The following is a 144179-nucleotide window of genomic DNA, read 5'->3' on the forward strand; positions in this document are numbered from 1 at the left end:
CATAGCAAAGCAGTAGTATAGGACTTCCAGGAGGACTTTTGCTACATGGTCTCAAACTTTGTGTGTGTGTGCACATGTTTGTGTGTGCGCTGCAAATTGAAATCAGCTTTGTGCATGCTAAACAAGTTCTACCACTGAGCTATACTCCTCTCAACTTTTTTAAGTATCAGCAGTAGCATCAACATGGTAAAAGTTCCACATAAATGTAAGCACTTTAAATGGTCCTTTAACCAATTATGATAAATGTTTTTAATAGAAATTAAATGTTTTATTAATTGATGATAAATATTCTTTTAATAGAAATGGACATAGTCTTCAAGTAGTTAGAAAGTGATAAATCCAGACACTTGTGGACAAAAGACCATCTTTTCCCTAGATGGGAGAGAGATGTTAGTATGCAGGGGTGTGTACTGGTGGAAGGTCGGGGTCGTGGTGCTGCTACAGGAAAAGGACAGAAAGCTGAATTCTTCCCACAACAGAAATCTTCTAGGACTCCATCTCGGGCCTCCAACTCATTTTCCTCTTTAAGATTTTTCACAAGGTTGTCAGCTGTTTATATACAAAGATATCCTTTAAATTGTGTTCTCCCCTTTACTATAAGCCTAGTAATGAATCTGTATGAACACACACAAGTGAAGTAGATATAAAATGCTTGTATTTATCAAATATTTCACTTTTAATAGGTATTATGTATTTGGAAGTTGTCAATGTATATATACTCCCATATACAATAACTGAAAGTATTAAGAATAACAAAATTTTTGAAGCATTTTCAAAGGATATAATGAAATACTTTTTTGCTATAAATATTTAATGAAAATAGTTTGTATATGCCATATACTATTTCAGTTAAATGGGGATGAAGTTTAAATTGGTACTTACTTCACAAGAGTATACTTCACACTTCACAGAAGTATAGTCAAGGTGCCAACAAATATGTGAAAAGGTGTTTAACTTCATTAGTTATAAGGGAAATGGAAAAATAAACCACAGTGCAAAACCACTGCACACTTACCAAAACTACTAAAATTTGGGACGGACAAATCAGGTGTTGGTGAGAATATGGAACAACAGGAACTCTTCTCGCTTCCATGTGCATGCAAAGTGTGAATCACTTTGAAAATTACTTAACTTTATCTGTGAAAGCAGTGCATGCCCATGCACCCACACCCAGAAATTCTAGTCCTAGTTATAAACACAAATAAATATATGCAAGTTTGCACCAAAGGTCATATACAAGAATTCACACTGGCATTATTTGCAATGACCAAATATTGGAAACCTGCAAGTATGTAGTAGATGAATAAATTAATGTGATCACAATGAAAGTAAATCAGCAGTCTAAGTAAATCACTCTGGAAGAATCTTTTAAGCACTGAGTGAAGAAACCTAGATGCAAAGGAAACATGATTCTGCTATATAAAGTTTTTTAAAAGGGCTGGGGCTGTAGCTAAGTGGTAGAGCACTTGCCTTGCAGGTGTGAGACCCTGGGTTTGATCCCCAGCACCACATAAAAATAAATAAGTAAAATAAAGGTATTGCATCTAAATACAACTTAAAAAAAAAAAAAGCTAGGGAGGACCAGGCTCCATTACCCAACGAGCTCTCTTCGAATCCCACTCTATAGCACAGGCAAAATCCTCATTATGCTAGCGGAGTCCCTCCCCACATCCAGAAAGGAAAGAATATGTTTAAAAGACCAAATTGATGGTGGCAAAATAAAAAAGCAGACATACAACATGTATCAATTATTTAGATTCTTGGTAAGAAATTTAGGACACCAATTTGTGAGGATAAACTCTTGTTAGAGCAAAATGGAGCACATGTTGCCCTGGCGTTGAGGAATAGCTATGGTTTGGGGTTAAATTTGTGAGTCCACAGCTTTCTGATTAACTTAGTGCTGCTCTGTAATCTTGTATTTCTATTTCTCTGCATCAAGGATCCCATCTTCTTGGCGTCTGGGTTCCTTGAAGCATCAGTAAGGTGTTTTGGAGTTTTCACGTTGCTGATCTCAACCTTTGTGGAGGTGGCAATAACAAATTTCTGGTGTGTTCCACACAAAGGAACCTATCACACAGAGATCCAGTAAAAAGTAACAAGCCACTGTTCAGCTGCTTCAGGAATATCATTCTTACCTCTGTGGCGCTCAGTGAGGATGATCAAGATAGTCCCAAGAATGATGCTCAGTTTTCGCATATGCTGACTGAAGGGGTTTTTGCTGTGGCTCAATAGCTTTTGTGGCACATCTTAAGTAGGATGTAGGTATTTTGTGAAGTTTAACCACCCTGGTACCAGTGTTTTTGTCACCACTGTTTTTGTGAACAGTAGCAACAAACTTCTTTTCAACCTTGGAATATATAGGTAAGGAGCATCTGCCAATTTCTCTAACCAGGACAGGGTTTCAACTGCAGTGGGGCTTTCTCTTTCTGCCTTAGGGTTACCCTTTTTAACCATAACAAACACATCAGCCTTTTTTGTTTTAAATTTTATCTTTTTATTTTTATTTTTTTAAAGAAAGAGAGAGAGAGAAGAGAGGAGAGAGAGAGAGAGAGAGAGAGAGAGAGAGAGAGAGAGAGAGAGAGAGAGAGAGAATTTTATTATTTATTCTTTAGTTTTCAGCGGACACAACATCTTTATTTGTAGGTGGTGCTGAGGATTGAACCCAGGCCGCATGCATGCCAGGCGAGCGTGCTACCACTTGAGCCACATCTCCAGCCCCATAAACTATCTTTTTATTTTGGTTTGTTATATATGACAGCAGAATGCATTACAATTCATATTACACATATAGAGCACATTTTTTCATATCTCTGGCTGTATACAAAGTGTATTCACACTATTCATGTCTTCATACATGTACTTAGGGTAATGATGTTCATCTCATTCCACCATCTTTTTTACACTCCTTAACCCCTCCCCCGCCTTTGTTCTATCTAGAGTTCGTCTAATCTTCCCATGCTTTCCCTCCCAACTCCACTATGAATCAGCCTCCTTATATCAGAGAAAACATTCAGCATTTGGTTTTTGGGATTGGCTGACTTCACTTGGTATTACATTCTCCAACTCCATCCATTTACTTGCAAATGTGATGATTTTATTCTCTTCTATTGCTGTGTAATATTCCATTGTGTATATATGCCACATTTTCCTTATCCGTTCATCTACTGACAGGCATCTAATTTGGTTCCACAGTTCCACTATTGTGAATTGTGCTGCTATAAACATTGATGTGGCTGTGTCCCAGTAGTGTGCCATTTTTCTTTTTAAGTCCTTTGAATATAGACCAAGGAGTGGGCTAGCTGGGTCAAATGGTGGTTCAATTCCAAGTTTTCCAAGGAATCTCCATATTGCTTTCCATGTTGGTTGCACCAATTTGCAGTCCCACCAGCAATGTATGAATGTGTCCTTTTCCCCACATCCTCGCCAGCACTTATTGTTGTTTGTATTCTTAATAGCTCCATTCTGACTGGAGTGAGATGAAATCTTAATTTTTAAAAAAATGTATATACATTTTTAGGTGTAGATGGACATAATACCTTTATTTTGTTTATTTATTTTTATATGGTGCTGAGAATCAGACCCATTGCCTTACATGTATAAGGCAAGCACTCCACCACTGAGCCACAGCCCCTGCCCCCTTAGTTTTGATTTACATTTCTTATGTTGAACATTTTTTTTCATATATTTGTTGATTGATTATATATCACCTTCTGTGAGGTGTCTGTTCAGTTTCTTAGCCTACTAATTATTAGGTTTTTTTGGTGTTTAGCTTTTTGTGTTCTTTGTATACCGTGGAGATTAGTGCTCTGATGTGCAAGTGGTAAAAATTTATTTCCAAAATGTAGTCTCTCTATTCACCTCACTGATCGTTTCTTTTGCTAAGAAGCTTTTTAGTTTGAATTCATCCCATTTATTAATTCTTGATTTTAATTCTTGCACTATAGGAGTCATTATAAGGAAATAGGGGTCTAATCCGATATGATGGAGACTGGGGCCTACTTTTTCTTCTATTAGACACAGGATCTCTGGTTTAATTCCTTGGTCCTTGATCCACTTTGAGTTAAGTTTTGTGCATGGTGAGAGATAGGGGTTTAATTTTCATTTTGTTGTATGTGAATTTCCAGTTTTCCCAGTGCCATTTGTTGAAGAGGCTATCTTTTCTCCAATGTATGTTTTTGTTGCCTTTGTCTAATATAAGATAATTGTACTTATGTGGGTTAGTCTCTGTGTCCTCTATTCTGTACCATTGGTCTACCAGCCTATTTTGGTGCCAGTACCATGCTGTTTTTGTTATTATTGCTCTGTAATATAGTTTAAGGTCTGGTATGTCACCTGCTTCACTCTTCCTGCTAAGGATTGATTTAGCTATTCTGAGTCTCTTATTTTTCCAGATGAATTTCATGATTGCTTTTTCTATTTCTATGAGGAATGTGATTGGGATTTTGATTGGAACTGCATTAAATCTGTATAGTGCTTTTGGTAGTATGGTCATTTTGGTAATATTAATTCTGCCTATCCAAGAGCAAGGGAGATCTTTCCATCTTCTAAGGGTCTTCTTTGATTTCTTTCTTTAGGGTTCTGTAGTTTTCATTGCAGAGGTCTTTCACCTCTTTTATTGCTTCCTAAGTTTTTTTTTTTTAGGCTATTGAGAATGGGGTAGTTTTCCTCATTTCCCTTACAGAGGATTTGTCACTGATATACAGAAATGCCTTTGATTTATGGGTGTTGATTTTGTATACTGATACTTTATAGAATTCATTCCTAGTTCTAGAAGTTTTCTGGGTCTTCTAGGTATACAATCATATTGTCGGCAAATAGTGCTAATTTGAGTTCTTCTTTTCTTATCTGTATCCCTTTAATTTCTTTTGTCTAATTGCTCTGGCCAGTGTTTCAAGAACCATGTTAAGTAGAAGTGGTGAAAGAGGGCATCCCTGTCTTGTTCCAGTTTTTAGAGAAAATTCTTTCATTTTTTTCTCTATTTAAAATGTTGTTGGCCTGGGGCTTAGCATTTATAGCTTTTACAATATGTAGATATGTTCCTGTTACCCCTTAGTTTTTCTAGTGTTTGAACATGAAGGGGTGCTATATTTTGCCGAATGCTTTTTCTGCATCTACTGAGATGATCATATGATTCTTATATTTAAGTCTATTGATGTGATGAATTACACTTATTAATTTCCATGTTGAACCAACCTTGCATCCCTGGGATGAACCCCACTTGATCGTGGTGCACTATATTTTTGATATGTTTTTGTATTTGATTTGCAATAATTTTATTGAGAATTTTTGCATCTATGTTCATTAGAGATATCGGCCTTAAGTTTTCTTTCTTTGATGTGTCTTTGGTTTTGGAATCAGGGTGACATTGGCCTCATAAAACGACTTTGGAAGTGCTCCTTCTTTTTCTATTTCCTGAAATAAATGGAAGAGTAATGGTATTAGTTCTTCAAAGGCTTTGTAGAACTCAGCTGTGTATCCATCTGGTCCTGGGCTTTTCTTGGTTGGTAGGCTGCTGATGGCACCTTCTATTCCATCACTTGAAATTGATCTGTTTAAATTGTGAATATCATCCTGATTCAATTTGGGCAAATCATATAACTCTAGAAATTTGTCGATGCCTTTGGTATTTTCTATTTTATTGGAGTACAAGTTTTCAAAACAATTTCTAACTTTCTTCTGTATTTCTGTAGTGTCTGTTGTGATATTTTTGTTTTTCATTATGTATGTTAGTAATTTGAGTTTTCTCTCTCCTTTTTGTTAGCATGGCTGTCAATTTTATTTATTTTTTCAAAGAACCAACTTTTTGTTGTCAATTTTTTCAATTGTTTCTTTTGTTTCAATTTTATTGATTTCAGCTCTGATTTTAATTATTTCCTATCTTCTACTGCTTTTGGTGTTTTTTGTTCTTTTTTCTAGGGCTTTGAGATGTAATGTTAAGTCATTCATTTGTTGACTTTTTCTTCTTTTAAGAAATGAACTCCACGCAGTGAACTTTTCTCTTAGTACTGCCTTTATAGTGTCCCAGAGATTTCAATACATTGTATCTGTGTTCTCATTCAGCTCTAAGAATTTTTTAAACTCCTCTTTGATGTCTTTTGCAACCCATTGTTCATTCAGTAGCATATTATTTAGTCTCCAGGTGTTGGAGTACCTTGTATTTTTTATTTTATCATTGATTTCTAATTTCATTCCATTCTGATCTCATAGAATGCAGGGTAGTAGCTCTACTTTTTTTTTTATTTGGTAAGAGTTGCTTTGTGGCATAATATATGGTCTATTTTAGAGAAGGATCCATGTACTGCTGAGAACAAAGTATATTCATTCATTGAAGGATGAAATATTCTATGTCAGTTAAGTCTAAGTTATTGGTTGTATTATTTAGTTCTAGTTTCTTTGTTCAGCTTTTGTTTGGATTATCTATCCAGTGGTGAAAGACGTGTGTTTAAAGTCAACCAGAATTATTGTGTTATGGTCTATCTGACTCTTGAACCTGATAAGAGTATGTTTGATGAACATAGATGCTCCATTGTTTGGGGCATATAAATTTATTATTGTTATGTCTTATTGATGAATTGTTGCCTTAAGCAGTATGAAATATCCTTCTTTATCCCTTTTAATTAACTTTGGCTTGAATTCTACTTTATTTGATATGAGGATGGAAACCCCTGTTTGTTTCCGCAGTCCATGTGAGCGGTATGATCTTTCCCAATCCTTCACCTTCAGTCTGTGGATGTGTTTTCTTATGAGTCTTTTGGAGGCAGCATATTGTTTTTAAAAAATCCAGTCTGCCAGTCTATGTCTTTTCATTGGTGAGTTTAAGCCACTAACATTCAGGGTTATTATTGAGACATGATTTGTATTTCCAGCCATTTTTTTAATTTTTGGTATTCAACTTGACTTGGTTTCTCTGTTGATTAGTTTTTCCTTTAGTGTAATACATCCCTTTGCTGATTCTCACTTTTTTTTCCCCGTACGGGCCACCAAATGCCGCAGTCTGGCTGGGCACAATTCAGGAGCCACTTGTCAAAAGAAACAAACTTTATTTTTAGAACCACACACGCCAAACAAAACAGCTCCTCAGGAAAAACCCTCAGAGCCCAACTGCCACCACCGGCTTCCCACAAGCCTCTCAACTTCCCCCACTCCTCCTGCTCTTGAGGCCGATTGGCTGGGTCGCGTGGGCAGAGCCAAAAAAGTCCCCCAATGAGCAGCTCCGTGGTCTGAAAGGGCAGGGAAACAGCCCAATGAACATCACCGCAGAGGAGCCAATCAGCTAGAAGTTGCTGGGGCCGCTGTGAGCCAATCATCAGCTGGCAGTCTGAAAGTTTGCTGGGGCCCCTTCGGCTGTGGCTCTCAACATCTCTTCATGGAATATTTTACCAAGATGTTCTGAAGTGCAGGCTTTTGAGTTATTAAGATCTTTTAACTTCTGTTTATCATGGAAGGTTTTTATTTCATCATCAAATCTAAAGCTTAATTTTGCTGGGTATAAGATTCTTGGTTGGCATCCATTTTTTTTCAGAGCTTGATATTAGCAGCAGGAGAAAGGAGAGGAAGTAAATTTGGGTAGACAGTGGGAAGAAAGTAGAGTACATAAAACAAACACACATATATATCGAGAAAAATTAAAAATGTTAAAATAGCAGAAATTAGTGAGGAAAAAAATTAACAAAATTAAAAAGAATGTACAACACAACTATAATATACTATTCATACATCCCAGTCCTCAAAATCCTAATTCATGTAAAGTATTTGGTTTCACACATGTTGGGGATGTGAGGGCCGGAGAAAGGAGAGGGAGAGGGGGAAAAAAAGAAAAAAAAATCTTGAAGGAAGGCATAGGACTTGTTTTGATGGGAGGTCAGTATCTTTCCTGCTTCCCTTCTCATCCAACAGATGGGGTCATCTGTTGTTAGCTGGTATCTCCGCCTCAGGAAGGTGAAGGTAACCAGGTGTCATTGCGCCAGGTTAGCGGCTGCTGGGGATAGGGGGTTGTTAGAAACTGGAAGATGGTGATGAAGGTGACCCAAGATAGAGGCTCCTGCATTCAGTGGTGGAGTGTCAGTTCGAGTGCGGGGAGTCCAGTGATGGTGTTCGATAATGAGTTCAGTGGCAAGCTCTGTGGCTTGTAGTGTCAGCTGACTTCAAAGCCTGTGTGAAGTTCCCTGATGCAGGCAGGCTACTGCACTTAGGGGATTATGTCTGCTGCTAATATCAAGCTCTGAAAAAAAATGGAGAGTCCCAAGATGGCAGCCACTGGTGGAGCCCCACGTTGGTAGATGGGGGTCCACACAGGGATAGTGGCATCTTGACAGTTCCTACTCATGGGAAGCTGCCGGGTGTCCTGTGTGGGAGTGGCATCCATGATTTCTGCTTGGGTGGGTGGCCAAAAGTTCTTCGTGGGTGCTGCTGCTGCCACCAATGGTCTCTCTTGGGGAACCCAGTAGTCCAGCATGGGCATATAGTTGGGAGACCTACTCTGACACTGAGGCCTGGACAGGTACGCTGCTTCCTGGCAGAGTAGTATTCTCACAACTTGGATCCCAGGTCACAGAGTGACATAGACTGCTGCCTCCTTCTGGGCCGCTATTTTGGGTCCCACCTATTTACTGGAATCAGCCTTTTGGCATCCAGGTTTCTTCTCTTTAGTGTCCAGTTTCTGGTCTACAAGCAATGAGGGGAGTCTTATCTCTAGTAGCTACCACTTTTAATAATTTTGTCTTTAGCAGTCAATTTGTTAAAGTTTGTGGACCCACTTGTGGTGGCAGTGGCACAGGTGTCTGGTTAGTGACACCTGTGGAACTCCTATGGAGCAATAGCCCAAAGCATGGGTCCATGTGGAGGGACCATGGTCAGAGGTCGAGGATGTAATGGCATAGGCTCCCAGAGTCGGGCATTCCAGCTGATGAGTTGATAAGTGGGTACTTATGAAGCAGTGAGGGAACTGGAGGTAAGAGCATGTGTGTGCACATGGCTACAGTGCCTGAGATCAAGGTGACACCTAGTTCTCTGTGGTGGCTGAGCTGGTGTCTGGGCATATACAAGGAGACAGTGGCTTTAGGATCATAGGAGTGAGTACCTTTGCTATAGTAGTAGCTTTGGTGTTTGAGATGTGGGCATGCTGCACAGCCTTGGAGCCAGGGTCTGGAGCATGGTCTAGCTTTCAGTGGCAGTTGAACCTGGTGTCTGGAGCACTGACATGAGGACAGGATACAAACTAGCTTGCTATGGCAATGGCTCCCATGTCTGAAGTGTGTGTGGGTATCGTACAGAGCCCATATATAGAATGTATTTGCACAGAGGTCACAGGTTTAAGCACTAGGTACATTCAGGGTTGGGAACGATGGCAGCTCTCATCTTAGAGTGGCATATACTGGTTGCTTCATGAAGTAAAGGGGTTTGGGGACTCTCTCTGCTCTAGTGGAAATGGCTATTAACTTTGTGCAAAGAGATGCTGGTGTCCTTAGTGAAGCAGAACAGGTGGTTTATACCCACAGCCTCTACTTTTCTTCTTAGCTCTCTGCCTGTCAGTATCCAGTCCCACCAGCAACCTTTTATATGTGGATATTCTTTGTTTTGCTCCAGATTTTTAAATGGGTCCTTGAATCCTCCCAGGGCTAGTTTGGTTTGCGGGTAGCTATACTTGGTACTGTCTCTTCTGTCAACTGACTGATGTCATTAGCTGACATTTCTGTATATTTCGTACGTAGTTTTTTTAGGCACACATAACAATTTCTTAAAAAGGGATTAGCTGAAAAACCAAGAGGACCTCCTCCCCACCTCCAGACATAATCTTTAACTCAAGACCAATCAGCCAAAAGCAAGTTACACAAGCCCAGAGTAAAGCCACAGAAAGCTGGGGAGGGAAGATTTATAAAGGAAAAAAAAAAAAATACTAAAAGTTAGGCTTTTTTAAGTCTTAGAATCAGAAAACTGAACTTATTAATAGAGAGTATCTGCTGTGGCTTGAATGCTTGTTCCCTCCCAAACTTAAATTGAAATTTAATTGCCAGTGTGACAGCACTGAAAGGTAAGACCTTGCAGAGGTGTTTTAGGTTATGAGGGCTCTGGTGGCATTAAGGGATGTTTTAGTCAGCTTTTTCATCACTGTGACCAAAAGACCTGACAAGAACAATTAAAGGAGTAAAATTTTGGCTCAATTTTAGAGGTTCAGTCCATGGCTGGCCGACTTCATAGCTGTGGACCCAAGGTGAGGCAGAACATCATGGTGGAAGGGCATGGCAACCAAGAAGCACAAAGAGCTCCACTCACCAGTAATCTATTTCCTCCAGCCACATTCCACCTGCAGTTCACATCAGTGGATCAATCCACTTAATTAGGTTACAATTCTCACAATACAACCACTTTACTCCTGAAAATTCCTGCAGTGACTTTCATATGAGCTTTTGGGGGATACCTTATATCTACGCCATAACAGGGACTAACACTGTTATTTGGAAGTAGGTTCCAGTCCCTCTTGCTCTATACTCTTCACCATGTGATGATGCACAAGGCCCTTACCAGAGGCTGGCCCCTTGATCTTGAGATTTCCTATCTTTCAGAACCTTAACCCAATGAATTCCTAAGTACTTTGAGGATAATCCTATGAAATAAGGACAGGAGTAACTTACATCCAAGGTCATACAGCTAGTAAGTAGTGAGCAAGATTTAAACCTAAACAATCTTGAGTTCAGAGCTTATCTAAAGGAAGGTATTTTATTATATAAATAATGATACCTTTTTTATCTTTGATTAATCCATAATATTTAAGTCACTCTGTAAAATGCCATACGTTAATATATTTGTAGCCAGTGTCTCTTGGGAACAGTATGCTCTTAAAATATTCTGCCTAGTAGAAAAAAAGAGCACATTCACATGAAAAATCCTCCGAGCAGTGGTTCTCAAAACTTTGGTATATATCACAATAATCTACTGGGCTTATTAGATTGCTAGGTTCTACTTATAGTTTCTGGTTCAACAGGACAGGGTTGTGGTCTAAGAATTTGCATTTTTAAAAAAGTTTCGGATAAGGCTGCTGCTTGTCCAGGCAACTACATTTCAAATACCACTTCTTGGGACTGTTAGCTTAGCACCTGCAATCTCCCTTTGGGCTTTTGTTTTCTATTAATTTCTCTTGAATTTCACAAAATGACCAAGCACTAAAAACTTTAAATGGAGAACAAATTTTATTCTAAAAATAGATCTCAGTAACAATGATATACCAAAAGCTGGTCATTATAAAAGAAAAAAGAAAAAAAAAAGTTAACAGGAATTTAAAAAAAATTTTCTGAGAATACAAATTTTATCACTGTATACTGCCAACTTTCTATTTGAATTATTCCTATTATGGATTATCCAGAGAAGTTTTAAAATCAAAGCATGGCTTCTGCCTGATATTTAAACATTTAATAAGTACATTTTAAAGGAATGCAAAGAAAATTAAGCATTTGTGTAAGTAAACAGAAGATAAATTTATGCTTACTGAAATGTGTTCCAAAGTAATATATTGTTTTATATTACTGATTTTTTCCAATTTCTGCAGATATTAAAAAAAACTTTACTGAAAGTACTGATATTTGAAGGTAACAAATTATACTGCTTACAGACAGAAAGAACATAACTACAATATTCCCAACCTAAAAAGCAAACTTGCAAGGCAAAGTTTAAACACTTAGTACTTAAAAAGTGGTTTTCTGTTTTCAAAGTGCTAAAGAAGTAAGTATTCAAGAAAAACTTCAGGCTGGTAACTGAAATATCAAGAATGCAAGAGATAAAACAAGTTCAACTGAAAAGGCCCTCACCACTATAAAGTATATCATAACTATATGTTGCAAAGAAATGAATGCAGTGTTTGCATAACCAGTTAAGGCCTAGTAATAACATAAACTTACTCATCAGCCCACATTTCAAACTAATCTAACCATACAAGTTTCATAAAATTTCCTCCATATTGCATGTGTCACAGATCCAATGATATCCATATTTTGAATAGTTTTTATCCATATCACCACATTAGTTGGCCAAAATACACAGCAAGTAGACATGATCCTTTTATACCAAATTCTTGACATTGTCATTCTCTGCAAACCACAAGCTGATCACAAAAGTTACCTTACCTTTTGTTCCTATCATGTTCATTAAGAAATCTTAGCATATTTTTAACCTGTCAGAAATTGGTGTGATTTACTTTGGCCCTCTAAGACAGAAATATTATCTTAGTATTTAGTGACTAAATAACTCTTGTTAAAAGTTCACCCTGAGTTTGAGTGCTGGAATATAAACTGTAAAACTAAAAACACTCCAAAATATAATGTGTAATTAAAAAAAAAATACTGTGCTTTTTTCCTCTTCATTAACATAGTGCATCTGAGAGTAACTCCTCTTAAACAGTGGAGTAGTCTAGGTGAATACCCAAAAGGAAGCAGGAAATTTCCTGATTAAAATAAGAATTTACTCCAACAATGTACTTATGTATAAAAATGTCATTTCCCCAAATCTGAGTCAAGTTAACAGTGTATGAAAACGCAGTACTTTCATCCTGCAGGTTTAGTAGCCTGGGGAGAGCCCATAAACCCTGGTTTAAAACAGCATTAATCTACAGTTTTGATAATACAAGGTTCTAAATATTATTTTGGGAAAAAAATGGAGCTTTTTAAAAGTTAGATGTTTTTACATTCTATTAAAAATTTCTAGGTTTTGAAAGCAGCTCTACATTTCTTCAAAATAGTCACTAAATATAAAATCAAGTGAATATGAAATAAAAGCAATTTCCAGTGGTGACAAAATTATCACAGTAGCAAATAATCTAGTTTTTTCCTATAATGCTAGTCTTACAACTGAGTTTTAAAAACATTGTGTTAAAACACTGCATTTGCCTAAATTACAGAGAAAAAAAGATTTTATCAAACTAACACTGAAAGTTCAAAAAGAAATTAATAAAAATACATGCTCTCTAATGAGTCATCAATAGGGTGTTTGGGGTTTTAGATGAAGATTTTATTTTGGGGGAGTATGTATTGTTTCTAGACTAACTACTATAAAACAAATGTTGATGCTTTCTTAAATTATGTTTCAGACCTGGTTTACTCAATTGTGTAATTTCTGCTGTGTGGCATCAGTAATTAGGATATATCCAGCTCCAGAAAAGCACTGAAGTTCTTTGTGTTGTGACAATCTCCTTATTTGTGCACCCAGATGGCAGCCTGCCCTTTGGTGATATTGTCTTTCAATTACTGGTCCCATGGAACCAATGCCACAAAAAATGAGATAGGTCTTGTCTTACTATGTATTTGCTAAAATTGAGTATGATCACTGTATAAATTATCTATAAGCTCCAAATATTTAAATACCTAACCAAGCCCTTTTTACCTATAGTAATGATGAAAAAAAATCTATGCACATTTATGTAACAGGTTTTATATTATATGCATGGTGGTCCAATTATGCTTTTTTCTTATTTTCAAGAGAGCATTGTTTTAAAGTAGTAAAACCAAAGTGAACAGGGCTGCATCAATGTTTCTTCTTTCCTTGGTCCTTGTATTTCCTTAAATGATGGCATCATGTTCATCACTGAAATATAGTAAAAGTTAAAATTACTTTGTTTATATTTGTATCAAAACTACTAATAGGAAGCCTGCATGGTGCCCATCTGTTATCCCAGTAGCTTGGGAGTCTGAGGCAGAAGGATCGTAAATTTGAGGCTGGTCTCAGCAATTTAGCAAGGTCCAAAATAGCTTAGTGAAAGCTTTTTTTTTTTTTTTTAAAAAAGGGCTGGGGATGAAATGCTGAATGTTTTCTCCTATATAAGAAGGCTGATTCATAGTGGGTACAGAAGGGGAGCATGGAAGGAACAGACTACCTCTAGATAGGGCAGAAGTGGGGAAGGGAAGGGGCATGGGATTAGAGAAAATGGTGGAATGTGATGGACATCATTATCCAAAGTACATGTATGAAGACACGAATTAAACCCTACAAATATATGCATATTTATAAAGAAAGTAGCATTACAACAATTTCAAGCTTCACAATCAAAATTGTCCCTGCTCAGTATAAAGTTCAAAGTATTCAGTATACCATGGTGGTTAAGATTTCAAACCAACCTGTTCTCAAATCCCAGCTCCTTAAAGGCTATATGACTTTATGACTTTCTGCCAGTTGGCTATCATAACCATCTTTAAGCTATCAGATCCCTCTTTGAAAAGAACAACAACTTGTAAAGTGTTTTGTTAAGGCTTTACACCCATATCATTTAATCATCACAAGAACCCCATGCAAAAGTTTTTTTTTTTTTTTTTTTTTGGGGGGGGGAGGGTACCAAGGATTGAATCCAAGGGTGCTTAGCCTCTAAGCCACATCCCCATCCCATTTATCCATTTATTTATTTGGTACTGGGGATTAACTCAGGGGCACTTGACCACTGAGCCATATCCCCAGCCTATTTTGTATTCATTTGGAGACAGTCTTGCCGAGCTGCACAGCAGCCTTGCTTTTGCTGAGGCTAGCTTTGAATTCATCATTTTACTGCCTCAGTCTCTCCAGCTGCTGGGATTACAGGCATGTGCCACTGCGCCCAGCTCCATTTTTCTACTTTGACACAGGGTCTCACTAAATTGCTGAAGCTACCCTTGAACTTGCAATTCTCCTGCATCAACCTCCAGTGCGGCTGGGATTACAGGTATGTGTCACTGTGCCTGGCCTGCAAAAGGCATCTTATTCATCATCTCATTTTGCAGAGAATTAGATGCTAAGCATTCATGTAAATGCTCTCCAGAGGCTGGGCTCTTGACCACACACACTATGATGCCTTGTTTATATAATACACAGTAAAGTGGCTATCTAGTCAACAACAGAACTAGACTCAAAACTAAGTCTGAGGCTAGGGAGAATGTGGAAATTAAGAGTTGCTATTAAATGGGTATAAAGTTTATTATGCAAGATGACTAAGTTGTAAAGATCCACTGTCTAACATTGTAAGTAATCCAATATTATACTTAAGAATTTGTTGAGGGTGGATCTCATGTTAAATATTCTTACCACTACTTAAAACACAAAAACAGCACATGTAACTAAATTTGTCTTCCTCAAACATTCCTTTTAACCATTTCATTCTACAGTCTATGCAACTCCCCCTTCCCCCAGTACTGGGGATTGAACCTTGGGGCACTTTACCAATGAGCTACACCCCCAGCCCTTTTTGAGATAGGCTCTTGCTAAATTGCTCAGGTTGACCTCAAACCCTCGATCATCCTGCCTCGGCTTCCTGAGCTGCTTGGATTACAGGTGTGCATCACAACACCTGGATTCTCCATGCAGCTCTTAAGAAACAAAAGGAACTAAATTTTTTATAAAGTGTTATTATCCAATAAAAGGAAAGTCAGAAATGTCTATTAATGATAGATATATGAAGTTTCAGTTTCTTTAATGGGACAAATATTGTCCTTACTTATGGAATGCCATTTTTTAAAACAACTTCAAAGTAATTTCTAGCTTTAAAATGGACTTTGTTTTTAATGTAACCCTAAAAAAATACAACCACTTTGGGGCTGTGGCTCAATGGTAGAGTGCTTGCCTAGCATGCACGAGGCACTGGGTTCAATCCTTAGCACCACATAGATGTAAAGATATTGTGTCCACCTAAAGCTAAAAAATAAATATTAAAAAAATACAACCAATTTAAATTACAACATAGTACTTTCTCAGTTAATGGACTGTAAGATGTACCCTAATTTCAGAGATATTAATATATGGAGAGAAAAACCTCAAAATGTTGAAGTTACACTTGCTTATGTTATTTTCATCATCTACTGATTTATGCATGAAAATAGGAATTAAGTGAAATTTCTCAGGTGTTTGCTTTTGCCTGCACATTTCCCATATAATACAGGATTTTGGACACTGGCTTCTTTACACGGAGCATACAGCATTATCTGGTCATATGTATGTGGAAAAAAATCATTCCCAAAAGGCTAAAATTATGTACTTGGTACTTAATTTAAAATTTTAAAAAAGCAAGTTTGTTTCACTAAGTTAAATAAATGTAAAAATGGCTAATTTACTATAATAAAAAAGTGCCTTTGGTGAAAGTAACCAAGAAAACAGATAAATCTCTAGAAATAGTGATTTTAAAAACTCATCTCAAATTGCTACACACTTTATTTTTGGACACAATACTTTTATTTATTTTTACATGGTGCTGAGGATTGAACCCAATGCATTGCATGTGATAGGTGACATCCCCTGCCTTGTATGTGTTGACAGGAATTAATGTTTCTGAATACTTTAACCTCATAAAATACCACTCATTCTTTTAAAATGAGTTTGATATGTTGACCATGTCATTTTTTATTTAAATATTTAAAAATAATTTGATATTTTTAAGTAACAGAATTTGCTAGATCCCACTTTCATTTACAAAATGACATTCGATTTTGTCAATGAACTGAAAGTTTCAGAAACTTTCCATCTATTCATTTAGTATCAATAGATACATTTGTATAAATACTTTTTTTTGGTATCGGGAACTAAACCCAGGGGTGCTCTACCACTGAGCTCTATTCCAGCTCTTTTTATTTTGAGAAGGAGCCTCTCCAAGTTGCCCAGGTGGCCTCGAACTTGCAATCCTCCTACCTCAGTCTCCCAAGTAGCTGGGATTATAGGGGTGAGCCACTGCACCCAGCAAAGTAATTCCTCTTTAATGTACCAAGAAGTCTGATTTGCTTTTATATGAAATCATACCTAGTGTCAAAAAATGAAGAATCACATGAAAATAGAAGGGAGACTAGTAGAGGAAGGAGACATGGGGAGGAAGAAAGCATGGAAAGGAAGGAGGGGAGTGAAAGGGAGGTACTAGGAAACAAAACTGACCAAATTCTGCTGTTCTCTTTTGTGCATGTATGAATATGTAATGATGAACCTCATGATTGTGTAATTGTAATGTACCAATAAAAGGGGGGGGAGATAATTTCAATGGCCTATTCCAATATTTCCCATAATGTATTCCACACAATACTAGTTCTGAGAGGTACATCAGCTCTACCGAACAAAAGTAGGTCCATTCATTTAACAAATATTTCTGCCAAAAAAGTTGAGTATTTCATATGGTATTTTACTTTTGAAGTTACTAATGCACATCAGCATATTAAAAGTTCAGGGGAATTTTAAGTAGCCTATTTATTCAGTCCAGCATTTCCCCAAATTTTTTGATGTAAAAGCTTGGTGGGGGTGCACATGTCAATGATAACTGTTAACCTATAATTTTGAGCAAATTTTAGAAATTATTTATATTTATGTACATTACCAAAAGAATGAACTGGCTCTTGTACACATGCAATGGATGGATGTGTCTATCCCAAATTCATGTCCCAATGTGATATTTGTTGATGGAGACTTTGGGGGGTAATCAGATCATGAGGGCTAGTTAGAGGAATTTCTTTCTTTTCGGTGTCTTTGTCATCACCAGTAAAAAACACCTGTTTACCAAAAATGCTTTCTCGTACCAAAAGACATAACACATACTAGGTCCATAGGCTGATGAGACCTGATATAGGATTTTTTGGGATTATTTGAGATTACAGGTATAAATAAGTAAAAATCATTGGCTAAACTTTGGTTAAAATAAGATACAATTAAGTTAATAGGTACATGCATCTGCTTTCATTTACAAGTGTAATTGCAGGCTTTATGTTAACAATTTACTTTGGGCAGAGGGAGGTAACAAAATATAAATCTATCCTTGAGATGAACATTGGCCTGACTGGCAATCTGTCATAATAGAGATGTGAAGAAATAGCCAATCAAAACTTACATTGTTCTATATCGGATGCCTCTTCTTGAATAATAGATTTTGCAACCAATGTAAAGAATAGATAAAACGCCCAGTGTTAACACAATACCACCAACAAAGCTGCCAGTGTCAAATTTTGATTTTTCATTAAAATGAATGGTTGCTGTGACTAGAAGAAAATAGAGAACAAGCATTAGTGCATTTTTTAAACATCATGATTAACTAAACATCATAATTAACTAAAACTTTTTGAATTTCTGTGTATGAATACTTATGTGGGACCAAGGGAAAATTTGGCACAGAAAGTTTCTATATTTTTGCAGAATGGAATGATGTGGTATTTAACAACTTATTTGCAGCACAGAAACAAACAGGTCAAATTTAATACGTACTTGTTAATGATGTCGCTAAACTATTTTGAGTTGTGGTTGTCACAGATGTTGACATCTGGGATACGTTCTGTGAAACACTTGTTGCTTTGGATGTTGACTTTAAAGTAGTGGAAGTCGTATTTGTTGAGAACCCTGGTGTTGCCATTTTAGAAGTCATTACTGGTTTGATGGTGACATATGTCACATTTTTTGAGGCCAAGGAAACTGAAGTTGGTGATGGTTTCACAGTGGTGCTGCTGTTAGATTCAGATGTATAGTTGTTATGCATACTATCTGCAAGAAAGTCAAGAAACATTAAAACTGGTGCTATAATTTAGGGAAAAAAAATCCCACCATACTGTCACTTTCATGGGTACACACAGCAAGAGATCAAATACACTATACTGCAATAAAATATTTCAGACTAAGATATCCAACAGAAACCAGACCCAGATTTATATAAAAAATTAATTTTTGTGCAGATATTAAAAAGGTAAAACTCCAAAAACTGAGTTCCTTCTGTGCAAGGAGTGTCTTGACCTCTGTGTATGAACATCTTACCATTATTCATATCACATTATACAGTTTCAACAAATGTTTGTTGACTGGCTGATTAAACTAATCAGTATTTTAAAAAGGGTTTTTAATATCCCAAGTTTCTCCAGCACATCCTTCCACGAACTTCTGAGGACAATCAGTTGCTGCATGTTTCTCACCCCCAGGACGGGACACGAGTTACTTTTTGTAAGCATTATAAACAACACCTTACTGGATCATACCTAAAATTTGAGTATTTTTTGGTATAAAATATTATTATGGCTACAAAAAGGAATAGGTACTAATTATGTCAACTCTACTTAAATAAAACTCCTAATAATAAAAATGTATTTCTTTTATTTCTCATTCAGTAAAGGTTTCTTTTTTTGGTCATATTCCATATGACCAAAAGCAATCCTTTCTATGTTAACAGTTTATAAAGTATCTTCTTTTAAAGTCCACAATTTTAACTATTTACTAAATTATTATAACCAAAGTACCCATAGTTGTAGACACTACCTAAAGAGTGAAAACTTAATTCAGGGCTTGGGTAGTACCTCAGTGGTAGAACACTTGCCTAGCATGTGTGAAACAACGGGTTTGATTCTCTACACCATCAATAAATAAATTAAGGTCCTTCAACAAATAATTTTTTTAAAAAAACTTAATACATTTTTGTCCCTTTAATATGCTGTAATTTACTTCTGTATGTTTCCCGTATCTCAAAAGTTTGTTTTCAGGTTTCCTATGTTGCCTAAATACATCCACTTTACTCTCTAGGTCCAAAGAGAGAGGGTGGGGGAAAAATTAACCACCTGGCCTGCCTTCTTTCCGTTAGTCAGCACCAATGCCCTCAGGTTTCCTGCACCACTGCTGCTGTCATGGACCAAGTCATTCATACATTCAGTTATTATTATCCTATCTTCCACAACTATTTTAGAATTGTTCTTGAAAGATTTCAGTATTAATTTTCAACCTAATGGTACAGGCTGGTTTCAATAATGTGGCTTATCTGCACTTCAGGTTGTATTACTCACATTCCTGCCACATTTTCTTAACTTTCTCTTCCATTGAATAACACCTATTTTTTTTTTTTTAGACTAAGGGTATTAATACCTTTTTACTACCTATGTAAACTATAGTTATCAAGTATCTAACCATATTTGAACTAATGTTTTTATTATTCAATTCTGAATGCTCTACAAAGACACGATATACTTTAGCATTAAAATAATCACATTTTAAACTGTTGCATGTGTTGTACTGCATTGAAATTAAAAACAGCAAAGAGCCAGAATTTATAGCCTATCATTAAACAGAATGATCTTTTGCAAAGTAAAACAAGGAACACACTGCCACTTTTGGATTCAACACATACAGACTACCCTCCCTCTCTGCATAAAAAGACATTTCTAAAAGAGGCTTGTACAAAGTCACATGGGCTAAAGAAACAATAGTAGCTGAAATTTTCTACAAATTGAAGAATACGCCAACTGTATTTATTTTTATTAAACTGTATTTCAAGATGTTTACAGGTGTGAACTGAAAGGGATGGCTATTCTCTTCAAGATTAGAACTCAGAGAACCAGGTGTGGTGGTGCATGCTGGCTCAGGCAGGAGGATCACAAGTTCAAAGCTAGCCTCAGCAACTTAGGCCCTAAGTAACTTAGCAAGATCCCATCTCAAAATAAAAAGGACTGGGGATGTTGTTCAGTGGTAAAGTGCCCCTGGGTTCAATGTGGGGGTGGGGGGGAATTCATACCTGGGGACCCAACTCCCTTGTTTTGAAATATCAAAAATTTGTTTTCCTCTGCAAATGATAACCATTTCAAGACTGGTTTCTTCCCTTCCTTAACCATTCAAAGGCTACTACCTCCAGAGAGTAGCAAAATTAATACACAGAAGTGTCAGCAGAATAGGCACCTACACAGGACTTGCTAAGGGGAAGCCCTAGCTGACTATCTCTTAGCCATTCCTCGAGCCTCTTATAAGGCTGAGGCTGGAAAGGTCCAAGGAGGGTATGATGTTGAAGGGTGTCCACTGCCACTTCTGCATATGGACGAAAAAGAGAAGGATGCTACTTTTCTGCTTGCATCAAGCTGGAAAGGCTTCAAAGGAACTACCTGAAGAGCTGGGCAAGTACCTCCTGCCACAGACTAGGATCTGATTGAAGCCTAAAGGAGAGATACTTTGGATGAGCTGTATCTACCAATTGACAGCAAAGTTTCTCAATTCTCATGAACAAACCAGACCCTACAAAGATAGCTGGCATACAGATGCCTTAAAAGATAGCTTCCCAAGAGCATAGTCTAGAGGACTGAAGCACCAAAAGCAAGGGTCTGAAGGAGTTTAGCAAGGGCCAGTAGGAGTTTAGCAAGGGCCAGTAGGAGAGGCCCTGCTGCACTGAGGGAGCTAGGACTCAGCAAGACAATTTCCCATGAATCTGCCAAGAAGTACATACCTGCCACCCAGAGGGCACCTATGTCAGAACATCCCAGCCATCAACCATCAATGGCTTTTTTTTTTTTTTCCCTTATGCCTCTCTAGGCCTGATTTTGTAAAGGTCATGAACAAAAGGAGCTGGGCAATATCAAGGAAGGAGCCCTACAATGTCAATTTTCCCACTGGAGGCTTCTAACAATGAAGCAGGCCTGGATTGGCAAAGGAGAGTTTCAATCTCAAATCACTATATAGTTTCATTATTTGAATATTATTCTGGATGGGAACTGTACCCTACTATATAGAACTTAGTCAATAAAATGGGTATATGATCTATAATACTTCAGCTAATACAGATGGAGGATGAAGCTACCAGGAAAAGGGTGTATATAAACAAAGTTGTCCACACTCAGTGCTATGATTGAACTGTGTCCCCCAATTCATATACTGTAAGTCCTAACCCCAAGTACCTAAGAATATGACCTTGGGGACAGGTGTTTTTTCAGAGATCAAGTTAAATTATCAGGGTAGGCTGTATTATGGTGTCCTTATTAAAAAAAAGGGAAAATTTGCACAAATGCTCACACATAGAGAACACCATTTGAACATGAAGGCAAAGGATCATGGTGATGCTTCTTTTATAACCTAAGAAACTCCAAAGACTGCCAGCAAACTACTGGAAACTGGGTACGAATCATGGAACAGATTCTCTCTCTCTCTCTCAGCCCTCAGAAAAAAGCAACCCTATTGATACCCTGATCTCCCATTCTAGCCTCCAGAATGGCAGGACAATAAATTTCTGTTATTTTGGTAGTTAAGTCACTCAGTTTGCGGTGCCACCCCGTCCCAGCAAACTGATATACTCAACTTTTCTCACAACAAAATTTGTCTGCAACTACACAAAGGGAATTAGTGGTTGTGCTAATACTTTTACAGATCTCTAAAACTAATCACTGAGATGAAATAGTAAATACTTATCAAACCAGTCTGAAAGCTTGTTAGTTAAATAAACTTTGAGATCTATAGATTTCAATCAGAGATATAAGCATTTCTTGATCTTAATTCCTGGTTTCAATTAACATTACAGGAAAAAATGAAGCAAAGGGCTGTAATAACAGCACCCATGCACCTTCCCTCCCAGCAGCTGCAGCTGGCAATAAAAGAAAAAGATGAAGAACATGGATATAATGATCTTTTGGAACTGTTGGAAAAAAAAGAAAGAGATCAGGCAGTCCAATCAGTTCCCTCTACCTATTTTGTGATGAAACTACTCCATAAGCTCAGTTTTTCTTATGACAGAGCCTCCATTTACTCTACTCTTTACCATACCAGGCCTGGTGATATTTTCCAGGCACAGTGGGTATGAGTTTCAGTTCTGGATCAGTTCAGCTATTTACTTGTTGGAGTGTCTGATAAGTTACTCAACCTCTCTGAGATTCAGTATTCTTCTGAATCTATATTACATAGGTATCACAAGGGGCTGGAAGAATTAATGGAGATAATGTTTGTCTAGCACTTGGTAACATGCCTACCCTGGAAGTAAGTGCTGAGTGATTTTTTTTTTTACCATTAGTTTCATTAACCCTAACCCCTACAAAGCTGCACTATAAAGTTCCCTATGGAAAGCTGGAGAGTAGGCTCTGTCAGATCTCAGATTTCCCAAGGTTACCATAATCATCATCACCATCTGAATATGCCCCAGGCTTTTTCCTTTACTTTTCTCTTTGTTGTGCTAGGGATAAAACCCAGGGCCTCAGGTCTCCAGATCCAAACAAGCCCAAGGACTGTCAATGAGGCACTGCCCCAGCCTGCCCCAGACCTTTACTATTAACACAGCCCAGTGACCTTTTTATCACAGCAAGATCAGGACACTGTGAAGCAGTCTGCTTTTTCCTAGAACCAAATAAAAGTCTTCAAAGTCTGGATGATTTATTTCTCCTATCTTGGTATAACTCTGCTGTGTTATCTGAAATAACTTATTTCTATAACTGAGTCCAAAAATATCTCAATGACACTTTTTTTCCCTTTAACCTAAATATTTCAAAGTTAAAGGTGACAGTTTTTTTCCTCTGGGCATGAAATACACATTTAAACCGACCTGAAAATACATATTCAATTTTTTAAAAAATCTCATTTATTTTTAAATGGGACACTAGTAGCTTTTCATTTCCTATTATAGTTGTTAAAAATATAGAGCTATTTCAGAAAAACTTTCTGGTGTCACAGTGTTATTTTGAGGAGTCTATAATTCTAAACATGATTCGCAGCTTCAATGAATTAAGTTACTTTTCAGGGTTCCAGGAAATTATTTTTTAAAATTTATTAATTTTTTTTAGTTGTAGGTGGACACAATACCTTTTTATTTTATTTATGTGGTGCATTTGCAGGTAAATGGATGGAGTTGGAGAATATCATGCTAAGTGAAGTAAGCCAAACCCCAAAACCCAAAGGTCAAATGTTTTCTCTGATAAGTGGATGCTGATCCATAAAGAAGGGGTGGGGCATGGGAGGAATGGAGGAACTTTGGATAGGGCAAAGGGAAGGGACAGGGCACAGGGGTAGGAAAGATGGTGGAATGAGATGGACTCACTACCCTAGGTACATGTATGACAACATGGATGGTATGACTACTTCGTGTACAACCAGAGAAATGAAAAATCACCCTCCATTTGTGTGTTATGAATTGAAATGCATTATGCTGTCATGTATAACTAATTAGAATAAATAAATAAATTTTAAAAAATGCTCTGGATGAGATGGGTGAATGATTATGTCATTACTCCAATGATACAAATATTGAATAGATTTTATGTAGAAAAAAAATAACATGATCAGAATCACTCCAAGTAATTAATAAACTTCACCTGGGTATATACCAAATACTCTTGATGTTCCATGTTCTATAAATCTGTATATAAGAAATGCTAATAGTCTGTATCATAAAATTCACATAAAAAAACAACAATTTCTCCTACCCTTATATACCATTCCATTATCACAGCAGAGCTAAAATGTGTAAGAAAACATGTATGAAATATCTTTGAAATAACATTATTAGAGCATTATTTGCAATCTGAAAGGCTATGCAGGTGGTGCTGTCACTCAGTTACTGGAGATTTATGGCCTAAACATGGAGAATAAGCATGTGTAATGTGCAGCTGCCACATAAGAATTTGGTCATTAACAAGCTCAACACACCACAACAAAGAGATATTCAGTCAGCAAAAAAACCGTCTGCTCAAATGTCAGCACAAAAGAAATCCCTAGAGATGACAACTGTACAGTTTAGTATCCACTACTAACTGATTTTAATTCATTGTGTAAAGGCTCTATAAAATTCAATATTTAATATCAACTTTTTTCCTGCAAGACAAAGGAAAAAATGTAAACACTAAAATATAAACACGCTTAATGTTAGAAATGGTACCAGCTTCAAGATTGCAGTAATCTGTGAAAGCAGGAAAATACTGAACATCTGCTGTCACTATGTTAGGTTTTTCATAATTTTGTAAAAAAGTTCACATGATCTGTATAATAGCATTGGGAAATGGGTTTGGTCCCCACAAGTTACAGAGGAGAAAATTGACCTACAAAGTTAAGTAAACATTCCTAATTGCTGTTGAATATGATGGTAAAAACAGCTTAGCAGAGATCTTTGGATTTGACTTTTTTAGAGAGAAAATCTTTTTTTTTTTTTTGTAGATGAACACAACACAATGCTTTTATTTTTATGTGGTGCTGAGAATCGAACCCGGGTCCTGCCCATGCTAAGTGAGCGCTCTACCGCTGAGCCACAATCCCAGCATTAGCAGATATCTTTGGACTCCTCCAAGGCTGGTGCTCTTGCTGCTAGTTCTGTCATTGTTTACTGATGAAAATCCTATATAACTATCATGCAAAATATATTGCTATTGACTTTTTAGATTCAACATAATTCATTCATTTCTCAAAGTATTACTTTTTTTTTTTTTAAATTCTAAGAGCTACGTTTTGAGATAGTTTCAGCAGAAACGAACTCTGATACCCTTATGAACAATCTACCCAGAACACAGATGAAAAGCAGAAAGTAGATTTGTATGTATTCAGGTTCTTCAGTTTTAAGAGAGAACTTATCCTCTAGTTCCTCAGAACCCAAAAATACTGACCTAATAATCCTACTTTAGGAATCTTGTTAAAATCTAGTTTAAATTGTTAAAGGTGTATATGTATGTTCACTGTATCACTGTTTAAAAGGGTAAAAATATCCACTAATGGGGACACTGTTAAACAAGGAAATCACACACACACAAAAATCCAATATAACGTAATACAAATGTGAAAAATCAATGAGATAGAGCTATACACTCTGTAATGATTTTTAAATAGCTCCACAAATTCTTTGATATGCTTCCCTTCAAAAGGTGAAGCCTAATTCTACATCCCTTGTAGGTAGGCCTAATTTAGAGATTGTTTTCTAATAAAGAAAATATGGCAGATGTCATACCATATGATTTCTGAACTAAATCTTGTAACTAAATGTTGTAAAAAGGACAGCTTCTGCCAGCTCTCTCCTGAACCACACACTCTTGGGGAAGCCTGCACTGAGCTGTGAAGAGACTGGAGTAGTCCTATGAAAACCTCTCCTGGAGAAGAACTGAGGCTTCCTGCCAATAGCCAGCCATAGGAGTCACCTGAGAAATGAATCTGCTACCCCATTCATGCTCATGCCTTCGTGACTGCACCACAACTCTGAACCTAGTTAAGCCACTATCAAACTTCTGATGCTCAGGGATCATATTTTAAACTACTAAGTTCTAGAGTTCTGCTATTTAGCAACAGAAAACTAATAATGTTCTAATACAAAAATTAAAAACAAAACAAAACCCAGTAATTCACAGTTCAGTTAAAAATGCAAGTTGTAGAACATTAGGCATGAGGGAAGCAAGGGAATCTCAGATGAAGCATCCACTACCCCAATATTTGTATATTCCTACTACTTAACAGGATTGTTTCCAGGACGATGCTGGGAAGAAAAAAGGAGGAAGGAACAGGATACTTGCTTTGTTTTAGATGTTTTTGCATTACTTGAAAGATTAAGTTCATATATTTTCAGTTTGCACAATTTTGTGTAAAGGCCTATAAAAATGTAAAAAAAAAAAAAAGAAAAAAACTTAAAAAACAGATTTAAAAACTCATCTTTCATGAAAGGAAGAACAAAATTAATTTTAGACACATTGCTAGTAAGTTCTATTATGTGGCTTCCTAGTTGACTGCTGATTAAAAGCAACAAATTGAGGGAGGAGTGGACTATTAGAGGGAGGCATAATGCCAATACAAAGACAAGATAGTTGAGTCTGTCAGAAAAAAAGGAGACAAAAGCTAAAATAAGCCATCTGAAGCCATTCAAGTGTAGGAACAAAGACCCCTTCGAATCTAGAAGCCTTGGAGGATGTAACTGCCTCCCAAGGCTATGATTATAAAAATAATATTTATAAAGTATTCCACAAGCAGAACTTTCTCCTACAATAAACCTGAGATCTACTAGAGAAGTATTTTTACCATCATTTAACAGACTGTAAATAAACTCAGGAAGCAAATGGAGCAAGAGCACAAAAGACCCCGAGTTCTATTTTAAGAGCTCAAAGCTTGTAGATGTGGTCCATAAGACACCATGGCCAGGAGATTTCCTCCAAACCATCCCACTCTGCACTGATACAATGCTTACTAAGCAACCTCTTTGGACACAGTCTTGGTGAAAAGTAAAAATCTGTTTTCATCATGAATATCTGGAAAACACTGGAGGCAGAAAAATCTCTTAAAATTTAGAAGAGGGAATGAGGAATATCTTAATTTGTAACCATTAATTCTCAAGAGGCAGGATATATCATTATGTGTCTCATTATCTGTCAATCACTTAAGATTCTCAAGCAGCAGTCAAGCACATTAGAAACAGATTTTTGTTACAACCAGTTCTGTGCTTCAATTGTGGTACAGTCATTTTCCGTGTAACTTTTTCCTCATCTCTAAAATTAGGAAAATAACTCATAGGTTATTGTGTGGAATGTAGAAAACAAGGGTGAAATATCTTGCACAATTCTTGGCAATGGCATTTTCAAGGAATAGTTACCACTGTTGTTACCCCACCAGCATCATTTTATAACAGGGTACAAGCAAATAAAGATGGCCTGGATTATGGAGTACAGACCCATTTCCTTCACCTGGGTTCACTGTTATGCCCTCCAATGATACATCTTAATTTTTCTCATTCCACCTCTGAATGTCACATCCACTCAGACCTCGTTCTAATGCTATTCTTCTAATATTTTCCAAACTGAAATTAATCTCCTCCTTTTCTGAGTGTTCACTCATGTTATTTGCTCCTTTATTACTGTGCTTATACTGGTCTTTGATTACAACTTTTTTAAATCAAATTTTAAGGATCCTATGTCCAGTTAAGTCTCTGTAGCTCCCACAGTCCCTGGGACATTGTCCTACATCATTTTTTTTTTTTAACTAAACTCCTTTTTTAAAAATAGCTTTATTTTTTATTTTTATGTGATACTGAGGATCAAATCTAGTGCCTCACACATGCTAGGTGAGTGCGCTACCACTGAGCCACAATCCCAGCCCTGTCCTAGGTCATTTTGAACATAGAAGGTATAAAATAAACATTTGCTGAGTGGCTATTACAAATGAATATTGATGCTTATATAGCACAATTATCAAACATTGATAAGGTCATCTGGATTTCTGTAGCTTTGCTTAAGAGACCAATTAACTATAGTACCCTAATCAGAACTCTGACTTCTTCTTCTGACCACTGTATCTGGGTCATCTCTGACAGTGATGGGTAACATATATAGTACTTATTATGTGCCAGGCACTGTTATAAGTGCTTTACTTATGTTTACAAATTTAGTCCTCACAACCCTATAAAGCAGTACTTGAAGGAAGTGAGGCACAGAATTTAAGATTATACCATAGTTCATTTTTTTTTCCCCTAAGTATAAAAGAAAAAGAAGGACTGGGAGATGCAGTTCAATGGTAGAGCATTTGTTTAGAGGATGTGAGGCTGTGGGTTCAATCCCCACCTCAGGAAAAAAAAAAAAAAGGGAGGGGTAGGGGAAGGAAAGCTAATAAAAACTCAAATCATTCACAACAGGAAACAGTTTTTAAAAGCTATAATGACCAAAGAGAATTTATTAACTACCAAAACACTCTGTGTTGTTTACAAAGCATATTCTGACACTTCCATAAATTTTTATAAACTCCCATGGGTTAGAATCCATTGTATCCTTTATTTTCCATTTCTCCCTATTCACATTTTAACAGATATTGTGTTTACTGCCCAAAGGTAAAAGAGGTTTCTACTATCTATCTTTTATAAGCAATTTTAACTAATCTACTGAAACAATTTTAGTTACTTACCTCTAACTAGTGTGAAACTAAAGAAAAATGAGTTTCACATCTATGGGCACCGGACTTCTACAGGAACTTCCCTTGCCTGAGGACAACTGCTTTGAAGTTAACTACATTTCCAAAGCACGTGTAATATGATATTTTAAAAACAAAAAATTTTAACTCAAACTCTTGAGTAGAAAATTAAGATCAATTTATTTATAATAATTAATTTCCACTTAAGGAGATGACTGTTTATTTTTTGCCATGCTGGGGACTGAACTGAGGGCCTCCTGCAAGCTAATCAAGCCCCCTACCACTGGGTTAAACCCCCAATCCTAAGTTTTAGATCTTTCAAGAAAGATACAAAATTACCTCTGACTTCAAAATGGCAAAACCTAGAAAGTCTGCAATCAAATAAGATATGCAATGACTTTTGGTGTGCTTTTTATTGCGGATGTTTAACAATGAAAGCAAAATTACTTACTAGAAAATGAAGATAAAGACTGAATGAGCATGTAGCACAATGTTTAAAAAATTTTTCCTGGAAAAATGGAGGCTGAGTAAGCTCCTTCAGTGATCATTTCCCCACAGGAGCACCAAGTTGAACAGCTATTCATACACCCAACTACTTTCACAAGAACTAAGGAAATAAGTTGCTATCATTTCAAGACAGCTTGTTATTTAAAAGATTTTTTTTTTTTTTTTGTTACAAGTCTCATACTACTTTAAATGGTCAAAGGAATCAAAACACACTACTACAGTAATTTACTTAACCACAAAGGAAAATTGTCAAAGAGGATGAAAGAAAAGGAACTATGACAAAACTGAAAAACAAGCTATAAAATAGTTGTGGTAAGACTTTACTTATCAATAATTACTCTGAATGTAAATGGATTCCCTTCTCCAGTTAAAGGGACAGAGTGACAGAATGAAAGTAGAATGTACTTAGAAGAAACTCACTTCATCTGTAAGGACATACACACACTACAAGTGAAGAGTCCATGAAAATGGAATCTACAAAAAAACAAGAGTAACCATACTTACATCAGATGAAACAGACTTTAAATTAGAAGCAGTAAAAAGCAACAAGAAAAGTCACTATATAATAATAAAGGGCTAAATTCAGCAGTGGAAATAACAATTCTAAGTATTTATATAGCTATTACTGAATATATAATGCAAATTTATTTTTAAAGATTGATGTGATTTTTTTAGACCTTTATTTTATTTATTTATATGTGGTGAGGAGGATCGAACCCAGTGCCTTGCACATGCTAGGTGAGCGCTCTACCACTAAGCCTTAGCCCCTATAATGCAAATATTAACAGACCTAAACAGAAAGACGAAGTCCAATACATTAATAGTTGTGGACTTTAATACCACTTTTCAGATCTACACAGAAACTCAACAGGAGAGTTAAACTGCACTCTAGATCAAGTAGACCCACAGACAACTACAAGAACATTTGACTTAACAGCTGCCGAAGGCACATTTTCTTCATTACAATGTGAAACACCCTCCAGGATAGACTATGAGAAACCACAAAATAAGTTTCAATAAATTTTAATAATTGAAATCATATCAAGTAGCTTTTCTGACCACAGTACAATTAAAACTAAAAATCAATTTAGAAAAAACCCTTGGAAACTACAAATATATGGAAATTGAACAAATTACTTTTGAACAATCAATGTACTAAGAAAGGAATCAAGAAGAAAATTTTAAAACTTCTGGAAACAAATTAAAATGGTGACATAACATACTGAAACCTATGGAGATAACAAAAGCAGTACTAAGATGGACGTTTGTCAATGCCCACATAAAAAACTAGGAAGCTCTCAAATGACAAGCTGCATTTTAACATATTAGAAAAACATGAACAAACCAAACCCCAAATTAGTAGGAGGGAAGAAATAATAAAGATTAGAGCAGAAATAAAAGACTTTTGATACCAAAACAGATAAGGACACAATAACAACAAAAAACTATAGGTCAATATCCCTTGGTGAACATATACATAGAAATCCTCAACAAAATTATTAGCGAACTTAATCCAACAGCACATTTAAAAGATCATTCATTAATCAAAAGATTAATCAAAAGATCAATGAAACAGTTGATTCTTCCAAAAGATAAAATAGACAAACCTGTGGCTAGAGAGAAAACTCAAAATCAGATGAAAAGGGAAACATTACAATTGATACCAAGATACAAAAGACTTAACTATATTTTGACAAATAACTTAGAGGAAATTAACAAATTCCTAAATACATATACCTTACCAAATCTAGATAATGCTGTAATTCTAGCTATCCTGGAGGCTGAGACAGGAGGATTGCAATTCCTAGCCAGTCTGAGCAATTTAGCAAGACCATGTCTCAAAAAATAAAAAGGGCTGGGAATATAGCTTAGTGGAAAATAAAGCACCCCTGGTTTAAATCCCCAATACTAGGGGTAGGAGACTGAATCATGAAGAGATAGAACACCTGAACAGACTCATAACAAATAATCGGACTGAATCTGTAATAAAAAGCTTCCCATCAAGGAAAACTTGAGGTGTGGATGGTTTCATTAATGAATTATACCAAACATTTAAAGAAGAACTAGTACCAGTTCTCCTTAAGTTATTCCAAAAAAAAAAAAAAAAAAAAAGAAAAGAATTCATCCCCTATGAGGTCAGCATTACCCTGATACCAAAACCAGATAAGGACACAATAACAACAAAAAACTATAGGCCAATATCCCTTGGTGAACATATACATAGAAATCCTCAACAAAATTACTAGCAAACTTAATCCAACAGCACATTAAAAAGATTATTCATGCTGGGGATAGCTCAGTTGGTAGAGTGCTTGCCTTGCATACACAAGGCCTTGGGTTCAATGCTCAGCACCAAAAAAAAGGAAAAAAAAAAATCCTGTCATTTGTGACAACATAGAGCATTAAGTGAAATAAGCCAGGCACAGAAATAGAAGCACCACATGATCTTACTCATATGTAGAATCTAAAATTAATCTCAAATGCCAGGCACAATGGCACATGCTTGTACTCCCAGCTATTTCTCAGGATGAGGCAGGAAAATCACTAAAGTCCATGAGTGCAAGCACAAAAGAGATCCCTATGTTTAAAAAAAGAAAAAGAAAAAAAAAAAGTTGATCTCATAGAAGTTGACAGTGAATGGTAGTTGGAGTGGGAATATGGGGAAAAATCAATCAATGGGTATCACATTAAACAGGTGTGCTATTGCACAGTCTGGAGACCATAAATAACAATAATTTAACAATTTCAAATCCTAGGAGGATTTTGAATTTCACTATAAAGAAATGGTAAATATGAGCTAAGTTTAACCTGATTTAAACTGTGTAATATATACACATATCAAAATATTACATGGTACCCATTACCACATAGAACTGTTGTAGCAGTTAAAAAAATAAAAACAGAAAATTTTTCAAAAGGGAAAATATAAAATTTTTTATGCTAACACACTCCCTGCACGGTAAAGATCCATGACTGACTATTCAGTAGTTCAAAAAGTTTGTGTCTGGGCATAGTTATCTGACCTTCTATAATAATTCAGATGTCACCAAACCAATTCAAAGGTTTCTAAGTATGAATGTATTGATGCTTACTTGTGGAAGCAAGCTTTGGAATTAAGTTGTAAGGCTCTTTGGGGTTTTCTTGCTGGTTCATTTTCACAAGCTAGTCTGAAACTGGAACACACTACACTATAAGTATCTTCTTTCCCCATATCTAGTTAACTTGCTGCCAAACACTGTTATTCATAGTTGGCTTTTAATTTCTTAAGTGATATGTACCTTTTAATGGCAAATGGCACCATGCAATCCCACATTTAAGTTAACTTGATAACCGCCTTGATTTGTACCTGGAGCTTTTTGTTGATTATGCTGAGTTCTATGAAAGATGCCCCAGGTCCCTGCTCAGTAGTACATACCCAAGAACTACTATGATAAGGGGGAGAAGACAGAAGTGGGAGAGAAGGAACAGGAAGGATATAAATTTCAAAAAAACTATTTAGATATTTTGCTAGTTCATTTAGAAAGACAAAGACGATTTTCTTTCTGGGTGTTATGGTACATGCCTATAATCCCAGTGTCTGAGAAGGCTGAGACAGGAAGATCACAAGTTCAAGGCGAGCCACAGCAACTTAGCAAGACTCTGTCTCAAAAAATAAAAAGGGGTGGAAATGTTGTTCAGCAAAGCACCCCTGGGTTTTATCCCCGTACCCAGGGAAAAAATCCAAAACAAAACAAAAAAAAACCCAAAACACATCTTATGTTGAGATGCAGCAAAGAATATATATGTGTATATATATATATATATATATATATATATATATATACTTTATATAAAATTATGATAACTCTCTAGCAGGACATACATGTTCTAGGATATGAACTTATTGGGGAAAAACTAAGATGCAAATAAGTAACTCAACCAGGCCATACTGAACAGACCAACTGAACAATCCCTTCCTCACCATATTTAGGAAATGTGATTCTACTGTTAAGATAGTATTAACTAAGGAAAAAAAAAAAAAAAAACAGGGAGGTTTAATTTCTAAGGTTTTCCTTGATCCAGGATGTTTTGAGAGATTTCAGAACTTAAAATATTTTTAATATTTTAAAAATAAATACTATTGCATGATGTAATTTTAATGCACACCCCTCCTGTACGCCCCACGCTGGGATTTTAAGCCAGGGCTTCGTGTACATCAGGCAGGCTCTACCATTGAGGTACCCTCCCTGCTGACATATTTCACAATAAAAAAAAAATGTCATTCTTCAGAAGTGTTTCCCCCTAAATTAATTTTACCCTATATCAGAAATCAAATAATTCTGAACAACTACTTTACAGAGCTAACTTTAAAAGACATTCAGAAACCACTACTTGACCCAGCTTTTTTAATAACAAAAAGACTTAAAATCAGCATACTACAGTGACACAGCCACATCAATGTTTATAGCAGCTCAATTCACAATAAAAAACTATGGAACCAACCTAGACGTCCTTTAACAGATGAATGGATAAAGAAAATGTATATATACATAATGGGATATTACTCAGCCTTAAAGAAGAATGAAATTATAGCATTTGGAGGTAAATGGATGGAACTGAAAAATATCATGCTAAGTGAACTAAGCCAATCCCCCAAAACCAAAGGCTGAATGTATTCTCTGATATGAGAATGCTAATTTCAAAATGAGGAGTAAAGACTAGGAAAAATAGGGACACTTTGGATTAAAGGAGAGTGAAGGGAGGGGCGGGAACAAAGGTAGAAATGATAGTAGGACGAATCAGACATTATCCTATTACATAAATGATTACATGACCGGTGTGATTCAACATCATGTACATGAGAAGCTATACTCCATTTACGTTTGATGTGTCAAAATGCATTCTACTGTCATATATAAAAAAAAGACATTCAAAGATCATTAGAAAAGTATCCATCTCCAATTCAACTATAACATATTTCACCACAGCTCACAAATGTATAGGACACAAACCTGGCAAAAACAAACCAGTAGTCACTGTGAACCAGGAGACATGGGTGTTTCTACAGATGGCTATGAGGCAGGTATGCTGGATAACAGCTTTTTATTCCTTGCTAGCTCTTGTCCCTTGTTTTTGGTAACAGCTTCCAAATGCCCTTCAGGGAACCAAAGTTCCTGCATCCCAGGTTTGGGGAGGACTGTCGATGGGTAGGCATGTATTCAAACTAGGTCATCAGACTCTCAGGAATTTGAAACTTGAGCAAAGTATACCAGCAGGGAAAACAGCTGACACAGTCATTTTGATGGCAATCCCCTAGAGAGATTTTGTTCACCCCTGACCCTGAAGTTCACTAGGTCTGGCTGTCCATTCTTATAGATTTTTGTAAGTGATTCAATATGGGTCCCACAATTCTTGTTTACCCAGGTTAGCTAGTATTGGATTCTGTTGCTTATTACTAAATAATCAATAATATGAAATCTACATTGAGTGATATCTACTTTCTTCCTTTTTTTCTTTGGTTTGTTTTTCTTTCAAACAGAATGTTCTTTTCAACTCAGCATCAAGAAGTTTACATGAAACATTTATTGAAAGGAAAGTTTTAGTGTAAAACTACTACAGAAAAATCTTCTTTGTTACTCCTCTATGAATTTTTATGTGTGTGTGTGGTGCTGGGGTTTGAACCTGTGGCCTTGTACATATGAGGCAAGCACTCTACTGAGCTAAATCTCCAGCCCTCCTCTATGAACTTTTGATTCTTGCCTAAACATTTTCTTAAAAGTAACATGAAAACATGATCGCCTGTGTCTATGTACTGCAATGTTTCTACACTGATGCAAAGCCAATCAGACTGTCCTCAGTTCAAAAGTAAACTGTTATACCTATAATCTCCACAGACAGAAGGATCTTGAATTCAAAGCCAGCCTCAGCAACTTAGCAAGGCCCTAAGCATCTCAGTGAGACCCTGTCTCTAAAAAAGGGCAGGGGATGTACTTCAGTAGTTAAACACCCCCAGGTCCAATTGCTGGAACCAAAAAAAGTAAATTGTTGAAAATCATAGCATTCTAGCAAACAAATGTTTCACTTCCTGTAAACTATGATAGTGGTAGATTTCAGATGCAGCTGGAGTCATTGAATTTACAGGGACTTAGCATCTATAGCAGTTAGCCAAAAAAGTTCATTTTAAGTCAGAATAGTGTGGATCCTAGAATTAGGAGAATCATCCTACAACAAACCCCAGACCCCATATGTAGGGAAGTTAACTTCTTTACAGCAACAGCAATACTAAAGACTATGAAACTAGTTTCATTAATACAATTACCCTGTAGTACATGCAACTATCCTTGATGTATAAGTAACTACAGATTGCAAAATCTCAAGGTTACTTCCTGAAATGGAAATTCTGTGAATAGAGAGCATAAAGTTATGAGAAAACACGGATTAGACAATAACTCTTACAAGAAAGTTTAATACCTACAATAATTAAACTTGATTGCAAAGAAATTTAGAAGGTGAATACTTTCTCTGACATTCGAGGGTTCCATGATGAACTGAATAGTACTTCTAAGCTTACACAGTAATTTTTGCATAATTCAGTATTACTATGTCCCCATCTGAGAGAAGAAAGCTCAAGGAGGTTACATTAAAAAAAAAATCATTGAATTAGGAGAAAGATGAGGTTTCCTGCTGACATTTTTTTTCTTAATCTTGTGGTCTCTACATAATAAAATCCTGAGACTGTCTTTGGATTTTATCTTTTTAACATTTGAAGTCATAAACGTTCTAATTTAATGATATGCAATCTATTCAGAGGTAGTAGGGGTAGGAGAGTTGGTTTCTGGCAGGGAGAAGGGGCAAAGATTCCACGGTGATTTTCATTTTTACCACGGTGAATGTTCTCCATTTGGAGGTTCTGTTCTAGTAAGTTCCCATGGGTCTGGCTAAATTAGTAACTTATTTTTGTTTTCTCACTGGATTTTGGAAATATGTACCACATGGTATTGCCTGCTCTTGTTTATGTGTTTCTCAGGACCACAAACAACAGTGTTATCTACAGAAGGACAGGGATTCTACCTTCCAGGAGGGTGAGCAGGGATTCTTTCTCACAGTTGTATTTAATTTAGCAATGTTCCAGGGACTTTGTATAATAAACTTGTATTGTTTATTAAATGTAAAGAAACAGCTTTTCATCTATAAAAAGTGGGTCAATGACATCCACATTTTAAAACTTTTCAAGTTGACATTAAAAAAAAAAAAAAAAGAAAGAAACCCTGACCCTTCCCTATACTGAGAAGTTGTGTAATGTTTCTTCTTTAAAAATGTCTGAAGCAGAATAAGTTGATGAGAAATAATTTAAATAGCAACGAGAGGCATCTATTTAAGAAATGACTTGATTTTTAAGTGTAATAACAGCATTATGTTCCCCTCACCTCCCATCCCTTGGGCGGCATTATGTTTTTAAAGTCCTCACACATGTATACGTGAAATATAAAAAAATAAACATGTTCATTTATGATAAAAGCCACAGATGTACCTTAAGACAAAGGATGAACCAAATTTACCCTGGAAAAAGACATAAATGATTCCTATTCCATTATATGTAAAGTTGCTGCTATTTACATTTTTTACCTTGTGATATAAAAAGAGTTAACAGAGATAAAATACTTTTTAGAATGAAGTTCAGCTTTAATGTCTCAAAATTTTCACAAATAATCCAAGAACAAATGTTAAGAATACATATATTAAGTTGACAAATATAATAAAGTTCTTATGAATGAACCTCTCAACTGTTCTGTGCGGTTTTTCATGTAAGGAAGTCTTTTGGTTCTGAAGCTTCTCAAGGAAACTACATTTTTGGAGAATTAGTCCTTATTCTCCCTTGAGAACGAATGGGCTTTTTAGAAATAAATATACTACTAATATAACTACTGTTATTCTGTTGCCATCCCTCTGTAGTGGGAGAGGGGACACTTCTCTGGATTACTGTGATGTTTTGGGGGAGGGGGAGCTTTCATGAAGTAGCCAATATCATGTGATGTGTTTTCAAAAGCCTTTGAGAAATAAGAACAAGCCAGTAACTTTACCAGATCCACCCAAGTTCACTAGAATGACATCCAGATATAGGCAACTATATTTTTTGCATACCCTTATCTTAAAAGTTCTAAGCTCCCCACAAAAAGACACTCCCCAGCCCCCACTTAGCAGTCATGTATTCCACACACCCACACAAAGGCCATTAGGAAGAGGCAGCCCTGTAGTTACACTCCAGAGCCACTGACTCAACTTCAGCTACACACTGGAATTTTAAAATGTTACCCTGAGCATGTTTATATACGATCTCATCCTCCGCAAGATTTAACTGGGGTCCAGACCAATATTTTTAAAATTCCAGGTAATTCCACTGTGCTGCAAAATTTGAGAAACATTGCTGTGATTAAACTGCAATGTCCAGTTGTGAATTTTATAATGTTAACAATCAAAATGTGATAAATAATAGAATCTTTCAAGATTCAAGGAGCCATTTATCCTGCATGAAACCTCTTTAATAACTGGGTCAGGCAAGGAAGTTAAACCTTCCTAATTTTAGTGCTGTCATCACCCCACCCTATATTCATCTTTCTCAAAGATAAGGAAGTTGGATTCTCTCCACTCTCTAACCTTCAATTCTTTCTCCTTACTCCCTCTCTATCTCTAGTCCCAAAACTTACCCACTTCATTTTTTTTTTTTTCCTTTTTAGTACTGGGGATTGAACCCAGGAGTACTTTACTACTGAGCTACATCCTCAACCCTTTTTATTTGAGACAGAGTCTAGCTAAGCTACCCAGGTGAGCTTCCAACTTGTGATCTTCTTGCCTCAGCTTCCCCAGGCTGCTGGGATCACTGGCATGTGCCACCAGGCCCAGCAACTTTCCCATTTCAAATGCAGCTCTCCCTACAGGGTCCCTCTGGTTTGTCTTTTTTTTTCTTTTTCTTTTTTCTTTTTTTTTTTTTTTTGAGAGAGAGAGAGAAGAGAGGAGAAAGAGGGAGAAGGAGAGAGAGAGAGAGAGAGAGAATTTTTTAATATTTATTTCCAGTTTTTGGTGGACACAACATCTTTATTTCATTTGTATGTGGTGCTGAGGATCGAACCCAGCGCCCCAGGCGCGCATGCCAGGCGAGCATGTTACCGCTTGAGCCACATCCCCAGCCCCTTGTCTTCTCTTTTTAAAAATTTCCTCTCTGAAATGATCTCCCAGATATAGGGCAGTTAGGTACATTTGAGCTTGAACTCAAAATACAGCCAGCCAGCCCCTGCTCAGTTGCTATACCCAATCCATCAAAATCTCTCTTCATCTCCCCAACCATCCTGGCCCATCAGCCACCTGGACTCACTTAACAGGTTCCTAATTCCAATCTTTGCTTTTTGTAACATCCATCAAATCATGTGATTACAGTCTTGCAGTGGTTTCTCCCTGCATTATAATCAACTCCAAACTCCCTCAGCGATTTCAGCAACTCCCTGTGTCCAGTCAGTAAAGCCTCACACCCACCCTTTCCCTATCACCTTTACTGCCACCTGCAGGTGGGCATGGAGCATTGCTCCTGCCTTGCCAAAAGGCCACACAACCTGACAATCCTAGAGTGCTCCTTGGGAGGAAGGCTAACCATAGTGTGGCCATATGCAGAGGCAAGGTTCTCTCTGACGTTCTGAATGCTCTGTCCACCCTCTTTTGCCACACCACTCCCACCATCAAGGATTTACTGGAAGGAAAAGAAAGAAAACCAAGTTGCTTAGACACCCAAAATCCAGTGATGGCAAGTCTGCCATTAACACATAAGCAGCCCTATTCTCCCTACGGTAAAGTGAAAGGTTCAAGTGCCGATGATTCATTCCAACCAGGACTCTCCTGACCAATCTCACAGCTAAAGCTGGGACAGCAAGCACAACCGCTGTTTTCCTCCTCCCAAAGCAGTCACCCATCCTTACTGTTCGAACAGAAATGTGTGCCAGGTCCTGTGTGGGATGCTGGGGATGTAGTGGAGAGTGAAATCAGCAAGGCCTTGTGGGGCCAGTTTTCCAGTCAGGAAGGCATTTTGAGAGCATCATGCAAACAGATGTAACCACTAAACAACAGGTTCCTCCTCTGCAGCCTCTAACTCCCAAAACAGTTCCCCAAGGAAATGGAGCTTATGCAAAGGTTAAAAGGTTGAATAAGTGTTAGCCAGGGAAAGACAAAGAGGGGGGGTGGGGAAAGGTATCAGGAACAGTATATGCAAAAGCCTGAGGCAGAGAGGACTGAGCCAAAGGAGGGGAGGGGGGAGATTACTGCAGCTGGAGAGCAAGGAGGAACACATTCAGTTATTAGATTGTACAGGTGCTGTTTTAAAGCCAGGACTTTACATACTAATTTATTTATCCCTTGAACTAGCCACACTGTTTCAGCCCCCATGAGATAGCTGTATTATCATCAGCTTTATTTTACAGAGGAAAGTGAGACTCAGATTAAATAACCTACCAACACCGAATTAACAGCAAGACAATTATTTTTCTCTTTGTATTTTCCCTGAAACACAATACAATATACACACCAAGGGTGGGAGCACTAAATTTAATGAATCAAATTCATTGTGGGGTGAAAAATGTAGACAAACCAATTCTGACTGAACTGACAGGTAACAGACTAAAGTATCACTTTTCAACTAGTTGTTTTCATGTTATAAAGATGCAACCACAATGAACTATTTTGTAGAAGAAGGTTCCCGTTTTAAGAAACTGTGTGGTTAAGTTTCATTTGGAAAAAAAAAAAAAAGCTAAACTAAAACTAAAAATACTTAGTGGAGTACTTTCTCCTTTCTTAAAAAACACACCCTGTTCATACTTACAGGGTACAACATGTTTTGATGTGTGTATGCTGTAAAATGGCTAAATCAAACTAACGTGCACTTTCTCACATAGTTTTTTTTTCTTTTTTTGTGGTGAGCAATCAAAATGTACTCTTAGCAATTTGTTACCAACTACATATGACAATAATCTCTGGTGGGAGCCCTCTGCTACAGTTTACACAACTTTCACAAGAATCATACATTATTCTTACAATCAGAAAAAAATTAATAAAAAGGATCCAGAGAAGCTAAGAAAAAGGCAACCCAATTAAAAAATGGGCAAAGGCTGGGTTCAGCTGCACACACCTGCAATCTCAATTACTCAGGAAGCTGAGGCAGAAGGGTCTCAAGTTCAAAGCCAGCCTGGGCAACTCAGTGAGGCCCTGTCTCCTGGGTTCAGTCCCTCCACACAGATATACAAATTCCATTACATTGAAAAGACCAAAAAGAAAAAACAAGAACAATAACAACAACAAAAAAAACAAGGCAGAGGACTTGAATTCTACAAAGAAGACATTCTACAAGGAAGATGCACAAATGATCTATAAGCATATGAAAAAATGCTCAGTATCATTAATTATTAAAGAAATGCAAATCAAAACAACCAAATATACCCATTACAATGACCAGTAAGTTTTGAAGTGAAAAAATCAGAACTGCTGATGGCAATGTAAGATGGTATAGATACTTTGGAAGACAGTCTGGTAGTTCGCTAAATAGACATACCATATGATGCAGTAATTCCACTCCTAGGTACATACTGAAGAAAAATTAAATACATGTCCACACAGGAATCTATACATAAATGTTTATAGCAGCATTGTGCCTATTTCACCAAAAGGTGAAAACCTAGATGTCCACTGACAGATGGATAAACAAAATGTAGTTTATTCATTCAATGAAATATTATTTGGCCTTAAAAGGGAATTAATGATAAGTGCTATGACTTGCATGAACACTGTAAACATTATGTGAAAGAGCCAGTCACAAAGCTACTATGTGACGCCTACTCAAAGTTCATAAGAGGGATTATGGAAAAACAAAGTAGACTAGTTGTTGCTTAGGGTTTAGGATTGGGAGGTAGGGGTGACAACTAAAGGGCACAGGGTTTCTTTTGTCCCAGAATTGAGTATGGTGATGGTTACATATATCTATGAATATAGTAAAAGACACTGAATTATCTGAAATGAATTATATGGTTTATTAGTTAAATTTCCATTGCCATCTCAGAATATGAGACTCTGGGTACTTTATAAGGAAAAGAATTTTATTTGGCTCACAGTTTTGGAGGTCCAAGAATATGGTGCCAGCATCTGCTCAGCTCTGAGGAGATAGGTCCCTCTGGCTAAGCCACCACGTGGTGGAGGAACGAAGAGGATCTACAGCATACAGAAGGGGCTATGCTCACAGGGAGGCATCACTTTATAACAAACAACTCCCACAAAATAGGCGTAATCCCTTCAAGAGGTGGTAGATTATCACCTTCCCAGGCCTGACCTTTTGCTGCTTTCATTTCTCAACACTACTGAGCTGGACATCAAGCTTCCAACACATGAGTCTTTGGGGGAAATACTTAAACCATAGCAAAGCACAAAATATGGTATGTAAACTACATCTCAATAAAACTGCTTTAAAAAAAGAGAAACGACCAGGTGCTGTGGCACATTCCTGTAATCCCAGTGACTCCAGAGGCTGAGGAAGCATGATCATGAGACCAGCCTCAGCAACTTGGTAAGACTCCACTCAAAGTAAAAAGGATTAGACTTATAGCTCAATGGTAAAACACTGGGTTCAATCCTCAAAAAGAAAAAAATAAGAAAGTCCCCTTAACAACAACAAACAACTCCCCCAAACCAATATGAAAATATTCTCAAACTGACTCAGAATTGAAGTAATTAACTCGAAAACAAGACAACTGGCTATATGGTGGCATATGCCTGTAGTGTCAGTGACTCAGGAGGCTGAGGCAGAAGGATCCCAAGTTCAAAGCCAGTCTCCACAAATCAGCAAGGCCCTAAGCAACTTAGTGACACCCTGTCTCAAAATAAAGAATAAAAAGGGCTGGGATGCTGCTTAGCGATAATGCACCCTTGGGTTCAAGCCCAGTCTGTCTGTCTGTCTCTCTCTCTCTCTCTCTCACACACACACACACACACACAGAATACTGATGCTATAGTCTGGATTTTAAATGTCTCCAAAGGGGACATTTAGAGTCTGGTCCCCAGGGTGGTGCTAATGGGAGGTGGCAGAACCTAATGCAAGTAGCTTATAGTCATTGGGGGTATGCCACTGAAGGAGGACCATGGATCTTAGTTCTTTCCTCTACTCCCCCCCCCCGCGCCCATGAGGTGAGCAGTTTTGCTTTACCATTTACTTCCATCATGACATGCTGCCTTGCCACAGGCACAAAGCAATGAGACCAACCAATCATGCACTGGAACCTCCACAATTGAGTTGAAATAACTGTTTTTTTCTTTATAAATTGATTGTTACAGGTTATTTCACTATAGTGACAAAAAAGCAGACTAACAGAATAGGTATCATGTACTTTAAATTTTCCAAGTACTGTTTGAACTTTTTATTATGTACATGCATTACTTGCATTTTATACTAAATTTTAAACAAAATTACATGTTAAGGAAAAAATTACAGATGAGCAAAAAGATGAAGAATCAAGCTGCTAATGTCTAGTATTACTGCTTAATCAGTACCTCAGGCAAAGTCTCTTCCTAAGAACTTTATGTATCTTAGAAAAATTATTCCCAAGAAGTCTTTATGTACTGCTCAACCTAAGTCATCAATTTCAGTCTGAAAGAAATAGTCACAAGAGTCAAGAGGAAGACATCAAGGCCAGACAGTGAACTCTGAGGAAGGTTTGTACAGATCTTTATAGAAATGTTATGGTGTCATATATAAATAGCACGAGGCTGGGGCTAGGAGGAATCAGTGCTGTGACCTACTGCTTCCTTGTCCACCCAAAGTGAAGAGGTCTCCAGCCGACCTATTATATTCCTGCATTATCATAAATTCTGCCTGTAGACCATGTGGTCCCCATCTGGTTTTCTTCTGGGAACTGTCTTCTAACTTGCTCTTTCGTGTTACTATTGTATTTCTGAGATGGAGTTGAGTCTTACTCCACCAACTTTCCACTAGGCAGTTTGTTACTATAATGTACATCTTTATCAGTCCACACCTAATATCTCTGACAGTTTATTTTATTTTAGGTTGTTGTGTTTTGTTTTGGTTGTTATAGATACCGTACCTTTATTTTACTTCTTTATTTATATGTGGTGCTGAAGATCGGACCCAGTGCCTCACACATACTAGGCAAGCCCTCTATCACTGAGCTACAACCCCAGCCCCAGGTTGTTTTTATTAACTTTAAATTTTTTAGTTATTTGTTGAACAAAAACAAAATAATATTTATAAGCAATGTGCAAAGCATAAAGTACTAATTTTATTTGCTAAATTTTATGATTACTCACTTCTGTGTTCTAAGAAATCTTTGTCTATTTCAAATCTTAGAGAGGTCATTTTATGTTGTCCCCCCCCTCCGAAACTTTTTGGTTCTAGCACTATGTTTAGGTTTATGATTTATCTTTAATTTTGGTATTGATGGATCAATTTAAGAACTGACACCTTAATGATATCAAGTTGCTTAATCCATGAATACGGTATATCTTTCTATTTATTTAGGTCTTTCAGACTTCTTTCAGCAGTGTTTCATTTTTAGTAAAGTAGTTTTGCATCTTGCTAATTAGATTAATTTTAGGTGACTGTTTTAATTTTACTGCAAATGGTAATTTTAAAAGCTTTCGTTTTTCTAATAATTTTGCGAATATGAAGAATAATAGATTTCTGTATAATGACACTGTATCCTGCAAAATTGTTAAGTTCAATTCTTCCAGTATATTTTTTGGATATTTTATGGAATACTATATACTATACATACACACATCATTTGTGAATAATGACAGCTTTACTTCACGACTTCCAATATTTATGAGTTTTATTTTTGTTTTGCTATTATACTAAAACTTCTAATACAAAGTTCAAGTTATCAATTAAAGTTGTTATTAATTTTATTTAAAAAAAGAAAAGAAAAGCAGTATTTAGTTTCAGTGGAGTTCATTTTCCTTTTCAAACTAGAATTCAGACTCCACCACCTCTTCACTTTGGGTGTTCTAGACCCCCTGCAGGCATTACTGAAAGACAACAGGAAAAAAGACTAGATATTAATCAGGTAGTTGACTTCTCTGCCCTAAGTTTATTTTTTTGGTCCTATGTTTTATCTTGTACATCACCTTCTGCTTGTCCAGCTTTTTTGGAGAGGAGAAAACATTAAAATGCTCCAAACTTTCAATTTTTCTTAGTATTGTTGCCGTTTTTCACTGACTTTCTGGGACTTCTGCATACTTTCTCAGTGTGTGTGTGCATTCCTTATTCTCTCCTAATTCCCATTTATCATGACCTCTCCCTGTTCCTACTATTTCAAGTATACAATCATGATTTTCTGGGTTTTATTAAAATTCATACAAAAGTCTAGTCACTCACTACCATCTCTGTGACCCTTGAAATAACTACATATTTAAAATGTAAAGTTTCCTTTTATAATTTATACCACAATAAAATACAACAATTCGTGATCTGAACTGGAAGCATTTCAGAGGGGATTCAGGCTTATTATTACATTTTAAGAACAGAGGAATGTTTCTGGAAAGAAAATACCAGGATAGTTACAACTTATTATTTTACCTTCTGTCTTGAGGGTACAGAACATGAGAGTGCATTGTGGTTAAGAATCATTAGAGAACTTTGATGCATAAAAAGCTAATGCCTACATGAAGGAGGGGAGGGGACAGAAAAAAGTTGCCAGAATTCACATTTCTGGCCTTTTACGTTCTCAATATCTAAAACTTAATTCTTTTTCTTAAATATTATATTTTGTTTCTAATTTTCTGTAAGCAATAACATAACTGCAACTGCCATTCACCTCCGTGTGCCAGCCACAGTACCCTGATTGTGTTCCTCGTATACAAGAGGCTTACTCCTTCTTCAGAGTGTCTGCACCAGGGCATCTGTACAGTTATTCCTTTTACCTAGAATGTTCTTCCCTCCAGTACATGCAGGACAGGCTCTCTTCTGCCTATCAGGTCTTACTTAATGACCCCACCACAGAGAAGTCTTTTCTGACCAATTGATGCGACGCTGACCTTCTCTGGTCATTCTCTACTTACTTGTGTATGTATTCTATGTAAGTGTGTATTCTTTCCACTTCAGACTTCCAGTGTTTAATTGGTATATAGAATTATCTGAGTAAGCTATGCCCAAATATCCATTACCCTCTTCTGCAGAACTCTAGGCCTAAGCCAGGTCCACCTGCTCAAAACTGCTGTGTCCCTCCCTGCCATGTCTGGATAAAACTGACCCTACTAAGGTAGCCTAAATGATAGGGACAGGGATGGGTAACTGAGCCAAAGGCAATAATGCATGACTAGAACATGCTTGATTAGGAAATCAACTGCTTTGGAACTACTGATTTTCTACTGTAAACTTACTTCTCCTCCCGTTTTCCCAGTTGTTACATCACCAGCTGCTCAACCCCTAAATCAAGGTCATCCTTCATTCCTTCCTCTTCTTTGCCCCACTAACAAGTGATCAGCCCCTGAATACTTATCTACATTACTACTGTCATCTCTTGCTTGGACTGCTGCATATGCCTCTTGTTTTCGCCTCCTTTCTGTTGTCACTCTTGCAAATTAGAATGACTTGTTTCATTAGCAAGACCTGAAGATTTACATATTCATGTTTCATATCTGCAGGCAGAATATAAAATATTCACTTCTAAAAACGTGCTTCAAAATTCATAGTATGAAATTCCAACAAGCTTGTTTTAGAATTTATTCACACCTTCGCTAGGCTGAGAAAGACTATTAACCCAGAAAACTATCATTTATTAATGCATACATTGGGCAGCCCTTCAGGTAGACTATATGGATTCATGGATGAATAACATGGTTAAGACAGGCCAGTGTACCAGCTTACATGTACACCTCTGGCTGTTATTACTTTTGCACCTTAGAATAAGATCCATTTCTTGAATCTTTTAAAACTCACCTGCTAGGGAGTTAGCACTGGAGTTCTGCAGAAGCACACTGGGAGACTCTACAAAAATAAAGAGAGATTCTGTTATGAAAGAACATTTAATATTTAACTAAGAACACTGGCAATGTGTTCTTTTTCTGCCCCTGGGATGTGATGGTGGTGATATGGGGGAGGGTAGAATATTCCACAGGAAGTTCTACTTTTGCCGCTGTTGCTATGAAACATACCTTGAAGCCACCAGTAATTCTGAGATTGTATTATTGGAGCTTTCAAGACAGAAAACATCTAGCTTATGTAACACTTAAACAGTATTTACTATGTACAGCCAATTGGCTTTGCTACAGTTCATTCATCCACATGAAGGCAGAAAGGTGGTGACAAATGAACCAATCTCTGCTACTGACAACTCTGCTCTTCTGAGTGGAGTGGACCATCTCAGGATGGCCCCTTTCTATTCATGGGTGCCTCAAGGTCTTGCATTATCCACATCCTAACTTCACATAATGGAGATGAAGTGGGTAGCATTTTTGCTTCTTACTGAAAGTCTCAGTACGATTCTTTCAATTTTTTAGCCAGTACCTTAAAATTTGAAAAAAAAATTTAAGAATTCTATGCCCCAGTTATACGACTTTTCAGACTGGCTTGTCCACCATGAGTATTGTATAATGGAAGATTAAGTACATGTACCACAGGGGAAGAGAGCAAGTGCATCACTGTGTAGTCTTCACAAAGATGAACACTCCCACTAAAACAAAACCAAAAAATCCCTCAATGTACAAAGAGAAGTAAGCAACAAGAACTTGGAAATCTTTATAACTTGTGCAAATATCTTTCTCATGCAAATGTCTTCCTCGTGATGAGACTATAATCCATTTATCACAAAAGGATACAGTGTAATATTAAACTCAAAAAAGGTCAAGATCAATGGACTATACCAATGTACTCAGCAGCAAAGTATCAAATAATTGTTAACATCACAAAGTACTTACCTCACACCAGGTTTTGGGTGGATCATGCTACCTGCATTAACCCTCCCCAAAATTCTAAACAGGAATACTGTTTTGCAGTGACAGATACTGAGGCCCAGAGAAGGCCATCCACTTAGATAAGGGGCAGAGTCTGAACCAGGCTGATTTGATTCCAAAGCCAGAACATGAGTGCCAAATAGAACTGTTGATTTTCTACTGTAAACTTACTCCTCCTCCTGTCTTCCCAGTTGTTGCATCACCAGCTGCTCAACCCCTAAATCAAGGTCATCCTTCATTCCTTCCTCTTCTTTGTCCCACTAACAAGTGATCAACCCCTGAATATTTATCTACGTTACCACTGTCATCTTTTGCTTGGACTGCTGCATATGCCTCCTGTTTTCTCCTCCTTTCTGTCATCACTCTTGCAATATGATTTGTTGATGACTTATTTGAACCCATGGCCATTTCCAAGCCACCTCAATCCTTAGACTTTTCAGTTTTAAGAGTTAGTAAAGTCCCTTCTTTCCCCTAATGTTGTTAAAAATGGGTTTCTGTTACTTGTCATCAAGAAAGTAACTAAGAACTTCTGGCCTATTCTGTTAATGCCCTTCAGTGGGTTACCACAATCTATCCATCCTGTTTGCTGATATGCTAACTTGTTCTTCCCTCTATCCAACTCAGGATATTTATAAAACCATGCAGCAGACTGAATATTTTAAAAGTAGAATTTTAACATTTTTATCTTTTCCCAGAACATTCTAGAAATGGCAGTATTGTGGAATACAAACATTACCTACTTTAACAGCCAAAGTCATCCAATGTGACTTAATGGTGAAATGGCTGAAAGTTTGGATTTTGATCTGAAGTAAAAAATGCATTAATTGTTGACTCACTTCTAAACCTCAGTTTACTCACTTGTAAGATGGGATAATACTATGATACTGTGAAAAATCCAATAGGATGATTTATGGCCCTCAATTAGCATAGTGTATGGTATATAGAAAATGTCCAGCAAATATTGTCTACGTACATTTTAGTATGATTGTTAAAAATCGTTATACCTTGTAATGACACTTTATACTGATTACACACGGTATATGAAGACTAGAAGGGTTGATTGATTTTTTGAGAATTCTATTGACCCTTCAGTCTAGTTTCAAGGTAACATTCTAGTTTGCAGAAATGAATTCCAGCTCATGGTGGTAATAACTAGTTCATGAAATCAGTGTTCTACTATAGTAGAACATTCCAAAATTTCCAAATAGCACTAACACCTAGTAACACATTAACAAAACTAAACCGTGTTAAAATAGGGGGAAAAAAACCTGTTTTATGAGGGCAAAAGAAAGAAAAACAAGGACACTCCTAATTAATCAGTTCATTAGAGAAACAGTAAAAACATTTACTTTCACACACACAAACCAACAAATTCTAAAAAACGAAATCCATCTCCTATATTTGTATAAAATTAGCACCATGATAAACCACAAACATGATCTTACTGATTTTTTTTCTTAAAAGATTTCAAAATTAGGTCTGCAAACTCAATTTGTCATAGGTACAACTAAGCAAACAAACAAATTCAGCAAAACAAAAGTTATTTAATTCACCCAGACTATTCCAGCAAAACCAGGTGTTGTGCCATAACCAGTTGGTTATGCAAAATGACTTCCTTATCTCTTGCTTGATAAAACTAATCTAAGGTTAACTATATAGCGGCTGAACAGACTTTAAAACCATGAAATTTGGTTTCTTAAGGCAATTTATCCTAGTTTATTTGATCAATACTCGGTGACTCAACTTCTATAACAGTTGACAAAGGAAAACAGAATTTACACAGCAAATCCCAGCTTCCTGGCCTTATCCAAAAAGTTCTTTTCAAAGACTCCAAAGGGCCAAGGTCCTTAAAGGAAACAAAATCCCTTCCACAAAAAAGAAATGTCAACGTTATTTTGTTATGTCCTTACTGACGACCTCGAGGGCTCCTTACGACCCTGCAGCTGTGATCTTAAACGCTGCGCAGCTGACGCGCGAGTTTATGGCATACACTACAAGCCTCACCGGTGCGGGGGGGGGGGGGGGAATGGGTATGCTTTTCAAAAACTCCCAACTAGCTACATTAGCCCTGAAGTCTAACTTTTAAATGTCTGGACCTTGAGACTGCAATCCATTTGGATATACTACACAAGAGGAGGATGAAACTCCCGGGAAGGCACTGGAAAGGTTCCCCAAGTAGCTGGTAGACATGTTTCTGCAGGAATCGGTAGACATATTTTTCAACCCACCTAATCTTGTTTACAAACAGAAGCCTCCAATTCTAACCCACATTAACTTCGGGGAAAGGCTATAAACACGAACTGGAGCCCTCCGTTTAAGGGCCGTCCTGGGGATAACTCAACAGGTTATAAGCACCCCTCCCGGGCCTGCCACTGCCGCTTCCCAAACAGGAGAAAGGCCGGACAAAGTTCTGAGCAGGCGGCTCGAGGGCAAGCGGAAGACCTGCCCAAACCTCAGTTTCCCCCAACCCGTCCGGTCTCCACCAGGTCGGCCCCGAGCCTTCGACACGTAGAACTTTGCACAAGCGAGCCCAACTTGGAAACCCACAGCCAGCTACGCGTTTCCTCCCGGGACCGGGTGACTTACCCGCCGGAGCTGAGCTGTCCGCGGCGGCCCCCGGCAGCGCCAGCACCTGCAGCACCCCCAGGAGCAGCGCGGCCCGAACACCTCGCGCGCCGAGTCCCATTGTTCCAAAGCAGGATGCGGCGGCCTCGTGGGTCCCAAACGTGCCGGGAGCCGAGGTAGCGGAGAAAGCGTTTCTTCTGCGCACCCGAGCCCGCCCCACGTCCCCTTCCGCCGCGCACAACTCCACGGCCGCCTCCTGTACCCCGAATGACCAAATAGGGCGCCGGAGCCGGGCCTGAGGGGGCGTCGCGCGCTGCGCGGGGCGGGGCCCTGGGCGTGGCGAGTCTCCTCCCGCCTCCAGGCCGAAAGCACTAGCTGTATCTTTGCGCTTCTGCAGGGGCCGCGTGGGTCTGGGTGAACTCCGGCGCCGCTTCCTTTCTAGACGCTGAGCGCCCCGGGCTGCGCTCGGCCTGGGAGGAAGGCTTTTGAAGAGTAGTTTTCTGGTGGGGACTCGGGTGCGTGCGGCTCTAATTGACGGGGAAGTTGCAGGCGGGATGATAAAAGTAGGGCTAATGAGAGAAACCTGAGAGGATGGGACTCCCTCAGAAGAGTCCTGGGTGCCAGAGCCCCCTGGGGTGACCCAGCCTAAAGGGGGAAAGCGGATCGACAAATTCGTCGCTTAAGTTCAAACATAAAATATCCAAGATCGACATGTCCCAGTTGTAGCCCATCTACTCCACCAAAGAAGAATTCGTGCCGAAAGACATTAGTGGAGTGGGTCGTGGGGCTCGTGGAGGAGTTGGTAGCTGTCTACACTGAAGCGCAGCCACCTAGGCCTGGGGCACGTGAGTCTAACCTAGCCCCTTTTCCTCTTGGCATCTGCTGTGTGGTTGTGATGAAATAGCTTGTTGGCGGGTTTTTTTGTTGTTGTTGGGTTTTTTTGTTTTGTTTTGTTTTTGCTAAGTCCTTTAAGCCCTTGGAGCTATCATTTGTCTTGACTCAGTGCTTCTGAAGTCTGCATTTTTGATTCTGCTCAGAACTCTGAAGTATCCTGTGGTTGATGTAGGAGAGGGACAAAGACTGAGTCCTGGTTTGGATGGGAACCCTCAAGTGAAGTGGAAGACAGAAGGATCCAGGGCATTTTAAAGCCCTCAGCGTTCTAAGTATTGCAGATATCTGGAACCTGACCCAGATTGTATGACATAAAGACTAAATTGCACTTAAGTTCCCACAACTTGGTTATGGGAGATAGTACTTTCTTTTTTGGGGGAGGGTACCGAGGATTGAACTCAGGGGCACTCTACCATTAAGCCACATCCCCAGCCCTATTTTGTATTTCAGTTAGAGACAAGGTCTCACTTGACATTCTTAGCGCCTCACTTCTGGTGAGGTTGGCTTTGAACTCCTGATCCTCCTGCCTCAGCCTCAGAGCCACTGGGATTACAGGTGTATGCCACTGTGCCCAGCGAGATAGTACTTTCTGTTCTCGGGCAAATCAGTATAGATGTGAATGATCATAAAGATTACCCAGGGCAATTTATTCTAAATTTACAAAGACTTCCATCTGTAGATTAAACCAGCTAACCTGCAAATACTTCCCAGTATCTTCCATGGCAAAAAGTAAGCACTGCACATTTAGGTGTTGGTTGCTTTATTTCACTGAAAAATCTGGGGGTTCAGTGGATATACAACCTGGGAATCTGGGGTAAATAATTGGTGCTTCCAGATATGAACTGGAAAGTGTGTGATACAGCCTCAATGTTTATATTCCCCACTCCCTAAATTCAAATGTTGAAACTTAACCCTCACGGGGCTGGGGATGTGGCTCAAGTGGTAACCCGCTCGCCTGGCATGCACGGGGCGCTGGGTTCGATCCTCAGCACCACATAAAAATAAAATAAAGACGTTGTGTCCACTGAAAACTGAAAAATAAATATTTAAAAATTCTCTCTTTCTCTCTCTCTCTCTTTAAGAGAAAAAAGGAAAAGAAACCTAACCCTCACAGTGGTGGTATTAAGAGATGGAGGTCTTTAGGAGGTGATTGGACTGTAAGGGCTCCACCATCGTGAGTGGAATTAATGTTCTTATGGGATATAAATTTATTATTATTATTTGCCCCTTTTACCATAAGAGGACACAGTAAGAAGCAATCAAAGAAGCAGAGAGCCTTCACCAATCAGTTAATGTCTTGATTGTCGACTTTCCAGCCTCTAGAACTGTGACAAATTTCTGTTGTTCATAAATTACCTAATGTAAGTTATTTTCTTATAGCAGCAGAAATAGACAAAGACAATATGAAGACAAGATGTCAACTTGACAATATTTCCTGGGACTGACCTTGATGTAAGTCACCTCAGATCTCTTGTCTGATTTTCACACCATGGTGTGAGTGTGCGTGCCCAGCAGCTTTGCTTTGATGACAGCCTATAATCTCACCAAACTACTCAAAATTTCCAAACATGCTATAGTCTTCTACAGCTTTGTATCTATGCTCCTGTTCTTCCTGTGAAGGAAGTGTGAAAGTTGTGCGAATCAAAATGGAATCCCTTGTGTCAACCCCTCCAAAGGAAATAAATAAATAAATAAATAAATAAATAAACTGGGAAGTTAAAAAGAAAGGATTCTTACCAAAGATTTCCTGATAGTAACTATCAAAAAGGTGGCCAGAACCACATGCTTGCACAGAGGCCACAACTTTATACAGATATACTTCTACGAGGACATCTGTCTAGCAACTTATCTCTTCAACCTTAAATGAATGCCACTCTTGTTATTAATCTTGTGGCCAAGAATTATTGTTTCAAAATGTGTGATGTAATTCTTTTTATTTTTGTCCTTAAAAATTTCCCATTTCAACCTCTTGAATAGGCCTATAGTTCACTATGGCGCTTTTTTTTTTTTTTAGGTAGATGTTCCATTTGCACAAGATAACCTTCTGATCTTTTATCCTGTGATTTTCATTCTTCTCTCAAGATTCCCTTCACATTTTATGCCCCCTCCCACACACACACTATCTAGAAGATCTTAGTGATCTGATTCCTCTGCTCATCTTTTGATCAGCTTGGTCTCCCCACTTCTGCATTTGTTCCTTAAAATCTGTTCTTCATAGATTAGCCAATATGATTATTTTAAAATATGTCAGATCATGCTGTTCACCAGCTGCCTAACTGAATCCAAAATCATGGCCTGTGAGGCCTGACCTGACATGGTTCTTGGCTGCCTTTCCCACCTCATTTTCACTTTCTCTCCCTTCACTTACTCAGTTCTGTCTCTTTGCAATACTCAAAATTACCAAGGCAATTCCTATCCCAGAGCCTTTGCTATTGCTGCCTCATATCATTATCATTTAGGCCTCTGCTCATCTCTAATCTCAGAAAACCTTTCATGGATACCCTAGCTCACAGTTTTACTTGTCTTTGTAGCTAGATAGCACTATCCATCATTAGGCCCAATTATATGTTCACCGTTTTTTTCTTTCCTACAAGTATATAAGTTCCATGAGAACAAAAGACTTTGAATATATATATTCAAATCCAGCTCCTGTCATGTGTTGATACAGTTTGTGGGCACTTGTCAAATTTAGAATTGCCCATCATCTTTTGGCTACCTTTCTTTTATTTAGAACTCAAAGTCCTATCCTTCCTTGCAACTGGGTACAAGAATGTTACTTAGATTCTACCAGTCAGGCATATTCATGTGAAACTTAAAATTTGGGTATAAATAACCAGAAGAAACAGTCTCTGGGGCTTTCAGTTTTATTGGTATAAATCAAGCATAAGTAACTGGCTTTACTGGTTTTCAGTGGCTGCAAAATTTTGTTTTTGATGCAGAAATGGCATTAATCTAGAGCTGCAACAGAGACTCATTGAGCTAGTTCTGCCATGGTTTTGTTTATTATTCCTGGAGGCTTAGCCTCAGTTCTGAATCAGTTCCAACAATCCTGCATTAGAACCTGCTGCATTAGAAAGAATCAGCAGCTTTTGATTCCCACAATCAAGGATCCTTACTACATATGATTGTGAGTCTTTTTCCCCTTAGCAGGCTACAATCTCTGAGATTATTTACTAGATACTTTCTGGATGTTTGTTGGGCTGATCTCACACAGTTTATAGTCTGGTGGCAAAATAAATACATAGACAAATATAGAAGAGTATGGTAAGTGCTATGGTGTAATAATAAGAAAGCTCACATTGTCCTCTCTGGAAACCTAATACATTTCCCATCAAATAGAAGGCATTCAATTTATGGAATAAGTTTTGGGTGGAGATAAAAAGCAGGAAAGCTCTGATACCCTGCCACTTCAATGGTGTTCTTCTTTTTTTTTTGTCCATCTTGTATTTCCTGTATGTCTGTGTCTTTGACTTAGAGTCACCTGAAGGTGGCTCCATTGGAACCATCATTTATTCAATCAGTCAATAATTAAAAATTAACTGAACACATGATATGTACCAAGCACTATGCTAGATGCTGCAAAACAACAATAAAGAACACAGATCTCCTGGCTCATTCAAGAGACCCCACTGAGTGGTTTAAAAGTGAGTGAGTCTCTGCTCATGGACACAGAAGGTGAAATGGTGGTTGCCAAAGGGTTAGGTAGGGGAGAATGGAAATTATTTAATATGTAGAGTTTTTTTTTTTTTTTTTGCTTGCATATTATTTAATCATTTTCAAATATTATTATTATTATTATTTTTTTTTTTTAATAATATGTAGAGTTTTAATTTTGCAAAATAAAAGTAATTATGGAGATGGCTGATGGTGATGATTATACAACAATGTAAATATACTTTACTCAGCTGTACATTCAAAAATAGTTAAGATGGGAAATGTTATTATAACTATTTACCATAATTTAAAAAAATCTCCCCAGTAAGTTTAGAAATATTGATAAAGGAGAAAGGTGAGTTGGTTTCCACATGGGAGTAACAGAAGCTGCTTTTGTTATACAAAAGATAATCCAAAAGATAAATGACTTCATGTTTTCCTGGTGAAACTTGTTTAAAACCCACAGTAAATTTTTATTCACTGAAAAAGAAACAGGTGATAGATGAAGGTTCATCTGGTTTGCTGTCTACAGACCTTCTACGAACAAATCAGACTTTTTGATAAATCAGTATTTTCATGAGGAAAGAATCAGAATCTGCCTGGCTTTGTGGTGGAGATAGCTGCAAATTAGGCACTGCTGTGGAAAGATTTAACAAAAGAGTGTAAATTGGCCTGTGTCCATTTCTCTGTTTCTGCCAATTTTCTGTCAACTTCCATTTTAGCAGATTGACAACACATTATAAACTATGATTAAGTCCTCACAATGAAAGCTGATTGGTGGGTTTCTTCCCCCTTCCAGTACCTTGCTTCCTTTCATCTGCATTCTAGACCCCTATATTTCTTGTGTTTTTTTCCTTACCTCTCCTTTTAGTTTTCCCTTCTTGCCTCTTTCTTCAAACTATAGCCAGAGTATGAATCTTGTTAATTAATCAAAAAGAATTTACTGGGTATCTATTCTGTGTAGGATTCTAGATTGACACAAGAGTAAAGGTAGAAATAAAATGAGCAAAAGGCAAGTGAAGGTAAAAATAAGACAATAAGCAGAGAACAATGAAGTCCTACACAATTAGATTTTCCTTTTGAAATAAGGAGATCAGAAAAGAAAGTTCTGGGTGGAGGACTGAAGTTTTAAAGGGCTGATTTCTCAAAAAGGGAGTGGGGAGCTGAGTTAGAATCCAAAGGATTTGCCTGGTTGGGAGGTGGTGGTGGTTCTAGGCAGGATTATGCCCTGCTATAAGGACAATAGGAAGAGAAGAGATCAGAGTTCACAAGTTTCAACTTGGGTGAGCATAGGGAAGCCTCATGGTCCTTCCCCTTGTTAAGACCCCAGTTATTTATCTGCTCTTCCTTTGACTCCTTTTGTTTCTTCTGTACTGGAGGCAAAAGGGACTCAGCCTATTTTTCTTTCCTATTTAAAGTCACTGCCACTTATCCCATCCTTTGGTGTTCTTATTTCTTCAGCCTACACATGGAGTTCATTGCAAGTCCTCAGCCTTTCTTCCTTGCTGCCTCTGAACATAAACACTTTGCATAACAAGGATTTCATTGCTACTCATGACAGAGAAGCTGGCAAAAGATAAAATAACTATTGTAGGGAAGTTTAAATTAAAAAAGAAAAAGAAATAAAGTTGATATAGTCTTAGTCCCAGCTCAGTATTTCCTGTCTCATCTGGAAAGTGGAGCAATAGGATTTACCATTCACTCAAAAAAGTTTGAGCAGCTGATTTATATTTTTTTAAAAAGATGGTACCAGTTGCTATAGAAAGGACCAAAGGTAGAAATAGGGAGAGCAGTGAGGAGGCTATTGTTTGGAGGCTTGAAGTAGAATAGAAGTAGTGAAAACAGAAGAAATTAATGTATTTGTGATGTGGATTGAGAGTAAAGTGAATTGGATATGGTGATTGAGGGAAAGAGAATTAAGACTGACTCCTTGTGGCTCGAGTGGCTGGTTCTTAGCTCGACATCCCACATCCTGAAATATTCACACTTTAAATTTTGTCCTACTGTCTTCCTTTCTGAGAGCTTGTTTGGGCGTTCTAGCAGGGGAGAGCAGCTATTTGTATACCCTTGAACAAAGCACGGTCCTCCTCTACACCGGAAATGTCGTCCTCTTCTACAGAGTGCATTGCTTTAGGAGGGACACACATGAGTGGTGAGGGAGGAAGGGGACACCTGCCTTCCCAACCAGATCAGCCAAACCAACCCTGGTGATCAGTGGGGTGACAGATGTTGTAGCCAGATTGCCCTCACATCCCTCCTGTCATTTCTAAATTTCCTATATCACCCTCCATCAGAAATGCATACAGAGGTAGGCAACCTCAAATAGTTTTAGTGATCACATGTTGGTATGTACCTGGGATCAAGAGGGAACTACACAAAAGACATTACCTAAGTCTACTATCGGATATCCAATACTGCACTTTGAGTACCACTGAACTGAAGGAAGAAACCAGACAATAGTTAAATAGACAAAACTGGTTTTGGAGAGTCATATAGTGTTGGGGAAATTAATCCAGCAAAAGGACCTTGTGTACCAATGAATACGATAAGAATTGGTAATGGGCCCCAATTAAGGTTTTTTTCCTTCGCATGTAAAGGCCACTCTATGAAAATAATCAGAAACATTCCAAACATTCTAGCCAAGCCTTTGTTTGAGCTTTGGGAAAATAGAAGTGGGGGCTGACCTGAATGGAGGTTACAGGAAAGTTCAAACCCAAGGGCTATAAAGATTCAATTAATTAGAAGGTCACAGTCTGAACCAATAGCATTGATACTTTTCAAGTAACTGTTTAGCACAGATGGTGACAAAGTACTAACTTCGGTACTTTCCTAAGACCTGATTAGCATGGATATTGATCAAAGCCCCTACTCAGGACCTATATAAACCCATAGACTACTACACTGAGGGGAACCCCTACTGCATCTCCTCTCAAGCTGTGGAAATTCTCTCTCTTTTCTTCTCACTTAAATAAATCTTACTCTATTGGGAGCCGTGTGTGAACTACATGTGAACTATTGCAATGTTCAAGCCATTAAGGCAGAGAAGCTGCTCTTCTGGGAACTCCTGGGTGAAATTCCCTGTTGCAGAAAGCCCAGATCATGCTGACACCCTGACCTAGTTCACAGCTCCACGTTCAAACACAGCTGCTGGAGGTGTGTGTGACCTGCCAAGCACAAACAACCTGTTTATCTCCACTCTCATCCTGTTATCCCTGAAGAAGATCCCTATAGATCCCCTTTGGTCTGTACCGCTATAAATAAAGCAAGCTCTGGCTTTTTCTTTGTTACAAGTCAGATTTCTCTGGTCACTCAACCTGTCACTCCCCTGCCTAAAAAATATAGAATTCTTGCCTTTTGTCTTTATTTCTTGATATGTTACTTTCATATCTTATTTTGTAGCCAGCCCATCCTTCAGATGGTTACATCCCTGGCCCACTCGGGATGAAGTGAAAGGAGATTACTTCTTTCACTCTTGACTTCTGTTTTTTTGTCTGTGGATTTCCTTTTTGGAATTTGCAAGAACCTGGAAAGAAATTGGCAGTGAGCTGCTAGGGTCTGCCATTAAGTGCTGCAACATGCTGCTGGGTAGTAGCAGAGAAGAATAGAGAAGAACCAGCTTTGCTGGTTGCAACCCTTGATCCTCAGAGTTTATGCCAGCAGGCCTCCCTTGCTGTGATTAGCTGCTAATGCCAAAACAGGTTTTCTTGGCTACAGAGGTCTGCAGTTTATTCAGACCCCACCTGCCGGCAGAAGCAGAGAATCAAGTTTCATCTCAAACTTGGGTTTCACCAATATAGAAGAGAGAGAACATAATTTAAGTTAGGTAAGCATTATTAGGTAACAGAAATGTGATGACAAAGTCTGAAATTTTCATACAAATTTATAAAGAAAAATTGGAAACAACAATAAAAACTTCTTTTAACTAAATTACAAGAGCTTGTATTTTGTGATTATTTCATACTTATAAGAGATTTTTAAGCAAATCAGAGGAAAGTGTTTATAGTTTAAAGGGTCATTGTAAAATCAAAAGGTCAGGCCAGTTTTATTAGGCCTATTATGTTCTCAAAGTGACACCTTAAAGAGAGGTAGGTGGGTAGACGGTGGTCTCCCTTTTGAAAGAAAATTCATCATTTTACCCTTACAGTGACACATGTTTTTCCAAAGATCTTTAATGTAATCAATCCCAAAGAAATATTGAGAATTCTATCATTAAGTGTAATGAGAATAAAAGGAATGATGCTACATCAGGAGCATCTGTGGTCTCCTACCAACTCCTCTTTGGGGCCTTAACTCCTGTGTCTCTGTCTAAGAGAAGGGCTGAGTGTGCTGTCACCCTTCCTGGGTGTTTATGGTGCAGAATCAAAGATGGAAGAGAAAAGGGCTGAGTTGAAAAAATAAAAACAAATGCCAAAATGATGCAAAGGGCGCTGATTAAGTAGCAGGAAGGTAGGAGTAGTAGAAGGTGAAGGAAAGAGGAAGAAAAGCAAAACCAAGACTCACAAGGAATCATTTTGAGAGAGATTTGTGGGTGGAAATGTCAAAATTGGGACTTTAAATCCACTGTGGACTTGAGACATACTGAAGCAAGAGAAATGGGGTGGGGGAGAAGAATCTGGACAAGGAGGTTTTAAGAAATATCACTACAGGTTACAAGTTGATTCCCCTTAACATTCTTCAAACATGGAAGTAAGACTCAAATGGCTTTTAAATTTTTTATTTTTTAAAACCATGGTACTAGGCATTGAACCCAGGGTCTTGCACACATTAAGCAAGTACTCTACTGCTGAGCTACACTCTCCATCCCTATGTACCTTTGATGAGTGAACCAAGTATCCTGGAAGGTGAAACCCTGCCAAGATGGGGCCCCCCATGGAGACTCTGAGATGTGTTTTAAAATAATATGAAATTGGTAAAAAAAAATTACTCAAAAGTTCTTTACTGAGCACTTACTGTGTTTGTAGCATTGTATAAAGCGTGAAAGAAGAAATAAAATAGTTTAATGTATGGCCATGTTCTTGACACTCTCATATTTAGATAAATGATACATTTCCATGCAGACAGGTATAATAATATACTACCAAAATAGATGCCACAAGATGATGAGGGCTGTAAATTGGCAAGAAGGAGCACTAATTAAATGTATTTGGGTACTTTCCTAGACTTTAATATATACTTGTCTTTAGTTTATTTTTGAACTCAACCTGAAAATTGAAATAATTTTCTTAATTTTTAATATTCTATAATTCTATTCATTTGTACTACACAAAACCATCAACGCCTCCTCCACCTGGAAAAAAAAAAGACTAGAAAAAATCATTTATCTGGTTGATTTTTTTTCTTTATTTCCCCTTTCCCATTATTCTGAATTTTCTAATTTCTCTAAAATGATTATGTATTTTAAAAAAATTTTATGTACTTTGTGTAGTGGGGATTGAACCCAGGGATGCGTATAGCTGAACTACATCCCCAGCATTGTTTATTCGCTTATTTTGAGATAGGGTCTTGCTAAATTGTTTAGGGCCTTGCTAAGTTGCTGAGGTTAGCCTCAAACTTGCAAACCTCCTACATCAGCCTTCTGAGTTGATGGGATTATAGGCAGATGCCTCTATACTCAGCTATGAATTGCATTTCAATGAATTCTTTCAGAAAACTTTATTTTGGAATTGTATGTCAAATGACAAGAACAACAACACCAACAATAATAAAAGTTTTCATGACTATTCTACAATTAAATATTAGGTTGAATATAATATTTAATTTTCTTTTAAAGTTCTGGCCTGAGCAGGGGAAAAAACCAAAAAGAAATAAAATGTCCTCCATGATGGAGAAAAAAATCCAAATTTATTCACTATTCAATTCAAATACAGATGTGAGATATGTTTCGTTTGTTCACAGTATTTACCAACATGGCATTTAGAATTTAAAAATAAAAATGTTTTACTAGTTGCTAATATTGAAGATGGGACTACTGATATAAAAATTCTGATTTCTATTTCTTTTGAAACATTGAAAGATCTGGTCATACCTGACCTATCTTGTCAGCTGGAGTTGTGGAATACCGTTGCTTTCTTTACGTAGTACATGAATGCTCCCCACAGTCCCTCTGGCTCTTATGGTTTTATTCCCAGTTGGCCTCATTAAGTTCTGATACTTGCGCTTGAATTTGTGGCCCCTTGGTGAATTGCTTCTGAGAGTCTTGTTCCTGGGTTGTCATTTTTTTTTGTTTGTTTTAAGTGTTAAAGATTTTTTTTTCTTTTAGCTCCTTTCTTACCTCATCTACAATATGTCACTATTCCATGCTACTACATAAGGTTTCAGAGTTCTGTAACTAACACACATATGAGTGAATATTTTTGTGGCATAGAGTTCCAAGGAATCCTTAAGAGATTTTGTGCATGAATTTTCTGAAGTTGGATTAGTTTCCTAGAATATTGAAATGTTTTATAACTTTTAAGACCTCTACTAATTTTATTTATTTAATTTTTATTTTTAAAAAAGTCAAAGTATTACATCAGTGTTGAAAAAATTTAAACAAACCAGATGTGGTGCTGGGAGATTGAAAAATTCGAGGTCAGACTGGTGGCTTTGTGAGATACTGTATCAAAATAAAAAGGGCTGGGGATGTACTTCAGTGGCAAAGCACCTCTGGGTTCAATCCCTATTACCACCACCACCATCAACAAACCCATCACACGTACATAGATACATAAATATACAGGAAGTAAATAGGACAAATGTTTTTCCTATTTTGTCTCCCAAGCATAATCACAGTTAGAACTTGGTATTTTTCTTTGCAGACCTTTGTTTTTGCTTGTATGTTTTAGTTTTGTTTTTGCACTGTTATATAAAAATTTGGGAGCTGGGAGTGAAGCCCAGTGGCAGAGCATGTACTTAGCATGCTTGAGGCCCTGAGTTCAATTCCCCACCCCCTAAAAAAGATTATATATTTATATGAATATAGAGGTATAGATTATATTTGTTTTTCCCCAATAAGGGGATCATACTACACCTAATGCCTTGCAAACTTTTAATTTGGCAATGTCATAACCATTTTTCCATGTAAGTACAAATAGATTTGCTTTGTTATGATGCCTACATAGCCTACTTTATTTACATGTCTTGCTTTTGACAGATATTTAGATTGTTTCTGATTTCTACCAATATAAATTCAATGGCACTGTGGACATCTATAGGTCAGTATCTTGGCAATGAGTAAATAGTAGTTCCAAAGGGGAGATTCCTAGAAATGGGATTATTTACTTAAAGAATGTGTGTTGTAAAATTTTGACATGAATTGGAAAGTGCCCTTTAAAATTTATGTTCCCATTCTTGCTGACACTGAACATTATCTGTCTCTTTAGTTTTTGCCAAAGTGGTAGGCAAATGACAATGTCTCATTTTGCTTAATTGGCATTTCTGTTTTTATTAACTGAGATGGCACATCTTTGCCGATATTTATTAGCCATTTGTATTTACTCTTCTGGGAGTTAGATATCTTTAGTTGCTTAACTTTCATATTGAGTTGTGGACATGAAAATATGGACTCAGTAAATTTCTGTGTGGCCTTCTATATACCAAGGAAGGTTTTAAAACCTTCTTTCCCAGTCAGAGTGCATGTTTGTATTTCCTCCTAGTATGTAAGTTTCCTTTGTTGTGGCTTGTACATATCCGTGTCAACCATCAGACTAGCAACATTTGTTCTTTGCCAAGAACAATTAGCTGGGGCAGTGTATAATTTAAAAAGATGCAGAGGTCACTTATTCCCTTTTATAAGATCACAATCTAATGAGGCAGAGAGGAGTAATAGATGGGAATTACACATGGGAACCAGTTATAACAACAACAGTGCAATGCACTTGCCCTTGAGCAATGTCTTATAATTTAAATTATTTTAAGAAAGAAGAAAGGTACACAAATAACTAATATTATTATGTAAAAAAGGTAGCTACCATAACATTGGAACAGGGTTTTGAGGGGAAGTAGAAATAAATTGAGTGTGTGGGGACTTGATTGTAGAACTGGAGAAAAACTCCAAGAAAGACAACAGAGAGATGAAGGGAGGAGAGAGAAAATGGTTGTTTTTTTTTTTTTTTTTTTTTTAGTGGGTGGAAGAAAACAATGTGAAGAGACTAAACAAAAGGGCTAGAGTCTATCTTGGAAAGAAAGCCCAGTTCCTATCAGATTGTGCACAGTATTCGGAATGCTTGAGAAGTGACCACAGGAGGAAATAATCCCCTATTAACCTCTTCTTCTGAACACCATACTCCTAACCTATTATGTCAATCCTAAGGTTATGTCCTCATTTTTCTTATATCAGCGTATCATTTATTGGCTTATATTGAGTTTGAGATGAACTTACTTCCATCTTCTGGTATTTCCCTGTAGACTTTGTGACCCGTAGAAGGAATACTCTGTCCAGCAACCAGTGCTGGCTTCATTAAAGAAGGTTCAAACCGTAAGCAAAACGCTAGGGAGTTTTAAATTAAAGAGACAAGACTCTAATTACCTTTAAAACTAGCTCCCAGGACAGCCCATCCAATGAAGATTAAGGGGGGCAGCATCCCAAGGTCAGGGATGACGATTGGGTCTTCAGGGCAGTGGCCAGACACGCCTCTGCATGGACAAGCCCTTGGACCTGGAGAAGGGTGGAGAAAGCTCTGACACATCTGTGTCTAAGCGCTTCTCACCCAGCCAGGGAGGTAACTCAAATCCCGTGGGAGGATGGCCTCCCACAGAATACACTATATCTGAACCATTCTGCCTGATTTTCAGTCACAGGGACATCCATTAACTCACTGATTTCTTTATTCCCATTTGTTATAAAATCCCACAATATGCATCAGGGCTGTGCTGGGTGGAGAGGAGACAAAGATGAACATGACGATTTTCCTTCTTTTGGAACTTATTTATCAAAGACCAGGAAAAGTAAGCTACTCATATATTCAGCTAGAATACATGAGTACCCTATGCTCAGGGGTAAAATGTCTGTATTTGAATCTGGTTAGCACCTCTCAATTTCCACTCTTGTTAATGAAAATTGTCATGCAAAGATGCTCTACAAATGGCCTGAGTCTTGTGAGACAGAACACTGTACACACCACGTCAGGCAAACATTTATCACTCACAGATAGGCTATAAGGATAAACAAGCTTAGAGCTGGGCACAGTAGTGCATGCCTGTAATCCCAGTGACTTGGGAGGTTTAAACAGGGGATCACAAGTTCAAGGTCAGCCTCAGCAATTTAGTGAGGCCCTAAGTGAAAGAATTCCCCACGCAAAGACACTTCACCGGGAGAATTTCAATTTTATTGCAAAAAGCTGTGTGCTTATATAGAACTAAGGGGGAGATGGTAGGGCTTAGATAAATGGCAGGCAACCCGTTTATTGGCAAGTTCTTTCAGATATCAGCTCCAGAGCCCAGGAATTAGTTCTCATTGGGGCTAAGGTTCCCCGCCAGCGAGATTTGAAATTGGCGCCGGCGGGAGAGTTCACACGGGCGGGAACTTTTCGCGCCACTGCAGAAAAGAAGAAGGTAGGAAGAAGAGGTGCTTAGGCGCCATGTTGGGGTTTTTTCTCTGGGGTATGGCTGCCGTTTATACTTTTCCCAACACTAAGTAACTGAGTGAGAAACCTGTCTCAAAATAAAAAGATTTAGAAAAAGAGGAGGGGTTGTTTGAGGATCTAGCTCAGTGGTAAAAACACCTCTGGGTTCAATCCCCAGTATATAAACAAACTAACCAACCAACAAATACATGCCTGGGATCTATGGCAAACTAGTCTCCAGAGACTCAAGAAAGCTGTCCAGGATGGTGGAGCCTCATCTGTGCCTAACAACCTACACAGCTAGGGGCCCTTGGCTTGCTGAGCTTCAGTGTAGAAGAGCATGATGTTCTATGAGGAGGAGGACATGGCAAGGTTGTTCCAGACCTTCCTCTTCATCCCAGGATGTCACATTCTCAGTACATTTCATGAGAGAACTGAACTGACTGAGGTCATCCAGGGGCCTGTCTTCCTGCATCGCATCTTTGGGAGGGCCTGCCAGGTAGCCTGCCAGTTCCTGAGACCCAGGGACTACTGAGCTGAGCCAAGTATGGGCAGTGGTATTCACATTTTTATCAGGGCAGCCTTGGTTTTTATTTATATTATATTTGGTACTTGTTCACAAAGCTGAGCATGCTTCAGCACGAGGACGAAGTTTTACTGAGGCAGAAAAAAAAATGTTTTTTTCTTGCTAAACCAGTTAGGTCACATGACCTTCTGGTATATTAAATGAAAGGTGGAAAGGCTCTAATGATGATGCCATTATAACTTAATCTAGTTGAACAACTGTTAATTGTTTGAAGGTTCCTATTGTTTAAGTTTTGCTTTGCTTTGCGTCTTGTTTTATTGTTTCCTATAAATTGTAAATATAATATTAATAAATTGACCTAGGTGAGAATACGTGTTAACTAGCTAAATTTCAATGTAGATAAGACAATTTGTATTTCCCCCACATGGATGAACTCAGTTAATTTGTAAAACACTAATTAAAAAGTCTGACTTCAGGATTAAGAAAACACTGTAGTACAGTGAATGGACACTGTTGCTAAGCTTCTGGTCTCATTTCTACCACTTCTAATTGTGGAGCACAACCCACCATTTATGAGCTCCAATTTTCTCTTAGGTAACACAGGGAGACTTCATTTAACAAGGGAATCTTTAATGTCCCATGCAACTGTCTGAAACAACAAGAGCAACTGTCCAAAACACCAGTGGCAACCCCAGAACCAAACCCAAGAATTAGAGGGACACATCTGTGTGCTGAGCCCAGAGATGCATGGCTGTACACCTACCTTCCTACTTAAACACACTCACTGTGCCACCTGCCAGTGTGACTCAGCCTGTCTCTTCCTCTATTCACAAGGCTTCTTGGAATCCCTGTTTCTTCAACAGGCCAACAAGGGTACTATAGTTCCTATGTCATTAGGAATATCAGAAAGCAGAAATGAGATAATTCATAGACGATCCTATCTGTTGTGTCAGGCATTGTAAGTATTCATTAAATATTAGTTTTTCCTTTAAATAAACAGGAGTCACTTGAGTTTTTCATCAGCCCAAGATCTCCTTCTTTCAGTTAATGATCAATCCTCTGTTCTTTCCCAGATCCATTCTCGCCTAGCACATCAAGGCCCTGGGTTCGATCCTCAGCACCACACAAAAATAAATAAGTAAAATAAAAGTATAAAAAAATTTTTTAAAAATTGGAAGTGGTGAAATTTCATATAATGATAAATAGAGTGACTAGCCACAGACTTGAGTTCCTGGCAGTGCAGCTGATATCTTAGCTGACTCACAGGGAAAATACAAAATGCTGAGTAAAGTATAAAAGGACATTTAGTAGGGCAAGACTTCAGCAAAGTTGATGAGGAAGTTAGCATTTTTTTTTTTTTTTTGGAAGTTAGCCTTTTTCAGAGGCCAAAAAGCAAGTGAAAGGAGAAACACAAAAAGGTCAGTAATTTGATTTTAACTATCAGGAACATTTGTCAAATCAAGTCCTTGAGGGGTCCAGGTGATTGGATGACAAGGCTCACCAAAGATAAGGGGTCAAATAGCAGATTCCTATCGAGTCTGGAAGAACCCAAGGCTGGAAATGTTGGTGTCCTCTTAGAATTTTTCCCTCTCCCTTTTCTTCCAGAATTAAATTATTATCAAGTCTAATCCATTCTATATCTCAACCACTGGTCCTCATCTTCAACTATTTACGTTGCATTTAGTAAACAGGAGTCACTTGAGTTTTTCACCAGCCCAAGATCTTCTCCTTCCAGTCAGTGATCCTCTGTTCTTCTCCAGATCTATCCTCTGGTGTATTTCCTTCTCTTCTGTTGCCCCTGCCATCCATGTACTCTGCACTCTGTCATCTTGTCCAGGCTCTTCCTGTGTCCTTGGCTTCGCTCCTGCTGTGCATCTGACCCCTACCTGTGATGATCATACTACTTCTGTCCTTCAAGTTAGCTCAAATGTTACCTTTTTTTGTAATATCTTCTCTGACTTAATTTATTCATACTTCACTTATTAAGCATCTCCATTCCTGGCACTGTGCTAGTGGAAAAAATGGTAAGATGAGGTTTCTCATAGTGGTAACTGACAAACTCTGGGTAGAGCTGATTAATTCTTCTCTCTCTTCCAATGGAAGAGAAAGGAAACTAACATATTCTGAGCATTAAAGCCACTATCCATTAACTAAGAGCTGTGGGGTAGTTTGATTGAATTCTCCTAACTTATTCTTTTATATGTCATTTTATTAATAAATATTTATTAAATGCCTAATTTGTGATAAATGTTTAAATGTTAGGGACATAATAAAAAAGACACACTTCCCAAAGCTTATAGTTTATCTCTAGGAGAGGAGTGATTTCATCCTCTACTTCCAAATAAAACACAGGAGACTCAGAGAGACTGAGTAACTAAGGGTCACACCATTACTAAGCAGAAAAGCTATATTTGTTTCAGTCACTAATCCTTGCCGTTTTTACCCATTAGACTACTTATTTAAGATATGCATCAGTGAAGACTCTTGGGTTGCAAGTAACAGAAAAGGCACCCAACTGTGACCACTGAAGGAAGCATGAACGATGCCAACAACATACCAAGTGCTTGATAAATGTTAGCTGAAGAACAACCATAGTAATTGTCTAGTACAGCACCTTTGCATCAGTATTTACTAAAGAAATTATACTCAGATTTTCAAATGTTATATTGATCAGGTTTGTTCTGCCATGGAGGCTTCTCAAAAATCAATTAGGGAATTTGTCCTGTTTTATTCTTTTCTAAATAACTATATACATATATATTGTGTGGAATACACACATATACACACAGACACACACACACACTTCGACAAATAAACCAAATCCACAAGTTATAAACATTAGATCTTGTATTTTTTTGTGAAGTAGATTTTGAGGTAGGATGCTAATGTTTATTTAAAATTTCTTCATAGGTATTAAAGAGTGTTTAGATTTGCACAATTGATAGCATATAGTTGGTGCTCAAAATATGTTAGTTTCCCCTCTCTTCAACTGGAAAACAGAGGATATTGTAACTTTGAAGATACTTGAGGACGAGCGTAGCATACTTGAGGCAAAATTTTAAGACTATTAATATGACAGCATTATTGAAAAAAAAAGTATTAGAGAAATTCTTTTAGACAGTTTCTCAAACTGTGATGAAAAACCAGTTCCCTTCTCCCTTCCTCCCTCCTTTTCTTTGCTATTGTGGGTCATTTGTAAAACATAATTACACATTACTAGAAAAGTGAAATTCAAACAACTGGTATACAAAACAAAAGCCCAGGGTTCTATCTAGATTCAACAGACCTAAAATTGCTGTCACATTGCTGTAAACTTTTCTAAACAGTTCCTGATTTCTGTACTTCCCTTGAACTGGGAACAAACTGTTCATCAAGGCTACTGTCTGCTGTAGCCCTGGCTGGGAGGTGGTGCAAAAACCCTTCTGTCAATGCCCTCCAGTCGGAGACGCCAGGACACCACCTGTTGTTGAACAAGTTGGGAGTAGAGCAACGGTGACTCCACCTGAGACATCTTAGTAGGAGTGACTTAGAAAGGACTCACTTTAGATTTCAGTTTGTACTGGGTAATATCAAGAAGTGGGGCATTATCCAGGATGGGATGGTGTCAGGAAGCGGGTGCAATTCTGTGATTGGGTCTTTTAAATAATCTTATTGAAAAGGGGCAGGAATAACCAAGATCTAAGTTTTAATTGACAAAAAGGCAGCAGCCACTCCTGTTAGCTACGATGGGGGATGTTTGGGTTCCTTTTGTGGATTTAATGTGTTCATGTCTTTGCCTGTGTTCAGGTGTGATTATGGAGTGGTCTTGTTTTTGTCATGATCACGAATTGTCCTGTCTGATGTTGATGTTCTGTGAAATCATGTTTTACATCAAAGCCTAACTCTGAATGCAAGCCAGCTCCCAGATATCAGGGGTTGCCTTGCTTAGTTTGACAGAGCAAGGATAAAATCTTTCGAAAGGTAAGGAACATGAAGTGGCCAGTTGCTAGAACGAATCATCAGGGATCCTCAACTGTGACATGCATCAGAATCACCTGGCAGGCTTGCCAAAACCCAGGGCGCTGGCCCTCTGACCCAGAGTTTTCTGACTCAGTGTGTGGGTGGGGGTAGGGCTCGAAAATGTGCATTTCTAACCAATTCCCAGGTATTGTTCATGTGGCCAATCTGTACTTGGAAAACCAATGATCCCAGGCTTCGTGGCTTATGCCATTCCAGCTACTCAGAGGAGGATTGAAAGTTCCAGGCTAGTCTCAGCAAACACTTGGTGAGACACTGACCCAAAATTTAAAAAAAAGAAAGAAAAGGGACTGGGGATGTAGCCCAGAGGTAGAGTGCTCACCTATATGTGTAAAGCTTTGGGTTACATCCTTGGTACTGCAAAATAGAAGAAGGAGGAGAAGGAGAAAAGAAAGAAAACCACTCAAGTACATGGAAGTATTAAAGGCAGGGGTGATCACAGGAAAAGAGGCAGCCTAATGAAGTTAGAGGCAATTCCCAAGATAAAAATCTAGAACCTTCTCCTGGTAATAATCACATGTCCTGATGTATTCTAACATTGTGCTACTGTGCATTTTCCTATCTTATATTGCCAGTTGTTAAGGGGGAAGACCAATTAGGAAGAGTCTTCTCAAAATATTGTGGGTGAATTGTTGATGCTGAAGTTCATCATTCACATTAAAGTAAAGTGCTTGTTGTTCATTTTCTAGGAAATTCTCAGTTGCAAATAGTCAAAATCATTTTAGGAAAATGAGTTAGAAAACAAGTTCTTCCAATGGATTGTTTGCAAATTGGCTTATCTGCAAATAGATGCTATACCTATAAAGGTAAAAGAGCCCTTACAACCTCCCTCTGAAATTTTTTTTTTTTTTAATAGCAGTACTGGGGGTTGAACCCAGGGGTGCTTTCTACCACTAGGCCACTTTCCCTGCCATTTTATTTATTTATTTGTTTGTTTATTTATTTTTCCCTGCCATTTAAAAAAATTATTTTGAGACAGGGTCTGGCCATGTTGCTAAGGCTAATGTGGAACTTGTGATCTTCCTGCTTCAGTCTCCCTGTGGCTGGGATTATAGGCATGTGCTGATATGCCCAGCTTCTCTTAACTATTCTACTTCCCCAATGTTAAGAGAATTCTTTAAAAGCAATGTAATGGCTCATTCTCTTGAAGTGTCTATTGTGTCTTTACTAAAAATTTGATATTTTAAATTAATTTTTTAGTTTACTTTTCTGGGAAAAAACGTGGTAAGTAGGAGTGAGAACAGGTAGTCCTTACTTCTGAAAAATAGGTTTAAATTTTACTTTCCTCAGCTTTGCCTGTGTGTCAGATAAAAAAATGTTAACACCCAGTGGGTTAGCTGAATTGCCTCTGACTTATAATTTATATTCAGACGTATCATTCTTTCTCTTAAAAAACTAAGTATCTTACCAGTCTGTATAAGAATATATTAATGGGCTGGAGTTGTAGCTTAGTGGCAGAGCACTTGCCTAGCATGTGGGAGGCACTGGGATTCATCCTCAGCACCACATAAAAAATAATAAACAAATAAAATAAAGGCATGCTCTTCATCTATAGCTACCAAAAATTTTTTAAAAAGAACATATTAATATGGTTTTCTACACCATTTAAAACAAGCTATAAATTGCTTTATTAACACTTTCTTTAAAAAGGAACCACTAATCTGGTAATTAATGAGAAAAAGATAAATGACTAGAAATTATTGCCATAGAAGTAGATTCTGGGTCCTTTTTCTAAAACAAGTTCATCATCTGTACAGAGAATAGTCTTTGGCAGGGAACTAGATCTTACAAATCTAATAGAGTTTTTTTAGTTTTATATCATAATAAAAATTCCAATAAGATGATTCATTTGGGTTCTAGGTATGGACCCACCCTTGTGTAGCTATTGGATCAAGAGCAGGTGTTACTCTGATGAGTAATTCAACTTTGGTTTCTTCATTTGTGAAGTGAGGGGCTTAGACTACATAACATCTAGGGATTCTCTGAGCTCTTTTTTTCTCTTTAGTTGTCAATAGACCTTTATTTTATTTACTCATATGTGGTGCTGAGAATTGAACCCAGGGCCTTACACATATAGGCAAGTGCTCTACCACTGAGCCACAACCCCAGCCCATCTCTGAGCTCTTAAATGTTTAAGCTCTTATACCAGGGCTGTCTGTTTCAATTATTATGTTGTATTTATATGTTTTATGGCTCTTATTTTTCAATCTAAAGGCTATTGACAGGGCTGAGGCTGGGGCTGGGGTAGAATACTTGTCTGGCATGTGTGAGGCACTGGGTTCCATTCTCAGCACCGCATATAAATAAATAAAATAAAGTTCTAACAACAACTAAAAATATATTTTTTAAAATGACTATTGATAAAGGGCATGTATAGAGATGGTAAAAAGTTTGCTGGGAACATAGGAAATATGGGATCTCTCTAAATAATGTGTGGAACCTATCATGTGAACAAAGCAAATATGTATTCCAAGATGAATGGGTAGAAATTGCAAGGAGACACATTTCGGTTCAATGCCAAGAAATATTTTTCACTTATTCAGTCAAACATTACCAAATATTTATTTATCACCTACTGTATACTAGGCACTGATCTAGGTTCTGAGGATCTACCTTTACTTCTTATTGGTATTATTGACTATCAGGCAGATGTCCCACATCTGTAAAAGATAAATGGATATAAAACTGTGCTAAACAATTATCCTGTGAGTTATACATTGAGTCAAATAAAGTTCCTGTGGTTTCCTTTCTTTCCACCCATTACTTGCACTTATCTCCCATCACATGGGACATATATTCAGATGGGGGTTAGCCAAGGAACTAAAATATAATTAGTTCTATCCTAGTATCTACAAAATTTCTGAACAAATTATTTCTCAGCACACCTTTTGCAAGTCTCACAGAGTTCCGGAGGAAAGCAACATACCTCAGGAAATCCTCTAATGCCTGTACCTGCCCCTCTTAGTACCTAGATGGATTTCACAGATTTACATGCAGGTTTAGGCTAGTCCCACTGTTTGGTTATTATATGTATGTTTAGTGAATATATGGAATACTTTCTGGTTGGATGTATTAATGCCAAAAGAGTTGTGAAAAAATGAATAGCTGAAATCATTCCTAATATCATTCCTAATTTTGGCATTCCTTTGTGGATGGAATGAGACCTAGGAACTTGTTTTACAACAGAAGTAAATAATTTTCAAAAAAACCTCTGCAATTATTTGCAAAAAACTCTGGGATACTCATTAAAATTTTACATTTTACTCTTCAGGGTAAGTAAATTATAAAATTGAGATATAAAAGGGATGTGTCTGTCCAGAAAATGGCCTTACATGGTCCAAAGCATTAACTGTGGCCCTTATAACAATCTGAAACATTCCAAATAGAAATGTGGATTAATCTGTTTTGAGTTAGTGTTTGGTTACCCTATGCTTATGGGCATCTCAAAATTTTCTATTTCTACATTGAATGAACATCATGGAGACTTGAGTGAACCATTTCATACTATGATGAACTATACACAAGAGCTGACTTAAGTTTGGAGCACATCATCAATAGGTAAAAAAGAACATAATTAGTGTATATAAAGGTTTTCAAAAGAAAACATCACTGCCACTTCGCCGGAAAGGGCCTTGAAAACTGCTAAACTACTGCTAGCCACCTACACCAACATCAAAACAAAAGTTCTGGATTCACATGACCCATGCCAAATGAGACCCAAATCAGCACTGCCAGGACAACAGAAAGATCCATCCTTGCATCTGACCTTACAGTAAAGATTTCCTAGGCCTTGCAAGCAAATGACATCATCAGGTAGTTTTCCCTAAGATCATAGATCAAGAAAGCAGCTTCACTTCCACTTATTTTCCCACTCCCCTGCTTTCTTTCTTTCTTCTTCTTCTTTTAAAAAAAAAATCCCTCATTGTTATACAAAATTACATATAAGAGGTTGTGAGGGGAATGGGAAAATAAACAAGGAGAGAAATGAATTACAGTGGATGAGGTAGTGAGAGAAGATGGGAGGGGAGGGAGGGAGGGGGGATAGTAGAGGATAGTAAAGGTAGCAGAATACAACAGTTACTAATAGGGCATTATGTAAAAATGTGGATGTGTAACGGATGTGATTCTGCAATCTGTATTTGGGGTAAAATTGGGAGTTCATAACCAACTTGAATCTATTGTATGAAATATGATATGTCAATAGCTTTATAATGTTTTGAACAACCAATAAAAAAAATAAATAAAAAAAAAATTCAGGGTTTGAAACCAGGACCTTTTCAGTGCTAGGCAAGGGCTCTGCCACTGAGCTACATACCTGTTGCTGATTTTCTTCCCTTTATAAGCCTCCCTACTTGGAGGTAGGTCGGGGTAAGAGGAGATACAACAAAATAAAACAAAACAGACTTTTTATGATGGTTTCACTCATCCACTCACTGGCCATTTCTTTAAAGGTGGACTACAGATTGCTTGTAGCAAGCTCTCCTGTGCCTCTCTGATCCTGCACTTTCAGCTTTGTTTAAAAATTTCTCTCCCTATTATTAACTTTTACTGATTTCTTAACAGGTTAAGCACAGATCTGACATGCTTGCTACCAGTTTTCCCAAACTCTAGCCGCATTAACTAATCAATTTGATTGATGCTTAATCTAGCTCATGAAGAAGAACCTGTACTATTTTGTTTCTATTAACACAAGCACCTGGTGGGTCATCTCTGAAAAACAATGCATGATTGGGTACGGCACACATGACCTAAAACACAACATCACTCCATTTTTATTTTGGTTAATTAATTGGACATGGAGAAATCTCTATAAAAGCTTAAGGACTGTCCTTTGCTTAGGTAATGCCATTAGAAGGGAGTTTTCCCCTTGTTATTGAAAATAGGCATGGTACTGAACTCTTCCTAAGTGACACATAAAGACGATATTGCAATTGAATTGCCTAGGGTTTGAGTCCCGAGGAAGTATCCCCAAGCTTGTTGTGGCAGTCTTAGATGGTCTTATCTCTAACTATTATGGTATGAAAATTTACCAAATCGCCTGATGTGAGAGCTAGCCTCCAACCCAGCCCTGTATAACCTTGGTAGCTCAGCTTCCAAACACCAAAGATTACATATGAATAGACTAAAATTGGGCACAAACCTTGTAGATGCCAAAGCCAAACTGTAGGCCTCCTATGTTGTGACATAGCTCCTACAGACCGATGGGGACAAATGCAAGATGGAGATGTGCAAATGCCAACATGACAGTTGACAAGACATACCAAACCCCACCCTGGGTTTCATTTTAAACTCTTCTGTGAAATGGTGTTTTTAATTTTATTTTTTTAATCTTACATGGTGACAAGTGGGGGGGGGGATCCCATGTGGATGGTCAGAATGGTATAGACTTAAATACCTGATGCTTCCTTTTACCAGATACTCTACCTTAAATGCCACCCAAACTGAAAACTTGAGCTCTGTGTTAGTCAGCTTTGCATTACTGTAACAAACACCTGAATTAAGTCAACTTAGATTGTAGCTAAGTGTTAGAGCACTTGACTAGCATGTGTGAGGCCCTGGGTTTAATCCTCAGCATCACATACAATAAAATAAATAAAATAAAGGTATTGTGTTCATATACAAGTAAAAAAAGAAATAAGCAAGTTTATTTTGGCTCATGGTTTCAGAGGTTTCAGTCTGTATTCACTTGGCCCTGTTGCTTTGGGCCTGTGGTGGCACAGTATATCATGGCGGGAGCGTGGTATAGAGGAGGCTAAGAGAAAAGGGGGAAGGGCCTATTCTCAATATCCCCTTCAAAGGCACATTCTCAATGACCTAACTTTCTTTCATAAGGCCTATCTCTTAAAGGTTCCACCATCTCCCCATAAGGGCCATCGGGTGGGGAGTAACACATGGCCTTGAGAGAAATCTAAGATCCAAACCATAGGGAGCTCCTTTATTTGGCACAAAGTAGTGCCACACATATGTATTAGAAGTGACATGGATAACCCACTTGTGTATTACATTTCTAAGTTCTTTTCAGTATTCTAATCCCTTTTCCCAAGGCTATGCAACTTATGAGGTAGAAAAGGCAGTTCTAAGTCTTTTCATAGTAATGGAAGAAAAGTTAAAAAGTGCAGGCTTTGGAAACTCCTCAATATTAAACTATTAATAGTTTAGCCTCTGTTGTACTTCAAAATTGTCATGCCCTGGACATACTAACAGCCCAACAAGGAAGAATTTGCTCAAACATTTGCAAGAAAAAAAAAAAAAAAGCTGTCTCTATGTAAATTGCCCAGAACATATAGTGTTTAATCTGCACTGTTTAAAAGAAGATAAACTCTGCAGCAGATAAATGAGGCTCCTCATTTTACCAGACTGACCCATTTTCAGGAATAGGAGACTGGTTTAACAAGATATGGAGAAATATGCTTAGATTTGCTTTCTCTGCTGTTTGTATGTGTTCTCATCTATGTTCTTCTCTCCCTTTGCAAATCTCTAACCACTCAGGTGCTAATCTGATTTTTCTCTTAAGCCAGCAAGTGGGCTTTTCATTTTTTAAAAAAATTTTTAGTTGTAGGCAGATACAATGCCTTTATTTTATTTTTATGTGGTGCTGAGAAGATGGAACTCAGTGCCTCACACATGCTGGGCTAGTGCTCTATCTCTGAGCCACAACCCCAGCACTCCAAGTTGACTTTTAATACATAAAACTTCCAGGGAAATTTCAGATGGGGGAAATAAGTTAAGAACATGTAACTACAGGCTGTGGCCAAGTACTTGCCTACTGTGCGTGAGGCCCTGGGTTCAATCCCCAGCACCCCCACCCTTCCCCCCACACAAAGAATAGACAACTCCAAAATCTGCCCCTCTGGCATGCTGACTCTAAATAGAGGCATTGAGAAACAGCACATGCAGGAAGATCACTTCAACTTTCTATTTCTTAAAAGCATGAGATGAAAGTCCCATGTGGAGGTTGTCTTCTCTGTACCAGAAGGGAAGTATGGGAGGTAAAATACAAGGAGGGAAATCCCTAACAAGCTGAACAAAACTTGTTAAACTAATGCTTATCTTCCTAGTCAATCTACCCAATTAACCATCCTAGTCCGAGTCCCTTTGCCTTGTCGCATAAAGTTACTACTCTTTGTCCAACTGAGAATATAAGTGTTCACCTGTGTGTCTTTGAATACTCATTTCCTTATGAAGACTCCTGTGCTATGTAGAATTTATATTGAATAGGTCAATCTGGTAAAATGGGCAGCCTTATTTATCTGCTGCAGAGTTTATCTTGTTCTTTTAAAATGGTGCAGATTAAACATTATGTTCTGAGCATATAGTATTAACATATATTAAACACTACATTCTTTTGTTGATCTGTCTTATGTTGTTATGTTAGTTTGCTACATGAAGCTTTTGTTTTGGAGTGTATTTCCCCCTTCCTTAAAGAGTGTAACATCTTATCAGACCCTATATTTGAGAACTTGGAGTGATCTCCTTGCTCATTTTGAGTGTGAAATGCAATCTTGTCAGACCTCACATGTAAGATCTTGGGACAAATGGCTCCTCATCTCAGGAGGGGCAGTTTGAGACTTTAGGTTGTGATAGGGCCATAGTCTGTCACCTGTTTCTTGGAACACTGAGAGCTCAGGGTGCAGCAGAGAAACACCCTGTCAGTATTGGAACTTTGAAGACTCGCCTGGCAGAATTGGCACCACCCTTTGGCATAGAAGGAACTTATAGGCTATGGAGGATTTCTCCTGTGGGGTCAAGCCAGCTTCTCCTAAAAACTCATATAAGTATACCTCAGGCTTTAAATAGACCTTATTTTCTATGAAGGCCTACTTTCATTCCAATTGCGCAATTAGACTTTTGTTGGTTCTAAAAATAAAGTTTCTTTTGACAAGTGGCTCCTGATTGTGCCCAGCCAGACTGTGGCAGACTTTAATAATTTTAGAACTCACTGTATAGTTAGTGTACTTTGATTATCAAGTATATTCCCTGTGAGGTTTGTTCATATTACTCTCACCCTTTTTTAAAGAACTGTAACCATAAAAAATTCTCTTTGGCAATAAACCACGTGGCACATGAAATCATACTTTGATCATCTCCTATTTCTACCACATATAACATATGTCAATTTACTTTTCAGGCTGAACTGAAAAAACCCTGGGGAGGGAGAGAGTAAAATTTTGTCTCCCTATATAGTTCTGTGATTCTTGTTATAGTCTAATTCCCTAAAAATAAGAAGGGGATTGTTACCAGCAGTTATCCAGGGGTCATATTGTGTTTCTTGGCTTTGCATTTTTGCAGGAGAAGATTTTAGGCGAGACATGAAATGCAATAAAAATATAGCAAAGTTTGTTAGGAAAGAAAAAACTCTCAGGAGTGGGGGCAGTGGGTTATCCCTAAGAGGAGACAGCAATTATACACTCTGTTTCCTAGTTTTATCGGGGTCTTAAGAAGTTTCTATAGAGTCCTGTCCAGGTGCCACCTCTCAGCTTTTGACTGATAGTAGGATTTCATCAGATTTCTATGTCCCTATTATACATGGTCTTATCCCAGGTACCTAAGTGAAATCCATGGGGTTGGGATTTTACTATTATGATGAGATAAAAATTATATGTTAAAGATCTAAAGGCATCTCTAAGTCACCTGGTTTGCACTGGCTGGTTCCAATTGGAACTAGTTTTTATAGATTTTATGTTTGGTGGGCTTTGATAAAGGTCATAACAGTCCTCTCTTCAGGCTAACTTGTGTTCTGTCAGTATTGGAACTTTGAAGTATTGGAACTTTCTTATTGGCAGGAAGGAATCTTATAATTAAGAGCTTTGAGTGACATGGCTCTACGGATAACAGATTGTTTACTAAGGAATATAATATATTCTGTAAGCACGAATAACTGAGATCAGAGCAAACTTCAACAGATTCAGTGCTGCCATTTTATTAAGCTACAGAACCAATCAGTCAGAGAGGCTCATTTTGGGGGTAGAAAATGGCTGCTGGTTACAGAAGGGGCTGGTGTTATATAATTTACAATGAGAGTGGCTTAATCATCGAAGACTGAAGCAGAACATGTCTGTTTGGGCCGTCAGGGGAAAAAGTTGTAAAAAGTCTAAAACTCATTGTTATTGGGAAGGGATAAAAGCTCAGAGCTCTGTGCTCATTGCTTATCTTCTTCCTCCAGGATCCATTGTAACCTAGAACTTCACTATTTGCTTTTCTCCTTCCAGGACTCAATAGCAATGGGAAAGGGTGAAAGTCCAGGGCCCAGCCGTCAATATCCGCCTCCTGCCTTCAGGGCCTGTTGTCACTGGGAAGGGATGAAGGTTTGCCTTATTCCCCCAACTCCCCCGAGGCCACATTGTCCTCCTTTCTTCCTGGGGGCTGTCTTGTTATTTTCCATATCTTTCATATCCATTGACTTAAACCAGAGCAGGACCAGAATGACCTTAGGCTTCTAAAGAGAAAGCATGTGATGGGTCAGTACATAGGTCCAGTCTATGAAATTATCTTCTAATTTTATGTTCCCACCAGACATGTCTCTCCACTACCTATCAAGATGGGAACCATAGTCATGCTTTTTCAGGGTGAATCCCAGAATTTGATAAGGTAGCCTGATCATACATATTCATTTATTCATGCATTATTCTTTCAATAATCATTGAGTATATATTATGTGCTAGACACTTAACTACACTGACTGTGTTACAGAGGGAAATTAGACCAAATTATTGTCCTGGGGCTGGGTGGGGGTTGGGTGATGTCCAGGATAATGGAGAAATCAGACACAATTAATTGGGGAAAATAATATGTGATAGGTTTGTGATAGACATTGGTATAAGGTTATTGAGGCTATAAAGACTAACTGAGGAGAAAAGATGGGAAATGAGAGAGGAGTGGGTAGGAAAAATTTCACAGAGGAGCTGACCCTTGAGTTTTGAAGATGAAAGGATTTTACCTTGAGGATGGGCAGTAAAAGGAAGGCCAGTCCACGGGCTGGTAAACAGCAGGGTCAGTGGGTGGGCACTTTCATTGAGTGCATGGTCCAGAAGTACCATATCACAAAGAGCTTTAGGTATGTATCACAATAGGGAGTTTTAAAGTGTCCTGAACAGGGCCTCCATACATAATACCTGTGAGGTCCAGAGCAAGATCATAGGTACATGTTCCTGGCTGGTCTTCCTATCTCTCCTCAAAGGACCTCACACACAGGTGAACATCCCAAGCTGCTTGTCTAAACTCTGTCCTATATTTCAGAAAACATCTGCCTTTTGGTCACTTTTGAGACTTAAAGGGGAGCCCTGGCAGCCAAGTGTCTCATGGTTCCAGAAGCAGATGCAGTTCCTTTGGGTTAGAAATTCCAGGAGTATTGTCTAGAAATGGGGTAGTCACAGCTTCTGTGTGCAATAGCACTTTGACCTATGAGGACTCCTGGCCCTGAGAGAGGAGTAGCTGGAAGAGGGTCAGAGTAGAGCTATCTAAATTTTAGAGGCAGTAGGAAACTTTTTATGTAAAGATAGTAAATAGTTTAGGCTTTGAAGGTCACATGGCCACCATTGGATAGTTTTATTTGTTTGGTTTACACACTTTAAAAATATAAAGTCTATTTTTATTTTTAGCTCAGAGAACATACATAATTTTGTTGAGGGCAGGATTTGGCCAGGAACCCTAGTTTGCAGACCTTCTGTGTGATATGTGAAGAGGGTAGGAAAAATCACTAGAGTGTTAAAAGGGGAGTGACCGTCACATTGTGTGTGTCTGACTTTGTGGAGATAATATTGGAACTGGACATGTAAAGAGGCTATTGTAACAATTCAAACAAGGAATTGATGAGACCATAAACTAAATCAGAAGCAATGGGACTGGAAAAGGTGGAGAATTAAGGACACTTTAAAGGAATTGGTAATTTTTTTTGACTTTTGATTAAAGTAACTGAGTATTGATTCTAATCACTGAGATGGGACATTGAAGGGCAGGTGGCACAAACTAATGGGTTCTGTTTTAAGCCTCTGGAATTTGAGTTATACACGGGATAACACTCAGAGGGATATCAGAAGGCTGTTACATGTGTGCATTGCTATATAGTGAAGGTAGGGCTGGAGAGACATCAGGGGACAGATAGCTACTCCATTGGGAAAGTAAAATGGAAGAGGACAAACTCCTTGTATCCTACAATTGTCTCTTTTCTGAAACTAACCAGATGAAGACAGGGCAGGAGAGATGACACTGAAGCCCTGTCCTGGCAAGCTGGTCTAGCTCCTGGAGCCAACAGAAGCTGGGGCTGGTGAGCAGTGTGGTGTTAGAGGCTGAGGCATGATTGGAGTATGACAGTGATAAGTCTGGAAGGGTGATCAAGAAATGGCCATCAGAGAGATCTTTCTTCCCAGCGTAATCCCTTAGTAAGGAATCTACCATACTGCAACAAGTTAGATTCTAAGCCTGGAAACTCAAGCATGCAGGAAATATCATGTTTCTTTATGACCTATGAATTGACTCAATTTTGACTCCATGTTGCCATCCTTTCGGGCTGGCAGGAGTGCGAATAAAAATCATTGCAGCAGTTCTACAGCTCCACCTCAGTCACATTGCCTCACTATGCCAAGGTTCCAGAGACCTATTCTACTTCTTAGTCATCTCTCTACCCCAGTTACTGCTGATCTGCCCATTGTTGTGTCTGCACAATCCCTTCAGGTCTGGGAGCTTCCAAGAGTTTCCCTGACACATTTAGGTCACAGGAAGATTTAACAAAGCTCTGAAACCCAGTACGTAGGGCTCTGTTTCCCTAGATGAACCAAGTATGTCCAGTCTGGAGTCTTACTGTTTCCTGGTCACTACTAATAGCAGAGCCTGGGTCCTCCCTGCCTTTAGCCCTGCAGGCCTCTTTTCCCTACCACCTGCAAAGTAAAGTCTGGTCTGGGTGGGTGTTTCTCCTTCATGTTCTTTCACTACATGTTTTCATAGTCCAGAAAGTCTGTAACTTGAAAAACAAGTTCCCCTTTGCTCCAGGGAAGGGAGGGCTTACTTCTTTAAAGATGAAGAAAGATATTTGCATTTCATATTCTAGTGCATCAAAGAAAGAGAAGAAAAACAAAAGCAGTTAAGATTATTCTTTACAATGGTATGAGTATTTATACCCTGCTGCATAAGAGGAGGCAAAGGCAAGGAAGAACCCAGGCCTTTGAAGGACTGAATGAATGAGACATTAATGGGACAAGCAATGGGGAAAAGGAGTAGCAGACGTTGTCTTCTTTGCACTTGAGCTTCTCTGATGTTCATAAGGAGCCTACATTCAGGGTCCAAAGACGTGACCTGAATTATCCCCAGTTACCTCGTATACATGGCTGCAGGTGGTACGTGTAGTTATGGGATCAGGGGTTGAGTGTTCCTGATGTAGCCTCATCTATGCTTTCTTGCTTCTAGTTCAGATGGCTTTGGAATTCTGTTAGTGCTGAATCTGAGTGCTGGATCTTTTCTTTAACGTGTGGATTGCTAGAGATGGCTGGTGCTGCATTCAACTAACTTTGTTTTAGTTTTTAGAATTTAACAGTTTAGTTGCTTTATTTCACTTGCTCTTCCAACCACCCAGGGAGATGTTACAATTTCCATTGTTCTGATGGGAAAAATGAAGCTCAGAGAGAACAAGTGAATTTACCACAGTAATACAGCTAGTATGTGGCATCAAACCCATGTCAGTTATGTAGGTTCACCTCAATGGATAATTTATTGTCCAACAGTAACATTTTAAAAATGAAAGGGGTTGCTATTAGAAATTGTGCCAGGACTATACGTGCAAACTGGCATTCTCCTTTATGACCAACTTATTATTTCTCTATTTATAAAACCTTTTATTTTTTATGCCTGCAGCTAGGTAACTATGACAATTTTTATTTTCATTTATTTATTTTTGGTGCTGGAAATGGAGCCCAGAGGTTCACATATGCTAAGCAGGTACTCTACCATTGAGCTACCCACTCCCCAGCCCCTTTCTTTTTATTAATTTTATAAAGAAAACTGTAATTTTGATAATAATTTGTACTTTTAAAAATTCTATTTTACTTATCTGTAAAATTAATTTTTATTATTTCTTTCCTTTTAAAATGATAAGATGATCATTTTCTTTTATGAAACCAATATACAACCCTAATCTCAAAACTTGATAAGAGTAATGTAAAAATGTAGATTACAGATCAGTTTCACTTTTGAACATGGATGCATGAATCCTAATATGCATTAGCTTTTAATGATGAAAAGAATATAAAATAATTTAAAGAGTATATCAAGACCAATTGTAATTAATTCTTAGGAGTACAAGGAGATAATTCTACATTAGAAAAATCTATTAGTGATTTCCCATACCAAGAAACTAAAAAAGAAAATACTTTAAAACATTTTAACAGATGCAGAAAAAGCATTCAATAAGGTTTTATATTTCTTCAAAATTTAAGTTAGTGGAGAACTGGAAACAGAAAGTAAACTTTTTAAATGTGATATAAAGGTATTTGCTTTTTACCTACAGAACTTGACAATCATTTGCTTCAAGATTACAAAAATACAAGAATACTTGCTATGTGAGACTTTATGTCACACTAGAGGCCAATGTTATAAGAAAGGATGAATGTTAAGAAATATGAGTGGGATCAGGAGATGAAACTGTCATTTGCAAGTGTTATGATTACTTAGATTAAAAAAAAAACAAAGAGAATCAACACTCTTGGGAATAATAAGACTCAGAAAGCTTGCTGGTTAAGCCAGGTGAGGTGCACACACCTGTAATCCCAGTAGCTTGGGAGGATGAGTCAGGAGGATCTTCAGTTCAAAGACAGCCTCAGCAAAAGTGAAGCACTAAGCAACTCAGCGAGACCCTGTCTCTAAATAAAATACAAAATAGGGATAGGGATGTGGCTCAGTGGTTGAGTGCCCTTGAGTTCAATCTCCCCCTACCAAAAAAAGAAATCTTGAGTGGGTGGTGCAGTGATGTGGGGACAGTTTGGAAGAATTTCCCTGAGGCAGCACCTGTGGTGGTACCAAACCAGCCCTTTCTGCAATGTAGCCACGTTGCCATCTGCAGTGCCACTGCTAGGTTGGATCGTGTCTTCTGAGCCTGTTTTTCTGGACTTCTCTCTGGTTCTGTGAGCTTCAGATGTATTTTCCAGTAAATGACATTTCTTCATTAAGTCAGAATCAGTTGCTGGTCCCTGCATTGTAGAAATGGGAAGTAGTCTGGGGTTTTAGCTCAGTGATAGAGTGCTTCCTAACATATTCGAGGACCTGATTTCCATCCCCAGCACACCATCACTAGTAGGGCCCCTCCCCGACCCGAGAAAAGAAGACAAATAAACAAACCAGGATTTGGAGCTAGAACATTTTCAAAATGATACTGAAACATGTAGAATATGTGCCCATGAGTCATTCAGACCAAGGATTGGTATACTTCTATAAGTGGTGATATATTAAACATTTAGGCTTTGGTGGCCAAATGCAAGTACTCAATTCTGCCTTTGTAGTGTTTAGAAGTCACAGACAGTATGGAAGCAAATGGCAGTGCTCGTGTTTGAATAAAACTTTATTTACAAAAAGCACTCAGCGAATAGGGTTGGTTTACTTCATGGACCATAGTTCCCTGGCCTCAGACTAAGTCAATCACGAAAGAGAAGAGGGTACAGAACTTCTCTCTTAGATCTTCAGGTATATCATCCAGCCATCATAGTTAAAACAATACAGGTGTAGTACATAGATACAGGAGTAGACTAAGGAACAGAAAAAAACCCAGGAATATGCACACTAGAATTTGCTCTATTTAAATATTTTGTAGGAAAAATTAGTTTGCTATATTATACCAAAACTCTTAAGAACAAGAACTGGGGTCCTGAGTCAAGGGTTTCAACACACATTTAGGAATGTGGAACAGTTTTGTCTTGTTTTGCTTTTCCTAATTGTTGGTTTGGTCCAAAGCCAAAAGGAGTTGAGCATCTCCTCTTATCTCTCTTCTTCTCCTTTATCCTTTGGCCTAGTAACTAAATTGAGGATATTTTAGATTTTTTTCTCTTATCGTCTATATGGAAAAACTAAATTAGATCACTATCTCAGGCAAAAAATATGAAAACATGAAAGGACGTAAACGTGAATATTTAAAAGTTCTACCCAAAAATATGAAAATATCTGTAGGATTTTTGGAGCAGAGATGAGTTGAGATTGCTAGCCAGTATTAAACTGTTTTGTGTCCTCTGGGAACACATCCACTGAGACAGTGACTAGGTGACAAAGGCGAGTTGCCTGGAGCTGAGGTCTGTGTGGCTAACTCAGGCGAGCACGTTCTTCATTCAGAAAGCCGAGGCCTGGGACGCACTGGTGGCTGAACAATTGTCTGGTTTCTGAAAAGGAAGGAAGCCTTGGCTGAATAGTGGGTGACTTTTGTGTTGACCAGACCTGATTAGAGACCCGAAGGAACAGGATTTAGAACAAAAAAACAATACACCGTCCTGGTTATTGATTCTATGACTAAGATGGTTTTCTGGGACAAACATGAGGCAAATGGCCAAGTCCAGTCACCAGGTTAGATATCCAGTAAGTTTTGTTTTTGTTTTGTGTATAACTTTAATATCTTACGGAAGAGTCAATGAAAAAGACTTTGGGAACTTATAAACATGGCTTTGAATCCAAGAGCCATCACATTCTGGACGCGTGAATTTCCTCAATTATAAATGAGTGGGATAAGGCCTACCCTTTTGAGTTGCTGTAGTGGTTAGAATGTAAACACATGGGGTGGATTGTAGATGGTTGTAGTTCTTTGTCAGGCACTCCCATTGAGAAATGGAGTTTATTTTCATTCATTCATTTCTTTGTTCAACAAATACTTAATGGGTGTCTACTCTGTGTCCCAGGTTCTTCCAGATGCTGAATAAAATAAACTCCCTGCCTGAAAGTAATTTAGATGAGACCTTTTAATCATTGTTGGTGATGTAATGGTTATTAAGATAACTAGAACATTAGGGTCTAGCTAAAAAGGACTCATTGTCTGATGTAGACATATAAGAAATTAACTTCCAGCCAGGCAGGGGAGGTACACATCTATACTCCCAGCTACTGTGGAGGCTGAAAAAGAAGGATTGAAAAGTTCAAGGCCAGCTCCGGCAATTTAGAGAGACCCTGTCTCAAGACCAAACCAAATGAGGAAGACTGGGATGTAGCTCAGGGGTTAAGCACTTGAGCACTTGTTTTTTGTGCAAGGCCCTGAATTCAATCCCCTGTACCCCTCTTCCCTCCAAAACCAGTTCAAAGGAAATCTGTCCTAAATTATAATTAACATATAACTATTCATTTTTAACAAGCTGGATAGAAACCATTTAGCTGTTTCAAATTTAAAATAGCTTCCTCCCCCTCCCCCCACACACCGGTATTTCATTTATACCACCTTCCTCTGTGTAAAATGAAAATTTTAATTGAGTGAGTTAACTCAGATAAATATTCATTCATTCAACCATCCTTTCAACAAATGTTTGTTGTGCTAATGTGCAAATGTTTCATGTGCTAATGACTGTAGTAAACATTAAGTTTCTAACTGAATAATTCAGATATAGATTCTGTTTATTCTGTCAAGAATTTCACTTTTCATATCAATATTATGGGGAAGAGGTGAAATTTGAAAACATTTATTGGATTAATCATTTTTTCTATATCTGAAGGACTTCTTAGACTAACATAATCTATTTACTTGAAGTTAGACTCTTTCCTGAATGACATGATCTAGTAATTGACAATTGAAAAAGTACATTTAGGTATTATTAAGTTGGAATAGAATTTTAATTCATTATTTATCTTTTCTAACCTTTCTATATGTTTTTTTTTTTTTTTTCCGGGCTAGGTAAACTTGGAATTTGAGAGGCAAGAAGCAGCAAAGGCAAGGTGTTTTCTTTTCTTTTTAGTATTGGAGATTGAACCCAGGAATGCTCTACCACTAAGCTACATCCCCAGTACATTTTATTTTTTATTTTGAAACAGAATCTCGCTGAGTTACCCAGGCTGGTCTTGAACTTGTGATCTTCCTGCCTCAGCCTCTTGACAGGCATGCACCCCTGCACTTGGCCTCAAAGTTTCTTTCTTTTTTTTAACCTTTATTTTATTTATTTGTTTTTATGTGGTGTTGAGGATCGAAACCAGGGCCTTGCATGTGCTAGGTGAGTGCTCTGCTGCTGAGCCACAATCCCAGCCCTCAAAGTTTCTTTCAAGTGAATGTTAGTTTGTGTGCAGGCACACACACTTGACTTTCCCCATCATGATGCCTGGATGGTGAATCTACCCTTCCTTTGTAACCAAGGCGTCACTGTTTCTTGGTCCTAAAATGCTAGTCCTCATGATGATGCCTCATCAATGGACATCAGGGAGGAAAGACTGCTGTTCCTTCATCACTTGACTCTTTGTCCTTGGACCATCATAATTCCATGTCTTGTCCTCACCAATGAAAGTACAAAAGGCAATAGCAGCTCACAGCTGTACCTTAGCTGGAGTTCAGACTAAAGTACAATTCACCATCCTTTTGTGATTGCTGGTTATCAGAGGAGTGTTTCACATGCTTGGACCAGAGATCAGGGTTCTGTTTTTACAGAACTTGTAGAAAATATACACTTTTAGAAAATATAAAATTTATACCCAACACAACTTTTATTTTTGTTTTCCAGGGTCACAGTCTACAGATTCATGCCTTCTGAACATTAGTACTAGTTCAGAATTCGCTTTGGGGGTCCCACACAGCATTGTATACTTTGGTTGTTATTATTGTGTCTTGTGATTAAAGTGACAGATGTTTTCGTAAGAGGAAGGGTGACCCCTTGTGGCAATTTAGAAGCATAACTTCAGATTCTTTGGCATTTCTTCAAGGTGGCATCATGGCATTTCAGTTTTGGGAGTGTTTGTGATTATTTTTACCAGTGGGGCAGAATTGATGTTATCTGGCTTCTAAGGCTACATCCAAAAAGACACAACTAAGATCTGCATTCTGAGGATGCCATGTGTGGGCAATATGGTTGACAGACTAAATTGAGTCAGCCCAGATTTCCAGCCACATACATTAGCATTCCAAGCCAGCCCATCTTCCCCATGGAACAAAGGAATCACCCAGGAGCCTTCCTTGAATTCAAATTCATGAGATATGATATTATGAGATATAACATGTTGTGTTATATCTCACAAAATCATGAGATATAATAAAATGGTGTTGTCTTGAGTCACTATTTAGCATATATTTTTTTCAATGATAGGAAGTTGGGCATTTCCTTGTATAAGTTCAGGTTTTTGAAAAGCAGATACCAAGATGAGATTAGACATGCAATACATATTTTTGGGAAAAGCCTATGAAGGATAAAGGGGAAGGAGTGGAGTAGGGAAAGAGAGAGGTTTTAGACCATGATTCAGGCCTGGAGTTTTGGAGGAAGGAGGATTAGGCATGAAGAGTCTTAGGGTACATCACAGTTCTTAGAAAGGTTTGGCCAGGTTGGTGGGCAGTCCCCTAGCATATTGCAAAAATTCTGTTTATCCACAGTACTTTGTGATCAACTGGAATTTTAGACTTGCATATTTTTGGCGTACTAGAAATGGTAGAATGTAGATCAGAAATTCATGAAAATAACAGAGAATTTCAATAGGACTTCCCCCTTTGACATCGCACAGTCCTCTATTATAACTCTTAAAAACGTATTATAGTTATTTCTTTCATAAATGAATAAGTGGTCAGATTTTGAAATTCTTGAAGGCAGTGTCTTTGTAATTCATCTTTACTCCCCAAGTTTCTGGCTCAATGATTGCTTGTTGAATGGATGAATGAGAATAATGGTCAAATTGTTTTTCCTGTATAGTTCTCAGAATAAATTTTAGTTCTCTGGATTTAGTTATAAGAAATTCATTGTTGATGATGAAAATATTATCCTTCACAGTTCACTCCCCTGGCTTCTGTGTAAGCCACACTCACCTTTCTTCTCACTAATAAACTACCTGCAAATAATGGGAGTGTCTGAGTGTTACACCTTTCTCAAAGTCCAGGATCTCTGGGTGATGTGCTACCTTCTCCATCAGGTGTCAGGGTGGCTTCTTCAAATTGTGTGTAAGCTGTGAACCAGCTGCTCCAGGAACAGGTGGATAGGTGCCTGCCATGGAGACGGATCATTGCTACTGTGCTAAAAGCTGAAATGAACTGAAATTTATTACCCAAATTTTCTCCTAGAAGTTGCAAGTTTTCAATAAACTAAAGAATTCTAAAATAGCTGCATCAAAATTCTTCTGGAGCAATTGTTGTCTAGTTAGGGAAACATATTTCTGTTGCTTCCAACTCATCCATCTTTCCAGAATCATCATCTTCTTTTTAAAATTCTTCTTTTTTCTTAATTTATAGGACATTGATTATGCACTAATTGATAATTTGATCTTATGAATTTTTATATGTATACCCTCTCATCCATGGAGAATACATTCCAAGATTCCCAGTGACTGTCTGAAACCATGAATAGTCCCTAACTATATTTAGACTGTTTTATCCAACGTGCACATACCTATGATAAAATTTAATTTATAAATTAGATACAGCATGAAATTAGCATGAGATGAAGTGAGGCGAATGACAAGTTTTTGTTGTGTAGCATTAGACTGCTACATAAGTTGCCTGAACACAAGCACTGCAATACTTTGGCAGTTAATCTAATAACTGAGACAGCTGCTAAGTGACTAATAGGTGGGTAGCTTTTACACCATGGAGATGCTAAACAAAAAAATGATTTGTAGCCTGGTTAGGATGGAATGGGACAGTGTGAGATGTCATCACGGCGCTACTCAGAATGGTATACAATTTAAGACCTCAGCATTGTTTATATCTGGAGTTTTCCATTGAATGTTTTTGGAACATGGTTGACCCCAGGTAACTGAAACCATGGTCCAGCAAAACAGGTAAAGATGAACTACTGTATTAATTTGAAAGCAACCTTAATGGGAGGTTTCAGTGAGTGAAACTTTTCTAATTTTTGAGATAAATTTTCTTTATACAAATGCATATTCAATGTCATTAAATAGCTAACAGTCTGGAGTGGAATTTCTTATTAAATAGAAGATTGTAATTCAGAGGAATAAGTGATGACTGTGAAGATTTAGTAGTAGATACCAAGGAAGCTCTTATGGGTAGCAACCACACAGGCATAAGGAGTGAGGTGAGAGAGTTTTCCGAACATAGAACTCTATGTCTTCAAGAACTGCAGAAGTAGCCATGTCAAGAGAAGGGGGTGCTTCTATTAGTGATGGTGGGGATCAAACCCAGGGCTTCATGCACGCTAATCATGTATTCTACAACTGTGCTACATTCCTAGGCTTATTTAAAAAAATTTTTGTTTTGGTATCTGCTGTGAGCTGTATAGTGTGTGGTTTTTTGTTGCCTGATAGAACCTCAATGAGAGATTCAAAGGGCAGACATTTTTTGCCTTCATGTCCTTGCTTTTCATCATCAAATTGATAAAGTTGGTAATTTTAATCAAGTGGAAAAACAAGTATTTTAATACTTAAGACTCCAGAATCAGGGGCTGGGATTGTGGCTCAGTGGTAGAGCACTTGCATAATAAGTGTGAGGCACTGGTTTTGATCCTCAGCACCACATAAAAATAAATAAACAAAATAAAGGTTTGTGTACATCTACAACTAAAAATTTAAAAAGACCCCAGAATCATAAAATATTATCAAAATATTAATAAAATATTATAAAGATATTTTATGATTAGTTGGTTTTTAGAAGTGGAAAGATCAAAAGTCTGTACACAAAGTGAGGAAATTAAAACAAAGAATGGTTCATAACCAAGAGAAACATGGAAGCTCAGTCTTCCTGATTGGGTAGAGTAGAACCAGGATTCACACAGAACTGCAGACATAATTCAGCACTCTTTCTGTTACATATCATTATTTTTGCATCAGAAAAAACAATATAAATGCAGCTCTGGTTAGCTTCATGCTGGCATAAGAAAAAGAGCTGGCTTACTTGTCTGTACCACTTCAGGTCACTTTTTTTTAAAATTAAAATTGGTACTGGGGATTAAATGCAGGGGTGCTTTACCACTGAGCTATGTCCACAGTTCTTATTTTTTATTTTGAAACAGAGGCTAATTTGCTGAAGCTGGCTTCAAACTTGCAATCCTCCTGCTTCAGTCTCCCAAGTTGCTGGGATTACAAGCATATGTTTTAGCACCTGGTGGCTTCAGTTACTTTTGATCTGATTTTTTTTGTCTGTATGATCAGATTCTAATTTTTCTGAAAGGTTTCATGGCAAGACTGGAGTATAATGCTAGTGAGGAGAAGAAAATGGCTATATTATATTATATTTTTTCCCTTTATAGTTGAACTGTTTTTTTTTTTTTTTGGTTCTAGTGTAATCCAAAAGGAAATTTGTTGAAAGGACATTAACATACCTCATGGAATTAAAAAAATTTGTTGAACAACCAGGTTTTGGGCAAGGAAAGTTATAAAGCATTTCTAGGGTCTTCAGCAGCCAAGACCCACGGATCTTTCCTATAGAATCTCAGCATAAACAAGCCTCAGCTCAGAGCTCCCAGTCTCAGGTTCCTCTGTTAATTGTTCATGGTGAGTTTGTTGGGTTCATGTGCTTTCTTTGGGATTATATTCTCGAAGTTCAAACAGCACCTGAAACATAATAATAAATGTTGACTAAGTGAATGAAATTCTACAGTTCTCTGGAGAAGGTACCTGAATGGCTCTGCCTGGGGCAGGTGCCTGCCTCTGCTCCAAACACCTGTAGAAGGAGGTGGCATAGGGTACCTTTGGCACCAGAGGCTCCTATATAGGTCAGGGACTTTCTCAGAGAAGAGGAGAGGACAGACGACACAGAAGTGAGTAATTTATCTTTGCTCCTAAAAGATTGACAAGAAATCGACAGTTTTGGAGAACTGATATTTAAAACAAGGATATAGTATATAATGTACTGTATATGGTGTGGTCTCTTTTCATCTAAACTTGGTATCTCAATTAGCACATTTATGTGCTGTGCATTAAGGTGTCATCTATTATGGGATGGACCATTTCTTCAAATTCCATTAAAAAGAAAAGATAGGCAGAACTTAATTGGAAAGATAAAAAGAGCTTAATAGGAAAGAAATCCTGACATAAAACTTGGGCGCCCAATGATTGCACCTTTTGTATGAGGATCCATGGGACATAAATCTACCGTATCAAAAATATAGCAAGAACACATGACTCTCTCAGTAGTAACACTGGGTGGCAAAAGCCTGAGTATAGAACCCTAAGCTGAACCTCCTACAGGTATGCTAACTGAATTCACATGAGCAGTGTGTCCTAAACAATCTCTTGCATGAGATTTAATATAAAGTAATCTCAGGTTGATAGGGACCTATGTGATTAGCATAAGCAAATCTAAATTCTTTCTAGGAGAACTGCAGCAGCAATTGTAAGATTCTGTCTTAGCAATGTAAATGTATGTAAATGTTTGTTTCACAGTCTGAGAAACTGGCAGTGTTTTGAATTGGTGACAGTTGGGGTAATTCATCCAGTTCGCTTTTGTCCTACATTTACAGGTGAATCACAGAACATTGGTATTTTGGTTGGCTTTGAGAGACTGGGAGAGTTTAACTATGCAATTATGAAACAAGAAATATATGGAAATTAGAAATAATTTCTGGTCACATCAATAAATGTTTGATTTTCTTGAAACAACAATTACAGAAACACCACAAAATTTATAAGTTTTGCATCCCCAAATTATAATTTTATAAATCAGCTGTAGGAAGACCTGTATAGTTTATTATATTTACTTTCATTATTTCTGTATGTGAGATCTCTGTACTCTTCCCCTCATTCAGAGTCTTCATTTCATCCCATTTATGTATACTCAAGAAAGGATCAGCATTAGTTATTTTCTTCTTAATATGAATTTTTGTTCACATATTACCTTTTTCCTTTTTAAAAAAAATTAAGGGAGGAATTTGTAGACATTTGCTCAGAAGTGGAGGAAGCATTGAATTTTAAAGGCCCTTCTTGGCACACCTGAAATCATACCATATGAGCAATACTCTTTTCTTCTTTCCTTGAGTTTTTTTAATAAATAAAAATAACATAAAAATCACAACAGCGACTATTTCTGTTTGATTTTATATTAATTTATTTTTCCTCTTTATGTGTATTTCTATTTTCAAAAATTTCTACTATAAACATATATTGTATTTACTTATTTTTTAGTGAAAGTAATACACTGTATGTAAATTAGAAAATAGAACCCCGGAAGGCTTATAACAAAAAGCAACTTCTCCTGTTTTTCTTTCCCCCACTAGAAGTAACACATTTTCTTTCATTTTTGGTTACCTGTAAGTAGTTAACTCCATATTAATAAATAATGTTCCATCACTATTTGTCAGTTTTAGACATTTTCTGTTCAGACAATTTAGCTCAGTACTACCCTCTGCTGTTCTTCCCTTTTCTGCACATTTTCAGAGTGGCAGCATTATGGCTGTCACTTTATGTGATATGTTTAAATCTACATTTCTTATTCCATCAGTTTTCCAGAGCATCTCTTGACTCCTCACTTTGTAATATCAGGCTTTCAATACATCTGGCCTTTCCTGAATCTCTTCCCCTTTCACCTCCAAACTTCCTATATTTTTACATTGTTACGATTAACAAAAATTTACATTTCATTCTTAACCAGAATTAGGTGGTCTAAGCTTTTTCTATATGTCAATTCTGAATACTGAAAACCAGTAAACAGCATTTAAAGATATCACAGTCTAAATATCATTCAACCAAGGGCCAGCAGTGAGCCACGACTACATTGCCTTCTCTGTGGTTCTAGTATGTGACCCTTAAGCTCTAAAGCCTCTTAAGGAGGATTTCCTCTCAACTTCAAATGAATTCTCTTTTTTTCGATTCCTCTAGTTACTCAAAATCATGTCACTTTTGATTTGGTCTTATATTTGGACCATGATTTTTTCAATAATTCATCATTTTGTCACTGTTTTCTGATTGCCTCCCTCACCCCTGCCCCTCTTGGGTGAAGAAGTGTATGCCTCTTCACCACGTCCTAAGATTTTTCAGGTTTTTACTCATTATCTATATTGCTTAGCAGCTATCTTGACTTTCCTTCTTTCTTTACCTTTCTTTCTTCCTTTCTCCCTCCCTCCCTTCCTCCCCTCTCCCTTCTTTCTTTCTTCTGGGAATTGAAGCCATGGGCACTTTACCGCTGAACTGTATCCCCAGCCCTTTTAGTTTTTTTGAGACAGGCTCTCAATAAGTTGCTCAGGGCCTCACTAAATTTCTGAGGCTGGCCTCAAACTTGTGATGCTCCTGCCTCAGCCTTCTGAGTCCCTGGAATTATAGGCATGAGCCACCACACCCAGCTCATTTTTCCTGAAGAGCGTATTTTTTAGATCTCCTTGACTTACTGCTCTAATTTGGCCTGGTTACTTTCTCACTGTGGTGCACAGCTATCATTTTGAGATTTCTTTTCTGCCATTTCTTTTGTTTTCCTTTATTTATTTATTTCTTTATTTTTGTGCCAGGTGTTGAACTCGGGGCCACATCTCCAGCCCTATTTTTTTTATTTTTATTTTTATTTAGAGACAGGGTCTCACTGAGTTGCTTAGTGCCTTGCCTGTTGCTGAGGCTGGCTTTGATCCCAAGTTCCTCCTGCCTTAGATTTCATCTTGTGGGCTTGCAATCTATCATTAATCAGCTATCTTAGAAGTGCTTGAGAGATACACTTTCTGAACATTTGTTGTATAGTTGATTTTGTCTTTATATTTGTATCAGTTTCCTAGGACTGCCATGACAAGTTCCCCAAACTGTGTGGCTTAGGACACAGATATTCATTATCTCACAGTTCTGGAAGACAGACGACAAAATCAAGGTGATGATAAAAGCTGCTTCTTTCTGGAGATTGGGGGGAAAATCTGTTCCATGTCTCCCTTGTAGCTCTGGGTGGTGCCAGCTCTCTTTGGCGTTCTTTGACTTGCGGCTATGTTACTCCATTCTCTGCTTCTGTTGTCACCTAACATGGCCCTAGTGTTTTCACACAGTCTTCTTTTTTCTTTTATTAATTTTCTATATATGACAGCAGAATTCATTATAATTCTTATTACACATATAGAGCACAAGTTTTCATATCTCTGGTTGTATACAAAGTATATTCACACCAATTCGTGTCTTCATACATGTACTTTGGATAATGATGCCCATTACATTCCACTGTCATTTCCTTCCTTTCCCCTCCCATCCCTCTGCCCTATCTAGAGTTTGTCTGTTCTTCCCATGCTCCCCCTCTCCCTACCCCACTATGAGTCAGCCTCCTTATATCAGAGAAAACAGTGTGCATTTGTTTTCTTGGGATTGGCTAACTTCACTTAGCATTATCTTCTCCAACTCCATCCATTTATCTGCAAATGCCATGATTTTATTCTCTTTTGTTGCTGAGTAATATTACCACATAGTCTTCTTATAATGACAACAGTCATTGAATTGAGAGCCCACCTCAATCCAGTCATGGCCTCCTTTTATCTTGATTACTTCTGCACTGACCCCATTTCAGAGGAAAGTCATATTCACAGACACCAGGGATAAGGATTTTAATACATCTTTTGAGGGGACACAATCAACCCGTAACCACACTTTATTGATGGTTTGGCTGGATATAGAATTCTAAGATCAAAATAATTTATCCTTAGAACTTTGAGGACTTTTTGACACTCTAGATTGCAATCATTTTTGCTAATATCAACTTAATTCTAATTCTTTTGTTGGTGCTCTATTTTTTAAAATCTTGGGGCAATATTAAAATTTCTTTTCCTATAGTGTTCAGAAATTTCAACATTATATAGGCTCTTTCAATTTAAAAATCTCCTCAAACAGTTACCCTTCTCAAGGCTGGAAAATGTCCAATTATTGCTTTGATATATTCTTTATTTTGCCTAGACTCTTTTAAAATTCTATCAGCTGTTTTATCAGACAGGGTTCAAAGAAGAAAAAAAAACACTTAAAATGATATTAAACAAGGAACTTACATTGTTGTGGGATCTATGAGATAATCCTTGTTTGTCTGTTTCTTCTGCATCAGGTGCTGAGCTTGCCTTTACAGCACAGGTATAGAGGTTTGTGGATGGACGTTAAGAGGTGCCAGGAGGAAAACTGAGACCCATGAGGAAAGCTGGAACCTCTGTCTGCCTCTCACCAGAACTTGTGATGGTCTCTCCATTTGTCTGAGTTCCCAACTTTGTTGCTGTGGATGAACTACAGGTGGTCCTGGGATTCTTGTTGTAGAGCCACACTCATGCCTGGCTCAGTATTTGGAGAAATTGAAGTAAGAGATCATGTGGTAGCTGGAGCTGTAGGCCTTGCAGTATTTTGTGTCCACCATATGAATTAACAGACCTGTTCAACTGGCTATGAGCTATAACAGCGCCAGACTACATCAATCCTGAGAGAGTAAATTAACTATTGCTTTATTTCCACCATCCAAATCCCACACGTGTGTGTGTGTGTGACCAGCCCTAACTAGAAACATATGAAGAACTGAGTGCGATGACACATATCTGTCATCCCTGTTATTGGGGGAAATTGAGGCAGGAGGATCACAAGTTCCAGGGCAGCCTGGGCAATTTAGTGAGACCCTGTCTCAAAATGTAATAAAAATGGTTGGGGATGTAGCTCAGTGTTAGAGCACTTGCCTAACATGTACCAGGCCCTCTGTTCAATCCCCACAACCACAAAACAAAAACATATGGAGAAGGGAATTCTGGGGACCCGCCCCCAAATAGATCTTTTCTAAGATTTTGTTTTTTGGCACTCTATTCTGGGTGTCTTCCTATATTAAAAAATATATTTTTAGTTGTAGATGAACACAATGCCTTTATTTTACTTACGTATTTTTATTTGGTGCTGAGGATCAAACCCAGGGCCTCACATGTGCCAGGCAAGCGCTCTACTACTGAGCCACAATTCCAGTTCTTCCTTTATCTTCTTGCTTTTTTTTTTTAAACTGTATTTATGTTTTGGTATTCATATTTTCAATTTCCATGAGCTTTGGCTTTTTCTGTGTTCATTTACAAAATAACATGTTGTTTAAGTATGTAATATCTTTTCAAATTTTTCTAAGAATATCTTATTTTTTTCTTAAATCTGCTCTCTAAATTATTTCTGTTTCTTCAGGGATAAATCCCTTTGCTGCTAAAAATTTCCTCTAATATCTAGTATTTGATTACCCACTTAATCTTATTAATAGGACAATAATGAAGATGACTAGATGTTTAATGTAAATGGATGCATCTTGTTCACTTGTACATTTAATGTAGGATGAGCAGAAGGATGGAGTCCTTACCTTAATCTCAAAGCCAAAACATGGGTTTTTTTTTTAGACATGGAATCCACTTTAAACGTCCTGTTCTCTCTCAAAACATTTAAAAATTTACCTAGCAAAGAATCCTTTGATATTTTGTCTGGAAATGACTATCTGGATCTCTCTCTCTCTCTCTCTCTCTTTTTTTTAAATACTAGGGATTGAACCCAAGGTTGCTTAACCACTGAGCCACATCCCCAACCCTTTTGTATATTTTATTTAGAGCCAAGGTCTTGCTAAGTTACTCATGGCCTCACCAAGTTGCTGAGGCTGGCTTTGTACTTGCAATCCTCCCACTCAGCCTGCCGACCTGATGGGATTATAGGTTCGCCACTGCACCTAGCTTTGGGCTATTTTTCTTGGAGGGATGAGATGAAATCGAGTGTCATATTCACACATAGAGCTGGTCTCCTGACTTCACTTTTCACTTTGCCTTCATTACACTTCCAACTGCGTCTTCAGAGCCTCTCTATAGTTGTGCAATTTAACTGCCATTTCAACTTTTGGCCTCTTTGCATATCCCAGGCTGAGGTGGATTATGTTTTATTTAGTGTCTGTATTAGTTCTTCCATAATTTATTGGGAAATCCATTCTTTCTCCTATTGTTTTATTCCTTCACTAATCACTTATATGAAACCTCAAAGGGAGAAAAGACAAAGTCATGTGCTTAGATCTCTTTCTTAAACTGGAGTTTATTGACAATAAAATAAATTCACACAATTCAAACAAATTTTATTCATTTCACACATACATTTGTATCTTGGTTTGGCATACAGGAGGGTTTATTCCTTAACATTTGACAATCCTTTTCTCAAATAGTGTCAAAACCAGCCAATGTCACTTAATCTTTTACTGGTTTTCTTTCCTATAGGATAGCACAGGCTTAGAGGATGGTTGGGTCCTGGGTGAATAAAAGGTAGAAGAGACACTAGGTGTAATGCAATGAAATAAGCACTTATTTTCTTTGATGCAGTGGTTCAGAATAGGATCTATTTTTCCCCTTGGGGAAACTTAGAGACATTGAAGACATTTTTGATTACTATGGCTGAGGATATTCTGCATCTAGTGAATAGAGGCCAGGGATTACTGCTAAGCACATTATAATAGAAAGGACAGGTCCTCACCCCAACAAAGAACTATCTAGTAAAAAATGCCAGTCATGCTGAGGTTAAGAATTTTTTATCTTCTACAAAAATGTGAATATACTTAATAACAATAAACTGTACACTTAAAAATGGTTAAGAAGATAAATTTTATGTCATGTGTATTTTTTTTTACCACAATTAAAAAAAGAAAAAAAAAAGGTGGATCCTTATTTGCTAGGAAAGATTTCTATTTCCAAGTCAGCATTATGCTATTTTGATTGAAATAATAAAATGTTACTTCTTTTCTCAGAGTTTAACTTCATTGTTAAGACTGAAGAAAGTGGTAAAATATGCAACAGAGTTCATATGTGAAATATGATAGGAGAGCCAGTCAAGTTTCCAGGCCAAGGACTTTTAAACCAAAGATGTGTATTGAGGCTGGATAATTTAAGTAGTAGACAAAGTTTGTTGGGAGGCAATGCAGTCAGTTTTGAAATCTGGAAGAGAAGCCCTGCTCCTGAGCTCGGAGGAGGACAGAACCCAGGCAGCATTGAATAGGCAGTGTCTCCAGAGCCCTACAGCCAGGGCTTATCAGTCTTCGGTGTTCTGGAGAGAGAACATCTGATAGGCCAAGCTTTGGACCTGTATCCGTCTCTCAACCCAGATGGATGTAGCATCCTAAGTGATAGCTTATGAAGAGTGTGCACAAAGGGGAGAGGCATGGTGGGGAGCATGGGAAAAATGGAGGAACTTTGATTGGGCAAAGGGGAAAATGGGAAGGGGAGGACGCATGGGGGCAGGAAAGTTGGCAGAATGAGATGGACATCATTACTGTAGGTACATGTACGACTACACATATAGTGTGATGCATCGTGTACAACCAGAGAAATGAAAAGTTTTACTTCAATTGTGTACAATGAATCAAAATTCATTCTGCTGTTATATATACTGATTAAAATAAATAAATTTTTTAAAAAGGCGGGGAGAGGCAGCTTCCTGTCCCTGAAGTTGGGTGAAGAAATGTTGGACATGTACAGATAATAGGCAGCCACTTCAGCTGCAAGATAGACACAACCTCCTGCTGCTCAAAGCAAAATACGACAGTTAAACAAGCAAAAATTTTCTTAAATCATGACTACATTTGCTTACTGTAAATAGATAATCTGTTTTGTTGTCTATAAAATGAGTAATTTGAATTCAGTGACTTGTAACTTCCTCTTCATTCTAATATTGTTAGTTATATTCCATTATGCTTTAAAGGCCTTTGAACTCTTGTTCATATACAGTTCATATTTGCCTGGATTAATGGATTCTTCTTGCATTTGATCTATCATGGAGTTGTTTCCTAATGGCTAGGGTGATTTTGATTTTTGGAATATTGATTTGTTTGGGGTGAAAAAAAGTCCTTGAGTGAAATTTTTAAAAATGAATGCATCTGTTCAAGATGTGTAGGGGGTGTGTGATTTATATTAGTATAAATGTAAATTTCAAATTTCTGTTTATAAGGAGAATCATGCATACATATGTGTGAGGAGAGTGGAGAAGGAGGAAGAAAGGAAAGACTAAAATGATAAAAACCTTTGCCAGCTGTGTGTCCTGCTCTAGGTCAAGCCCCACATAGAGATGCTTTACCCAGAGAGACACATTAGGGAATCTCAGTGCTTGAAAGGGGAGGGTCAGGGCAGAACAACAGGAAAATGAATTACTGGAGCAATAGGGAAGAGAGGGGTCTAAAGATCAGAGGCCTAAGGAGTGATGTGGTGGAAGGCTGCAACCTGCAGAGGTAGGTAGCCAGTGAGAAATGGGCTGATACAGGGTAGATAAAGATTTGAAGGATGGGGGTAATATCCCAAATTGATTCTGTTTAATTTCATTGCCTAGTGCAATGCAAAATCTTATTGTTCACATGAATCTTCAACAACATGTACAGTTTCTCTTTTAGGACTGTTGGGGAAAAAAGAGAGGAGGATGAGACTGATGTTTTATTTGGTACAGGGCAGAGAAAAGGGAATTCAGAGAGTATCTGTGGCAGGAGAGATGCCCTGGCAGGAATTTAGAGCTGGCAATGACTCTGAGAATCCAAGTCCTCAGGAATTTACAGACATTTTGCAGGAAGAACTGCATTTGGCAGGAGCCTCAGTGAGAGCCTGTGCTGAAAGAACAAGGGAAGTAACTTGGGGCTACATTAAAGGACAACAAAAAGTCGAGCTCATACTTCCATCTAGTGATAGGGTGAGATATGTCTGAAGACTTCAACATAATGTGGTGAGATTTTTTTGTTTTATTCTTTGATTTCATTATATGCCTTCCCTTGCCACAGAAAAATTACTCCCAAGTATCAGTATTTTTATCATAGAATAAGAATTTTATTTATTTGTGTATACAACATTTACTGACATCTGCCGATTTCATGTTGTCTGAAGATCATCATAGGTGAGTAAGATGAAGGCAAAACATAAAGTTTAACCTGGGGGACAGAGAGACATAAAAAAAACCAACCACAGTGCAAGAAAGGATGGAGCATGTGCTGAGTGAAGTGCAGGGAGAGTGTTAATTGTGGTTGGGGAATACTGATACAGAACCCAGTGAATGAATGAATATTCCCTCTGAAGCTTCTATCTCCTTCTGAAATAACTTCTTCCTGTTAAGAAAAAAAAAAAAGCATTCTGACACAGTATACAAGTGCATAAAAACCATCCTAAAACTGTACAAAGGAAATGTCATGGTATGTATAACTTATCATTTACCTGGTCCTGGTTTTCTGTGTCTGGAACAAAGATTTTTGAAGTACAACCTTCAAAGGCTAAGGAAGCAATATTGCACTGAGTGTGGGCCCTGGGGATCAGATGCCTGTGCACCTCATCTCTACCATTTTACTAGCTGTGTGACCTTGAGGAAATGACTACTTAACCTCCTTAGCATTAGATTAGCAGTCTATAAAATGGGATAGTACCTCATGGATTCAGTAAGCTAATTCATGTGAAGTGCTTGGATACTGGAAGTAATCAATGCATTTTAGCTATTATTTTTGTTATTCTGAAAATAGCATTGAGAGTTTTGCATTCATTCACAACTCGGATCACATTCTTTTGAATCTATATTTTCTGCTCATGTTAACTTATTTTTTTCTTTTTTTTTTGTGGTGTTGGGGATCAACCTCAGGCTTTGCACATGCTAAGCAAGTACACCATTATATTTTGGATGAATGAAATCCTAAATTTACAGCTTACATAATTAAATCCTACTTTCTGTTGTTCAGAAGTTTCTTCTTTCCTACTTGGATAAGGGAGTGTGCCAAATGCACCAAATCGAACATAACTTTCCTATGTTCATATGTGAATACATCATCAGTGAAACTCCAAAACATGAACAACTACAAGAATGGGATCCTAATTAAAATAGGTTATACTCCACATATGTATATGATATGTCAAAATACACTTTATGGTCATGTATATATAAAAAGAACAAATAAAAACTGTAAAACTAAAAAGAATCAAATGCACCAGTTTTCTTCCTGTTAAATTTAATCAGTCTGCCTCATAGCTTCTTTAATCTCTTTGTATTTTTCTTAAGGTCCTAACAGTTATAGAATGCTGTATTCTCAGAGTTCTGCTATTTTATACAAGGGGGTAGTATTTTCTGTCAGTATTTTGTCAGTCCTCTGGACAGAAGCAGCTGTTTGATTCTGATCTGATCTTTAGGGTCTAGTTGCAAAGTGTGTTCTCTAAAGTATTATTTCGTAGGATTTCAATGGGTATTCCATAAAAATGATTATAATTTAGTAAACACTGAGTTAAACACTGTTCCTTTAGTACTATTTAGTATGCATCTGAATTTTTATAGGTAGTGTGTCTTGAAGTTATTTTTCCACAGCATGCTTCTGTGGGGATTGTCTTGAGGCACTAGCATTCTAGAAGTGCAATTTAAGCAATGCTGATACATAGTAAATTCTAGGTTCAGCTGATAGCTTAAATTCATTTTTCTGCAGTAATAATTTTCCTTGAAAGACAGTACTGTCTTATGTGAAAACATTTTTGTTATTCTTTGGATCACTCAAAAACTCTTAAGTGATCTTTTGAGATTGTATTCTTATCCCAGTACATACATCTATATATGTATACATATATACAAACACACATCCATAAAAATACATATATTTATCCTGATATTTTGCTGGATAAGTTTGACTATGTCTGCTGACTTAAAGGTGAAATTCTGTATTTTCTTGTTCGGCTTGCTTTTTTGAAAGCTTTCTAGGTAGTGATAGGTAGGCATGTATGGTAGGGTATGCAATCATACAGCCCTGATGTGGAATCATTGTTCAAGCACTTGACAGCCACATAATTTTGAACAAGTCACTTAGAATCTTTGGACTCTTTCCCCCCCTCATTTTTATCCAGAAGCATGAATTTTTATCCTTGTCCTTTGAATCCTTTCCTGAATACTATTTCTAACTGACTTCATCAAGTAAATACAAATCGGCATATTTCAAATCTGAATTTGGAGCTTAATTTGAATAAAAAAGTATATATTGGGACATGAGATATTCATAATCTTCTTGACTAATTATTAGCAGTGGCTGTCCATCGTTAATTACTTTCCCTACATGTGTATGTAAGCAGGAAAAATGGGTCACTGTTGATCACCTAGTGCCAAATCCTTGGCACTGGGCAGCTGTGGAGCATGGTATCATGTTCCTCCAGTCCACTCCAGGGGAGACACTCCTAAAGAGTTTGAACTGAGCCAGGAAGAAGAGGGGGTGACAGCTTGAAAAGAACCTTGGTAGTGTCATTGTCATAATTTCACCATATGATACTGTATTACTGAAGCTTAAAACTAAAATGAGGATCACTATAAAGTGATAAAAGAAATGGCTAGTATAAAAAAGTCTGGTCAAATTCTGAGTATATAAGGTCCAGTTTTTCTTTTCAGTAGATTTTTAGATATAAGTTACAGTGTGGTTTTCCAGGTAAATGCCCATTTCTCAGCCTCTTTCTTCCAAGCCTATTCTAAGGGGAAAATATGAAATCCCCCTTATTTGAAACCATAAATATTACCATATAACTTCTGAATGCCTTCAATATCATCCTGTGCAAGTCTGAAACTTTGGGAATCTTCAGTTCTATAGGTTGGATACATCACAGCTCTAGGATCAGAGGAATGACCCAAGCCCAAAGAATGGCCAAGTTCATGAGTCGCAGCATACAGGAAGTTAATTCCTACAACCAAAGAGGTAACATAGAGTAACTATTAAAATAAGTATGAAAATACCTAATATATAATAATAAAAATAAAATAACTATAAAAATATCCAACTCTCAATCTTCCATAGCTTACTTATTCGCTTCTACACCTTGAAGACTGGGAAGGGGTGAGAAGGAGATTTTGCTTAGTAGTGCTTTAATACTACCATTTCTGCTTATTAAAGAAAAGTGATGTTTTTCTGCCTATTTGCTTCTTATATAATCACCTGGCAGTGATATTCTATAGTGGAAAGCAAAGACTTTAAAAGCATTAAGACCTACATTTCTGACATAGTTCTGCTACTTAACTGACTGGACAGCTCTGGACAAATTAGTTGGTTCTGCTCAGCCTCACTTCTTTATCTATTAAACATAGATAATAATTCTTACTCTATAGATTTGCCAAGATAATTAGACTTTCCCAATATGTGAAAAATAATGGCTGTTCAACAAATTATTACAACTTTGAATGTTAGGATAGAGAAAGTTAGCTTTGAGAACGTCAAGACCAAAGGAAGTATTTCCAGGCAATGCTGGGTTTTGTTTCTGATCTTGATTCATAAAATTTTGTGTGCGTGCGTGCGTGTGTGTGTGTGTGTGTGTGTGTGTATGAATGATATATGATATAGATGATATATAAATCATATGAGATCATAATTGAATCTCTCTCAAATACATAGAATGCTTTGCAAGTTGGGGGAAAGAGTGAAACTGTGAATTTGAGGAGTTTCCAGAGCTTGATCTGTGTTGCATTAGATTGAAGGAAGCTGTCTTTAACTTACCATGAGTGGGAAGAAAGAAGAATGAAGATGTGCAAGATGTGGCAGAAAGGCAGCCTCACCATGTTACAGAAGTTAGATTTTCACTGCTTTGTTCAAACTGTGGTAAATTCCCATAGGCAAATACAAGTATTAATTTCACTTCCAGTGCCAGTTACTAGCCGTTTCTTTTAAAGGATTGTTTTCTCTGAGGATTATTTACGTTAGAGCTCCACTCCATTAGTTCTCAGATGTGTCCATAATCTTTCACATTGTAAAATGATGAATATGATGGGTTAAGTCATGGAGCTTCTTCTTTTCATACAATAGTGAATAATCCCAGAATTGCATATAATTTTAAAATATTGTAGTCTTTGTTTCTCTTTTTTATTCAAGACACTTACTTTTGAGAAATATGAAGAGCTAAAATTCATTGAATTTTTAATATATTCCAAGCACTGTGCTAAGCATTGTACAATCATTTTTTAATTTAATTTAAGTAATCCTCTGGTGGACACTATTACTAGTCCTATTTCATAGAAGAGAAAACTGAGGCTCAGAGACATTAAATAACTTAAAGACACCCAGCAAGAAAGATAGAGGTAAAACAAATTGATCCTGACACTGCTTGACTCCATAGCCAGAGTTTCCATCTTTAGTACTTATAATATTATGAATATATTGAATGAGATAAAACATCTAAAACATATAGGACAGTGGTTGTCATTTAAGTTCTTGATAGATATCATAAATTAAAGCAAGTATCAGATGAACGTTAGAGTAAGTCTGGAAGTTGAAGGAGGTACAGTACAAGGGACATGGGACTCTGTACCTAGACCGCTGCCATCAGTCCAGAGTTCATCCTCATCAAAGTGAGCATCTCCTCCTAGGCCTGGCCCAGGTGCAAAGGCATGAGCCAGAGTGTTTCCTGGTCCATCAAAGGGGAGGAAGTCCCCATGAGCTGCAAGAAAATTGAGTGACTTCCCTTAGTGACTGGATTTTTTCCTAGTCATTTCATCTTTTTAGTTTACACGATTATTGAGACTGGAAAGAACAGCCCATTCCAAATGGTCCACACTGCTGCTGGTAGCAGAAACCAGATGCATTTAGTTGCTTATTCAGTAAAGGCACTTTTCTTTCACAGAACCACTGCTCATCACCAATAGCCACCACATAGTAAAGGTTTACAGGATATAGTATTTTAAACATATTTATATCTAACTTATGATTGCATTTAAGTGTTTGTTAAATTTTATCACTTTGCTTGGCCAAATGGAGATGGGAGGGAGCATGAATGTGAGCTTTGCATTTGGTGGGTAATTTGTGTATCATTTCATGTATATTTTTCTTAAAAAGCTATTTTTTTTGTGAGCATACTAGATAGCATTGGAGAACTATACTCAAAGTCTGTTAAAAAAGATTTTGAAAGTCCTTTTATTTGTGAGTCAGAGTTATTTATCTTTAGATGAGTGTCAGGTTGTACCCGGCTCATCCAGTTCTTGATAAACTTGTAGTGCTGTTATCACTGCTTTCCCTAACATTTTCTTCAATATTGTTAATATTGTGGGCTCAAGTTCAACGTACAGCTAAATTCATAGTACCCTGGCAGTTCAATATTAGAGAAGACCAAAATGGAAAATATTTTTCTAAATTTGCACCATGAAATCCTATTAATTAAGAGTAGTTCATGTAAATGCATTATATCTCTACAAGTCCTTTAATAATTCATGCTACAAAAAGATTATATATGTAAAGATTCATACTATAAAAGAGGGGTTGGAAAATGTTTTCTAAGAAGGGCCAGATAACAGGTAATTTAAGTGCTGTGCACTTTATGGATGCTGTCACAATTGTAGCCTGTCTGAAAGTGATTTTAAGACAATAGTTAAGTGAAGGAGCATGGCTGTGTTCCATAAAACTTAGTTAAAAAAAAAAAAACATGTTGGGCTGGATTGGGCTCATGAGTAATAGTTTTCCAATTCCTGCATAAAAAGTGACTTTAATTTAACAAACTATAAAAATTGCAATAATATCTAATTAAAGGTTTTTTTTTTTCTTCTTTTATTGTGATGCTGGAGATTGAACTCAGGACCTTGCACATGCTAAATACATGCTTTACCACTGAGCTACATCCCCACTCCTTATCAAAGGGTTTACATTTTTAAAAACAGAGAGCACTTATGTAAACAACAAATAAATAAAATAGCACATGGGATTAGCCTACAGGACTCATTCTTACCTCCTCTTGCAAAGCCAATCATGATATCAGCAGTTCCCATTCTAACTCTCTTGAAACGAAGTGGGATGTGCCTGCTCCACATGCTTAAAGCCTTTGCCACTATTTGATCCACTACGGCAGGTTTTAAGTCTGAAGTGTACGATAGGATCCTAGTAGCAAACAATAAAAAAAAAATTTGACCTGTTAGGACAAAGGCTTTATCAATTGTTTTTGTCAAAATGAGCCAAAACAAAACTGACCTGTAGGTGACTATTCTGGAAGTCCATTTTTGCCTCTTTGGGAATAGTGAGTATTCTGCAACATCTGGCACTCCACATCTGGGCTTCTGCATTATTTCTATGATGTGGGCGTTCAACCTTCCAGTTACAGGCAGGCCAAAGAACTTTTGCATCTCCTTGAGTTTGAATTCTACACTGTTGGCATCCTTTTCTTTTGAGTCATGAAGATAAAATCTCTTGAGATAGTGCTATTGAAAAGACAGTAAATAATTTGTAGTTCTTGTTATTGTCTTTTTTTTTTATTTTAGAAATTTGCACTTCTTTTGCCTCTTTTTAAAAATTATTTTAGTTACAGATAAACCCAATACCTTTATTTATTTATTTTTATGTGGTGCTGAGGATCGAACTTAGTACCTCACATGTGCAAGGCAAGTGCTCTACCACTGAGCCACAACCCCAGCCCTGCCTCTGTTTTTGTGGATTTATATAGTGATTTCAAGATAGAACAATTATATAGTCACTGAGTACAATAAATATGCGCTAATAAAGAGGAAATTTAATATTGATAATGAAGCACAAGTGTGCCATCCAGGAGAAAAATCTCCCAGTTTCTCTTTTTTTCCACCTTAAATGTTTTGAGGAAAACATACTGAACACTTTATGTAGCATAGACTTGTTTTTGGAACTTTCAGGAAGAATATCCTAGCGTGATCTCAAGAGGCACACCAAAACCTCCTTTAGCACCATGGACCCTGTGGGGAGATCTGAAGATCCCTGGCCCATCTAAGATCCTGCTGAGGTCTGGTACCAGCTAAAGGTTAAAGGGTCTTAACAATTTAGTCTGGGGAAATATTTAGGTGATTATTAGTTTAGTTAATTGAATTAATTGTCCAGATGAAGAAACCAAAGCTCATAACATCCAAATGATTTTCCTGGTTTCACATGTTATGTTAGTAGCAGAATTGAGCCTGAATTTCCTGCTTCCCAGTACCTCTTTTCCCTCTCTCCACTTTTTCCACCCTCTAGTCTCTCTTTCCCTCTTTTAAATCCCTACTACAACCTCTTTGAGAGGCTGTTAGATAAAGCAGATCTCCCAGATCTATCCCATGTAAACTGGGTCCCTGGGAATTTCTTAAAGTTTTCTAGTGTTTGCAAATGAAGATGGGAATCTAACAGGAAAAAAAAAAAGGAATGCACTAAAAGCAGCAGCAAACTCACAAGAATAATTTAAAGTACTTACTAGAGCCATTTATTTTAATTACACCTTAAACATCCCGTGAAGCAGGCATTTTACATATGATGAAACATGGCTTGTAAAAATAAAATAAATATAAAGTCACTCTGAAGGAGACTGTGTTCTGATTCCAAAACCATTTCATTAGAAAAACGTATAAGCGACCAGGAACAATAATGCATGCCTATATTCCCAGTGACTTGGAAGGCTGAGGCAGGAGGATTACAAGTTTGAGGCCAGCCTCAGCAATTTAGCAAGATCCTGTCTCAAAATAAAAAGGGTTGGGGATGTGGTTCAGTGGTAGAGCATCCCTGGGTTCAGTCCCCAGTATTTTATGCATGTGTGCATGTGTGTACACAAACATAGATGACATGAGTAGGCTTAGCTGATGTATGATAATATTTTTGTTGAAATGATTTAAACATTGGTTCAGTGATTTTCTATCAATATCGGAGTGGATGGTACTGGTCACTTGTCTGAGAACCTCTCAGGAGTATGAATTTTGCTTAAGAAACCTTATCAATATTGTGCTCTCTATATCTGTTACCAATAATTGTGTGTCATTCAATACAACAAATACTTATTGTTCATGACAATGATGAATTAATTTCTTATTTAAGAGCAAATAGCCTTTTATCCCTTCTAGAGCCACAGACTTTATAAAGACACTCCTGGAAGAAGCACCTCTGCATTGAGATGACCTTTCCTGCTATGCATTAAACTTAGCTAAACTCCTTTTAGTTTTGACAGCCTGTGTGTTAAATAAAGGAACTGAATATTCTTGAAAATCAATTCCTTCGGGTGAATTCATTAGGTAGACATAAATTGCTATAAAAACTGCTATTTGAGAGGTAAAAAACTATTAAATATCAGTAATTTCATATGGTTCAATCTAATATATTATTGGACTTTTTAAAAAATCCAAGTTCATGTGAAGCAAAATTTGATTTTTCTTATGCTTAAGGCTTAAATTTATAAACAATGCTTAAAAGTAATCATGTATTATTTTGCCAAATCATATTTTTTAATACTTATTAGACTGCTTATTAAGTAATATATTAGAAGGAACATCATTTTTATAGAAAAACTTGTCCTTGATTCTTATCTCTACCACTAAGAATCTACTACCATTCTAAGTTGAATGGGAATCAACTTCACTTTGCTTTCTCCTTGTTTTTAGAAAAGAGCTAAGGAATAAATGATGTAGTGTATATGGAAGTGCTCTATAATTGGCAATTATTATTCACTAGACTAATTCTTCACGGTATAAAACATATAGTCTTATTATTTCCATTGGACCCATGAGAAAACAAATCCAGGAGTTATTGCCTTGCCTATTATCATCAGCTTATGGCAAAGCCGTAACCTCTACCCTTATTTTCTGAATTCAAAAGTAATTCTTATCTTAAGATGCAACATTCTATATCCTTTATGAAAATAATTTCAAGTTGCAATAAAAAATAATAAATCTTCAATTTATTGAGCATCAGTAATGTTCCAGGTACTGTGTTAAATGCTTTATAATACCCTACTTGCTGATATTATTATCTCCAACTTCCAAATTGGAAAACTAAAGATCAGAGAAGTTAAATGACATTTTGAGGTTCATCTACATTGTGAGTGGAGGAGTTGGAACTCAAACCCAGTTTGGATAAGCTTTAAAGCCTGTTTTGAATGGTTACTTGATAAAAGCATATATTCCCTTTATTTAAAAAATATTATGAGAAAACTCATTGCAATATAACATGGAAGGAGAAATAATTGAAAAACACTTCTAATGCTGACAGCAAGACCACTGAACCCAGGTGAGTGGACCGTGACATACCTGAGCCTGTTCCCACTGCAGCTCACTCATGCCTCCCGCCTCTGGGGGCAGTGGCAGGGCCAGGTGTCCAGACAGCAGACACACAGCCCACAGCAGAGCCAACTGCATAACTGCCAGCAAGAGATGACTGTTCTCAGACCTGCGGTTGGTTTGATGTTTTCTGCCAGAGGCTGGAGAAATTTATATAGCTATTCAACCCTGGATGTGGCAATAGGTGACTCATTTGAATGTTTTCTTTCTTTTTAGAAAGTATGTGCTATTCTTCATTAACGACAATGAGGAAGTAATGTGTCCTTATTGGCAAGAGGAGCGTGATGTATTTATTTTTCAAGGGACTTTTTTTCTGTCTGCTATATAAATTTAACCCATGAGAAAACTCATTTTATTTGCCAGAATCAAATTATTACTCACCAGGCTTTCTCAATTTAAAAAAATTTGGGTTCATCATTTAGGATATTATTGTATCATGTATATTAAAAGGATTTTTCAAAAAATTGAAATGTATAGAAAAGTGCACAAAATTATAAATAATCAATATTATTAAGCCAATACTGTAACAATCACCAAAGTCAAGAAATAGAACATCACCAACATCCCCTGGTTCTTTATAGAGGAGGAGGATGATAGCAGTGGCAGATGGGAAGGCGGTACTGTGATGGTTGGTGGCCACCATAGAACTGTGTTCCATGGCCTCACCTTCCAATAGCTCAGTCAAGCAGTGAAAACTCCCTTCTTTAGGTGTACTTTTAAGTAGGTTATTTCTTTTCTTTGTGGTTAATACTGCTTCTCTTGAATTACATGAAAAACACCAAACAAAAAAATCTTCAAGCATGGGCTTGACTTGTTCATCTGCCCCACTTACCTTGCACCTTACTTTGTACTAGCAGGTTTCTCCAAAGCTGCTAGTTGAACTTGTTCAAGTTGGAAGTTATTTTGTTCAATTCTTTTTTTCCAATCTCTCTGACTCCAACTCCTATGCAGTTACAGGTAGGGCTGTGTTGGACCTCAATACACATAAAAATTATCTATATGTAAAGATTAAAGAACCACTGTCTAGAGATTCTGATCCATGTACTTAATTTTTACCAAAGATTAAATTGAAGCCAAGATTGAGGAAAGATTAACTTATGTCCCGAAAGTCACACAGCTAGTTAATAGTAGTTAAGACTCCCAGTCCAGTGCTTTTTCTATCACAACACAGCCTACTTATTTTGTAATAGGTCTGTTTTCCTCATTGTATTATATATTTCTTAGAGAGCACTATGGCTTATGACTAAAATACATCATGGGAGATACCTCAAATATGCTAGGATTTAAAAATTTAATGATGCAGATATATTTAAAAATACCTTGTTGGTGGGATTGTAAATTAATATGACCACTTTGGCAATCAGTATGGATGTTCCTCAAAAGACTAGGAATGGAACCACCATATGATCCAGCTAGACCACTCTTTGGTATTTATCCTAAAGAATTAAAGTCAGCATGCTATAATGATATATGCAAACTCAAGTTTATAGTAGCACAGTTCACAATGGTCAAATTATGGAACCAGTCTAGGTGTCTGTCAACAGATGAATGGATAAAGAAAATGTAATGTATATACAAAATGGTGTTTTATTCAGCCATAAAGAATAAAATTATGTCATTTGCAGGAAAATGTATGGAACTAGAAAACTAGACTCAGAAAGTCAAGGGTCATATGTTTTCTCTCATATGTGGAATCTAGAGAAATAAAGGGGAAAATAAGTGTGTGTGGGTGATCTCATGAAAATAGAAGGGAAACCTGTAAAGTAGAGGAAGGGGACAAGAGGAAGGGAAGAGGGGAGGGAATGGGGAGGAACTGGGGAATATAACTGACCAATTATTCTGTGTGCTTGTATGAATATGTAACAGCAAATCCCATTATATATAATTATAATGCATCAATGAAAAAATATGCCAAAGATCATGACAGATATCTCCCTCACCAAAGAAGATAGACAAATAGTAAATAAGAATATGAAAAGATGCTCTACATTATATGTCATCAGGGAAATGTACACTAAAACCATAAGATGCTACTATTTGGTTACTAGAATGGCCAAAATGCAGAACATGGGCAACACCAAATGCAGATGCACTGGTGGGAATGTAAAATGGTATAGCCACTTTGAAAGACAGTTTGACAGTTTCTTTTTCTTTATTTTTAAAAATTAGTGCATTATAATGATATATAATAGCACAATTCATTGTTAGATATTTGTCCTTGTACACATGTAACAATGTCATTTGGTCACTTTAATTCGCAGGTATCTTTTCTCACTCCTCTTCCCTCCTCCAGATTCTTAGAAAACTTAACCTCCTCTTACTGTATAATCCACATAACCCAAAGGAGCTGAAAATGTATGCCAACACAAAAACCTGCATGTGGCTGTTTATAGCAGCTTTATTCATAATTGCCAAGTAACTAAGATATCTCTCAGTAGGTGGATAGACAAAAACCATGGTACATCCAGACAATGAAATATTACTTAGCACTAAAAAGAAATGAGATACCAAGCCATGCAAAGACATGGGAGAACCTTAAATGCATATTACTAAGTCAACAAAGGCAGCCTGAGAAGGCTAAACACTGCATGATTCCAACTATATGACATTCTAGAAAAGTCAAAATTATGGAGATGGTTCAATGGTTGCAGGAAAGGATGGAGTGAGGAGGATGAGGAAGAAATAGGTAGAGCATGGAGGATTCTTGTGCAACACCAAGGGTGAGTCCTTAGTGCAAACTGGGCACATGAAAAAACAAAAATGCTTGGATGGAGCTGAGAGAGCAGTTAGGTAGCTGGGGTCATGGGCAGTGGGGAGCCGGAAAGCTCCTAGGGGTCAAGTTGTTGAGAGTCAGCCTTGCATGCCAGGGAGTTTGGACTCTATCGTAAGGGGCAGGAAGGAATATTTTAAGGGAAGAAGGGAGCACGATCAGATTTGTGATGTAAGAAAATGCTAGTGATTCCTCTGCAGATGGATTGTGGAAGGAGGGATAACTGCAGGAGGAATTTAGGCAGATAGACCAACCAGGAAGTTATGCTAATGGTCCAGATAGGAGTGGGAGGATGAGGTCTGAAACTAAGACTGTTACCTTAGGGATGGAAAAGAGGAAGAAAATCCAAGAAATATCTAAAACCTAGGCTTGAGAAAAACAAAATAAAACAAAATAAAAACTTGGGAGCTGATTGGTTGCAGAAGTGAGGAAGAAAGAATCAAAGATGATCTGAGCTTAATGGATGGTTATAGAGACAAAGCCTATAGGAAAAAGAACAAGGAGTAGATTTTCCCAGTGGAAGAGGAACTTGGCTGTGGTTAAGCAATGACATCAATATTGGACACCCAGTTTGAGGAGTCAGCAGAAAACTCACATCTGGAACTCATGAGAGTTTTCTGGTCTGCAGATGCAGATACAAGTTGTAAGTGGCTTAAGGAAGGAAAAATCATACTTTTTTTTTTTTTAGAGGGATATAGCATATATATAATAAAAATTTACCATCTTAGTCATTTTTAAATGTACAATTCAGTGGTGTTACTTATACTTACAACATTTAAAAACTATCACCAGTATTCATTTCCAGAATTTTTCCATCATCTCAAACAGAAACTCTGTATCCATTAATCAACAGCTCTCTTCTCCTTCCCCCCAGCCCCTGGTCATCTGCATTTTCCTCTCTGTCTCTATGAATTTGACTATTCTAGGTACTTCACATAAGTGTACTCATACAATAAATATCTTTTGGCATATGAGTTACTTCACTTAGCATACTAATTTTAAATATATCATTTTATAATTTTTTTCTATATCATTTTTATGGATAAATAATGTTCCATTGGATGAGTATTGTGTATCTGTTTACCCATTTATCCATCAGTGGACATTAGGCTGCTTTCAACTCTTTTGGCTGCTGAGAAAAATCATACAATGATACCAGTATGCAACTATCTGTTTGCATCCCTGTTCTAATTATTTTGGGTATAAATGTAGGAGTGGAATTGTTTGGTCATATGGCAATCCTGGGTTTAACTTTTTTGAGGAACCACCAAACTTTTCCACAATAGTCTCATCATTTTATATTTCTACCAGCATAGTACTGGGATTTTAATTTCTCTATATTCCCATCAACATTTTAAATTTTCTGTTAAAAATTTATATTATTATGGACAGACACACTAGTAGGTATGTAGTATCTCCTTGTGGTTTTGATTTGCTTTTAATGACTTATGACTGATGAGCATCTTTTCATGTGCTTGTTATCCATTTGTATGCATATCTTTAAAAAATGTCTTTCTAAGTCCTTTGCTTATATTTTTAGTGGGGTTGTTTGTCTTTTTGTTGTTGATTTGTAGGAGTTCTACAATTCCTTATTTGTTCTGGCTATTAAACCTCTATCAGATATATAATTCTCAAATATTCTCTCCCATTCTTTAGATTGTCTTTTTATTCTCTTAGTCATGTCTTTTGATGCATAAAATTTTCTAATTTTGATGATGTCCTATTTATTTTTTCCCCTTTGGTCACTTATGCTTTTGGTGTCATATCTAAAAACAACCTGCTAAATTCAAGGTCATCAAGATTTACCCCTCTGTTTTTTTTTCTAAGAGTTTTATGATGTTAGCTTTTATATTTAGGTCATTGATCCACATTATTTACGTTTGATAACTTTTCTTTTTGCACCATTGCTTTTCCTTTGTTGGTATGATTTTCTGCTTTAGTAATCTCATCACACTGACTTAATTTGTTACCATGTTAAAGGGAAGTCCTTCAGCCCTGATCAGTTTCCTTCTGTGTCACAATGACCAAATATTTAACCCCTCTGAAATCTGGCTTCCTTACCTGTGAAATGGGATAGTGCTTTTCTCTTAGGGTTATGGTGAGGATTAAATAGGAAGATTAAATGCATAAAATCATGTTTTTGGAGCATGGGGAAGAGGTCAGTAAATGCTAGCTAGTATCAAAATCATTGTTGTCACTATTATGATAGGAGTTTTTGTGTGTCATGGTATTCTTTTTCTTCCACATCTATGAACTTAGCATGGAGATGAGACAAATGTAGAAGTAAGATAAGTTTAAAGGGTTTTGTTCCATTAATTTTATCGAAACTGTTAATGACAAAGTTTTCTGAGACACAAGGAAGTAACTATCTTAAATATTATAATGTGATGTGTTATAATAATGAACCAAAGGAATCTCCTTATCATAGAATCTACTAACGTTTTAAACAAGGAACACACACGGTCTTTATCAATAACATCTTTGGGTATACAGGACGAACAACGGAACATACCCATGGGGGAAAGAGCTACAAAGGTTAAAATAGGGTAAATCAGATGATCGGACAAGTGGCACAACTGGAGCGGAAATATTAAGTGACATGACCTTGATTTTAAATGATGGAAAGGTTTCACATTCAGGAGAAGGATGTACATACAGGAAAGTAAAGCTGTAGAAATACCTTAGCAGATATAGAATATGAGTGACGCTTCCAGAATTTGGGTGACAGGCAACTGGACAGGTGACATGGAAGATTCTTTCCAAAAAAGTGTAAGCTGCTGCAACAACACTATCAGCACAGCTGCCACTTCCTTGAAGTACATGCACCAGCTCATGGAAAGTTCTAGAACTGGGAAACTGTAGGAGAAAGGAGTGCAGAGGGGCAAGGGAAATGAGGGAGAAGGTGGTCTGAGTGATCAGTGCCTCTGCTGAGCTCCCATTCTACTGTAAGCTTGCTTCTTCCACCTCCAAAGCAAGACAGCAAAACAAAACAAAACAAAAATGAATTCTTCCTTTCTATTATTCCTTTCCCCCAAATCCTAACCTGTGAAGAATTTGGATCTTGCTTAGCTAAGTGCATCTTCCCTCAGGAGGAAGGAGAAGGAAGCTTTTTTTTTTTGCTTTTTTAAACTTTTTAATTTTAATTTGTTATATATGACAACAGAATGCATTACAATTCATATTACACATACAAAGCACAATTTTTCGTATCTCTGGTTGTACACAAAGTAGAGTCACATCCTTCATGTCTTCATACATGTACTTAGGGTAATGATAACCATCGCATTCCACTCTTTCCTATCTCTCTGCCCACTCCCTTCCCCTCTCTCCCCTTTGCCCTATCTAGAGTTAATTTAATCCTCTCATGCCACACCCCGCACCATATTATGACTCAGCATCCCTAAATCAGAGAAATCATGCAGCATTTGGTTTTTTGGGATTGGCTAATTTCACTTAGCATTATGTTCTCTAGCTCCATCCATTTACCTGCAAATGCCATGATTTTTTTCTCTTTTAATGCTGAATAATATTCCATTGTGTATACAGACCACATTTTCTTTATCCATTCATCTACTGAAGGGCATCGAGGTTGGTTCCACAGTTTAGCTATTGTGAATTATACTGCTATAAACATTGATGTAGCTGTGTCCCTGTAGTATGCTGTTTTTAAGTCCTTTGGGTATAGACCGAGGAGTGGGATAGCTGGGTCAAATGGTGGTTCCATTCCCAGATTTCCAAGGAATCTCCATACTGCTTTCCATATTGGCTGCACCAATTTGCAGTCCCACCAGTAGTATATGAGTGTACATTTTCCCCCACATCCTCACCAACACTTATTGTTGTTTGTATTCTTTTTAAAATTTTTATATGTTTTAATTAGTTATACATATCAGTAGAATGCACTTATATACTTTGATATATAATACATAGATGAAATTTCTCATTTTTATGAGTATACATATTGTAGAATCACATTGGTCATACAGTCACATACATACATAAAGTAATAATGTCTGTTTCATTCTACTATCTTTCTTATCCCCACATCCCCGGCCTTCCCCTCCTTTCACTTCCCTCTACCTAATCTAAGGTAATGCTATTCTTGGTGGTTTTGTTTGTTTGTTTGTTTTGTTTTGCCTTTACACATGAACTTAGTTGGGTTTTTTTTTGGTGTGTGTGTGTGTTTACATTACAATTCTTTTTTTATTGTTGGTTGTTCAAAATATTACATAGTTCTTGATATATCATATTTCACACTTTGATTCAAGTGGGTTATGAACTCCCATTTTTACCCCGTATACAAATTGCAGAATCACATCAGTTACACATCCATTGATTTACATATTGCCATACTAGTGTCTGTTGTATTCTGCTGCCTTTCCTATCCTCTACTATCCCCCCTCCCCTCCCGAGAAGGAAGCTTTTAAAGGGAACTTTTTCCATCAGTGCCAAACTTCCCAATTTACCCCTTAGAAAGAAAGGGAAATGCTTATCTTTGTTCCAGCTCAAACCCCAAAGTTGGCTATAACTTTGAATGCTTGACTTCCTCCATGTGGACTCACAAGAAGTAGCTCTGTGGAATAAATTTTAGTGAACAGTAGAAGGTAGTGAAAAGTGAATTATAGTTCAGCATCACACTGTAGATAATTTACAATTTATACAATACTTCCTTTTTTTTTTTTTTTTAAACAATCTTCAACAGTCAGATCTTCCTCCTTCCCTGCTGCTTGGCTTTTCTTATTTTCCTTTGCCTCCACTTCCAAAAAAAAAAAAAAAAAAAAAAAAAAAAAAAAAAAAGCCTGGGGATATAGCTCAGTGGTAAAGCACCCTTGTGTTCAATTCTCAGTGTCAAAACAAAACAACTAGAATGACAAAAAATTAGGGGCCATTTAGCAATTTCCAGGTCATCATCTTACAGTCAAGCTCTTAGGGATCCCTTTAAGTTTCCAAGCAGTTTATCAACATATTTTTCTATACAAAGAATATTTCTCTGGAGGAACTATACGCTTACTAGAAAAACAAGAACTTAAACCCTCAGCTATATCAGATAACATGAACTCCCTTTTGAGTTTGTATAGAGAGATGATTCATAGTTATGACTATGTTTTCTTATTTAAAAATTTTTAAATCTGTTTTTTTTAGATATACATGATGGCAGAGTGTATTTTAACATATTAAACATACATGGAATATAACTTCCCGTTCTTGTGGTTGTACATGATGTTGAATTACACTGGTATTTTATCTTATGATTTAAAAATAGAAGCAATTTATTTCAGATTGTATCTAGAACTTATGATGGTAAAACTGACTCTGAGTATTGGGGAGTATTTTTGGCTTTCATTTAATTACTTTGGCTCTTCTCTCATGTTTAGATTACATTGAAAATTAATTTGATGTTTATAGCCAAAATAGTTATTGGGACTTTTTGTTGTGTTGTATATGCCCATAATTTTAAGCAGCTTGGTTAAATCCAGAAGTCATTCTTGAAGAAACTCAATCATTTCAAGTTTGGGATGATTTCAATGAGTCAGCTTGCTTATAGCTACTCTGTCCATAGGGCATAGGTTTCTGGCTAGACCACATCCTCTGATTGTGTTGAAGCCATTTCTGTGGTTCGCTGAGGGTGATGTCTTCATTCAGTTTTCTCATATGGTTAGTGTTGAGGGATTTGTTAATTTAAGCTGCCTTTGGATCTGAGCCAATTCCAGGGTCGGCCAGGGTGATTTTCTCTTTTAGCCTTTTCTTCCAGTCTATTGTCACTACCTTGTCCTCTCCAGTTTCTGATGTCACCAATGCTTGTTCTTCTTTTGTTAACTCTTTAGATCTATATAGACCATCTATATCTCAGTGTGATCTTTAGCTTCCACTAGCACACGAAAGTAATCACATCTTTTTTTTTTTTTTTGGTACCGAGGATTGAATCCAGGGGCGCCTAACTGAGCTACACCCCTAGCCCATTTGGCATTTTATTTAGAGACAGGGTCTCACTGAGTTGCTTAGGGCCTCACTAAGATGAACTAGTGATCCTCCTGCCTCAGTTTCCTCAGTGTATGCCACTGCGCCTGGCCCAGGTAATTACATCTTAACTGAGAATGGCTATCTATTTTTCAAGAAATATCAGGCCTCAGCGATAAGTAAGGGTCATTTTGAAGGAAAGGTGCCCTTTCTGCCTGCCTTGCTTTCATGTAGGTACTCTTTGCCTTGTCAATGCTTAGGGATGGTTCTTAGTCTTTTTCTGGACCTTCATCACCTGAAGAGTTATGTCTCCAGTTTCTTATCGGCTTCTCAGAGCTTCCTTCAGTTGCTCTTGGATACCCTAAGGGTATAGTTCAAAGCATCTCACTGTGGGGGGAAGATTTCTTTGATATGTTTCTTTTATGATGATTCATGCAAATTTTGCATTTTAATTCATAATGCCTTTATTTAATAAAAAAGTTTTCTTTATTAATCCCTAAGCAGAAAGACAGTAATGAAATTAACAAATTGATAATTTGGGAATAATACTTTTTTTGAGGCACTATTCTATTTCTCTATATGTATTTAGTCTTCATGTTCTCATGAGGTAGGTATTGTTGTTCATCTCATTCTATAGATGAAGAGTCTGAGGCACAAAGAGTTTTAGTAACTTATCCAAGATTGCATGAACTACTGATCTTTGGAGCCAGGATTCAAACCCAGCCTCTAGAGGATAGAAAGGGTCTGATTTAATTTTCACCAAGTGACTGGTTGGTCCTCTTGAAGGATGGTATCATTCTGAGAGCTAAAGGTGATAAGAGCTTCATCATCATCATCATCAGCAGCAGCAGCAGCAGCAGGTAGGTGGACTGTAGTTGAGCTGGTTAACAGCCTCCATGCCTACTACCATCCCTGTGTTTTTCGTGGGCCCTTTGCGTTTATAAGATCCCTGAGGACAGAGGCTGGATGACTTTCATTGGATGCATCATCCTTTCCACACAGCTATTCAGAGCTTCCTGCTCAGCAGATGTTCTCTTTTGGGCATTGATGTGAGGCACAAAGATCTACACATTTTGTGCTTACTTCCATAAGTTCATTCAGGTGATACTTTCCCAGAAATAACCTCTGACATTTTAATCTTGCTATCTTACTCCTTCCAGATCACGACAAACCAGTCAGGCAACCTGTGATTACTTAAGAACCTACGTGTGTTCCTACCTATGATCACTTCACTTCCCCTCCAGACCCAGGTGGTGACCGCTTATCATCATCAACATCAACACCAAGGGCTCTCAACACTCTGCCTACTGGAAGCATTACTCCTCCCTATTGTCTTTCAGAGCTGCCAATGGGTGTGAGACTAAGGTGCAGCGGCTGCCCATTATTTTCAGTCAGCCAGGCAAGAATTATTTCCCCTACTTAGTGAAGAAACATGAATGGTAGCAGAATATGCGACCCCAAAACATTGCCACTCTGACACAAGGATTATTTTGAGCTGAAGGCTGAGTCGCAGATTAAAGGAAAGCTCCTTGGGTTGCTTCTGAGACTAAAAATGTGACATCAATTTGCCAAGGTGTACCCCTCCCCTTTTTATCCAGGACAGAAGTGAATCACTGGAGACAACTTTAGACCCTTACCAAACTTGAAAATGCAAAAACAGAATCTTCATAACAATTATTTTGATGTCACAAACTCAAATCCTCTCCTCCCCAGCATGTCATAACTCCACCTCAAGAGAACCAGTGAAGAGGCGAGAATGACCAACTGCACCTGCGCTGGCCTGCACCTCCCCCTCATGGCTGGAGGTGGATTTGCGCTCTTTTCCCAGTTCCTGGTCTCCTAGATGGTCAGCCCAACAATAAAGCTTTTTCAGTTTATAAAAACTCGGTGCCATAGTATTGATATCTATGGGTGTGGGGCAGTGAATTCTTGCTCAGTATTCTAAGGAGGATTAATTGGGAATTATGTGTGTACTAGGTAGACTCTCTTTGATATGTGGAAAGGATTCACAAAATAGCTATCATTATCATCATGATCATGATCATGATTTTATGGATGAGGCAAGTGAGTCACAAGGATTTTTAGTAATTTGTAAGTGGTAGAGCCAAATTTTGGCTCCAGTCTGACACCGAAACTTATGCTTTTAATTATTCAAACTGCTTTTTCAGTTCTCCAGCATTATTAAAATTTCTGGTAGGGTTAGGGTTAGGGTTTGGGTGAATATGGTAAGGTTCAGGACATGCCAACCCCAAATGACAGTGGAGACCAGAAGATGCCACTCCAAGTATGGCTCATTAGCATAAGGAGTCTTTTGAGCTGATTATTTAGGGGAATAGCACACACACACAGGAGAAGCTGTTAAACATAGTAGTTACCCTTTTGGAAGAATCATTTACATCTATAAAAGAAATCTTTATTTCTAAAGGTGTCTCTCTGTATACAAGGAAGAGACGAATGACTCTAAGTAACTAGAAATTCTTATCAATGGGAAGGCTCTGACTAATCTGCCTATCAAGCCTTTTCCTTCTTTATCATGTTTTCCCTGGGCATCACGCCTACTGACACCTGATCCACTTTTCTTTGTTCCATTTGGAAGCAGTAGTTAAGCCTTTGTTCAAAACCACCTCTTGGAGATTTCCCCCTGGTTGTCTGCCGTGTTCAAATGTGGTATACTGCTATTAAACTTGTTTGGTTTTCTCTTGTCAATCAGTCTTTTGCTACAGAGGTCTGTCCCAACTAATATCTATACAAGGCAGAAAGAAAATTATTTTTCTTCCCCTACACATATTTGTGTTATTTACATATTTTTGAGAAAATAAATTGAACAGTAATTCTTTACAAGATGAAGAGGGAATTTCTAATTATAATGTGCAATTTTGAGGACAGCCTAATGGATAGTAAACGTTTTATAAATTAGCTTTATTGAAAAATAATATAGGCTGCCACAGATGCCCAGACACTGATGTTGTGCCTGGAGGTCTTTTCCCTGGGCACTGCCCCAGCTATCTCCATGCTACCTCCGAGGTCACAGCTGCTATGGAATGGGAGGTCTCTTGTCCAATCAGCCTGCATGCTACTGCCATTGCTGCTGCCTCTGAAGCAGCTGCTGCCACCCTCTTGTCACTTGGATGTCTTCTTTCTGGGTGCTGCTGCCTTTGTAGCTGCAATCATCTGCTGCTTCTACAGAAGACACTGCTTCCCCAGATGCAACTGACACCAACACCTCTGCTGAACCCCCAAGATAGCCTGGTGATGCTGCCCCCACAGCTGCAATTGCAGCCGCCACTACTGCTGACCTGCTGCCAACAACCACTGCCACCACTGCCTAGAGGACTGCTGCTGGGGAGACTTCAGGTTTGGTTGCACATGGCTGCACTCATTTTAGGGACATCAGCCAGGGCTTGGGGCCCGGGTGCCAGCAGGTGTACTACCATAGGAGCCTCTGGGGACTCTGGCCAAGACCTGCAGGTCCAGTGTGGGGGTGCTTGCAGGTTTGGAGGCCCCTGGGATCCTCCTGCTGAGAATGTTGGTGGCCCTTGTCTTGCTGCTGCATCTCAGGGTTGCTTTTTTGCATGAGTGTATCCCTGGTGGTGTCTCTTTGCAAGTAGGAGCAGCATTGAGATCATGTGACTACAGCGTGGATGAGCCTGAGGTATCTGAAGTCTGGATGGATGGGATAGGGACTGGGTCTGCCAGGGCTGATCTGGGGCTGGTGATCCTGAGAGACGTAAGAGACAGGGCTGAGAAACTTTTGAATACTGATGGAGACATTTGACTTTCCAGCGAGATTTATTTTACTGTATTTATTCTATTTTTCAATTTGCTAATATTTCTACCATATTTGATGTCTGTGTGTGTGTGCGTGTGTGTGTGTGTGTGTTTTGTGCTGGGGATTGAACGCGGGGCCTTGTGCATGCAAGGCAAGCACTCGACCAACTGAGCTATATCCCCAGCCTTGGAGTAGGGTGTTTTTTTTATGCATCAGGGTGTGGAGGACAATGATATATGAATTTTGTTGTATTGTTCTGTCTTTAATTTTTTCTCTTTGTTTGTATTCTTTCTCTCTCTGGCCTCTTTTCTTGGATCTTCTTTCCAACTTTTCTCTAACCAATAGCCAATCTCTGTCGGCTCTTCCACTCTTCCTGTGAATTTTTGCTTCTAGCTTCTCTTTTCCTCCCTTGTGAACATTACACACTATGCTACCTCTGTTCTTTTATCCACCATTTGAAATTATAAACTGTTTTAACAAAATTTCTGTTTATATGATAAATAATTAATGAACTCATCATTTTGTTTTAATGTCAGAAAGCAGTGGACACCTTAGTGGGAGCTATTAGGTTTAAGGCTATATATTGTATACACTGGGAACTGTTGATATTGGTCTCACCATTAAAGGAGAGGTCCTAGAAACCTTCAGGGACACTATGGGTCTACAGGGTAGAATTTGTGCTGCCTTAGATCCATACTTCTAGATGGGAAAATGCATGACAACATGAAAAAACAAGAGAATAAAGCACCCCAAACAAACCAAGATGCTTCAATGACAGAAGCCACTGATAACACAGTAGAAGAAATGACCAAGAAGGAGTTCAGAATGTATATAGTTCAATTGATCTGTGAAATAAAGAATAGTATAAGGAATGAAATAAAAAAATACAAAAAGAATACAAATTATATCTCACTTCAATAAGAGTTAGAGATTGTGAGAAAAAAACAAGCAGAAATCAAATGAAGGAATCAGTAAACCAAATTATAAATTCAATAGAAAGCATCACAAATAGACTAGACCACTTGGAAGACAGAACCTCAGACAATTAAGATAAAATATATAATCTCTTTTTTATACCTTTATATGATTTATTTTTATGTGGTGCTAAGGATTGAACCCAGCACCTCAGGCATGCTAGGTGAGTGCTTTACCACTGAGCCACTGGCCCAGCCCCCAAAATATATAATCTTGAAAGTAAAGTTGACATGCAGAGAAGATGGTAAGGAACCATGAACAGAATATCCAAAAATTATGGTATAACATGAAAAGACTAAATTTAAGAGTTATTGGAATAGATGAAGGAGCAGAGATACAAACCAAAGGAATGCACAATCTTTTCAATGATATAATAGCAGAAAATTTCCCAAACCCAAAGAGTGGAATGGAAAATCAAATACAAGAGACTTACAGGGCCCCAAATGTACAAAATTACAGCAGACCCACACCAACACACATTATAATGATAATGGCTAACACACAGAATAAAGATAAAATCTTAAAGGCTGTGAGAGAAAAAAAAATCAAATTATGTATAGAGGGAAATCAATTCAGATCTCAACTGATTTCTCAACCCAGACCCTCAAAGCGAGGTGGTCCTGGAATAATATATTTCAAGCTCTGAAAGAAAATGGTTGCCATCCAAGAAATTTATATCTAGCAAAATTAAGTTTTCGATTTGAAGATGAAATTAAAACCTTCCATGATAAACAAAAATTCAAAGAATTCACAACTAGAAAGCCTACACTACAGAACATTCTCAACAAAACATTCCATGAGGATGAAGTAAGAAAAAAAATAATAACAACCAGCAAAGGAAGAATCTACACTAAAGGAATATTCAACCAAAGGAGAAACTAAGTCAAATAAAAAAAAAGATATAAATCAAAATGATAAGGAATACAAATTATATCTCACTAATAACCTTGAATGTTATGGCCTAAGCTCACCAATCAAAAGACAAAGACTGTCAGATGGGATTAAAAAACAAGACCCAACAAAACGTTGTCTTCAAGAGATTCATCTCATGGGCAAAGACATCCACAGGCTGAAGGTGAAAAGATGGGAAAAAACTTCTCACTTATATGGGTTGTGTAAACAAGCAGGGGTTTCCATTCTCATCTCAGATAAAGTAGACTTCAAACCAAAGTAATCAGATGAGACAAAGAAGGACACTTTATACTTCTTAAAGGAAGTATATATATAACCAAGGCATAATAATTATAAGTATTTATGCCCCATACAATAGAGCATCTATGTACATCAAACAAACCCTTCTCAATTTCAAGAGTTAAATAGACCACAATACAATAATAGTGGGTGACTTTAACACACTTCTCTCACTACTGAACAGATCTTACAAAAAAAAACAAAACAACTAAATAAGGAAACTATAGAACTAAATAATACAATCAGTAACTTAGACTTAACAGACATATATAGAATATTTCATCCACCAATGAGTAAATGTACTTTCTTCTCAGCTGCTCATGGCTCCTTCTCTAAAATATACCATATCTTATGCCACAAAGCAGCTCTTAGTAAATACAAAAAGCAGAGATAATACCCTACATTATGTCAGACTACAATGGAATAAAATTAGAAGTTGATGATAAAATAAAAAAATACAAGCTACTGTAACAAATGGAGACAAAATATATACTACCGAGTGATGAATGAATAGTAGAAGAAATAAAGAATGAAATAAAAAAAATCTTAGAGGTAAGTGAGAACACTGATACAACATATCAAAATCTCTGGGACACTATGAAGGCAGTACCAAGAGTAAAGTTTATTACATTAAGCTCATTCATTAAAATAATAAAAAGCAACAAATAAATGACTTAATACTGCATCTCAAAGCCCTAGAAAAAGAAGAACAAATCAACACCCAAAGCAGTAGAAGACAGGAAATAATTAAAATCAGAAATGAAATTGAAACAAAAGAAACAATTGAAAAAATTGACAAAACAAAAAGTTGGTTCTTTGAAAAATAAATTAAACAGATAAACTCCTTGCCATGCTAATGAAGAGAAAAAGAGAAAAAACTCAAATTACTAAAATACAAGATGAAGAAGGAAATATCACAATGGACATGTCCGAAATACAGAAGATAATTAGAAATTATTTTGAAAATTTATTCCAGTAAAATAGAAAACATTGAAGACATCAATAAATTTCTAGAGACATATGACCTACCCAAACTGAATGAGGAGGTTATACATGATTTAAACAGATGAATTTCAAGTAATGAAATAGAAAACACCATCAAAAAAAGCCTACCAACAAAGAAAAGCCCAGGACTAGATGGATTCTCTTTGAAAGTTCTACAAGACCTTCAAAGAAGAATTAACACCAATGCTCCTCAAAGTAGTCCATGAAATAGAAAAGGAGGAAACCCTTCCAAACTAATTCTACAAAGCTATATCACCCTGATACCAAAACCAGACAAAGACATATCAAGGAAAGAAAACTTCAGACCAATATCCCTTATGAACATAGATGCAAACATTCTTAGTAAAATTCTGGCAAATTGCATACAAAAACATATTAAAAAGATAGTGCACCACAATTAAGTGAGGTTCATTCCAGGGGTACAGGGTTTGTTCAACATATGGAAATCAACAAATGTAATTCATCATATTAATAGACTTAAAAACAAGAATCATATGATCATCTCAATAGGTGCAGAAAAAGCATTTAACTAAATACAGCATACCTTCATGTTCAAAACACTAGAAAAACTAGGAATAGTAGGAACATACCTCAATATTATAAAAGCTATATATGCTATATATGCATCATTTTAAATGGAGAAAAATTGAAAGCATTCTTTCTAAAAACTGGAACAAAACAAGGATGTCCTCTTTCACCACTTCTTTCAACATCGTCCTTGAAACTTTAGCCAGAGCAATTAGACAAAAGAAAGAAATTAAAGGGATACAAATAGGTAAAGAAAAACTCACAGTATTACTATTTGCTGATGACATGATTCTATATCTAGAAGATCCATAAAATTCCACCAGAAAACTTTTAGAACTAACACATGAATTCAGCAGAGCAGCGGGATATAAAATCAACACCCATAAATCAAATGTATTCTTATACATCAGCAATGAATCCACTGAAAGAGAAATTAGGAAAACTACCCCATTCACAATAGCCTCAAAACAAAACAAACAAACAAATAAAAAACAATAACAACAAAAAACAACCCTGGAAATCAATCTAACAAAATAGGTGAAAGACATCTATAAAGAAAAAATACAGAACACTAAAGAAAGAAATTAAAGAAAACCTCAGAAGATGGAAAAATTTCCCATGTTCCTGAATAGGCAGAATTAATATTGTCAAAATGGCCATACTACCAAAAGTGTTATACAGATTTAGTGCAATTTCTATTAAAATTCCAATGATATTCTTCATAGAAATAGAAAAAGCAATCATAAAATTTATTTGGAAAATAAGAATCCCCAAATAGCTAAAGCAATCCTTAGCAAGAAAAGTGAAGCAGGGGGCATCAAAATACCTACACCTCTAAATAAACATTAATCTCATAGAAATAGAAAAAGCAGTCATGAAATTCATCTGGAAAAATAAGAGACCCAGAATAGGTAAAGCAATCATTAGCAAAAAGATTGAAGCAGGTGGCATCACTATACCAGACCTTAAACTATACTACAGAGCAAGAGTAACAAAACCAGCATGGTATTAGCACCAAAATAGACTTGTAGACCAATAGCACAGAATAGAGGACACGGAGACTAACCACATAATTGCAGTTATTTTATATTAGACAAAGGCACCAAAAACATACATTGGAGAAAAGATAGCCTCGTCAACAAATGGTGCTGTGAAAACTGGAATTTCACATGCAACAAAATGAAATTAAACCCCCATATCTCACCATGCACAAAACTTAACTCAAAGCGGATCAAGGACCTAGGAATTAAGTCAGAGACACTGAACCTATTAGAAGAAAAAGTAGACTCAAATCTCCATTGTGTCAGACTAGTTCCCAACTTCCTTAATAAAACTCCTTTAGCACAAGAATTAAAACCAATAATAAATGGGATGGATTAAAATCAATAATAAATGGGATGGGTTCAAACTAAAAAGCTTCTTCTCAGTAAAAGAAACAATTGGTGAGGTGAATAGAGAGCCTATATCTTGGGAGCAAATTTTTATCACTTGCATATTAGATATAGCACTAATCTCCAGGGTATATAAAGAACTCAAAAAGCTAAACATCAAAAAACCAAATAGCCCAATCAATAAATGGGCAAAGGAACTGAACAGACATCGCTCAGAAAATGATATACAATCAATCAACAAGTACATTAAAAAATGTTCAATACCTCTAGCAGTTAGAGAAATGCAAATCAAAACTTCTCTAAGATTTCATCTTATTCCTGTCAGAATGTCAGCTATTAAGAATACAAACAACAATAAGTGTTGACGAGGATGTGGGGAAAAAGGCACACTTATATATTACTGGTGGGACTGCAAATTGGTGTAGCCAATATGGAAAGCAGTATGGAGATTCCTTGGAAAGCTGGGAATGGAAGCACCATTTGACCCAGCGATCTCACTCTTCGGTCTATACCCAAAGGACTTAAAAACGGTATACTACAGGGACACAGTCACATCAATGTTTTTAGAAGCACAATTCACAATAGCTAAACTGTGGAACCAACCTAGATGCCCTTCAATGGATGAATGAATAAAGAAATTGTGGAATGTATGTTCAATGGAATATTACTCAGCAATAAAAGAGAATAAAATCATGGCATTTGCAGGTAAATGGATACAGTTGGAGAATATACTGTTGAGAGAAGTTAGACAATCCCCCCAAAACAAATGCCAAATGTTTTCTCTGATATAAGGATGCTGATTCATAATGGGGTTGGGAGGGGAAGCATGGGAAGATTAGACAAACTCTAGATATGGCAAAGGGTGGGAAGGGAAGGGATGGGGCATGAGGGTACAAAAGATGGTGAAATAGATGAATGTCATTACCTTAATACATGTATGAAGACATGAATGATGTGAATATACTTTGTATACAACCAGAGATATAAAAAATTGTGCTCTATATGTGTAATATGAATTGTAATGCACTCTGCTGTCATATAAACAAATTAGAATAAAATTTTTTACATTAAAAATCAATAAATGGGATGGATTCAAATTAAAAAGTTTCTTCTCAGCAAAGGAAACAATCAATAATGTGAGGAGAGAGCCTACGGATCGGGAGAAAGTCTTTACCACATGCACCTCCAATAAAGCATTAATCTCTAGGATTTATAAAGAACTCAAAAAACTTAACACCAAAACCCACAAATAGCCCAATCAATAAATGGGATAAGGAACTGAACAGACCCTTCACAGAAGAAGAAATACAATCAATCAAAAAATATATGAAAAAGTATTCAACATGTCTAGCAATTAGAGAAATGCAAACCAAAACTACACTAAGATTTTATCTCACTCCTGTAGAATGGCAATCATCAAGAATACAGGCAACAATAAGTGTTGGCGAGGATTTGGGGAAAAGGTACACTCATACACTGCTGGTGGGACTGCAAATTGGTGCAACCACTATGGAAAGCAGTATGGAGATTCCTCAGAAAACTTGGAATGGAACCACCATTTGACCCAGCTATCCCACTCCTCAGTTTATACCCAAAGGACTTAAAATCAGCATACTATAATAATGCAGCCACATCAATGTTTATAGCAGCTCAACTCACAATATCTATACTATGGAATCAATCTAGGTGTCCTTCAATAGATGAATGGATAAAGAAAATGTGGTGCATATACTCAATGGAATATTACTCAGCTTTAAAGAAGAATGAAATTATGGTATTTGCCAGTAAATGGATGAAGTTAGAGAATATCATGCTAAGTGAAATAAGCCAATCCCCAAAAACCAAAGGCCAAATGTTTTCTCTGATATGCAGATGCTAATTCACAATAAGGCAGGGGGCACTAGAGAAGAATAGAGATAGCTTAGATTAGGTAGAGGGAAGTGAAGGGAGAGGATGTGGGGATAGGAAATATAGTAGAACGAAACAGAAATTATTACTTTATATATATATATATATGTGACTTCATGACCAATATGATTTTACAACATGTATATTCAAAAAAATGAGAAATTATACCCCATATATGTATGATATATCAAAGTGCATGAATGCATTCTACTGTCATGTATAACTAATTAACACAAATAAAAAATTAAAAAGGAAAAATAATATATACTATATAATTCACCTACTAACAGTGGTTGGTTTTTAAAAGAAAAGAAAATGTTTACTTAGAGATTTGCTTTAGCTCATGGAATTTTAAAATTTATCCTGGTATTTACCTTTGTGTAAAATAATTTGTTCTATTAAGCCCACTAATGATTATTAAGCACTAATAGAGAAGCCCTTGGAGGAATAAAGCTATGCATGTGAAAAATACCCTGCCTTTTTTTTAAATAGCTGGTGGTTTAAAAAATTTAAAAAAATTTTTTTTTAGTTGTCAATGGACCTTTGTTTTATTTCTTTATATGTGGTGCTGAGAATCGAACCCAGTGCCTTGCACATGGTAGGCAAGCACTCTGCCCCTGAGTCACAACCCCAGCCCCATAATAGCTGATGTTTTTGATAATCTGTATTTGATTACTTTTGGTCTTTTTTATCTTGATATAAATCACTTTTTGTGTTTCGATTTTTTAAAAATTTATTTATTGGTCTAATCAGTTATACATGACAGCAGAATGCTCTTTGATTCATCATACACATATGGAGCACAATTTTAGACTTCTCTGGTTGTATCCAAAGTAGGGTCACACCATTTGTCCAGTCATACCTGTACCTAGGATAATAATGCCCCTCTCATTCCACCATCTTTCCTACCCCCATGCCCCCTCCCCCCTCCTCTTTGCTCCTATAAATTTCCTCCCTCCATTCTTATTAGCATTCACTTATCAGAGAACACATTTGGCTTTTTTTTTTTTTTTTTTTTTTTGGGGGGGGGGGCTTGGCTTACTTTGCTTAAAAATATGGAATGCTTCAAGAATGTGCAGTTATCCTTGCACAGGGACTATAAATCATTATTAAGCTGGATATAATGTTGCTATATCTTGTTGTTTGGCATGGCATTTAAGAAGATTCAGTACTTTTGCAGCTAAGCATTTCCTTTTGTCTACTTCTTTGCAAAGTGGTATTTGAAAACATCTAACATTCCAATCAAAAATGTATGAATCTTAATTTATTAAAAATTAGTCCTTTTTGAAATACAATTTACTAGGCATAAGTACTTATTCTATTGGAATGAGAGTAGATTAATGTTTTAAGAAGTTCTTTCATCACCTCCCAGCCCAGATGGAAGGCAGAAGTTGTGGGCAGCCAGCAGTAGCTCTGTCTGCTACTATGGAAAGATTTCTTCCTGTTCGGGGGCAGGTGTTTGGGCTCTGGCGTTTGGTCCACTCAACAAATAATTTCTGACCCAAAGGTGGGCTTTAGCTAGGAAGGAACTAATCCCTGGACAAAATAAATCAAAGTAGGTTGTTTTTGGTACCCAAGTTAGTTAGAATCGCCATCTTTTTTTGTAGTTCCTAGGAAACAACACATTGTCAGCGGACCTCAGGACCTCATATTGGTTATAGACCTTGCTTGAATCCACTGTTACAGCCTTTTGTCTGTCCAGTGCTCTAAATTTGCGTGCTTAGAGTTCAGTTGGATTAAACCTTTAAGTTAGATTGTTCTATCATAGTGTTCTGTAAGGATGCAGTGGGGGGTGCTGTGGGTAATATGCTTGTTCAGTTTAAATTGTTCAAGCACTCCAGAAAGCAGTAGAAAATGTGTCCTTTCCCCCTGAATTCTATTTTAATAAGGATTTTAAATGGATAGACTTTTTTTCTGGAAGAGCTTTGCTCTGGTTTTATATCAGGGTATCAAAATGAACTTCCCCACGTCCCTATCCATTCTCTCTCTAGATTGCGGTGCACCTCTATTTCTTGGAGGTAGGTATGGCTTACCTTAATTTCTATCTTCTGAATCTTGGGGTGATCTGACCCCATTTAACCAAGTCTCTACTTACTTTGAATTCACTCCTGGGCCAGTTCCACGTTTAGGGTGCCATCATAACGAGGGTGACAGCCAGCATCTCATTGAAGGGTTCTTCTTCTCACCCAGGAGAATGTAAGCCACCCAAAACCTTAAAGTCTTAAATAATTAGTGAAGAACAAAACACAAATAGTCAGAAATATATTTACAAAAGCAAAGCCCCTGATAGATCTAGTTCACATGGGTGCTGAAACTAGAGAAAGAAAAGATGGCTCCTGTGGTTTATTTAAGAGGGTACATCAAAGGCATGGATAAGTTTTCAAGGGTAGAGTCCTGCTTCCTTATGTCTTGCCTTCAGCGGGTTGATTGACATCTTGGCAGGTCACACCCATCTCAGGTACTGTGTGGGTCACAGCAGAGCAGGATAGAAATTCATACTGTCCCTGGCAATTGACCAGAGAAATGTCCACTGGTCATTCCCAGACATCAGATGTTTCTATCCACTAGGCTTCCATGTGTGGTGACCCACATGCAACCCCCAGAAGGCTCGTGACAGCTAAGAATTTCCTTTTGTCTACTTTGTTTTGAAGAAACTGCATTCACATATGGTGAATAAAAGAATTCTCTAATGTTTACTATATTCCCAGGAAGTAATTATAATATTATATTTTATACCAGTCATTCTTTTTTCTTTCTTTCTTTTTTTTTTTATGGACACAATATCTTTATTTATTTATTTTTATGTGGTGCTGAGGATTGAACCCAGTGCCTCCCATGCGTGAGGCAGGCGCTCTCCCACTGAGCAACAGCGTCAGCCCTATACCAGTCATTCTTGTCTGAGGGTTTTCCAAGGTATTTATTTGTACAGTCAAAAGAGTTCCCACTGATAAACATGAAACCCCACTAGTTCTCCTTTCCTGGGAACCACTTTATTTACTGAACGTCCCGTGTCCCCATATCTAGCTCTTGTCACACACTGATCTGAAATGACATCATGTCTCCATAGATGACTAGCAGAGCTATTTTGCATGGGGAAAAATATCTTTCCTTAGGGACCTATGTTTGATATATGCTTATGAATTGGGAAACAATTTCATTTCTGGTAGGTTGTAAATAATGTAGGAAGGTAGCACAGTGCTGGAAGAATTGGTGCAGCCCCCATGACAGACTCAAGGCCAGGTCTGATTCTGCTTTGTGTTCATAAAACTGGTTTGTTGACTCATATGCAGGAGGCAATATAAGGCAGCAGGAAGAGTTTGGGCTTTGGAATCAGGTACATCTGCATTTAAATCTCAGATTTATCACATGAGTGGGTTAGTTAACTCCCCTGGGCCTAATTTGTCACCTGGAAAATGGGTTAATATAGAGATTCTAGAACTTCCTTGTCTCTGGTCCCTTGGATCTTAGTTACTATTTATTTATTTTAGTGCTCCTAGGCCAAAATAAATTTCCAACGGTTCTATTTACTAACTAGGTAAGTCCAAATCAACTTATTAAGCATTTAGTTTCCAGCAACTTAATAGCTATTTTACAAAAGAATACAAATAAATTAAAAGGGAAAATATTCTTATTTTATTCTTAAACAACCACAATTCCTTTCTAATGGCATGTATGTACCTTTTGAACACTGTATATCATTTCTATTTTTGGAATAAGATCAATTCACATTGATTTTCATATAGTACTTGTTTTATCACAGCTACCAGTTTTTGCAAAGTTTGATATCATTTAAAGGAATGTAGCATGACATAGTATTGAAATTGTGAACTACCTTGAGCTACTAGTTTGTACAGTGTACAAAAGTCACTATATTTCCCTTGGAAATTTAAAGTATTCTGTGAGTTCATTTTTGCAGTTCAAATTGCCTCAGCATGCAGTTTGGGAACCATAGAGTTGAGTGAATTTAAATGCCAGGATGTTACAGAGATGAAAAGGTGAATAGGTGAATAGATGGTGTTTGATAATTCACAGGTGCTCAGTAAATGCAACTATGGACACACATTTATTGAAGGAAGGAAAAAGGGAGAGAGGAGAAGAAGGTGCATGAAGAAGAATATGGCCCAGAAATTGATCCAGTAATTGTTCCCCTCAAAAATAAAATCCCCTCAATAGGCTGAGACCAAGTCCTCTTATATACCTCTTGCTCTTGCACTGACAACTGTGTTATGGTGCCATCCCTGTCCCACAGTGAGCAGTGCACTGGGAAGAACCTGGAAATTCTACTTGAAAGATCTGGGGTGGGGAGTTCAGTTTTGCTGTGGTTGCCTGAGGAAAGTATGAAGCCCCTTTGAGCCTCAAGTGAAGACGGATCAAGTTAAGGACACTTTTAGCTTTTGGCTCATTGCAAACCAACTGTTAACTGACAAAACAGCCAGAGTCAGGGTGGAAATGAGGAAGAGGTAATGACTGCAGTGAGGTAGAGAGCCACAGCCAGGCCAAAGAGGGCAGTTATGACTCAACTCCAGCTCATTTTTACTAAATTTTCCAACTTTTCAAAAGATGCCAGAATACCTTGTAAGGATACCTCATAAGAATTCTGATTTTTAAAATATCAAATAATTAAAAAAAAAACCAATGCTTTTTGGTCCAACACCATGAAGTTCAAACATAACATACGTTTAGGCTAGTTTTCCAATTCAGGAACCAGACCAATCCCTTTACTTCCTGGTTGACAGAGTCAGGAGCAAACTTAGTGTATATGGTCCATAGAATGAATCATTTTTAAAATATTCTCTTTCTCTATATAACAAAATTATTTTCAATAATAATTGGGAAATAAAGCTGCTGGGGCTCAGAAAATGATACCCCAAAATATGATGTTTTGACATACTGAACACTTAGAATGAAAGAAAACTGGAAGGTCTCAAAATTTCTCTTAGAACCAAGGTCTCTATAAACTTTTTTTGTTTAACCTTCCCTGGACTCTTTCTTAAGCCCAGGAACGAACTCTCTCTGAAGTCCTTTTATATAACTAAAGGAACTTCTTCCAAAAGAAAGCAATTGTCTTAAACTCTCTTGTGTTACCATTCCATTACTATAACCAAATGAGATAATCAACTTAAAAAGATAAAAGGTTTATTTTGGTTCACTGTCTTAGAGATTCCAATCCAATGAGTTGGTTCTGTTTCTTTGAGCTTGTGGTTGAGACAGTACATCATGGCAAGAACACAAGGCAGAGCAAACCCGCCTACATCATGAACCAGGAAGTAAAGAGAGATTGAGATCAGGGTTCCACAAATCCCTCCAAGGGCACATCTTTAATAACCTAAGGACATCCCAGTAGGCCCCACCTCTCAAAGATTCCACTGCCTCCCAGTAGTGTCATGCTGGACCACACCTTTTATCATACACACCTTTGGGGGACAGGTTGAAGATCCAAACTATAGCACTCAGCTCTTAGGAATCTCAACAAGTAACCAGAAAAGATTAAATGTTGAGAAAGACACTAAAAGTCATTGTCATTGCCAAGACAGAATTTTTATCTGTCCTTCTGAGGGCAATTCCAAGGGATTACCTGAGAGACTTTAAATTGCACAGCAAGTCAGCCTTTGTTTGCAGTGTTTGCCCCTCTGCTTCCTGAAACTTGTTACCACCTCCCATAGAGCCCAGAGGAACTTTGTCCTAGGCTATTGTCTGTTCTCTAGGCTCATTGGTTTCCCCTAATAATCATTTACCCTGCTAAGATTGGTTATAACACCTTCCTTCTCCCCAGTGGGTATTTAAGTTTCAACTGTCTGACCCTTCTTTGAGTTTCATATTTTGTGTGACTCGGGGTACATGTGCATATTAGTGAGTTTGTTTGTGTTTTCTCTTGTTCACCTGAATATTGTCAATTTGTTTTTGGCATACTTAATTAATAAAATGTCAGAGGGCAAGTTTGAGCTTTCCTGCAAAATGAAGAAGAATATCAACTGGAAAAGAAATTCAGAAAGGGAAAATTTCAGTTACTAAGCATCTTGTAGATAAATATACCAGGAAAACAAATAAAAAATAAAATGAATGTACAAAATGGAAAATCATATTGATGTTGAAAAAAGGAAAAAAGTTTGTCTCATAATAATCTCTCATTGTAATGAATAATGTTACAGATTGTTTTTGAGCCTAAACTTCATCATAATTGATCTTTGCATATTCATGTTCAAAAATACAGCAATCTATTTCTACTCATGGTTAATTGAAGAGCACTTTTTATTAATTTGAATTTTGAAAAGTTTCTTTTATATCGAGCAAATATATATATATATATATATATATATATGTAAGAAAAATCTTAAACATAAGAATAAATTATCAGAATCATAACGAATCCTGTTGCATATCAATTCCAGAAATTACAATGACTGCTTCTTTCAGATTAATTTTAATAACTTTCATATGTCTCCACTGTTGAAAAATTTAAAATACAAATAAAAACTGAGTGTCACAATGTCAGAATCGATGCAATTCAAGTTCTGTTTTCTCATCTTTTTAAATCCTATGCTTCTATATTTTATTTGGAAACTATTCTAAACCTATTAAAAAAGAATGAGTAGTACCACAAAGATTGGAGAAATAAGTTGTACCAGAGTGAGCTGGAACCATTGTAAACTTACTTCCTAAAGGTATCTGTGCAGTCAAGTAGTCATTTGTACCAGTGTGACTGCATAGCCAGATGTTTTTCAAATTAGCTTCCAAGTGGGACACAAGATCTATTAAAAGCAAAAAATAAAAGTGTTCTAATTTGCAGTGTATGTATATTTGTTTGTTTAATGTGTTTAATACAGATCCATATGAGATTTTTAGGCCAGGAAGATTTTTTTTTAACAATATTGTTTAGAATTGCTGGCATGCTGGCACATGTTGATAATATATAGCAAATGGAGCTTTAGTCTATACAGACAATGGCATGATAGGAACAAAGGGCAATTGCCCCTGAAGTTTGGGTGGAATAAACTGGCAAGGACAAACAGGAGAAATGGCATATGAATTTATTAACATAAAATAGATGAAAAGTCACAGCACAAGGGAAAAATCACAGAAGTATCATTACCCCCAGCTCAAATTTCTTCAGAAACACGTATATTCTTCTTTTCATTAGTGGAGGGAAGAAGAGGGAAAATGGACAATTTTGAAGAGTTGTTAATGATTTTGGGGGGAACTCAATGGGCTTGGAGAACCTACCATGCATGACCTGGGACAAAGTCTGTTGGAGCTGCAGAAGAGATACTTATTTTCTTTGGGACTGAAATAGAAGACAATGGTGTGTGATGAAAGTCTGTCCAGGTGTGTTGATGGACTTCAATCTCTCATCCCAGAATGAATTTAAGTAATGGAAACTCCCAGAAGTAACCAGATTGAACTGTTTCTTCCTTGGGGTCCAGACTTTAAGCAGAGGAGAGAACTTTGCAGAAAGCCTGTCCCTGTGCCAGGAGCGGGAACAATGAGGGAAAATGGGAAGAAGCTGGTTCTGAGTTGGGTTCTGAGGCCTCTCAGGACATCGAGGCACCAGTATCAGGGATATCATTTGCTGAGCTCCAACACAAGTCATCCAAGAACACAGCTCATCAGCAGACCTTTAGCAGAACCCAGTTTTTTGTTTCCTGACACTGAGTACCTAGATGGGCAGCACAGAACAGGGAGCATGCTCTCAGGGATTTAGAAAGGAAAAAAAAAAAAAGATTAATATTATAGCAATTGCTAACAAATTGATCATTTGTGGTAAACTTGTTAACTAGATTATCTCGATTCTGTCAATAATTCTGTAATCTGTATTTTCATTTTACAAATAAAAAAACAAAGGTGTAGAGAAGTAAATCATTTGTCCAAACCACAGCTCTTACAGGTTCAATGACAGGCCCCATAGACTGGTGAGTTATTAAGGTTTGTATCACTGGAAAGGTAAAGGTGGGTCAGAGCACACTGAAGAACAGAATTGCCAAAACCTGTGAGCTCCTTCTGAAGCTGCCGTTGCCCTCCTGCCTGCCTCCACTTTCCTAGCAATTCACCTTTGCACTTTAGGATTTCAGGAACTAGGCTGAGTCTGAGTTCTGGTCTCTACTTTGACAACCTGTGGGAACATAGGCATGCTACTTAGCCTTCATTGTTTGTGAGTAAGGTCATCAAGGGCCCTTCCAAGAGGAAAGCATGAGCCCCTTCTAATAATAACATGTTGACTACAGCAGCTCCCATGAGGTCCAGAGAAGGAGTGGATGGCTCTTGTAAGCTGAAAAATCCTGCTTATATCCGGATCTTTCACAGGTTGTCTGGAAGATTTTGAAACTACCTTGTTTCAGGCATCTGGTTCTTGGTCATGCTGCATGGATCAGCAATCATCTCTCTATATGCTGAGATTTTCTTCTCCTTTATCAGTTGGTATTCTTCTCACTTATGTAATGACAGCTGGACTAGAAATTCTGTCCTTCCTTCACAGTATTCTTGAAGTTACTCATTTCCAGTATTTTGTGATTATTCTTCGTATCTAATTTCTCTACCTTGGATGGGCGGAGCACTATGGGTTTCTGCAAAGGATAATTATTAATTTGAGTACTTTTATGAATTAACAGGATACAGCTATATATAATAAACATAGGCTGACATATTCAAGGCTGTATTTTTCATTTTCTTCTCTCCTTCCTGGGAAACCTATCTCTAGAACTCATTATCCCCTTGCCTCTTAGTTCCCCTATGAAGGAAAGAAAACTTTTTCTCTAATCTCTGAAAGTTTGATAATTGAGTCTATAAAAAAACACACAAGAGATAGTTTAACAAAGAAAAACCATTTTAATGACATGCATGGGCATGGGAGCCCCACAGAATATGAGACTTTTTTTTTGGAAAGAATTTTTTAATATTTATTTTTTAGTTTTCGGCGGACACAACATCTTTGTTGGTATGCGGTGCTGAGGATCGAACCCGGGCCACACGCATGCCAGGCGAGCACGCTACCGCTTAAGCCACATCCCCAACCCCCAGAATATGAGTCTTGAAGAAGGATGAGATGATTGAAATTTTTATAATATCTGAGTTACAGAAAGTAATCTAGAGGATTGGAGCTGATGGGTGGTCATTACATTATGAGGGAGGGGAGGAGATGCTGGGTGAATAAAGGTGGTCTTGTTATGCAGATAAATTCTCTCAGGTAATAAAAGTTGTTTGGAAATGGCCCTCAGAGGCATAGGTGACTCTGGGAGTGGGGTCTCCTCTCTGTGAGGTATCCTCCTTGGTTGATGAGATTCTGAGTGGGGAACACAAGGACATTGAGTTCTTTTTGGAAGATCTATCTTCAGGCAGACAGGAACCTTCTTTTGGAAGGTCTAGCTTCAGAAAGTCCCCTTAAGCTTTGGGGAAATAAGAAGGGTGTGAGAGGGGAAGGAGTTCAGAGGAACCATGGCTCTTCTTTAGTGCTAAAGCCCCATTGTATGGAGTATCATTTTCTAAACTCCAACACCCCTCACCTGATATATTGTTTTGGAGGACTTGCACTAAGAGGCAAATGCTAAGAGGTAGCCTGAATGTGTGAGTTAACATCTGTACGTTGGGGAACCACAACTTGCTAGGGACTTGAAATCTGAAGAACAAGTTTTAACCATTCTTCTGGCAATTATTTGTGTTAAAATAGGCAAAAATCTTAACCTCTATGGGCCTCACTTATATTGCTTGTTGGGAGGCAATAACCCCATCTCCCAGAGCCATTCTGAGAGTTAAACTCTAGGCATAGAATAGGGGAACAATAGCATTTCTTTTGCAAGGACCATAGGAAATAGAACTTTATCTTCCAATATCAATATCATGCATCTTGAACTTAGAGGTATGTTTAGGTCTGTTGCAGGTGACATGATTTTGTTAATCAGTTTGATTCCATGTATTTGCTCCAAAATCCAGGGATGCCTTATTCTTCAAGAGGGAAGAATGGAGAAAATAATTTTTGAATCCTCTGGTATGACCAGTCTCTAAGTTGAACTTTGATCTAATGCCATAGACTTGACTTTTTTAAGGAGACCATGTTCTTAAGAAGTATTTGTATCCATAAGGGAAGAAAAAAAAGTTCTTTGGGTTAAGTGTTTGCTCAGGAAATGGGAAGAGTAGATTATTAACTGCTCTCCTTCTACCTACAGATTCCTGGGATAGGAAAGTATCACCATCTATCCTAGCTGGCAACCCGTGCTGGGTTCACAAAATCTGACTATTCCAATAACTTAAGAAAAAGGTGAAAGAAAGTTCGCAGACACACAGAAGTACTTTTTCAAAATCTGGGGACAGCTCTGTGACTTTGAGGGTCTGTGGAAAGAGAAAGAGCCACTGGAATTCTGTATTCTTATATAGGGGACACACAAAGGGAGGTTCCATGGAACATTATATCCCCAAAAGAGCAAAGGAGTAGGATTACAAAGGAATAGGTGGGTGTAATTCAACCCACCTGGGTGATGCCCACTCCTGGAGCCACACCTTCCTTATCTGAGCGGAGGTAAAGCCCAATGTATTGTGGGGTGCAATAACTGTTCAGTACCCCTTTACTCAGGACTTAAAGGTGTGCCATAGCTTTTGTCTAGAGCAGCTCCCGATAGGAAAGTACAGGCATTTTGATCACGAAAGCAAGAAAATTTGAAATGGAAAATCTGAAGCTGAAAAAAAAAAAAGAAGAAAATTTGAAGCTGTTAAAAAAGACAAAGTTCCAAGAAACAAGAAACAGAGGCAAAGGAAGCTAAGTCAATCTATGGCATAAAGTAATGGGAATTGTATATTTTTCCTGGTGGTCCCAAGGAAGTATTTAAGGGTCTCTGAATTTGGAGAAGTGGGAAAGGAAATAAAGGCAAGAGAAGAGAGTAGACACAGTAACTGTGGGAGATGACCTAGGAACAGAAGCAGCCAGGAAAGGACACTGTGATAAGAAAAGATCAGTAAAGTTATAGGAATGAGGTTTGGTAGCCAACTCTCTGTTGTTTCCCCTTCTGTGCTCTAATCTCCCTCTGAAACCTGCAAGTTACTGTTGTCACGAACATTGTGAAGTGGTGAGTTGGAGGTCAAAGGAGGTGAGCTGTGTCCCTGTTGAGGAACATCCCAGGTCCAGGAAAGATGACAAAGTACAGGTAAATATAGAAGTGCTCCAGGAAGGAACTCAGAGAGGAGATGATGAGGACAATGTTGAGAAGATAAACACCCCCCTAATAGGGACATTCTCAGAAGGGGTTGGATGCTTGTGGCATTGTAGAAGGGAAAGGATGACTGGTGACCCAGCGCAGGCTAGGGGCTCTCATTATTATATCCAGAGATTAGAGAAAAGTATAACCTCAAAGGTGGAAATTTGGAGACACTTTAGCTCAAATGTAATACTCTAAGCCAGTTCTACCCAGAGAATAAGGCCAGATCCTGTCCAGATCTCAAAAAAGCAGAGTGAGTCTCCCAGGGTGCTTCACTATCAAGGGAGCCAAGGGTTTCAAGAGAAGAAACAGATGACCTGTGCACAGAAACTTTCCACTTGTGGGTTGTGGGTTGTGGGGCGGTGTTCAGACAGACAAAGGTTCAGGGCAGCCTGCCCGGAGTTTACCTTCAGATGCAGGCGAGGCTCTTCAAAGAGACTGTGGGCTTTTAAAAAAAGGAATTCCCATCAGAGTCATGACCAGCGAAAGACAAACGCTGGTAGAATGAGGAAGAGAGGAAGAAAATTTCACTCAGGAACAACAAACAGACCCAAAGAACAAAAGGAGGAGTTCCACAAGAGATAACTGAGTTATTTTTCCCCGGGGAAAGGTGAAAGTGTGTGAAAACCACTCATTCCTTTGGGACCCTTGGTGGTATTATCTCAGAGAAGGATGTGGCATTTGTACAAGGTGGCAAGTGCTGAGGGCAGAGTGAGCCAGATGCACAAGCTCTCGGATTCACTGGTGTTCCTTACCTCTCAGCCTTGCCTAGGCCACCCTTCCTTCCTCCCAAATCTCCCAATCACTCTTCACATGCTAACTCTGTCTGGAAGTCCCCAGTCTGTTCTCAGCCCTCCACATTTCCCTGGTGGAACTGATGGCTGAATTATGCACAGAACTATTGTTCTTCCTTTAGTGTATTATGAGTATTTTCCATAATCACTTGCTCTGAGGTATAGCATTGAAGTCTTCCTCAGGAAAGGCTCAAAGGCTAAGCATATTGGACATGAGTTCCAGTCCCAGCTATGACTCTAGGATATGTTCAGATGCACATATTGGTCATTTTACTCCCTTCTCCATTAATCTTTTGGTTTTCTTGGTACTGGGGATTGTACCCTGGGGTGTACAGAACTATGCACAGAAATTTGGGAGGGGGGAAGAGTGACGACATCCTTTGTACAAGGATGAGTTCACTTAACCTGAAAATGGAGAAAACAGTAAAACTCATCTCACTAAATTGTGAAAATCAAATGAAACAGCATGCATAAAGCATTTAAACAGTGTTTGGCACGTAATAAATGCTCAATAGAAATAAAAATCAATAAAGACATTCATACACTACTAGTAGGAGTATACATTAGGACAATTACAGTCATTTTGAAAATGATTTAGAGGTATACATCAAATTTAAACATATGTAAATTATGACCCAACAACTTCACTCCTAAGTATATGTTTCCCTCAAAGCACACATATTAATGATCTTTCACTGCATAACAAATTCATATATGAAAATATGTCTCAAATTTAGAAAAGTGGCACACCACAGTCAATGGGCCATCTGCAAGTCAGATGAATTGTGCTCTTTTAGGTCTTTTGAATTTCATGCTCTGTCAAGACAACTATAAACACATTTTAACCTTAAGAACTGATGGTCATCATTGTATTACAGACCTGAGATTTTTATCAAGACTAAACAAATTGTAACTATGTAAACCAACATGTTGTTTTTCCCCACTGCAGATAATCTGAGATTGATTTAAATGCAACATTTCTCAACTTTTTGCAATTTTGACGTTAACTTCCTCCTGTCTATTCTCTTTTGATCACTTCCCCATCTCTTGTCATAATAATAACTGCATTGTGCAACAAAGTTTAATTTCATCCCCAAGCTTGTTAAAGGACACATGAATTAGAGGAAAGGATATTGGATTAACAGTAATGGAGAAGCTAGGCACAGTGTTGTGTGCCTGTAATCCCAGTGACTTGGAAGCCTGAGGCAAGAGGTTCGCAAATTTGAGGCCAGACTCAGCAACTTAGAGAGACCCTAAGCAACTTAGTGAGAACCTGTCTCAAAAATTAAAATATATAAATAAATAAAAGGGCTGGTGATGTAGTTCAGTGTTAAAGCACCCCAGGTACAATCCCCAGTACCAAGAAATCCAAAAGATTAATGGAGAAGAGAGTAAAATGAGGATATGTGCATCTGAAAAGAACCTTCTTTTGGATGCCAAAGAAGTCCACTAATTTCCCGTTGTAACTTATTCACCAGCAAGCTTTCCAGTCCTGCTCTTATTTCAATTCTAAGAGCTAGATGTTGGGGGAAAAGCTGGAATTATGGAATTTTGTATATAACATGATGCCTTTTGGTCTGATCATGTTGAAAAGCTACTTGGGGATGGACATGAGACCACAGATGAGACCACAGACAGGGTTGGCAATTGGAAGATGACCAGAGGATGCTGTTTCTTTCTTTTATAAAATTAAGGCCCATTGGGGAAAAACGCAAAAAATATTTTGGCCTGGACTCTTCTATGTTCCATTATGGGAGTCTAAAATTTGAACCTATTGATCAACTTTATGCATTTTTCTTTCAAATGGAACTTTACTGGGTAATTTTAGCTATGAATCACAAAGAATCTTCAATATCAGTGTCTATAGAATGAAATGGCTGAAACAGGAATGAAGAGAAAACACCTGGGTGGTATATAAATGGAAGTACCCTGAAGACCTGGCTATCATTATTATATTCAGAATTCTGAATAAAAAGCTGCATAGTTTGTCATATGCTTTGTGGCATAGGAGTCTAAGGTGTTTCCAAATAAGCATTTGGAAAGAAACAGAAGACCGACAAAGTTTGTTCTGGGATTTCAGATCAGACTAGATGGAATACAGCTTGGTTGCAACCACTGAAATTTAATGGGAGCTGTGAAGGAATCTCTGCACTGGGGCAAATCCATACAGCTTTTAGTAGCCTTCTGGTGAGCTCCACTTACGTTTATCAAGAGGTTAGTAGGACAGTGCACAGAGGCTACCAGAAAGTGAGTTCTGTCCTGCTTCCTCTTGATCCTCAAAGGAGTACTTATGTGAACCACATGTTGTTCAAAACTGTTATTTAAAAGACACTTTTGCACTTAGTTACTCTAAAGATGAGTGAAGATTACAGTTGTCTCTGTATCTTCAGGGATTGGTTCTAGAACCTCCTGTGAGTACCAGTATCCACGGATGCACAATTCCCTTATGTAAAATGTGACCCCATGTATGTAACCCGTGCACATCTTCTCATGTATTTTAAATCATCTCTAGATTTGTTATCATGCCTAATAAAATGTTAATGTTAGTTCTATGTAAATAGTTGTACTGTATTGTTTAGGGAATAATAACAAGAAAAAATCTGTACATATTCAGTACAGACGCTTTTTTTTTTTTTTTTTGGTGAATATTTTCTGTCTCTGCTTGTTTAAATTTGTGGATGAGTAACCCATGAACTCAAAAGGCTGACTGTACGTGTAACAAAGTTCTTATATCAAAAAGAGTAAGTGCTCTAAGTTATATCACTAATACATACAACCACTGTTTCTTGTGCTTTAAAGAGATTAAATCTTCCCAAAATACACACCTAATTCAACAAAGGAATGATGATTTTTAAGACTTATGTTCTGTAGATGGGAAATAACCACCATATTTTTTTGATAATTGACTTAATTTGAAATTTGGATGAAAAAAATTTCAGGTCATTATCCATTCATATAATATTATAGGTTATAGGATTTTTTAGCTATTTCAAAGGATATTTTCCATAATGTCTCAAAATAAAATTAATTGTTTTAGGACAATAATTATAGAGCTCCTATAGAATTTCAGGAACTACTCCAAGAGCTGTGAATTATATTTATATATAAATATATAACTCACATATATATATATTGTGAGTTATATATTTAAGCCTCTATATATCCCGAGGAGGTAAGAACTATTCTTATTCCGATTTTACAAAGGAGGAAACTCAGACAGACAGAGATTCGAGAATTTAAACAATATCACACAGCTAGAATTAGAAGATCTGGAGTTTGAATCCTTCTATCTGTCCTCAGAGCACATGTGTAATGCTTCAGTAACATCCATCTATGCAGTGAAGCGTTTTCATTGTATGCTTCTGGGCAGGCGCCGGACACAAGATGATGGCTGCTCAGTACCACACGTCTCGAGGCTGGTGCTTTACTGCTCTGTGGCCCTTTCAGGATGCAGGAACTTCATGGATTATTGTACCACTTTGGTCTCCCTGCTGGTTTATTTTTTAAAATGTAATGTGTTTATTGAAATATAATTCACATAACATACAATTCACCCATTTAAAGTGTACAATTCAATGACTTTTAATATATTCACAGAGTGTATAACCATCAATATAATCTGTTTTAGAATATTTTCATTGCTCATAAAAGAAACCCCATACCCATGAGCAACCATTCCCCACTCTTCCCTCCTCACACCTCCCAACAAGAACTAGTCTGCTTTCTGACTCTATGGATTTTCCTGTTATGAATATTTCATATAAATAGAATCATATAATATGTGACTTTTTGTATCTGACCTCTTATTATGAAATTTTCAAGTTTCATCCATATTATAGCATGGATTAGTTCTTTTTATTATTGAACAATATTTAATTGTGGGAATTTACCACATTTTACATATCCATTCATCACTTGATGGAAATGTTTCCACTTTTTGGCTATTATGAATAATGATACTGTGAACATTTGTGTGCAACTTTTTGTGGGGGTGTGTTTTAATTTCTCATAGGTATATATAGTGGAGATGCTGTGTTTATGTTTAATCTTTTGAGGAATTGCCAGACTGTTTCCCTCTTTGCTTCTTGAAGTGCTCTTTAGCTCACTGTTTTTGCAAAAGTGACTTTGCTTCTCTTAGAGGCAGCTTGGAAAGCAAGAATCCCAGATGTTGTCTTCAATATCCGACATCTGGTTTACTATAAATAGTGACTTTCAGTAACAGAAACCAAATGGAAAGCTTAGAGTAACCTTGAGTAATTACCTCATTCCTTCTTAAGTCTTTTTAGGAGAATATGAAACAAATTTAATACATGATGGTAACAGTAATAGTTAACATCTGTTAAAAACCATAGGTGTTCCAGGCACTCTATGAAGTATATTACATGCATTTTATCATTCAACTTTACAACTACTAAAATGTTTTAGAATCCTTCCATTCTAGGATTAAAAAATAACCATAAGAATGACAGACAGCCATAATTCTATCTGTATTGATAACTAGGTAGTGGGAGG

The 144179-nt window shown here is 37.5% G+C and overlaps 1 protein-coding gene and 1 pseudogene across 1 annotated transcript; both read right to left on the reverse strand.

Annotated features, from left to right (window-relative positions):
• Positions 1–1772: 1772 nt before the first annotated feature.
• On the reverse strand, positions 1773–8461 carry LOC114089024 (large ribosomal subunit protein eL6-like; annotated as a pseudogene).
• Positions 8462–11167: 2706 nt separating this feature from the next.
• On the reverse strand, positions 11168–108282 carry LOC114089022 (uncharacterized). The gene is made up of 11 exons (XM_027930774.2): positions 108172–108282; positions 105134–105360; positions 104895–105043; positions 103488–103616; positions 101712–101873; positions 62489–62596; positions 49606–50229; positions 46007–46054; positions 18175–18447; positions 17804–17951; positions 11168–13569 (listed from the first exon to the last, which is right to left on the reverse strand). Exons 1-11 carry the CDS (start codon positions 108277–108279, stop codon positions 13545–13547), a joined length of 2001 nt encoding a protein of 666 aa, XP_027786575.2. The 5' UTR covers positions 108280–108282; the 3' UTR covers positions 11168–13544.
• Between the last annotated feature and the right edge of the window lie 35897 nt (positions 108283–144179).

This window comes from Marmota flaviventris, chromosome 9 (assembly GCF_047511675.1).
Source record: "Marmota flaviventris isolate mMarFla1 chromosome 9, mMarFla1.hap1, whole genome shotgun sequence".
In the NCBI taxonomy this organism is placed as follows: domain Eukaryota; kingdom Metazoa; phylum Chordata; class Mammalia; order Rodentia; family Sciuridae; genus Marmota; species Marmota flaviventris.

Bases quoted from the DNA above. Each gene is read 5' to 3' on its own strand.
- LOC114089022 (XM_027930774.2), bottom strand. From the start codon at position 108,279: ATGCAGTTGGCTCTGCTGTGGGCTGTGTGTCTGCTGTCTGGACACCTG. The intron at 18,448-46,006 runs GTGAGTTTTAAA...ACTTTCTTGCAG, and splicing joins CAGTGCTAACTCCCTAGCAG to ATAGTATGCATAACAACTAT. The intron at 17,952-18,174 runs GTACGTATTAAA...ATTTTCTTCTAG, and splicing joins TTTAGCGACATCATTAACAA to TCACAGCAACCATTCATTTT.